Source organism: Maniola jurtina, chromosome 15 (assembly GCF_905333055.1).
Source record: "Maniola jurtina chromosome 15, ilManJurt1.1, whole genome shotgun sequence".
Taxonomy (NCBI): domain Eukaryota; kingdom Metazoa; phylum Arthropoda; class Insecta; order Lepidoptera; family Nymphalidae; genus Maniola; species Maniola jurtina.
Window position 1 is genome coordinate 12,120,732 of NC_060043.1, and position 113,407 is coordinate 12,234,138.

The window sequence follows — 113,407 nt, forward strand, 5'->3', positions numbered from 1 at the left end:
TGTAAATTTAATTTCCTCAATAGCGCTTGAGCCTCTCGGTACGGTATAGCGACACCGAGACAACGCAGATACGATATGAATTGCAAATAGGTATCTTACTAGTCGAGCCACTTTCCTATTACAATAAATTATACTACCTATCTATTAAAATGATTTATTATCTTGAAACTGCTAGTTTTGGAACAGAATAAATTTGGATTTCGTGACAGAAATTGAGAATTTATGTAACTTTTGGTAACACATAAGTATGTAGGTATTTAAAAAAACTATGAAGATGAATTTTAATTTTTAAAATATAGCAAATACTTTCATATTCTTGTACTTTTTGGGGTGGACACCATGGGTTCGTGGGGTGACGATGCCAGATTTTTTTTAAGGACCTGTCATCCCGTCTGGAAGAGTCCACGGGTGACCCGAGGTCTGGTAGTTACCTCGGTCAGCAACGAAGTAACGCAGCCAGCGTTCTGGGCCTCGTTACACTGGTTTGGATTTTTGTTTTGTAATTTTTATATTTAAGTATTTATAGTATTAAAAAAAAATTGAGTTTTATATAAAAACATATATAAAAAAAGATTAAAAAAAAATAATTAAAAAGAAATGATTCGAGACAATGTTCTCCAAGAATAAAATCACAAAAACTTCTAAAGAAATTATGATATTTCATGATGTTTTAAAATTGTACGTTGCACTAGAAAATGCAATAATTCAATTTCTAACAATGGATTTTGATTTCGAATTTCAATCGAATACCTATTGAAAATTGTATTCCACTTTCAGGTCAATATAGTTTGGTATTTTCGGTTCTTTATGCCAAAAATTTCATTCAAGAAAGGAAATAGGGTCATGAATAACATTGCCACTATAAATATAGAAAAGTATAAATAAAGCTAATAAAAAAAAAAATATGGTAGCGTTATATTCACTGTATTTGATATTTAAACGTACTGTCTGCTGGTGGGTCTAACAGACCCCTTGATATTTTTTACTAACTGATGCCCGTGACTTTGTCCGTGTGAATTTATATATTATTTAATTACGTGGGAACTCTTTAATTTTCCGGAATAAAAGATAGCCTTTGTCACTCTCCAGGTCTTTAACTACACCCATGCAAATAATGACGTCTATCTCTTGCGATTTAATTAAGCTTTGTAAATAAAAAATATATATTTAAATAATTACATATGTATTAATTAGGTTGTCTTTTGTAGGTATTTAATTATAATCACACTATCACACTAATATTATAAAGGCGAAAATTTGTATGTGTGTGTGTGTGTGTGTGTGTGTGTGTGTGTGTGTATGTTTGTTACTCCTTCACGCAAAAACTACTGGACGGATTTGGCTGAAATTCGGAATGGAGATAGAAAATATCCTGGATTAGCACATAGGCTACTTTTTATCCCGGAAAACTAAAGAGTTCCCACGGAATTTCGAAAAACCTAAATCCACGCGGACGAAGTCGCGGGCGTCAGCTAGTTATTAATAAATATTAAGACTTCTTTGATTGCACTCGTCTAACTTTCATCGCTTATGAGGAAGGGAGAGAGGTAAGACATAAGAACATATGCAATAGAAAGAGAAGCATTTATATCTAAGCCGCAGCGCTGTGTGAGTTGAATTGCACTATATTGAGTCGTGACAAGAGTTGCTTTTTATTTAAACGTCATTACGGAGTGATCCTTCTGCACCCAGAAGGGAATATTAAGTACTCTATGCTACAAGGTCGTATCGGCCCCGTAGAACTTCACGGGTTTATATACTGTATTTCAGGGTTAAATTGTATTTATTGACTTTACGTCCAATTCCCAACCCTTGTCAGCGCGCTGATTTCAGCGAATCCTTTCAGAATGTACCCGCAGTAAGTATGTGAAATGAGTGATGACCTTTATCTATTTGCATAGAGGATTGATTATGTTTTTGCCTTTTTTAATTTTGTCGATTAATTGCTGATTGCTGGCACGCGTTGTAATGCGACTTCAGCGGCACCTATTGTACGTTGCTGGAAAAATAATTGTTTTCTGTTCAATCGGATGATCGATAGGTACCGGAACGCAATATAGACAGACAGACATTAATTTTATATCATTATTTAAAGTCTACACCCATCACCAGAGTCATTAGTAGTGGTACTAAGCAGTTTCTTCTCAGAATGAGAGTGGTGTAGGCAATAGTCCACTACGCTAGGCCACGTGTTTATTGGCAGCCTTTATAGAACATTAGCTGATGCCGCGACTTCGTTCGCATGGATTTAGGTTTTTAAAGATCCCGTGGGAACTGTTTGATTTCCGGGATAAAAAGTTGCCTATGGCAATTACAGGGACGCAAACTACCTCGGTAAATATTTCATACAAATCGGTTAAGCGGATGGGTCTTAAGGAATCCCGTGGAACTCTTTGATTTTACGGGATAAAAAGTAGTCTATGTCCGTCCCCGGGATATAAGCTAACTGTACCAAATTTCGTCAGAATCGGTTAGACTGTTGGGCCGTGAATAGGGAGCAGACAGACAGACAGACACACTTTCGCATTTATAATATTATATTAGAATGGAAGTATGGATTACGGCGTGTAGGTTTAATATTAGGTTTAGAATTTAAATTTTAAAGGATAGATCAAGTATCCTCTTTTAAGCCAAACTAAAATTAAATTTCAAATAGTTAGGTAGGTACACCAAAATTAAGTGAAATCGAATGACCGATGCAAGCAATTGGCGTGAAATTACACCATATCCGGTCAACTAAAACTTCATTTGAACTAAACGCGGCTAATTACCGCTAATGACGTGTAGACCACATCAATATATAGGTACGAATTCGTAGGCTTGATGTGGTTACAACGTGTGCTCTGATTGTATCCATACTATTTATAATTTTTACCCGACTCTGGCAAAGCCAAAAGGAAGGGTTATGATTTTAGCAGTCTATGTATGTTTGCATGAGTGTATGTATGTTTGTATCCAGATTCTATGTGTTCCACCGTAGCGCCTAAACTACTGGGCCAATTTTGATGAATGAGGTCATACCGATATTATTTTCTAGAATATGTCTGCAAAATTTCATGGACTTTGTTTGCTTAATATTCAAATGAAATTGGAACTACGATTGTATGGAGTAAGTGACGGAGAGAGCCCTGTTAACCGGAAAAGCTACTGTGAATATCTGTTTCAATTTATTCTGAACATCTAAAATCTAAATTAAAACAGTGAACCTAAAACTAAAAACCTTAAAAAATATAATACAATAACTAAAATAAATTAAATTAAAATAAGTCCCTTTAGGCAAGGTTCCGAAGATACTGGCAGCGCCCTTTGAATGGCTAGACTAAATCTTTGTCCGAGGTGGCTGCCAGCTCTTCGGTCTCCTGTGATGTCGACTAACCTTTTTGATATTTCCCTAAAAAGCCTAATAGCGCTAGGACCCCACGGACCAAGGGTCTCGACACCGAATGGGACAAAATCATATTCGGAGCCTAGACCCCTGTATTTACAATCTTTAGCTTTTTCAGCCGCTTCACAAGCCGCACCAGATCTGTTGTTGGTTTCATGGAGATCGGAAGGGGCCAGCGTGTCTGAACTGTGAATTATATATTAGATAATGTCCCGCGCGGTTAGTTTCGGCCTTTACACTGCTATTAATAAGCAGCTAAATGCGGTTTGGGTTTTAGCGCTAAACCGACTGTCAGTTGAATTTCGGGTATTCCAGCTCATAATGGCTTTGATAATTATACCTCTACTTGTCAACTAGCACTAAACTTAATTTATTGTCTTTTACTTGGCCGTAAATTACTGTAACAAGTCGTTAAACTAATATCATCACACTACTAATATTATAAAGGCGAAAGTTTGTGTGTGTGTATGTTTGTTACTCCTTCACGCACAAACCACTGGACGGATTTGGCGGAAATTTAAAATGGAGATAGATAATATCGTTGGGTGAAGCACACAAATTTCAAAGGCTTATTTAACCCCTTAGGGGTTGAAATTTCAAAAATCCTTTCTTACCGAATGTCTACGTCATAATGGGTATCTGCATGCCAAATTTCAGCCCGATCCGCCTAATAATTTGAGCTGTGCGTTGATAGATAAGTCGACCTCTTTACCAATAAGCTATTATAATCGCTTAGTTATTCACATTCACTTACTAGTTATCATTAATACTCGACTTCACTCCATTCTGCTTGGTATAGACATTAAATACTGCACGTATTCCGTTGCTTATATTTCCGTAGCCACGGAAGTTACGGAAGCTACGGAAGCTACGGAAGCTACGGAAGCTTCCATAGCATCTGTAGGTTAGCTAGATATTAGTTTTCATTGCAAGAAAACGAGTCTTTCTTTATTCTGTTACAAGTTAACCCTTGACTGCGATCTCACCTGGTGGTAAGTGATGATGTCTAAGATGGAAGTCTAAGGTGGAAGCGGGTTAACTTGGAAGGGGTATGATAGTTTTATCAACTCCTACCCTTTATCGTTTTCGACGACCACCAAACGATTTAGCGGCATCGTGGACCGCTAAATCACTTAGCGACACGTCTATGCCGGTACCAGACCAGAAGCAATTTTGAAATTATATATTCCAAATTGCCCTTGCCAGGAATCGAACCCGGAAACTCCCACATAGAAGACCTCACCGGTCACTATTGCACCAGGGAGGTTATCAAAAGTCTACTGAAGGATCGCACGAACTAAGTCCCAGACCACAGCTATCGAAAACTCAATTGCAGAAAAAACGGCTTTAAGAGTGCTCTTCATGATCGCTTCAAGTCGAGCGTGAGAATGCTATTGCAATCAAGTATCAACATTTGGGTAAGTATGGAAGAAATACGTGATGTGTAAACAATGCGAACGGTAAGTACCTTTTACGTCAATATTTGCAAATAAATTAATTTTTCTTAACTAACAATCGTTTGAAATGAAGTGCAGTTTTCCTTAAAATTTGTCTTAATTATTATTTTGCAATTTCGTAATTTCTCAAATATGGTTCATTTAAACACGAAGTTGTCTGAAAGTATGGCTTAAAATAGAGATGTTTTGAAGGCCATAATAAATTTCAAAATAAAGATAATTTCATTATATTTATATTTATAACTAGCTGATGCCCGCAGCTTCGCCCGCGTGGATTGGTCAGATCCCCTGCAGCATCAGGATTGAGGAGTTGGACTCCAAATTTTTTATGAAACAATGTCGCAAAGTTCCTCTATCGATAAAAAAAAATTACGCAAATCGGTTCAGAAATCTCGGAGATTTCGGTGTACATAGGAAGAAAAACACAACTCCCTTTTTGAAAGTCGGTTAAAAAAGTAGCCTATTTTACTCCCTGATCAATCCTCTACTTGTCTGTGAAAACCCCGTCAAAATCGGTCCAGCCGTTCCGAAGATTAGCCTTTTCAAACAGACAGACAGACAGACAGACAGACAGACAGACAGACAGACAGACAGACAGACAGACAAAAATTTTAAAAACGTGTGATTCAGTGTTGGTATCGTTCAAATAACCATATGAGCTTATTATGAGGTAGTTTTTTCGAAATTACAGACAGACACTCCAATTTTATTTATTAGTATAGATTTAGGGTATAGATTATGGAGAGATAAATCGATATGTGGCTTAGTTTTAGATCTAGAACAACAAATACCTAATAGTGCTAACTAAAAACGTAAAACGTTCGTTCACAGAAGCGCGAGAAGGGCAACCTTAATGATAAATCGTGTGCCCAATAAAGCAAAACGTAATTCGATCAGACTGTTAACAAAAGCAATAAAGGGCCCTCGTAACGGCTTTGCCGATACTCCAATAGTGGAAATCCAAACTGAGTTAGAATCCCGGATTCAAACGGTATCCGTGAGTGAAGTACTATGAACGTTTTATGATTTTGAGGTTGAATATTGGTTAGTAAAATCGATTTTGCTTACGTGAGATACCTTATCCATCCTTCCAGTGATCCAATTCCAGTGTATTTTTAACCCCCGACCCAAAAAGGGGGGTATTATAAGTTTAACGTGAGTATATCTGTTTATCTGTGTATCTGTCTGTGGTATCGTAGTTCCTAAACTAATGAACCGATTTTAATTTAGTTTTTTTTGTTTGAAAGGTGGCTTGATCGAGAGTGTTCTTAGTGATCCAAGAAAATCGGTTCAGCCGTTTGAAAGTTATCAGCTCTTTTCTAGTTACTGTAATTTTTAATTCACACTTGTAGAATTATAGTTTGTAGGTAATTTGGTCACATCCTTCATTTGAGAATAAAAAACACGTTTTAACCATTAGGCTATCATGGTCCACTATTTCAATAAATAGTCTTAATTTAAAACTTTTATCCTTAAAAATGTAAGCAGATAGAAACCAAAAATATTACAGCTAATCCTAAACTTTTCACATCCAAATCCAAAATAAACACATAAAATTTCAACTGCCCTCCTTGAAGCCGGGTCGGAATTAGGCTCACCGTACAGTGAAGCAGTTACGAGGGGCATTTTATTGCCCTCCCAAACAGACTGATCAAATTACTTTCAAATTTATTGTCGCTACCTACTCCTTCAAATCTCTTTATCCTTATCAGAATTGTTTTTTCTCGATCTATGTACTTTGGGCTGGATTGCTTTTCACGCTGACAAGTCCATAATAGGTGCCCGTCCACATCTGACAGCAAAAATCTAAAAATCGGGGAAAAAATGTTATGAAAAATATTAATCAATAGTGCGCTTGACTGAAAAATTATGGTTGAAAGTGGTGTGGACGGATAAGACTGCGTGGAGTAGGTATGTTCCCAGGAAGTTCCCACCTTTTTAGGTTTCCGTACCTCAAAAGGAAAAATATATACGGCTTATAGAAATAATTCGTTGTCTGTCCGTCTGTCGTTGCTGTCAATTCAAGGGATTCAAAACCTTTAGAGTACCTACTTGCCGTTGGAATCATGAACAGGTAGTAATGCGTTATAGCATAACTAAAGGAAAAATCCGAAAACCATGAATATGTGGTAAAAAAAATAGTGTTTACAATCAAATAATATATTTACTAAATCACATCAAGATGGCGCTGTCCGTAGTTAACTTACAGGGTTGTACATCTGTTGGAGCGATACACTTGTATTATACCTATCTACTTACTGGTTTGAGATTTCTTGTACGATAATATTACGGAACCTTTCTTTTGCGAGTCCGAATCGCACCTGACCGGTTTTTTTGCGATAACTTGAAAACTATTCTAGCACACTTTATATGTAGGAAAGTGAAAAGAAAATTGGCAAATTCAGCACTTTTCATCCACTTTTTCCAGACCTATAGAGTATATAATAATATATAGTAGGTAAGTAAATAGACCTTATTCGTTAGTGCCCCACTTGGGAGGAACCTTTTTACAAGTATCTCGTAATCATAGATTTATATAGAGTAGGTACTTGTAATTTTTGAGAGCGCAAATACTTATTCAAATGAGGAAAAGTTTTTTTTTCAACATTTTAAATATGTACCTATTTCACTTATTGGGCAAATGAAGAATGAATTGATACAGCTTGAATTTGTATTTGAATTTATTTATTCTTCGTTTCAGAATTATAAAAGCACTTACGAAAGTCAAGATCAGTACAATACACTGAAAAAATAAGTCTACCAAATATGTAGGATCTAAATAATAATATCAAAATGTAACAAATAACAATAGTAAGAATAGTAAACCAAATTCCTAATATTACGGGTACACAAGTAAATACATAATTTTTAGCCTAGCTCGTTGAATAGCTAATTTATATACAGTGCCTTTTTTATTTTTTATTTATAGACTAGCGCTTCAGACCTGCTAGCAAGTAATGATGCAGCCTAAGATGGAGCGCGATTCAAATTCAAATTATTTTTATTCAAGTAAACTTTTAGAAGTGCTTTCGAATCGTCAAAATTATCTACCACTGGTTTGGAATGCCGTTCCTACCGACAAGAACCAACAAGAAACTCGGCGGTTGCTCTTTTCAAGTATTCAATTTACCTTTTTTTTGAAATTGCCTAGAAGTTGCCTAATCACTCTTGACTTGAAGGTACCCATATTAAAAATTAGTTTGCTCTAGTCGCCGAGTTTCTTATCTTGCAGAAAAAATCACATGTGAACACTGTGAAGAAAAATAATAATTTCCAAATAATAATGTAGTTTTTACCATAGAACCTATTCAGTGGTCTTTTCATACGAAACGCATAGTAAGTAAATTGCCTATAGCTGTTGTCAGATATACTAGTCAGCTATTCCAGTAATTTCCCAAAATACACATCCACAGTGTTGGCAGCTGAAGTGAAATGTTGCCGCGAGTTGCCAAGAATCACTTCCATAACAGGTCGACCGAGGCACATTGCAAGTGAATTTGGGATCGATTGGCGTATAACATTCAATCAGTGCTGTGAGACCTACTTTGTACATATTGTAACATACAAATGGGTACATGACATGCATCAGCATAAATGATCAACCCACCACATCCTATGTCGCCACCAACCAGCTAGGTGATAGCCGTTATATGGGCCGAAACGCGGGAGGGCGCCCGTTAGGTACCTACAAACTTGCTCCTTGATCAATCAGTCATTTACTTAGAATAGTTATGTATGTATCTGTATTTATTACTAGCCGATGCCCGCGACTTCGTCCGCGTGGATTTAGGTGTTTCGAAATCCCGTGGGAACTCTTTGATTTTCCGGGATAAAAAGTAGCCTATGTGCTAATCCAGGATATTATCTATCTCCATTCTAAATTTCAGCCAAATCCGTTCAGTAGTTTTTGCGTGAAGGAGTAACAAACATACACACACACACACACACACACACACACACACACATAGAAACTTTCGCCTTTATAATATTAAGTGTGATGTTTATTAATATAATAATAAATATAGGTATTCATTTCGAAATTCTTTGCGACTTGGTACTATCCAACACTAGCTTCTCCTTTCAGCAAAGGTTGCCTGGTAGAGATTGCTCCAAGCAATAAGGCCGCCTTTGCACACAATTTTTTTTTTGTTTTCTTCTTTCTGTGTTGTGTTCCTTTACATGTGTTTTTGTGTGCAATAAAGTGTTCTATCTATCTCTCTATCTATCAGTCAGTCAGTCACCTTTTGCTTTTACTAAATTAAATTTTTAAAATATATCTTAGTCAATCTTTATAAAACTGTAAATACCTGCTCGAAATCCATTGAAAAAGGAAGGTTTCTTTAACAACTCGTTTAAATGAATGGACAGTTGTTTACGGTTTTTGAAGCAGTTACAATAAAAATGCAATCTCGAGGGAGAAAAGAATACCAAGAGTTGTTAATATTAAATCAAGCTTAAAGGCTTGGGTATACACAAAGCGCGTCGAAACTTCTAGCGTACCTACTTCGGCTTCTTGAATAGCTACAGTGTGACGATTGCAATCTTATCTAATGTGTATATGTTTGTTACTCTTTGATACAAAAACTACTGGACGGATTTGGCTAGGAATGAAGATAGCTTATACCGTAACATATAGACTACTTCTATGTATATCAGAAAAATAAAAAAAGTTCCCACTGGATTAAACCTATATCCGTACCTTGTTAAGATTCCGTACCCAAATGGTGCCAGCGGAACTCTATTACTAAGCCTCTGCTGTGCATCCGTCTGTCCACGAGCTGTATCTCATGAACCGCAATAGGTACAAAGTTGAAATTTTCTATTGCCGCTATAACAAATAATAGAAAACCAAGATAGCGAATTTGAAAATGTCCCCACGCATATAAAAAAAATTTAAAAGCATGCGTACGATGGTAAAGAATCGATAGCGTGCAAGTCCGACTCACAATCGACCTGTTTTTATTACAACTTCTAGTAATAGCGTTGGATACGTTTCGCCGCGCGTTCTGTGTTTCCAAGCCTTAAAATAAGAGTTAGTACCGGAAAGAGTGCAAGTCTCCGAAGCTATTTCGCCGCTCTAAAATATTTTTAAATGGAATTTTATATTGAGCGCTTGCTTTTGACTCTTTTACAATGGTGAAATTGCTGATTTTTACATTGAATAATCCTTTATTAATAAACTAAATTATTATGTCCGTGGCTTCGTCCACGTGAATCGAGCCTACATCGCAAAGATTAACCCCCGACCCAAAAAGAGGTGTGTTATAAGTTTGACGTGTGTGTCTGTGTATCTGTCTGTGGCATCGTAGCTCCTAAACTAATGAGCCGATTTTAATTTAGTTTTTTTTTGTTTGAAAGGTGGCTTGATCGAGAGTGTTCTTAGCTATAATCGAGAAAATCGGTTAAGCCGTTGGAAAGTTTCAGCTCTTTTCTAGTTTTTTTTATAGAGGTTTTCCTGTCGGGAGTTAGAATAATTTTGAACTTAATTTGAGTTATACAAAAACAAATTTTGAGTTATAATAATAATATAGTAGGTATGGATTATATCTTGACGTATGGTGATAAAGCCAGGTTCCAGTTATTCAATAAACCTACATTTCGTACCTATTGGCATCGCAATACTATAGAGTATGCAGGGTAATTAGGGTTGAACCGGGACAATACGTTACATATTTCACATAACTCCAAGTCTCTCTAAACCTCTACTATAACACTCTATAATACATGGAAACATTACCAGTAAAGATAATTTTGATATCCATTGACGGGTTGACTACTATCGTTATGATATAAGGTAAAGAGAATACAGCAATGGATAAAATAGACGCATAGAAGTATGGGAATTGAACGTGAAGATACAAGATACCTGATTGATCACTGGCCAGCATAGCAATGTCTTAGCTTTGTCAAAGACATTAGGTGGTCACTGAAAGACTTCAGCATAATATTGGGCATTATTGAATAGACTTGAAAGAAAACTTTTTTAAGAAAACACAAAACCAAAAGTTTGAGCAGTCCACGGTGTTCATTAGTAGTTTTAGCGTCCAGCACCATTATTGTGGCTCTTTCAAAATCAATGATTATTTCGAATGCGTCTTTCAAAAAAAAAAATTGGTTGTCTATAAAGTCGGTTTACTGACGATAGTTGAACGTGTCAACAAAGGCCGATTGTGCTTCTTTGTCGCTCGTTCCGCGCTCTCGCTTGCACTTCAAGCCTTACATGGAACGCCTCAGAGCGAGGTAACGCCGCATGAGTCATGTTTTTTCGTGCGTGCAGCCGGCTCTATCGAATTATAAGACGTTGTCACGTCAAAAAAATTCAAAATAATTTCATTCCATTAGACTTTTACAAGTTCTTTTGAATCGTCAAAAGCATCTACCTATCCTTTGCTTTCTCTATGCTGGTCTGTATGGCCACTGGCTGGCCACCGACAGAAGAAAATGTAAACAACTCATCTACTTGAGACTAGAATCTTGCTCGGACCAAGATCTTCAGTAACGAAGAAACGACCGGAGAAAGAGAGACTTTTACTTAATTAAGTATACAAATGACAAAGACAAAAACTAAACACCCTAACAAAATGCTTAACACCCTATTATTGGGTGTTAAGCATTTTGAGTGGGCAACCAATCACAAACGAATCTATATTTTCTGTACCACTCTTTCTAGTAGAGAAACGATATTTTCAAATATATATTTGGAATTGAATTCGAAAACAATGTTTCATTTGTGATTGGTTGGTGCCTCAAAATGGTTAACGCCCATTAAAGTTTTTTGTCTTTGTCATTTGTATGGGATAACGTAACAGAGAAAGCACTATAGCTACTTCTCTCCGTGGACAGACACAGAGATACAACAGTACTGGATCAGCTTTCATCACGACGATGAAGCTTAGTTTCAGTTTTTAATTTTCAGGCTGCAGGTAATTTTATTGTTTAAAAAAAATTTTTAGCTTGTGGGCGACTGATACCTAGATTTTTAATTAAAAAGACGTTAGGCACAATAAAATAAAAAATAGGTCAAGTGCGAGTCGGAGTCGTACACGAAAGGTTCCGTACTATCGTCAGAAAAAATACCTAACATCTTTATGTGGTCTGTAAGTTAGTAATGGTCTGCGCCATTTATATGTGATTTAGTGAATTAAATTTTTCGTGAACACGTTTTAATTTTTTTTGTGTGTTGTTTTAATTCACGATTTTCGGATTGTTTCCTTTACTTGTGCTATAAGACCTACCTTCCTGCCAAATTTCATAATTCTAGGTAAATGGGAAGTACCCCATAGGTTTTCTTAACAGACACGACAGACAGACAACAAAGTGACCCTACAAGGGTTTCGTTTTTCCTTTTGAGGTACGAAACCCTAAAAATATTGTAAGCTTTTCTTTTTTAGCTTGTGGGCGACTGATACCTAGATGTTTAATTCAAAAGACGCTACAGTAAAAATAAAAAAGTATGCAAATAAACAATGTTTAGAAAGATTTGCAAGGAAATCATTAGCGGCGAGCTCAGGAATTAAAAGGCAGATTAAAAGTAGGCTGCATAGAACGGTCAAGGTCATTAATTAGTAGACACTAGACAGCTGTGGGTTTTAAATTTTAATTCAAAATGTTCGGAGAGGGGTCTCTCCGTCACTCGCTCCATGCAAACGTAGTTCCAATTTCATTTGAATATTAAGCAACCAAATTCCATGAAAGTTTGCAGACATATTCTAGAAACTAATATCTGTGTCTGTGGTGTTTTAGATTTTTCTAAAAATATGTAGTTTTAAAATTACAGGGGCTCAAAGATTTGTATGTAAATTTTTAAGACCGCGTAACTTTGAAACCGAATATTTTAACAGAAATCTGGAAAACCACCGACATAGATCAGGGGGCACGGCAGTGCCCCCGCCAAGACGAGCCAAACGGCGGCCGGGGCGCTACGTAGTACCTTTTTCTCGAAGTGTTTCGCCGTATTTTCGACCCGTCATAACTTCGGTCTGGATGACGCTAGAAAGCTGAAATTTTCAGTATAAGGTGTCCTCAGCAAGTTTACCAAATATTAGTTTCTAGAATATGTCTGCAAAAATTCATGGACTTTGGTTGCTCAATATTCAAATGAAATTGGAACTACGTTTGTATGAAGCGAGTGACGGAGAGACCCCTCTTAATTATATTTTTATTCTAAAGTACGGTAGAGATTTTTAAAATTAAACACGCTATTGTTGCTTGTTTTAAATGATTTTTCTTTTTCAAATCTTGTTTAGGGACTCAATTTAATTTGTTAATTTGAAAATTCATTGAGGGATTCATTCAGGGGTGATTTTTCAATAGTCCGGTAACCTAAAATAGAAAGGAATAAAGTCAATTTGCCTGTGAAAATGTAATTTATTTCTCGGTTTAGGATTATTTAGCAATTAAAAGTCAGTTCTGAATTTATCAATTATTTTTTATGAATTTACATGTAAGTTAGGTACCTGTAGATGTTTATTTATAGAAATTACTTTAGAACCTAGATCTACAAATTGAATTTCGTCCAAACACTTTTAATGAAAATAAAGTCGAAGAAGAAACATCTGATTTAAAAAATCCAGCACAAATTCCCACATTAAAATGTCTTTGTATGTATCCAAGCCTTTTATTTCGAACCGTTCGTTCAGTGATCAAAGACTCTTAGCAAACTTACTTTTCCTGATGCGGAAAACGTTTCAATAGATTCTAACCAGGTTTTCTATCTAAAGCACTATATTCCAAGCTCCAACGAACCACGTCCGGGATGTTTACATTGGACGTCTCAGTTTATGAGGCAATAACCTCCCTCGGACGGACGCCCACATTGCAAGAGTTCTACTTTATAGCACCAACCATTCCTTGCACTTGTGCGAGCTGAGTTTTGACTTATTATATTCGCCTTCATTTACCCCATCTGTCATCGCATCGTACTTCGTTTTGTCACCTTACTTTACACTATTTACCCTCTTACTTTCGGTACAAACTTTGTTCGCCTTAAAAAATATGAAATGAATTTTATCGGATGATGTACCAGGTACACATTTAGGACCATTAATATTTCTGGTTTTATCTTATATATTAATATTATAGCACTAAAACTTAATATTCAATATAACACCGTTTCTGAAAATATTTGTAACAAAATTGTAACAGAATTATTCACAATAATTCACAAAGTACTACCTGTTGTACACGAAACTCAAATCCTAGATTAAATAGGTATTATTATGTATCCTCTTCTAGGTTGACAGTGCACTGATTTTTAGTACAGACTAATTAGTTTAGTCAAAATTTTAGTTTTAGTTTCGTGTGTACAAATGAATAGAAGTATTATAAATATTTGTTTAAATATACACATATTATTATATTGTACACATATTATATTGTGCGCAGTATCATATTCTATATTATGTGTGGAAATAAGTAATATATTATTTGTGTAAGTCATTTTTATGATGTATTTTGACTATATGATGTATGTATGATGTCTTTTTGAAATAAATAAATTTTGAAATTTGAAATGTTGATTAGTGAATGATTAGCAGCTATAGAAACCAATGTGATTTGAATTCCAAAAAAGTAGAAACTTACAAGGAACCAAAAGCTTAATTTGCTATAATCCGCCAAACCAAAGACATCTGTATGGTGCAACATGCAGCATGCGACATGCACCGCCCGCCCGCCCTCCCACTGATAAACATGCAGGAAAAGTCAGCCACCAAGCAAGCCACACGCACCACCACCACGCAGCACCACACAAATCGCAACACCACTCGACGCACGTTTCGCCCCGATACCGGAGCATCCTCAGGAGATGTAGACCTTACAATGACCTTACCTTAAATAGAAACTTAGCTTTTCTATCTAAAGTATTATATTCCACTAACTACGTTCGGGATGTTTGCATTCCACGTCTCAGTTTATGTAGTAATAACTTCCCTTGAATGGGACGGACACCCACATTGCATGAGCTCTACTTTATAGCACTAACCACGCTTCCGTACACTGGTGACGACTGAGTTCTGACTTAATTGTGTCGACCGTTTCATCCCCATTACCCTGCATTTACCCTACGTCACCTCACTTTACCCCATTTTGTCCTTTCACTTAAGATGACAAGACAACTTACAACTGATGTTTATCTTATAAGTACCAGGCAGCGTGTATTGGTTGACATTAAAAGAAGATTTATTTTTCTCACGAAGTTTTCCTCATGCCGATTCCACCAACGTAAACTAAGTGTTATCCGAAAGTAAAGAAATTTTGACAGGTTTTTACAAAAACTGTCATCATGCTCAATTTATTTTACTCATTTGTATCAGAAAGTAGTAAATATAAAGAAAAAAAGAAAGAAAAAGTGGACAGAGAAGCACTTATCTTTAAATAAATAAATAAATAAACTTTTATTTCAGGCCCATTAGACCCATAATTGTGTTAGTATGACAAATAACTTAAACTATGTTAGTAGGTACTTATTTCTAGCTTAACAACTAATTCTATAACTAAAAACTATAACTAAAAAGCCCGAGGGAGCCTCTTGGCGCCTATGTGTATGTGTCTTTATTTAAGAGATCTCTACCAGTCACCCTTGGCAGTGCGAAAGGTTGTAAAGGGAGTAGAATAGGTACAACAAATTATTCCTCGGTTAAACGTCACTCGACGTTGATGAAGTTATTTTATTATTTAAATAAAATGCACATAACTCCAAAAAGTTACAATGCGTAGAGTTATATTTAATCTAACTACTAAAGGCTAAATGGGCTTATACCTTACCGACTTTTAAGGAATTATTGTTTACTTGGTCTACCCTGTTTTATAATAGGTATATTTTGGTGGAACTCAGTAGGCTTTGGTTCCACAATATATTTGTGCGTTAATGATCATCTGCAATAATATATTGAATGGAGATATTAGTTTGCAATATCAGTTAGCAATTATGGAGATTCAATTTATAGGCACTAAATTGAGTGTCCTTAGCAGATGCTCTAATTGAAACCCAAAGGCCTTAGACTTCTTAACAAGAATCTCTTTGCAGAAATATAACAAGGCTGGTCATTCGGATATTTAAAGATGCTTCCTTGTTCACTTCTTAACTTTTTTACTAAATATACAAGGAACCAAAAGCTTAATTTGCTATAATCCGCTGAAAATAATAATATACCTACTGTAATCCGCTGATAATATACTGTAATTCGCGTTTCGGCGTTTGACGATCCAAAAGTACCTGGTAAAAGTAGACCCAACTCCACACAATCTCGTCGATTGTGTATGTGCCTATATGTAAGTATATATCATTTTTGTAAATTCTTTAAATTAGAAGCTGAATGAAGGGATGATGAAGCGAAACTTATGTAATAGCCTATTTGCAAATTTCGACACCCTATGATACCCCGATATTAGTACGCAGGGGTGTGAGGCGGGGGTAGCCCTGTACATCCGCTCGTCACTCGCGCTATCCCGCACTGGGTCAGTGCGGGTGTGCGGGGCGATCCCACCCCAATTGCCAACTCAACCTGTCGCGTAACATATATATTTTAGCGCGTCGTTTTGACGTAGTTACAAATACACCCAAGTGAACCCAAACTTACCCACTAACTAACAAGATTGAACCAACAATAAATTAATATTTGAACCACATTAAAACGGTATGTAATATCTCATAACGGACCCTAATCCTATCAAGTATGCAACCTATGTTAGAGTTACTGTGGTGACCTACTTCATAACCCTACACGCGGTTAATCTGTTGCATTATAGCCGCTTTAATTAAGACTTATAGCACAATGGGCGTCGGTGTGCCTATAAATTACCGACCATTATCTATTCAGAAGTTACATTGTGTTTGTGTTAAAAAAAAAAACGGGAAAATCATACAACGAATTTTTAAAAGCCGATCAGTGAATGAATGAATGAGTTAATAATATACTTTTACCAGAAACAAGGACACGGACAAGACCGATTTTAGTTTAGTTTTTTTTTGTTTGAAAGGTGGTTTGATCGAGAGTGTTTTTAGCTATAATCCAAGAAAATCGGTTCAGCCGTTTGAAAGTTATCAGCTCTTTTCTAGTTATTACTGTAACTCCCGACCCAAAAAGAGGGGTGTTATAAGTTTGACGTGTGTATCTGTGTATCTGTCGTAGCTCCTAAACGAATGAACCCATTTTAATTTTTGTTTTGTTTGAAAGGTGGCTTGATCGAGAGTGTTCTTATCTATAATCGAAGAAAATTGGTTCAGCCGTTTGAAAGTTATCAGCTCTTTTCTAGTTTTCTTATAGAGGTTTTTGTGTCGGGGGTTTTTTTAATTTTGAGTTGTCATATCTTTATCTATTCTATATCAATCAATTCATACGTTTTTTCTTAACATGAGGATCTGATGAAAAAACGTATAAAATGATTGATTCCCTTAGTATACGATATTATGTGTTTAGCTTAGAGACAAAGGCCAGGCATGGTGTGATGAATGGGCGCTTTGGGGAAACGCCTCATTACCTCGGGATGTCATGTTTATTCATTATACTCATTTCTCACCAATATATTTGAACCATTCTTTTAGCATTTTCTTATTAAAGACCGACCCAAACCGGCTTTGATGGGGAATATCTGGAATACTTCCTTGAGGACCTGCAGTATAAATCACACCTTTAAGGCCGATTCACACCAATTGCGTACACGTGACACGTGCGTAGTGATGCACGTAAACCCCTAACACACCGGGTTACGCAATCGTCCACGCTTTACCCAAGCGGTGTGCCATGTTTTATACAGTTCCGTATATTACAACGCAATTGTAAGCGCTACTTCTTCGCTTACGCAACGCTTACGTAGCCTGTGTGAACGAGCTATTAAACTTCGACTGAAACAGCGCTATCCTTCCTCTCTGAAGATACTTATTACTGTTACTTAATACTAAGACTATGATTTAAATTATAACTTAACTATCTAATTTCTCAAAAAAAAAAATGTATGTCAGGGTTTCCTGACTGAATGTGATGGCTAAACTCTGTATTGTAAACACCTTATCATCCCATATTCAAACAAATAAACTATTTCATTTAATTTCTGTCATAATCGACATCATCATCATAAACCCATTGCCAGGTCACTACCGAGCACGGGTCTCCTCTTAGAATGAAAAGGGTTTGACTATAATCTACCACTCTAAGCCAAATGCGGATTTGCAGACTTCGCACACCTTTTTGAGAACATTATGGAGAATTCTGAGGCATGCAGGTTTCCTCACGATGTTTTCCTTCATCGTTAAGGCTAGTGATATTAATTCATTGCTTAAAACGCACATATCTCCCAGTGCTCAGGATCGAACCCCTGACCTCCGAAAAGGAGGCGGACCATCTTAACCACTAGGTAACTCTTTCTCGCGAATGTATTGAACCATTCTTTCTTTCTTTCTTTCTTTAATTATCTCTATCTTTCATTATTTCTTTCTATTCTTACGGCACATAGAATAATTATTACAAGAAATACGACAAATCCCTAGTTAAGATAAGTACCTATAAGAAATATTTTACCCTACATAAATAAAAAAAGCAACATAGCGGGTGTTTTACCCGAAAATGATATTGCTCCTGTATCCGGAGCCCTACCCTCGTCACAGGCTGATTTAAGAGTCCTTTCGGGACTTGTATGTTAAGGTAACCCTAATCGTACTTTATACTATGTACTTCTCAATGCAGTAGCCTGTGAAGAGATTACTCAAAGTAAAAGCCGGGTTTTTTGGATGACAGGTTCACGCTTGACCGTAATTCTATCTGATGGTTATAGTGTAAGAAAACCACAACCATATTCTATAATATTACTTTACATGAGAACCATGCTCAGTACTACGGTGATGATGAATTGAGATGATGAACTATGTAAATACATTGTTTATACGCCTCTGATTTCCTTCACCGTTACAATAATATTTAAGTGACGCATGTAATTCCGAAAAATTAGACGTCTGGGATAGATCACCGGACCCCCCGATTTTCGTACCTTGGGGTCGTAAAGTTCGTTCTTAGGTCCTATAATATGTTCCACTGTACCTACGGACATAATAATTGGAACTTCAAAATATAGATTTCCTATAAACTCAATATGGCGGCCGTTATTGGAATCTAAACTTCACGCCGCGAGTCAATAGACAATCGCTCGCAGGGAAACTTGGTATTGGCCTGTCTCGGAGCTGGAAAACTTATGAGGTCGGACCAAGTTCAGGCTTTGGACAATCTATTGCATATTTTATATAATACTTTTCTGGCATGGCTGAGTTTTGTGAGATAATAGCTCATGCCCGCGACTCCATCCACCGTACCAAAATTTGGAACCCCTATTTCATCGCCGTAGGTGTGAATTTTCAAAAAATTCTTTCTTAGCCGATGTTTACGTCATAATAGCTATCCGCATGTGCATTGATAGATCAGTCAGTCAGTCAGTCACCTTTTGCATATTTCTAAATATTCTCATTCCCGCGACTTAATCCGCGTGGATTACACACATTTCATACCTCTTACCCTCTTAGGGGTTGAATATTCAAAAATCCTTACTTAGCGGATGTTTTCGTCATAATAGAAATAGTAGTAGGACCCAACTGAAAACTAAAAACCTACTCTACTTTTAAGTAGCATTTAAAAAAAAATAGAAACGGCAGCAATGTTTATTCAGTAAAACCCAAACATTCTCTTTTATAACCGAGTGATGTTTTGGTGTTAATTCGTTATTCACGGCGAATGGAACTTCTATTGAGTTAATGTTGATGGGTCACGCGGCCTATCGGTCGCATCCATAAATGATTATTATAATTTTTTACTAGCTGATGCCCGCGATTTCTTTCACCTGGATTTAAGTGTTTAAACTCCTGGGAACTATGGGAATTCCTTAATTTTCAGGGATAAAAAGTAGCACATTTCACTCTTCGGGTATTTAACTATACCCATGCAAAAGATCACGACGATCCACGTTGCTCCGTTGTGACGTGATTACAGGACAAACCACTAAAGCCCTATTCTACGTACCTACGGGATTTCTTGTATAGCCGCGTGATGTTTTGGAGTTGATTCGTTATTCGCGGTGAATGGAACTTCTATTGAGTTAATGTTGATGGATTACGCGGCCGATCAGTCACGTCCACAAATATTGTTAATGCTTATTATAATTTAATTTTCCTTACAAACTCGATGTTAGTTACGAAAATTGATAGATTCTTTTCATTCACACATACCTAATACAAAAACGCTATCGTTCTAAGCCAAGTTGACCAAGTATTTTCCGAAGCGTTTTTGTTAAGGAGAAATCAAAACATCTGCAATACACATCCATACTCCATACTTAATATTATTAATACAAAAGTGTGTCTGTCTGTCTGCTAGCTTGTCATGGCTCAACAGTTTAACCGATTTTTAAGAAATTTGTTACAAAGTTAGCGTATGTCCCGGGGAAAGACATAGGCTACTTTTTATCCAGGTAAATCAAAGAGTTCCCGTTTAATCGATTTATACAAAACTTGGTATGGGGGTAGCTTGCGTCCAGGAAATTGTCCCAGGCAACTTTTTATCCCGGAAAAGCAGCTTCCACAGGATTTTTAAAAACCTCAATCCACGCGGACGAAGTCGCGGGCACCATTTAGTACGAAATATTCGCGAAACGGAGAGAAATAAATTAGAATAGGTAGATAAATTGCCTCCCCAAGAATGAGATACGGAATCAATTGAATGCCATTCAACGTAGAGCAAAGGTGGAAAATTGTAATATAATCCCTCATTCTTCATTCAGGAACTGTTATGCGCCTAATAAAATATCACACATTATGGGCTACGTTTACATTTCGACAGGGAAATTTAAGTGTCAGGAGAACCAGGAGAATGATTTATATTTATTAGCATACTTGAAAAAAAAGTAGGAAGCTCTCAATTCGACTGTCGGGTTTTAGTTTTCAACTTTATCTTTTTTGTATGTCAGAATCGAGCGCTTACTACTGTATTGAATAACGAACACAAGGGACTTAAAGTACCCCATACAAAAATCAACTGAACAGCCGAAGATATATCTTTATCCCGTATTATTTTATCCCGTAGATATATCTGCGGGAGAGTCCTCGGGAAAAAATATAACTAACGTCTCAAAACTCAAACTCATATAATTTAGTCAAATTGGGTACACTTTTTGACTGTCAGTTTGTAAGATAATGATGTAATGGTGATAATTAATTACGTAAACTTAAAACTAAAGCTACAAGGGTTCCAAGGCATCTCAACGCACACAGCGATGGGATGGACCTAATATTTGGAAACGTCTTCTCATTTTCTTCACGGTGATTTCAACTCTTCACCTATCACGGTTCTTGAGATACACTCGCTGATAGGCAGAGGGACAGACGGACAGACGGACGGACAGACGGACGGACAGACGGACGGAGAGACGGACGGACAGACGGACGGACAGCAGAGGCTTAGTAATAGGGTCCCATTAGCACCTTTCGGATACAAGAGCTCTTTAAAAAAGAAAATATTGTTTTGGTACCTAAAAGATTACGACGAATTGAGAACCTCCTCCTTTTTTGGAAGTCGGTTAAAAATGTAGTTAAAAATGTCGATGCTGTAAGTTGGTTCCATTTTGCATTGTATTGGTCCATATCAGTTATGGCCCAGTTAGCTTCGAATACAACTTCAGAAGTATCGTTACGAACTAGTCTAGGCTGAATTGTCAGTTCAATTTAGGTTTTTTGCTATGAATAAATGATGTTAGAAATGTCACAAGCTGGATTTTTGATCCGTACTAAAAATACACCTACTATAATTAAGACACTGACCAATTATTATTAGTACTATAAACTAAACTAACGTTTTTTGATCGCCACTTTTACTATAGTTGGTTTCAACCAATGGTCAGAGTATAACCATTGTTATAAACACTGACTTAACACAGGTTAAGTCAATTTTTGTAGGGAGTTACTTTTTTGGTTAAGTGTAAAGTCACTAAGTAAGTTACTGCAGACAAGTCTTTGAGGCTCTCTTTGTCTTAAATTACGTTTCAGTGTTCGGAAGCCGCTAAGCTCTGCACTAATTGTTGCAGGAAGTATACAATGTAAGTTTGTCTCGTGGCTTATAACCTCGTAAACCGAGCACGTACAGGGTTAACATCCGGGACTTAAGACTTGCAGCAGTCTACAGTCCTTTTCACTTTAAATCCTTGAGTATTTTAGAACTTTACTTTTATTTACTACTAATGCTCGGCATACGTTGCATCAGAACTTACGCGCCATCTATTTATTATACGTTGATGGTACTTACTATGTCAGAAATGTCGGCTTATTGTACAAACGGGTGTAGGTACCTACAATAAGCCCACTAGGGCCATAAGCCAAGACGGCGTGCCCTAGCTGGTGAAATCCCGGCTAAAAGATCTCCAACAGGGTACAAAGTTGCCCTGCGCCTCACTCGGGGAAGGAGGCCATGCCTCGAGGCTCCTATCCCCGTTTGGCCTTCGGTAAACCTTAGAAGATCCTGTCATGCTTGCGTGGCGGCAAGTGCCAACATCAAACTGAAACTAGTTTCAACTCAATCATCATACCATCCCATCCCATCCCATCCCATCCCATCCCATCCCATCATCCATCGCCAGCCCACTATTGAGAACAGATCTCCTCTTTAAAGAAGGGGGGGGGGGGGGGGAGGGGTATGCAGTGTAGAAGAATCTCTTTCTTTTTTTTATTAAAAGAATCTGTTTTCCACCATAAAATAAACTGTCTCAACCAGATGTTCCATGTAACAGTTTATGACGCAATACCCCGCTGCTACAAGCCCAACTTTACTGTCGCAATGAAGGGATACACTGACTGACTGACGCAGCACAGCTTAGGTTTTCTAAATAATGTAGACTTTTCTAAATATATTTCAGAAGTCCTTCCGAATATAAATCGGCAGGCGCCAACTAGCAGTTTAAATTTACGCTACGTTATTTTTAATTTTTTTAGGGTTCCGTACCCAGAAGGTGCTAACGGGACTAAGCCTCTGCTGTCCGTCCGTCTGTCTGCCTGTTAGCAGTATCAACGGGCTGTATCTCATGAACCGTCGTAGAAAATTTTAAAATGGCCGCAATGAAAATAAACTCTCACGAAAATAAACGACTCGCACTTGACTGTTTTTACGTTTCTGCAGTTGGTATAAGAATCTCTTTTTTCATTAAAAGAATCTGTTTTCCAACATAACTGCAGATGTTTAGTTTTCACATAACAGTTTATGACGTAATATCCGCTACTACAATGTCTCTGAGCCCAACTTTATGGTCGCAATGAAGCGCGTTTCCTTATTCATAAAAGCTCTGCGAGAGAGCTTAATCGTCTTCACCGATTTGATCCTATCCATATTATTCTATATCCTACTTCCTTGGAGCAATAAATATCCTACTTCCATATAATAGTCTATTTCCTACTAATATTATACATAAGAAAGCTGTTCACAAAATCGAATCGAATCGAAAATCGAAAAACTAATCGATATGATGTATTTGTATGGATATACTTACCTAGTCAAATCTCGGCGAGTGGCATAGTCTTCTTTACATCCCGGTAAATTAATGAATTCTTACGGAATTATTAGAATCCTAAATCCACGAGGACGAATTCGTGGAGTAATGTAATGCAAACGTGTATTTATTTCTTAGTTTGTTTTTATAATTCTTCAGTGACGATATTTTTTGCATAATGGAGGGTAACATAGGCTACTTACTTTTATCCCGGAAAATCAAACCGTTCTCGCGGGGTTTTTAAAAACCTCAATCTAGGCGGACAAAGTCGCGGTCATCAGCTAGTAAACTGATAAAGCTGAATGAAACTGTTAAATCTTTTTCTTCTCCAAAAATAACGTTTATTTCGCCACTGCAATGGAGGAATCCTCTATAAAAGGCAGTCTTTTATAAAGTCGTCGACGTAATTATCAGAATTTCCTAATTTAAAGGCTCGGATGTTTCAAATTGTTGGAAACGGAGCGTTTAATCCTTTTGCCTGAATTCGGACACTATAGTCCTAGAGCTTGTAACTTTTTTTAAGGGCTACGGATTTAAGTTAAAAAGTAACGGCCATGACTTCGGGCTAAACCCTCGCGGATAAGTTTGAGTTGATAAAGCAGTGCTGTTATACTTCTATGATCTGCATGCCACTAAAACTGCAAAGAGCTTTTACAATAATAATATTGTAAAGTCCAAAAAAAGATTAGACTCGAAACTAAAACCTCGGAAAGATTCCATTTTTAGTTCAATAGATTGGACTAAAAATGGAAAACTATAGAATTTTCACACGGTAGAGTTGTCAAGGTCTAGTTTTATTTCAAAGAAAGCTTTGAATAATAATATATTAGCTCTTGGACTATAAACCTCTTTGTCGGGCTCTTTGGACGAATTTAATTAATTTGTCTCTGGAAAACCAATGCTTTTACAAGTTTTAGCTCTTTTTAAAGGCTTTGTGTCTTACCTATTATACTATCATGAAAATAGCCGGGGAATACAAAAATTGTTTCTATATTTCACAATAGGTACTTTTAAAAGCCTTTTAAAAGAATTTGTTTTTACCTTTTACTAACTCTCTGGCGTGTAGGGGCTTATTTCGTTAATCCGCGATAAAAATGTGATAAAATATATTTATGTGAAGGTGATAAAGCGTGGATTTAGGTTTTTTTTAAATCTCGTGGGAACTCTTTCATTTTCCGAACAAAAGTAGCCTAATAGATATGTCCGTTCCCGGGATGTAAGCTAACTCTGTAACATACATTAAAACCAGCTGAACGGATGGGACGTGAAAAAGCTAGCAGACAGACATACAGACCTACTTTCGTATCTACAATATATAATACTACTAGTATATTACTAGTATGGATAGGAAAGTATGGATTTATTTATAAACACAAGAGTTTGTAAAAACCACACAAACATTTAAGATAGGTAGGTAGTTAGTACTAAATAAACCTGAAAGCTCGTAAAGTTAGTTTTTTTTTAATTCAGATACAAGTTAGCCCTGAACTGAAATATCACCTGGTGGCAAGTGATGATGCAGTCTAAGATGGAAGCGGGCTAACCTGGAAGGGGTAAAGTAAAGCATAAATAGACCGTATATTCTGTAGACTGAAATTCGAAAGGTCGGGCGGTTCAAACCCCACCCGTTGCACTATTGTCGTACCCACTCCTTTTTTTCGTGAGGAAAATCCGTCATGGATAGCACCCGCCACGGGGGAGCACAGAGGTTAAGACCTAGCACAAGCTTAACACTTAGTTGGAGGGGAAAGGGGAATGTTAGTCATGATTAAAATGGCCAACATTCTTTAAAAAAATAGCTTCTAATCGCACAAAAATAACTGTCATATTGTATGGCATGCCATAATATCTAACATACTATGTAAATAATTATATCTATGGCTCTAAAATATATTTCCGTTCCACATCAATGTTTCAAGTGTCATTAGTAGTTAATTGTTCGACTGTTAGACATTGCCTGTGGTTTGCGGTCGACCGCACAGTGTGATACAAATTATATGGAAGCTGAACTCATATGTTAAACGTAGTACATATGTATTATAGAGATTCTACACCTAACTAGGTACGGTACGTTGCGACGTAATTGAAGGACAAACCTGCCATCAAACACACTTTCGCATTCATAATATGGGTACCTAATAATTTTTGGGTGCCATGACCCCTTTCCATTAATCACATAATGGTAGGAGTTTTCTTAGGATAATAATACGGTGAGTTTCCATATCCTTTAGAATACAACTCGACTAAAAGAGAGATTGTGACTCTTAGGTGTTACCGTTACTTTCAAGTGTTAGTGATATTAACCGGGTTCGACGGCTTAAAAGTTCTCAGAGGCAAGGAGAAAACGAAAAGGTAAAATTCAGACATCCAGTCAAAAGTAGATCATTCAGATCCTAGCCCGCTCTCTACCGCTTTCGAGTGTTCGAAACTCATTTGAATAATAAACCAATCAAACTCAATGCCATTTTGTAGCACGTTCTAGTAACAACTATCTATGTCTTTTTTTAACACCCGACCCAAAAAGAGGGGTGTTATAAGTTTGACGTGTGTATCTGTGTATCTGTGTATCGGTGTATCTGTGTATCTGTCTGTGGCATCGTAGCTCCTAAACTAATGAACCGATTTTAATTTAGTTTTTTTTGTGTGTGCTTGATCAAGAGTGTTCTTAGCTATAATCCAAGAAAATCGGTTCAGCCGTTTGAAAGTTATCAGCTCTCTTCTACTTATTACTGTAACCTTCATTTGTCGGGGGTGTTATAAATTTTTAATTTACACTTGTTTTATATAAAAGATAGTGGGCAAAAATGTTTTTTGCCCACTATCACCCCGGCGGGTCACCCGATGTTAAGTGATTACCCATAAACATTTGCAGCACCAGAGAAACCGCGCCGATGCGCTTCCAGCCTTTCAGGAATTTGTTGATCCGCTCGCCCCTTAAATAACCCCATGTTGTAATCTAGGGGGAACACTGCCGATGGGAGTTGATTCCACAGTTTGCATGTGCGTGGAAAAAAGATTCTGGTCATGGTCTGTGGTCTGGCAGATTTCCGTTAAAGTAGTGAACTAGAGCTGGCTCAAAATTTTTAATCTACATAAAAAAGGAACCCAAAAAACTAAAAAGAAAAAGGAACCCAAAGCAAAAGGACCAAAAGTAAAAGTAACCCAAAATTTTATTTCAACAATATTTTATTTTCCCTGAAACCTCTTGGATCGCAAGCAAAAAGTTCTAATTATTTTGTGGGAGGACGGAACTAGGTGACCAGTCAACTTTGGTCTGGAATTTTCAGTTCGAAATACACGTAGTTCCTGAAATTCGGAAAGTGTTCAGTCTGTTCAGAAATATTGGATGAAATTTTTAACAAGGGTGTCTTTTTAATTTGGTTTGGTGACTTCGCTTTTCTAATAAACAAGAATAAAATAATAAAAACAAATATCCCAGATTCATTTCTCTCACAATTGTAAATTAAAAATTTATAACACCTCCGACAAGTGAAGGTTACAGTAACTAGAAAAGAGCTGATAACTTTCAAACGGCTGAACCGATTTTCTTGGATTATAGCTAAGAACACTCTCGATCAAGCCACCTTTCAAACAAAAAAAACTAAATTAAAATCGGTTCATTAGTTTAGGAGCTACGATGCCACAGACAGATACACACGTCAAACTTATAACACCCCTCTTTTTGGGTCGGGGGTTAAAAATCGTAATATCAAGCTCACTACCGAACACTTTTTAACACTGCAGTGTGAAAGGTGCCTTAGTGAGATAAAATGAAATGTGCCGTGAATTAACTTTGCAACTGTAACTTATGACACCGGCGAGGCTTCACATTTTTGCGGTTTTAGGGTTCCGTATCTCCATATATAAAAACAGAAAACCTTATATTTATTTTTAGTTACTTATTTAATTGTTTACAAAATATGTCTACAAGTTATTACGAATATGGTGTAAATATAAACTCGGTTGAGTTTTTCTGTACACCACTGTATCCAATGCCCCTCTAACTTTTGGAAGATACTGTATAGGATCACTTCGTTGCTTGTCTGTCTGTCGTATCTGTCAAGACCTGTCAAAGGAATTTAAACCTATAGAGTACATCCCATTGACCTAGAATCATGAAAGGCAGATAGTAATGTCAGCACTAGTAAAGGGTAAAATCTGAAAACCTTGAATTTCTGGTTACATGACACAAAATTTAAAGTGTTATTTCTTTACGATTTATTAATATGTTAATATAGTATTATATGGTTTAGTTTATTTAGCTATTAGTATTTAGTTTTATTATATACACCACCTCCCATTATCCATTTGTTCGTTTTTCCCTAGCATTAAGGTTGTCTGGAGAGATAGCTATTTAGCGATAAGACTGCATTTTTGTACCTACATTTTAAGTTTTCTTTTTTCTAACTGTTGGAAAAAAGAAAACTTAAAATGTATGTACAAAAAGGCACTGCAGAACCCTTTGTATGCGAGGCTAACTCGTACTTAACCAGTTTTATTATATTTCAATTTTCAACGTACATTTTAGGTGTAAAAAGAGTTTCACATAACCACGAATTTTCACAACCAGACACTGTTTTGTGTAAATAATAAAATTTGCTCTCCGCGATCCGTGTTTGTGTTATTGTAATTAAAGGGGTGGAATAGCGTGAATAAAAAAAAGGACGTGGTAAAAAATGGTGATTAAAATATTTTTAGTTCCGTAAATATTGGCTTACTTTTTATGGTTTGGTAGGTACAAATAATGGTAATAAACGGTGATAGCCTAGTGGTTCGCCATCAGGGGGTCTAGAGTTAAATCTTAGGCACGCACCTCTAACATTTCTTTTTCGAGTTCAATGATCAGGGAAGGCCCGCGAGTCCGTTGGGCCCTGGGCTAATATTAATTGGGGCCCTGCCTAATAGACAATCACCTAATTGCCATTTTAGGTACCCATACGATACAGGAGAAATTATGAAGTATCTTCCTGTATTTTTGTGGGGCTGGGGGCCTTCTATACCCACGGGACCCTAGACTGCTGCCCAAAAAGCCCTTATATAGATCCGGCATTGATAATGATGATGATGACTGGTCGAGCCGTATGCGAATTTGAAACATGCTACTAAGTAGTTTGCAAACTCAAACCTAAAGCTACGAACTAAACCAATAGGTACACCCCTACATCAATGCAATTGAATTAACTCGAACCCTCGCTTCAGAAAGTATAATTTAAATTTCAAATTTCGGATCAAATAACGCGCGGCCTTGTTTTTGCCCCCGAAACCTCAAAAACAAGTTGAGGTTGCGAATAACGACTTTTACTTTCAGCTGTAATTTACTGTAAAAAGTTTGTTTGAAAACTGTAAAAGGCTCACGACCTTACTGTATGGCGCAGAGCTATCATTATAAGTTTGAGCTATACATCTATCTATCTATATCTAGACTATCTATCTATCTATCTATATCTAGACTATGTATCCATGTATCTATAATAGGTATTTAGTTTCGACGGCCTCCCTGGTACATTAGTAAGCGCTGTGATCTTATTAGTAAGATGGCCAGGGTTCAATTCCCGGTAGGGGCTTATAATTTTATAATTTCTAATTTTCTGGTCTGGTCTGATGGGAGGCTTTGGTCGTGGCTAGTTACCGGCAAGGCTGTGCTGCCAAGCGATTTAGCATTTCGGTACGATGCCATGTTGACACCAAAGGGGTATAATAATAATAAACCACCACCAGGTGAGATTGCAGTCAAGGGCTAACTTGTATCTTAATAAAAAAATTGTCTTTGCATAATAAATGATTATTATTATTTCTGTTCCTGCGCATTGGATGGTGGAAGTTGATTATTATGGTTAACCATTAGGTGTGATTTGTGTGACAGATTTTATTCGTTCTTCCAAAGTTTCTTGCACTATGCAAGAAATTTTGGAAGAACGAATAAAATCCTTCATATTAATGAAAATACATTTATTAAGTAAATATTTTGAATAAAATGTCTACTACCTGATAATATATAAAAAACCAGGCACAAGCAATTTGTAAAGTATTAAATATTTTGAATAAAATATCTACTACCTGCTATAATATGAAAAAACCAGGCACAAGCAATTCGTCCATTTAGGTTATGTTATAATATGTAGGTTATTTTATATTTAAGTATTTTAGAAATTCACTATTTTGATTATAATTAAATTCTCTCGTATAACTTATTAACATGTATACTTTTTGTTTAATCGTGGCGTAATCGGTCGCGCGTAAAGGATGATTACCAAATTGTTTTATGGTTAACATTTTATAAGAATACCAGAAGTGAACCGCAATAAAAATATAAGAATGAATAAATATAACCCTTATTTGCATGATTAAGGCTTGATACTCAACAAAACTAAGTTAACGCAATAATAACAGATTGATAAAACACGTCCGCACACTAAGATCGACCGAAACAAAGTCAGTCGAACTCTCGCAGGCCACTTTCAAGATAGTTTTCCGAGGTGGCGCCACGGTTGCGTTCCTAAAAACATTACCAACAGATGCCACGTGACTTCCGTTCAAAAGCGCGGCAAACATGTGCGATAACACGGCCGTCCTGTGCACGCCTCCGTCCCTGGATGGCGTTTATGTCTGGTGCAGTTGCTGAGAACAAAAACACCAATAAGAAAATTTGATTTGGCTATTTTCCGAATACCAAGACGTGGCCTCCAATCTACTATCCCATCAACGGCCAGCAACCGGAGGTCCACATGTCCCAAATTACAATACGTGGCCTCCAATCTACTATCCCATCAACGGCCAGCAACTGGAGGTCCACATGCCCCGAATTCCAATACGTGGCCTCCAATCTACTATCCCATCAACGGCAAGCAACTGGAGGTCCACATGTCCCATATTCCAATACATGGTCTCCAATCTACTATCCCATCAACGGCCAGCAACTGGAGATCCACATGTCCCGTATTCCAATACGTGGCCTCCAATCTACTATCCCATCAACGGCAAGCAACTGGAGGTCCACATGTCCCATATTCCAATACGTGGTCTCCAATCTACTATCCCATCAACGGCCAGCAACTGGAGATCCACATGTCCCGTATTCCAATACGTGGCCTCCAATCTACTATCCCATCAACGGCCAGCAACTGGAGGTCCACATGTCCCAAATTTCAATACGTGGCCTCCAATCTACTATCCCATCAACGGCCAGCAATCGGAGGTCCATCCAACAAGAACTTCGAGAAATTTAACCAATTAAACAAAGGGATGTACGAGCTACTTGTATATCTGATACGTAGACTTATTCTGAACTGTTCCATCGGCGGCCAGTTCATCTTACTATAAATCTTAACTTCTATTGTAATTGATTAATTCTACACGATTAAATACCGTCACAACTTTTATCTGACAACATCTTAGGCCATCTCTAAACGCATGACACACAAGTCATCCAGTTTTAACCAGGGGTTCATATTGAATAAACAAAATAAATAAATGCAATCCTTTATATATTTAGATATAACCTTTTTCATTTTAGGGAACCTAGATTCTTTCCAATGATTTATCCACAGCAAATGGCCTATTTCGTCATGATTCACTCTAGTCACTTGCCAAATACATGTCATGGGAACGACCCATCTCCTATCATATTCAGTCCGCGGTGGGTATATGTTATTTTCTACATCTCAGTAATTAATTATTATTTTTTAGCTCGGCTTGTCCTGATCTTAACAATGAAAAGCAAAAGAACATTCGTATTTAATACGATTCTAATAAAAGTACTAACGGAAATCTAAAATTAAAATGAGACTGACTCGATTGAAATCTTTTTGGCTAAAGTAATTCACATGTATATAGTATACACAATATAAGCAATTCCCTTTTATGAAGTAACAGAAGCATTATTAAAAACATAAGTATGTCTCACTGGTAACAGGCATTATTGCCTTTCTCAAAGCGTTGAATGTGCCTACGTACCAACACACTGGCTTGCATATCTCACGAGATCAAGTCCAAGTCAGTATGTGAGTAAAAGTTACTTACTGTGCTCGCAACTATTCAAAGAAAGTGCCTCATACTACAACACATACCGACATCATGAACACAAGTAAAAACAAACCGGAATGGGCTTACCAAACAGCATAAACAAACGCTTAGCAGCACTTAACATATTGCCTCATGAGACAGGCAGCAGATCTCACTGATACGCCACGATGAGGTACCACGTTTCGCAGCAACGTGCGTGGCGTAGCACCACAGCACTATCGAGATGTCACGGCAAGTGACAAGCCTCGCATCCATGTGAAACGCGCAGTATATCACCGGAAATTTCAAAGAAAAGAAAGGTAAATGTGAGCACAGAGTTCAAATGAAGGAACTCTCCTTCGGTTAAGTACGTCTGTCTCTATTATGACAGGTGTACCAACCTATTCACATAACGATTTAAGACCATACTAAAATCAATTTCAAATGTTATATCGAAAAACTCAATAGGCAACGTCTTAAATATTAGGTTTTTGCATTTGGACTGAAAGTAACCATTCGCATTCTGTTATTGCCAACACATGTAACGTCTACCGGTACCTTCAACGACAGCATAACGCCGGTACTGAATTCTGAGACGCTATGTCTAATTATTATTATTATTATTTTTCAAAAATTTACATTATTGGTACTTCACAAAAAGCTACATTAGTCATTAATGGATCAAGGTTGACTGATTCTGAACGTTTATCAAAACAGTCAACATAACGTGGCCATATTTTATTTTTACCAAACGTAGGTAGGTTTTCACCTAAGGTGACAGTAATAGAAATGACACATTAATTTACCGGCTTCTTTCTTATTTTCTTAATAGACATCGGACAGCGGAAGAACCAAAACTAGTTCACAAAAACCGTAGGATATCACGGTTTGAACGGAAATAATTTTTCAGTTTTACCTACATCGACAAAAAAAATCTACTGTCACTAAATTATTATTTATGGCAGTAGCCTAAACGTGAGGGTATGTGATACCCCTTAGTACTATGACAACAATCAACAAATTTAAACATTCGTTAAGCCACACACTCGTTTCCGTGGAATATTTTCCACACCAAACGTTGATATTGAAAATATGCGCGTCAAAGTTACAAATGAAATAGTAATTAGACCTTACTTTAATCAACGAAGATGTAGGTAGATGTGCGGCTAGCAGTCGATTCGTCGCCACGCACAATGTTGGTACCTGTACCACTCGTTAGCGCGGGTACCGGGCAGCAGCGATTGTCGGGTATCCACGCAACCCGTAAATGTAGCTCGGACGACGGAGGTGACAGTGGAAGGATAACACTTTCTTACTTGAATCACGTTTCCGTTTACCACAATGCGATTGTTCGTACATTGAAACAACACTTACACAGAATTTACAAAAAGCAAAACTACTACGAAACTTGAAAAATCAAGTTTAAGTACTTTATTTTGATTAATCGATTCTAATGTCGGTCAGATGAACCAAAAGCGAGTGGGCAATTAGGTTACCATCCCACTTCTGATATAAGAATACCAGAAGTGAACCGCAATAAAAATATAAGAATGAATAAATATAACCCTTATTTGCATGATTAAGGCTTGATACTCAACAAAACTAAGTTAACGCAATAATAACAGATTGATAAAACACGTCCGCACACTAAGATCGACCGAAACAAAGTCAGTCGAACTCTCGCAGGCCACTTTCAAGATAGTTTTCCGAGGTGGCGCCACGGTTGCGTTCCTAAAAACATTACCAACAGATGCCACGTGACTTCCGTTCAAAAGCGCGGCAAACATGTGCGATAACAATTTTGATCAGATTTTGCGGAATCTAGTCATATTGGCTTTGTCAGAACATGGCTTTCATTTCTAAATAATTTTAAATACATTTTACAAAAATATTGAAGTACAATACAAGTTTGATGATTTTGAATTATCGATATTTCGACTCAATTGCACGAGTCGTTTTTAGCGTTTCAGTACCACTGCACTATTATATATTCTGAGGTATATGATGCCGTGGAGAAACCAATCAGGGGTTAGGGGTTCAATGAAATTGCCATAGAAGAAGGCCTTAAGTTAGCCCGTTCCAACTTAGACTCCATCGTCACTTACCACCAGGTCAAAGTATATCGAAAAAAAATCTTTGAAGAAATTCTTTATTCTTCTACAAAGGCATCTTTATCCATTGCTAATTTAGATCAGGGTGATCTAAAGAGTAAATATACAAAAAGGAAGTAGATGATAATGTAGGAGCTGACTACACTAAGAAATACATTGAAATCAGTTGACACCGCTATCAAAGAGGTCGGAATGTTGAGCCACAATTTATTTGCGCCGTCTAGTCTCAACAGATGGGTTTCTTTAGGGCGCGACACGTTGGGGAAAAGAAAGCGTTTTGTTAGCCTCTCACTAACTCGAAAAGTGCACCTTTGCTGTTTAAAAACAGTGAGCAAACTTCAATTTTGCTTACTGTTTCAAAACAGTGAAAAAAAGTTGTTTGAATTTGGGACGTTGCGATTTGGTTTCTAATTTCATTAATATTTAATTGACCCCGGCTGATGATGGTTTGAGATGATGATGACAAAGGAATGAATGATGATGAGTTTATCGGAAGAATTTAAATAATTGGAAAGAAAGCGAGCTAATAAAAGTGCTAACAATTGTAAATTAAAAATCTATAACACCCCCGACAAGTGAAGGTTTCAAACGGCTGAACTAATTTTCTTGGATTATAGCTAAAACACGCCACCTTTCAAACAAAAAAAAACTAAATTGAAATCGGTTCCTTAGTTTAGGAGCTACGATGCCACAGACAGATACAAAGATACACAGATACACACGTCAAACTTATAACATCCCTCTTTTTGGGTCGTGGGTTAAAAATCGCTATCGCTTATACATAAAATGCTCTCTACAATCTTTCTGTCTGGGTATAAGAAAAAATGGTTGAAACGCACGCCCATTTCCCCGAGACGGAGGTCGAAGTGTCTTTTCACATCCGCTTCACCTCGACGCTTTATCTCAACTAAACAATTTCTTATCAGTCTTGTATGACAGAAGTGATGAGTTGTTCTTTTACTAGGTCGTTTATTGGGTGTCAAGCAATAGTATTATAGGATTGGTTTGAGTGGGGTCTTCAATAGCATTATGTTATCATATTCTGAGTCTCAATATGGTCTTATGAACGTACACGTGTATCTGTATTCAAGAAAGAGTACAATGCGTCAATGGGAAATTCCTTAGTATATAAGATAATTTTAAGTCATAATACATATAATAAAATTGTAGAAAAGTGGTGTCTGTACAATGGAAATATATATAAAAAAAAGTAGCAGGGGTTGTTATTATATCGATGCCGAACCCGAAATTGTAATTAATTTTTTTTTGTCTGTTTGTCTGTTTATCTGTTTGTCTGTGTGTTTGTGCACGCTAATATCAGAAACGGCTTATTCGATTTAGATACGGTTTTCACTAATATATTGTAGTAAACTTCACTTAACATTTAGTGTTTATTTCATGTCAATCGGTTCATAAATAAAAAAGTTATGTAAATTTAAAGAATCACGGCGAACATTTTTAGCGTACAGAGTATATGCTGCCCGAAAAGTCACTATTCCACGCGAACGAAGTCGCGGGCACAGCTAGTATGGTAATAAAATTGAGTAGCTTACTGGCATTCATAATAAGAAAAAAGATTTCATATTTTGACGAAAGATTTTATACGTCTTTGTCACTTGTTATCCGCCAAAGCCACCATGATCCAAACTTCATAGTAAATAGATCATTCCTTCCTGTGTTGGGGACAATGCGAATATAAACTTTCCGCTTTAATAAAATAAGTTATAGACTCTTTCTCTATTAGTATTCTCACAAACAATGATTGCAACGCAACGTCTTTGTAGGTATTAGTCCAAAGTTGAGCAATTTGCAAGTTTCGTTTGCTATCACCGTATCAGGCGGGAAAGTAATTAATTTAGCAAGAAACACGTTTAATTAGCTGGCTAATCAATCAAAGCTGTGTTCAAATTGCGTTGGCAATTTTATGCGTAACCGCCGAGTTTCTTGCTAGTTCTCCAAGCAAATACACGTGTTTGTTTATAAATATGGATATCCGAAATGAAATTTCGAACCCCTATTTTACACCCTTAGGGGTTGAATTTTCGAAAATCCTTACTTGGCGCATGTCTACGTATGATAGCTGCATGTCTTTCAGTCCGATCGGTACAGTAGTTTGATCTTAATCAGTTAGGTTCCCTTTTATATATTTACCTAGATGTAAAAATTAATGTTTCGTGTTTGAACTCGCGCATCATTCATCCGATTGAGTTGAAACTTTGTACAGTTGTTGTTGCTGTGCATGAAGGTTTCCAACATAGTAGCCCTTACCATTAACATATACTGTGCGCTGCGTGAGTCGCATTTCATCGCATACCAGGCATTAGCTAATAGAATATGCGACAGGTATATCCATTAGTACCTATGTGTTATCATGGACGAATAAATACTCTGTGTTATACTATATGTATCTATTCTTTCTTATTCTTCACAGAAAAATGATTCAGTTTTTCAGAAGTTTCAGAAAACTTTTAATGATATATTCTACTTACAGCGGAACTTAAATGCATTAACTATATTTCTGAACGCTCGCTCAGTACAATCTACTATTCTACAGTTCTATTTAAAGAAAGAAAAGTCAGTACCTACTCATATTTTATTTATCTAAGTATATTTATTAAACTTATAGAATGTACAGGACATTTTTATTAAATTCAGTGCCACAAAATCCACAGTCGGTTTTACCAGGCATTGATTGACTTATCAACAACACGCCCAGTCCATACTCTTGGATCTAGATAGATGAAATTTTGAACAGAAGTTCCCATATAACGCCAAATTTTTTGAAATTCCTGCGGGAAAGAGAATACAAATTTTTATTTTTACATTTTGTGTTTCTATTTTATAACATTTTTGCCAAGACGCTATTCGCGGATAGAAGTTAGTATAGCGCTCTCTCTGTTTCGTAATCCCATATAAATGATAGAGACAAACATCTCTCAGTGGGCGTTAACCATTTGAGACAGCAACCAATCACAAAAATAAAATAAAAAACATTCGAAATTCAATTCCAAAATGTTTACGAAAAACATTCGAAATTCAATTCGAAAAAGTTCACAAAAAACATTTGAAAAGACAGTTTCGTTTGTGATTGATTGGTTGGTGACTCACTGTGATTTTTGCCTCTATCATTTGTATGGGATTACGTAACAGAGAGATTTAAGAACTTCTATCCGCGGATAGGGTGTAGTTCTTAAATAATCCCTGATATCACATCATGTGGACTACCTATCTATCATACGAAATAAAAGACATCAATAAACATTTATATTTACCTTTATTATTTATTTTTCATCAGCCAAGCATTCCTGTATGGATATAACGTGTACAAATAAGAGATGATTCATTGTTACACCATTTCTTTTTTTCCCATTTCCAGTAATGCCTTCAAAGAGGGAATATACCTGTTATATAAATACATACAAAATATGTTTGATACATTAGATATTGAAGAAACTAGCTGGTTCCCACAACTTTGATGACTTTATACAGAGAGAACCAACGCGTTAACTCTCCTGTAAGTAAGAAACGATGACCTCCGTTACCTTGTTTGAAACAACAGACAGAAGTAAACTCTCCGATTTTATTTATTTGTGTCTTTAGACACTTTTTATTCTTAGTATAGAAACAATATTTGTTATTAGGCCATTAGACAGAATAATTGGTGTATCACGTACGTGACATAAATCTAATTATCTTTCTAATTATTATCGAAATAATATGTTTGGTTAAGGATTATTAACGGTAAATCAGCAAATATATTATTCTAATATCAAACAAGATAATCTGCGAGCTTTCGGGCGTGATTAGTGATTATAGTTTTGCTACTCGCATAGTAATTAATTTTAGGTATTAACTCAGTACGCTAAAGTGGCACTAGGTAGGCCATGTCTGTCGCAGAACCGATCGCCGCTGGAGCAGACGTGTTCTGGAGTGGTGACTAGCAATCGGAGTGTGGGACGATCTCCAACACGCTGGACCGAAGACGATGAAGGTGGTGGCAGGTTGTTAGATGTGAAAGCTGGAGAATCGTGTGTGGGACGCGCTTTTGGAAAAACCTATATTCAGCATTTGACGCATATAGGCAGATAATTAAGAGAAGTAACCCTAGCGCATCCCAGCGCTTTCCACACAACCGTAGCTTAGTCATCACTTAAATATTAACAAATCAAATTCATTAAAATTGTGTGGACACGTTCTTAAACAAATACCTGTGTGGGTTTCCAGATTTCTGTGTACTTTAATTGAAGTTACACCATTTCAAAATGTATTTGACCCGGTGTAACTTAAAATCGATTTTTGCGGGAATATGACAAACTACAGACATACTCATAGATATTTGTTCCTGTGTCTACAAAACTTCCGATATTCCAATAAGAATCAAACTAGATTTGTATGGTTAGCGCTGGGGAGTGCGCTAGCATTGTTTCTCTTGAAAATTTTGATTGACGCGTGGGTGTTACGTAAATTACGTACTTATATTTATCAATTTCATTTGAAATAAATATGTAATAAGCTCTCAGACTGGTAAGTAGATAAAGTTACTGAAATCAGATTACTGAAATCATATCAAGCATTCCAATAAGTTTGATAAGCAAAGAATTAACTACCTACGCCGTATTTATTGCATTACATAATTACGTTTTATCCATTAACGGGAGCAAAGTACCAGAAATAAGAGCTCGTATGATATTAACGAGCGGCAGTATTCGAGGGGCAATAAAAGACTTTTATGTGATATAATTTGAATATTTATTTCGTAATGTCACTGGAAACAACGCAAGCGGCGGCGGCGTCGCCTGGGACTCGCGAACGACGTCGCCGCGGCTACATAAACTATAAAAAACAATTCCCAACATTGCTATCGCATATATTATCATATATCTTTATATTATTTACAACTTTGACTAACTTATATTTACACTAACTACAGATGTCGAAGTATGTATAACATACATAAAGCCGAAATATGATACAAGTAGAGGATAAAATATTTAAAGTCCATTTCGAAGAGCTCGATGCCACAGTTCATGACAGTTACTCTGGCAGCTGTCAAATGTTACCTGCATGATGATTTATAGGCTATGAAAAGACAAGGTATCTTTGATTTCACGTCACCCCTAGCCTAATATTTGATAGAATAGATGTCAATTCAGGATCAAAACCGAGAAGTTTCCTCACTCTAGTCCATACTGTTGCAGCACAATTAAATATGTAAATATATTATAAAGTAGTGACATTTTCGTTAGAACTTTTTGTTACGGCCACGCCGGTGCGTGCCGAAGAGGATCCGAGCGAATGCTTGGCGAAAATCGGGACTAAATATCGTGTAGATAACAGGGTTGAGGGTCGAGTTGAAATAGCCGAGCCAGAGGAAGAAGCTTGCGAGGTAGTCGCTGATCACACAAGTCTGACAGATCGGCATCACTAAAGCCATTATGAAAAATGGCAGCCAACAAAACACGAATGCTCCAGTGATTATGGCGAGTGTTTTCGCCGCTTTCCTCTCCCTCTTCGCTTCGAGGGTCTCTTTCTTCTCCCTCTGAGAGGGACCTGGTGCGATAGCTCGCTCCTGTTTCGATCCATTAGTGACAGTCGAGGAAGACTTCTCCGGGGACACTGATGGAACCACCTTTTCGTTGATAGTGAATGCTGTTGTGCGAGGTTCTTCATCAAGGGTGTCTACTGTCGATGTACTCTGACCCTCGGTAAGCAAAAGCGCTGCTGCTAGCTTTTCAGCCCGAGTTCGTTGATTGCATTTCTTCAAATTCAGGAATCGTTTCTTTACGAATCGTCTATCCCTTGCCGATTGTACCGGTCGTCCTGAAGGTGGAGCGCCGTCAGCTGACGTCGGTCTTGGAGGAGGCGGATCTCTTCTTCTCCTTATACGTCTCCGTGCCGTTTGGAATATCTTCCAATACAGGATAAGTATGACAGCTAGGGGAACGTAGAAGGTGGAGCATGTGGCGAAGATCTGGTACGCTAGGTCTTGACTAACGAGGCACTTCTGTTGCTGGGTTATCCTCGCCAGGTAGTCGGGGTCCTTCCAGCCCAACTGCGGGGCTAGCGAGACCACGAGCGCAGCCGTCCATACGAGGACGATCATTGTGAAAATTCTCTTCTCGTTTCTTATGTGAATGTAGTCGACGTTTGTCACAGCCCAATACCTGAGAAGGAAAAATCAATTTAAAGTCCCCATGATGATCACTAAATGTAATTATAAGTCATAAATGAGGGTACAATGGATTCCAGAGATGAATTTAAATTTAAAATCGAAAAAAAAACTAGGGAGTATTAAATCGCAAAGATTTTGAGGATGATAATTATGTTGATAGTGCTGATGATGATAATGATGATGATGTAAATTTGGATGGAACATACCTATCAGTAGCAATAGCAACAAGATGAAGAATAGAAGCGGAACTGCAGAGTACGTCACTGGAAGTCCACATATCACAAAGCTCGGGGCCCAGAATCCATCCTTGACTGACCTGATGAACAAAGAACACGAGGCTTTGGTATAAAATAATGTATTGGGCAGGTCATGAATGTTATTTTGTCCTTTTACAGAAGGAATGACTTGTGGTGAACACAACATTAAATTATAACTCAAAATTAAAAAAAAAAGACCCCTGACACAAAAACCTCTACAAGAAAACTAGAAAAGAGCTGATAACTTTCAAAATGCTGAACCGATTTTCTTTGATTATAGCTAAGAAAACTCTCAATCAATCCACCTTTCAAGCAAAAACATTTAATTAAAATCGGTTCATTCGTTTAGGAGTTACGATGCCACAGACAGATACACAGATACACACATCAAACTTATAACACCCCTCTTTTTGGGACGGGGGTTAAAAACAAGCAGATCATAGACATGAGTTTGAATGATGAAGATTTTCTATGCTAATAGATAGGATAGCTATCTATCATAGATAGCACCAAGAAAAGAGGCACGATCAGGAGGTCAGCGACCATCAGCGGCGTGACCAGGTAGTTAACTACGTTCTGCGTATTCCTTTCAATTAAACTAGGATCTTAACATACTCTACAATATTTACCTCATAGACAGCTCCGAGAGGCATCACGAGACAGGCGACCATGAGGTCGGCGACCGCCAGCGACGCGACCAGGTAGTTGGCGACGTTCTGCAGGTTCCTCTCGATTATGATCGCTGCTATCACGAACACATTGCCTGCGAGAAGAAGAACAATTTAAAACTACAGGCACGTTATGGCTACACTTCACATCACACTAATATTATAAAGGCAAAAGTTTGTGTGTATGTATGTGTGTATGAATGTGTGTATGTATGTGTGTGTATGCTTGTTACTCTTTCACGCAAAAACTACTGAACGGATTTGGCTGAAAATGGAGATAGATTATATCCTGGATTATCATATAGGCTACTTTTTATCCCGGAAAATCACAGAGTTCCCACGGGATTTTGAAAAACCTAAATCCACGCGGACGAAGTCGCCGGCGTCAGCTAGTGATACTAATAATTCCATTGTCCATGATGCGTCCTTCAACGGTGACAGCCTGTCAGCGGAAAAAAGTTGGGATAGCACTCTCTCTGTTACATAACCCCATACAAATGATAAAGGAAAAAATCTCAGTGTTCGCTAACCATTTTGAGTCATCAACCAATCACAAATAACTATATAGTTTTCTAATTGGATTTCAAAGTTTTTTTCGATTTGAATTTCGAATGTTTTTTGAAAACATGTTTTTGATTGGTTGGTGTCTCAAAATGGTTACGTCCTCGGAGATTTTTGCCTCTATCATTTGTATGGGATTAGTAACAGAGAGAGCCCTATACTAATTACTTCCATCCGCGTATAGAGTATAGGTAAGAAACTACGGCTAGAATTTACGGGTATAAGTACAATCTCAACCTCAAATCTAATTAGCAGAAATCTGAAGAGAGCTCTGAATTATTCGTGACTACAAATTCATGTAGCTCTATGAATATGGAGCAACTTAGTCATAGAGCTTCTCGATGTAATTGAATCCAATGGTTGGAAATGAATTTCAAGTAACCGAGTAACCTACCGATGTTACGATTAATCCCAGTTGCATAACAGGCGGTTAAAGTCAGTACTATTATGTATTCTGAGGTCACGGTTAGCGTTAAAGCCCTTAAATGTAAGCAATATAGGTTGCACAAGTTAGAATTTATTAAATTAGGATCAAAATATTACCTTTAATCTCAATTAGGAGGGTATGAATACTGACTTATATGCAACCTACTTTACTTTCTTCGTGTGCTTTGATTTCGTCAAAATTGGTTAAACGTATGGGTCCTGAAAATATATCGAACAGACAGACTGACACAAACAGATAGTCAAACATAATTTCTCATTTATAGTATTATAGCATTAGTATGGATGGGAAAGTTTGTCTGTATAGCTATTTGTTTGATTGTAACTTTTAAGGCCCCTCGTTTGACTGATTATGATTAACAAGTGAAGGGTACAAAATTTGCATCCCGGACAAATTAGTAGACAAATCTATTTATTTAAAACGAAAAGCTGACTGATTAATCTATCAACGCAGAGCTCCAAATACTGGATGGATCAGGCTGAAATGTGGCATGCAGATAGCTATTATGGATACGTACAGTCAGCAACAAAGTTAGGCTTGCCCTGTCCATAGTCAGTCACTTGTACTGGCAGGTGCAAACCTAGCTTTATTGCTAAGTACAGTCACCTAGACATCCGCTAAGAAAGGATTTCTGAAAATTATATCTCTTAGGGGGTAAAATAGGGGGTTGTTTGTGCAGTCCACGCGGACGAAGTCGCGGGCATAAGCTAGTTATAATATAAGTTTATGTGAAAAACCCGTAAGCTATTTAAACAATAAAGGGCATCAAAGGAAAACTTAGCCACTTTTCTATCGCCGCCGGGGCTGAGAGCTAAGGACGTGACTTCGAATTTTATATCGAGGTTATGGGTTGGCACCAAAGAGATTAACGTAAAAGGCAGAGCGGCTATTGGCAACAGCTTCATTCGTTCATTGACTCATGCTATTCTATGACTAAAATCCTAATATTTTAAGTGTGAAAGCTTGTTATTCCTTCACGCCACGCCTTCATCGATTGGGATATTTAGAATGGATATAACTTATATACATATATCCTGAATTAACACATAAGCTATTTTCTTCTGCGGGATTTTTAAAACTTATATCCGCAGGCACCATTTAGTATAAAAATATACAAAAACAAATTCTCACGTTTTTTTGGCGATAGCTCAAAACTATTTTTTGCAGTTAACAGCTTTTTAGATAATAGGAGGACAGTAAAGTTCAGCTAACAATTGACATTGTACCAGAAAGTAGCCAAACGGACTTTTGTTTTAATGTTGAATTTAATCGTTTTAGCCGTTCTGTCGGAGTAAAATTTAAATATCTTCGTCCAACAGACAGTTAAGGGTGAATTTTGTAGTTTGCATGGAAATTGCATTATTGTGGAAATCAAGGAATGAATTTTAAAACTGCCGCGCCCTTATCCATTTTCAGAGCCACTACCAGATGAAGGGAAATTGGGATGTGTGAAGCTAACTGTGCTCCCTAGAGAATAAATCTAACTTACTATACAGTTCCACTGACTAGAGTTAGACCCTTGTCAGATATGAAGACATTGAAATCTGTCATTTTTTGCACTTTTTCATTTTATTAACCCACGACCCAAAAAGAGGGGTGTTATAAGTTTTTAACCCCGACCCAAAAAGAGGGGTGTTATAAGTTCGACGTGTGTATCCTGTCTGTGGCATCGTAGTTCCTAAACTAATGAACCAATTTTAATTTAGGTCTTTTTGTTTGAAAGGTGGCTTGATCGAGAGTGTTCTTAGCTATAATCCAAGAAAATCGGTTCAGCCGTTTGAAAGTTATCAGCTTTTTTCTAGTTACTGTAACCTTCACTTGTCGGGGGTGTTATAAATTTTTAATTTACACTAATTGTAGTGCATAAAACCATCTTCAAGTTACTGTCTTTCTAATTAGACAGGTTTGTGGCACATAGGTTGGATGGTTTCAAAGTCTACACCGGACATAGGTAGGAATATTTTTTGTGGTTTAATATTAGGATTTAAAAAACACTACCCTCCATTAAGAAACAAGCCACTGGCAGATGAAAAGGGAAATTGGATCTCCGGAGAATACACCTTGTTATGGAGAACCGTGTCATGAGCCGAGGGAATTCTAATCTGAGATTTTTTTGTTCAGCAGTTTGCTGTTTTGCATTTTAGTAGGTATATTATACCCCTCTTACTTTTACTTTTTTATTAGCCATTTTAATCATGACTTACATTCCCCTTTCCCGTCCAATTAAGCGTAAAGCTTGTGCTAGGCGTGGGTACGACAATAGTGCAACGGTTGGGGTTTGAACCGCCGATCTTTCGGAATTCAGTCCACTCCTATTACCGTTGAGCTATTGAGGCTATCTAAAATTAGGTAGTTACCTACTACATGTTTTTATTTATTCTATTTCTGAAACTTAATACTTAGCATTAGAGTTCCATAGCGTTAAGAGATGCCCGCGACTTCGTTCGCGAGGAATTTATTTTTTCCCGTAAGATTAAGATAGTGCCCAAACGTAAAGATCGATGGAGCGGTTAAACCATGAAAAGATATCAGACAGATGGATAAACTTTACCATTTATATTTAGGATTAGCTTATGCCCGCGACTTCGTCCGCGTACAAATTTCAAACCCCTATTTTACCCCCTCTGGGGTGGAATTTTCAAAAATCCTTTCTTAGAGGATGTCTACGTCATAATAGCCATATCTATTGCATCCCAAATTTCACCTGATTCATCCAGTATATAAGCTGTGCGTTGATATATCAATCAGTCAGTTGGTTAGTCAGTCAGTCAGCTCCTTTTACAACTATAGGTAGATTAATTTAAAACACTACCCTTAGCCACTGGTAGATGAAAAGGGAAATTGGAATATGTGAGCTGGAGTGTGATACCCGGGGGATATATTACGAGCTGTACCTTGTTATAGAGAAAAGACCCATGTCATGTGCCGAGGAAATTCTAATCTGAGGTTTTTTGCTTCAGTAGTTTGCAGTTTTTCATTTCGAAATATTTTCATACTTAAATACCTACTATAGGCTACTACATAATATTTTTAGGCCCCAACTCAAAAAGAGTGGCGTTATAAGTTTGACATGTGTATCTGTGTATTTGTCTGTGGCATCGTAGCTCCTAAACTAATGAACCGATTTTAATTTAGTTTTTTTTTTGTTTGAAAGGTGGCTTGATCGACAGTATTCTTAGCTAGAATCCAAGAAAATCGGTTCAGCTGTTGAAAGTGATCAAATCAGCTCTTTTCTAGTTACAGTAACCTTCACTTGTCGGGGGTGTTATAAATTTTTAATTTACACTTGTGATATATTTTCATACTTAAATACCTACTAAGCTCCTACATAATATTTTACACTTATTTTTTCTTACAAAAGATAAAAAGTAAGGAATACCAACAAAAGATAAAAACTAAGAAAAATAAACGAATAATCAAAGCTTTGTAATATTTAAGCTTCACCGCTATCCAGTAAAATAGATAACTAAAACTTCTAGTTTTACGCTTGAAAACTTCACATGAAATGAACCGTTTATCGACCCTTTGGTGCAAAGATTTCATTGTTTACTACAAGCAGCGATATAAATGTTCCACTAGATGTGGCGCTTCATACGAACATCATGTTCCAACGAACATCGGTGTCCGCACTCCTGTCAATCGTAATACGCTTTAGACGTAGTCCGTTTCAACGAACAAGGTTAGAACAGACTATCTTACTTTGAAAATTGAAACATATTTAAAATTTTTTTTAATGATGTGACCACAAATTAGCGGTTCTCAGATTCTTGCAATCTTTTCAATTACATGGATGGTCAACTCGACCGCAGGTACGCACACGCAGCTCTCTAGCAGTTCGAGCTTTTGACATGCCAGTTCTCCAAATCCGTACTAATGTTATAAATGCGTTACTATGTCTGTCAGTCACATTCCTAACTACTGAAAGTGCCTAGTAACTCGCTATTTGGAAAATATTGTCAAAAAAAGCTCATTATTTCGTATTGCAAACCTGTATTGAATACAAATTCTCTCTAGAGTCTACTGTATCGATTGCATAGTTTCATTGTACCTATTGCAATGTCATTTTATTGTCACGAGCAACGCTAGATATACATGCATGCATCCATAAAAATCGTAATAACCGGAACTGGAACGTAGAACACTTTAACAGGGCTCTCTCCGTCACTTACTTCATACAATCGTAGTTCCAATTTCATTTGAATATTAAGCAACCAATGTCCATGAAATTTTGCAGACATATTCTAGAAACTAATATCTATGCCTGTGGTTTTCCAGATTTCTGTTAAAATATTCGGTTTCAAAGTTACGCGGTCTTAAAAATTCACATACAAATCTTTGAGCCCCTGTAATTTTAAAACTACATATTTTTAGAAAAATCTAAAAAACCACAGGCACAGATATTAGTTTCTAGAATATGTCGGCAAAATTTCATGGACATTGGTTGCTTAATATTCAAATGAAATTGGAACTACGTTTGTATGAAGCGAGTGACGGAGAGCCCCCTCTTAAAACAAATGTACAAAACTTTTTCCATTATGTTATACTCGAGATAAAAGTGCACTGCTATTTTTCTATTATAATATTTCTTGAAATAAAAATTCACCGGAAAAATATTTAATTTTATCGTTTTTTGCTCAAACTCATGGACATAACTAGGTCCATAAATATACTCAAGATAAATATGCACTGAGATTTTTCTATTACAATATTGTTAAAACATATAATGTACAAAACTTTTTCGACACTATACGAGATGAAAATATATTGTCATTTTTCTAGTAAATGTAATAAATATATTTCACTTGAAGTAAAATTGCACTGCCATTTCTATTATAATATTTCTTGAAATAAAAATTCACCGGCAAAACATTTAATTTTATCGCTTTTTCCTTGAACTCATGGACCTAATTAACTAGGTCCACTAATATACTTGAGATAAAAATGCACTGCAATTTTAGCATTTTAACAGGGCTCTCTCCGTCACTCGCTTCATACAATCGTAGTTCCAATTTCATTTGAATATTAAGCAACCAAAGTCCATGAAATTTTGCAGACATATTCTAGAAGCTAATATCTGTGTCTGTGGTGTTTTAGATTTTTCTAAAAATGTGTAGTTTTAAAATTACAGGGGCTCAAAGATTTTTATGTACATTTTGAAGACCGCGTAACTTTGAAATCGAATATTTTAACAGAAATCTGGAAAACCACAAACATAGACATTAGTTTCTAGAATATGTCTGCAAAATTTCATGGACTTTGGTTGCTTAATATTCAAATGAAATTGGAACTACGTTTGTATGAAGCGAGTGACGGAGAGACCCCTATTAATATTTCTCAGAATAAAAATTTCATCGACAAAATATTTAATTTTGCTGGGCCGGTATGCCTTGCCCGTTAAATTGCTTTTAACTAAGAACGTAACTAACAATAGATTTTCTTTATAAACTATACAAACTATAATTATTTTCTACCATAGGTATATTGTTATAATTAAATGTTAACAAAGACATCTTGAAAGTACGAGCGTTTTAATTTTTATTGCCAGATAAAATCTTCAATTTTTCTAAACTTTCAGCAAGCGTATACGAATATTTGCTTAATATTCTTGTTCTATTTGTCCCTGGGGTTAAAACGTGGACTGAAATATTCTTATAAAGAGCTCCATTTTTAAACGATTTCAAAAATTCAAGTTACTACTTAACTTTCTTTATAATATTTATACCTTTGTTAGGAAGATTTAAATGTACCTAATCTTACATTATGAACTCCTCATTAAGTGGAAGGTAGACCGTAGGTACCTATCTTCTATTTATTAAGTAGGGGAGAGTGTGGATGAAAGAGCCAGTTTTGAATAGTGTAAAAAAAAACACACTTTTACTATATTATTTTCAAATGAAACTAGGTTTTCTTATAACCACTTTAATTGGCAATGTTATAAAATAAAAATAAAGAGGATAACAACGCTGATAATCTCTTATATAAATAGTTTAAAAAAAAAAGGAAATCGGCTCTTTCATAGCAGCAGGTCAATGAAAGAGCCACCATGTGTTATGAAAGAGCCGATACCTACTTTTGAGGTACTAAACGGTTTATTATCAATTAAAATTATGTTAAGTATTTAAAATCAGATTAATACTAAGCTTACTTTAGTATTTCTATGAAAATCACAATTTTTAAACAGTCTCAGTAATAATTAAACATTGTCTTAATCAACAATTAAAACTTTTGAACTTTGTCTTAGTTAAAAATTAAATAATTAATAAAAATTTGTCTAAAAACATAAAATAGAGCCCTTTTTCGTATTCTTACTCTATAACTTAAAAAATAAAAACAATATAAAAACAATTTAAAATTAACAACATTTTTGGCAGAAGAAATTAATCACCCCTTTGAGGCCACACGATAACGCTAACTCTGTTCTATTTATGGACTGATTTCCAGCAAGCACTTCTTTTACAGCCTCTTCTATTGCAGCAGTTGTGGGCCTTACCCGTTTTTTAGCTGTTGACGCTTGCGAAGACATATCTTTTTATTCTGAAACATATATCATATAATAATGAAATAACTAAAATTAAAAATTTTGGACACCCCCGACCTCTATAAATATGACTGGTAGAGAATGCCATTAGGCATTAAGTCCGCCTTTTGTTTTTTTTTTTTGTATTTTGTGCAATAAAGATTAAATAAATAAATAAATAAATAAATTATAGCTAAGAACAATCTCTATCACGTCAGTTATCAAACAAAAAAAAGAACCATCAGAATTAGTCCATTGGTATAGGATCTACGTGGTCATAGACACACACACACACACACACAGAGACAGACACACAGACACACACGTCAAACTTATAACATCCCTCTTTTTTCGTCGGGGGTTAATTAAAACTAAACGATGTATTGAATGAGCCAGTTTTCGTGTCACGAAAGAGGCGTCTCTTTTAAAGCATAAATAACTGGCTCTTTCAAAACACGACGCTTTTAAAAATATAACTTCAAAAAAAAGGCACTATACCAGAACGCTGATCTGATATTATTTATGCAAAACAAGGGCAAATATATAGACGCCAATACTGTATATCAGTTTTGTCAACTTATGCAATACACTTTTTGAAAAAAAAGATGAAAGAAACACAAAGAAACTTACTTTTTGGCTTCCGAATTTTCGTAACAGTCCTGTGAGGCCATTTGCTGTCGTAGAACTGTCAAATGTTTGTGGGTAACAGCTATCCAGTGTTGCCATTTAAGGAGTAAAATTAAACTTTGGTAGAATATCGATAAGTAATGGAAAATCACATCGGCTCTTTCAAAGCCTGGCTCTTTCATGCACACTCTCCCCTACTAGCTGACGCCCGCGACTTCGTCCGCCTGGATTTAGGTTTTTCGAAATCCCGTGGGAACTCTTTGGTTTTCCGGGATAAAAAGTAGCCTATGTGCTAATCAAGGATATTATCTATCTCCATTCGGAATTTCAGCCAAATCCGTCGTGGGTTTTACGTGAAGGAGTAACAAACATACACACACATACACACACACACATACAAACTTTCGCCTTTATAATATTAGTGTGAAGTGTGATTCTGTGAATAAAGTAAGTAGTTTAGATACTATCCGACCATCAATTTTCTAAAGGAAATAATATAATAAAGAAAAGGAAAGAAAGTCTTAATGTAATCTTATTTGGACCTCATAATGAAACGATAATAGAGAAGACATTCTGAAAGGTGCTAATTTTTAATAGGAGAGAAAAACTCTCAAGTACTTCACTAATTGAATTTGAATCGAACGATAAAGATTATCGCATATATTATAATATGCAGTATGCCCGTACGGGCCGCCCGTACGCGTAGTATCGTCATATAACGTCATTTTATTTTATTTATTTGGATTAACAAACAGTAGCACGCAGTGATTACAAATAATATAGTAGAATAATGAAGTAAAACTTACGTGCTACCCACTACGTTAATCTCATATGACTAATAAGTACCTACGTAAATTAAATTAAAAGTAAATTAAATTAAATTACCAAGTTAGAGCCTCGATAGCTCAACGGTTGAGGAGTGGACTAACTTCCGAAAGGTCAGCGGTTCAAACCCCAATCGTTGCACTATTGTCGTACCCACTCCTGGCACAAGTAACTAGAAAAGAGCTGATAACTTTCAAACGGCTGAACCGATTTTCTTGGATTATAGTTAAGAACACTCTCGATCAAGCTACCTTTCAAACAAAAAAAAAAAACTAAATTAAAATCGGTTCATTAGTTTAGGAGCTACGATGCCACAGACAGATTCACAGATACACGCGTCAAACTTATAACACCCCTCTTTTTGGGTCGGGGGTTAAAATGGCATCCTATTTGGGGGGATAGGGGGGCGCAAAGGAGCTAGAAATCAGCTTAGCTTGCATCCAGCTCTATCTTTTCGGAGCTATTTAATATCATTTTGTTTTAACGGCTAAGGAAAATATCGTAAAACTGCATGCTTGAGAGTATTCCTTAGTGCTCTTAAAAGTATATGATGTCTGCCAATCCACTAAACCATTCTTATTCTGAGATGAGACGCTCCCTCAGTAGGCGGCGAGCATTACAAGTTAGCTCTTGACTGCAATCTCACCTGGTGGTAAGTGATGATGCAGTCTAAGATGGAAGCGGACTTACATGAAGGAGTGTGAAAGTTTTTATGAAACCCATAACCCTTTGATTTCTACACGGCATCGTACCGGAACGCTAAATCGCTTGGCGGCACGGCTTTGCCAGTAGGGTGGTAACTAGCCACGGCCGAAGACACCCAGCAGAAAATGCAGATGATGTTGATGATATAATACGTACTCTCTAAGTACAGAAAGTATGTACGATGCGTTATCCTAGGTGTGCGATCAGTCTTAAGACAGAAAAATACTTAAGGCTATTGTTTTAATCGACCCATTTTGCGGCGTCGCGTCGTGAAAAGAAGATAATTAACACCATTCACAAGCTAATTGTTCGAGGAAATAATCCAAAGTGTCATTAGCTATTCTATCACTATACTACAGAGTATAGTTTTAGAAGAGTAGAGTCTAGTATCGAACCATAAATAGCCATGGTTCGATTAATGTCTTGAGTGATTCCGAGCGAAGCTTCTATACTTATACACTATCCACGGAGAGAAGTTAGTATAGAGCTCTTTTTGTTATGTAATCCCATACAAATGATAGAGGCAAAAAGCGCAATTGGCGCTAACCATTTTAAGTCACCAACCAATCACAAACGAAACTATATTTGCGCATTGAATTTCGAATGTGTTTTGAAAACAATATGTTTGTGATTGCTTTTTTCTCAAAATGGTTCACGCTCACTAAGATTTTTGGCTCTGTCATTTATATGGAACTAGATGATGCCCGCGACTTCGTCCGCGTGGATTTAGGTTTTTAAAGATCTCGTGGGAACTGTTTGATTTCCCGGGATAAAATGCCTATGTCAATTACAGGGACGCAAGCTACCTCGATACCAAATTTCATACAAATCGTTTAAGCGGATGGGTCTTTAGAAATCCCGTGGGAACTCTTTGATTTTCCGGGATAAAAAGTAGCCTATGTCCGTCCCCGGGATATAAGCTAACCCTGTACCAAATTTCGTCAGAATCGGTTAAACTGTTGGGCCATGAAAAGGTAGCAGACAGACAGACAGACACACTTTCGCATTTATAATATTATATATATTAGTATATTCGTATATTAGTATGGATTACGTGACAGAGAGAGCGCTATACCAACTCTATACTAACATTTTTCCGAGGATAGAGTTGGATGCCAGTCGATTACATTGAAGTATCTAAAATATTAGGCGCGATTTAAGAGATAACACTTTTTTCCACTACAAATTAAACCTTGACTGCGATCTCACCTGGTGGTAAGTGATGATGGAGTTTAAGATATAAGCGAGCTAACTTGGGAGCGGTATGGCAATATTTTAACTAAGCCTTGAATTTTTATTAATAATACTTTGGAGTATGTAAATTTGTTGAATTCCGATAGTGGGACCAAACCTTAAATGAAGTTAAAAATAATACGCATAAAATTGTACACGACAGAAAAATTCTCAACGTAGTTGCCATTGTTTTAATCACATTTACTACGTACGCCGGCCAAAAGAATTTAATTATCCACATTGAGTTATTCCCTCGTGTGAATTAACTTTTCCGTCATTAGGGATGAATCGGCAACTCCCCACATTAAGGCACATCGGGGTTATTGCTCTGGGACGTTATTTGTCTGTTTAATTATGTTAGAGCCTTTGTCGTTAAAGAGCGTGGATTTGTGGAGCGTGGATGGTGAGCGTGGAGCGTAGGTTGTTTTATACAAAAAATGTTTAAAAACAATGTTTTAAACATGTTTTAGACAAAAATGGGTTGTGTTGTATGCACAATACCTCCGATGAATCTGTTATGTGGTATAATAACGTATTTTGACCTCATAATCACGAATATCATAACGAAAATTGGTGCAAAAAAAAAAATCTTAAAAATGTGGGAGTGATGCTCCACAGTTCTTAATCTCCGCTGTAAACACCGAACGAAAAGAGGTTCTCCTTCGTTTTTCATACAGTCAAGATGGCATTTGCGATTGGAGGATTGCATTAGGAGGTCAATAGATAGATAAATAGATAGAAAGACTTTATTGCACACAAAAAGCACATGTAAAGGAACACAACACAGAAAGAAGAAAAACAGAAAAAACAATTGTGTGCAAAAGCGGCCTTATTGCTTAGATCAATCTCTACCAGTCTAAAGTATCAATATACTTTATACCTTTCAGATTCATCGGAGGTATGTGCTTTTCGAAAGTTTATCCCAAAAATGTTTGGTTTTAAAAAATTGTTTCGTCCAACCATCGCAACACTTCGCTTATTACATGGTAAATTTTACAAATTGAATATTTGGAATTTTATTACTTTCTAACCCGAAATATGTCATTGCGACGAGACAACTTCATTATGTTTAGATCAGTCTAGATTAAATTATTTATTATTCCATAGACCCAGCCAATTTTTACAAGGACAAAGCCAGTTTTCGCAAGGACAAAAACTTTTCTCTGAAATATAGGCGTCAGTTTAATTTTGCGACCTAAAACTTGTCAATATGTATGCAGCCAGTGTTCTAGTTGAAAAAGTTGACTCCACAGCAGAATTGAATTGGCAGCTACGGAAAACAACGTTTGGGTATATAAAAGACAACAAGGTTTCCGATGTTTTGCGAAGGCAATTTCACCCAGAGCCCCATACTCGTTACTAATTTGGAAGAAAGCCAGCACGGGGCTGCCAAATTTTGTATTGATATCAATATGATTAGATGAATATAGCCTGTGTACAAACAGTTTTATGGAGTGTTCCGAAATGACTTTTTCATTCTTCCCAAATTTGATGAGACAAGATGGCAATGTAACTTTTTTATTGTTTGTTATGTTTTTTCACGATGTCAATGACTTTTTTTGGGGCAAAGGGGAGGTGGGGACTAATCATAGAAAAGATCAGATCTTGAGCATGGCTGAAAGTTGTCTCACTCACAAGAGTTGATGAGTTTTTTCTTTTTTACTTCAAAAGTAGCCTTGGCGCACTCTAGCGCTTTCGACTCAAATGTTATAGTTTGGTTTTCATTTGGATAACGGAATTAAAATTTGTGTGAAGTACAAGATGGTCTTTTCCTCGTCATACTTTGGATAGAATAGGTCTCAGAATGCAAATCTTACCGACAATAGTAGCCAAGATGATGAGCGCGAGGACAACGGACGTGACCGCCATGAGGACGAGCGACGTGACGTCGGTGGCAGTCGCGTTGAGCGGCTGCGTGGCGTTGAGCGAGCCGTTGCAGCCCCACGACACCGCGTCCACCCACGAGCAGTTGTCGCCGAACCACTCGCTGGGCGCGTATGTGACTTACCGACAATAGTAGCCAAGATGATGAGCGCGAGGACAACGGACGTGACCGCCATGAGGACGAGCGACGTGACGTCGGTAGCGGTCGCGTTGAGCGGCTGCGTGGCGTTGAGCGAGCCGTTGCAGCCCCACGACACCGCGTCCACCCACGAGCAGTTGTCGCCGAACCACTCGCTGGGCGCGTATGTGACTTACCGACAATAGTAGCCAAGATGATGAGCGCGAGGACAACGGACGTGACCGCCATGAGGACGAGCGACGTGACGTCGGTAGCGGTCGCGTTGAGCGGCTGCGTGGCGTTGAGCGAGCCGTTGCAGCCCCACGACACCGCGTCCACCCACGAGCAGTTGTCGCCGAACCACTCGCTGGGCGGGTATGTGACTTACCGACAATAGTAGCCAAGATGATGAGCGCGAGGACAACGGACGTGACCGCCATGAGGACGAGCGACGTGACGTCGGTGGCGGTCGCGTTGAGCGGCTGCGTGGCGTTGAGCGAGCCGTTGCAGCCCCACGACACCGCGTCCACCCACGAGCAGTTGTCGCCGAACCACTCGCTGGGCGGGTATGTGACTTCATCTGGGAAAGAGGACGAACAGGTTCATATAAGTATACTCGTAGTTTAGAATAGAGTATAGGGCCTGCTTTATGTAAAGCATTATGTAGATCTGCTATTTAAAAAAAATACTCAATAAATACCAATCTTAATATACCTATACAACACAAAAAACGTTTCTACCCATTTTCTACCTATGTCCGTTATAGAATTTAAAACCATCCAACTGATGTGCTCCTATGTGTTTCATTGGAAAGGTAATAATGCAAAGATGCTGTTAGACTACTAAAAAAATGCATCAGGTACACAGTAGTAGCGTAGCACACTCAAGGTATCCGCTAGTCAAACATAATATTATAATCTTTATTAAATTCTGGCTAGAGCCCAGGATTGAAATTCAGATCTTAACTGAGGGTTACGCCAAAATAATAATGACCATTATTATTTTATGGTAATTCTAAAATTTCATGTTTTGGCTTGCTCCCAGTTTGATCCCGGGCCCAACTAGAACTGTCAAAGAATTTTATGGCGTCAATATCATAAATTGGTGTCGGAAAGTCTTCCAATTTGTGTAAAATGTATCCGGCTTTATAATATCCGGACGCATTCCGATGGGGACTCAGGACTCGGGGCGCGGGCGGGTATTTGGGAGCATCATAACAATTACATTTTCCTTTTTTTTAATTTATAAACCAGCGTTTGGTTGCAATCGGACCTGCTGGCAAGTGATGATGCAGCCCAAGATGGAGCGCGCTTGCCTAGAAGATGCCTATTCACTCTAAACTTAAAGATATATGTACCTTTTTTTCAATTAAATTATTTTTTCAGGCTCTCCTCCCCTTTAAAAATAGTTTAATTGAATTTCCAATTCAAATTTAATTTTGGGTCAACGTTCTACACCGAATACCAAAATTTCAAGTTTGTAACTTATTTCGTCTACGAGCTAACCTGTGACACGTGGACAGACAGACAGACAGCAGAGTGACATTAATAAGGCACCGTTTTTACCCTTTGGGTACAGAACCCTAAGAAACGTAATTTTCTACAAAAAATTTAAAATATTTTCATTTAAGAAAGAACCGAAACTCATTTGTGAAAAAGTTTTAAATCGGCAATAAATTGGGCGCTTTGTGCTGAAATTTTCGGAGCTTGATTAAAAAAATCTAATAAATCTAACAACTGTGACTTAAGAACTAACTTATCAAGGTCAAATTCAAACATGAACTACTATTACGGAATCAGTACTTTGTACGAAAGCATGAAAGTCTGAGTTTTATAGAATTGTCGAAAGAAAAAACTAGAAATTGTTGGATTTTTATCACTTAGCCAGACTAGTTTTTTTTTAAATTAATAGACTAGCGCTTGGCTGCAACCAGACCTGCTAGCAAGTGATGATGCAGCCTAAGATGGAGCGCGCTCGCCTAGAAGATGCTTATTCACTCTTCACTTGAAGGTACCCATATTAAAAGTAGAGGGGTAAACTGATACCGGAAGGGCGTTCCATATCCTAATTTTGGAGGAAGAAGCATGTTCAATTATAAAAGAGCGTAAACCTTGGCTTAAATATCGATGGTGGCCAAGACCGACTGATTTATATTGTTATTTCATCAAATAAGGCAAATAAAAAATAATTATTGATTCGGTCGATGTAATAGCCTAGTGGTTAATACGTCGGTCACCTATTCGGGAAGTACAGGGTTCGATCCAGTGCAAGTACCTATCTCTAACTTTATGGAGCTAATTTTTATCACATTTAATTATAGCCTCGATAGCTCAATGGTTGAGGAGCGGACTGAATTCCGAAAGGTCCGTGGTTCAAACTTCAAACCCCACGTGTTGCACTATTGTCGTATCCACTCCTGGCACAAGCTTTACGCTTAATTGGAGGGGAAAGAGGAGTATTAGTCATGAATAGCTAATATTCTTTAAAAAAAATATCACTTGCTTTAATGGTGAAGTAATCGTGAGGAAACCTGCATGGCTGAGAGTTTTCCATCATGTGAAGTGTGCCAATCCGCACTTGGCCAGCCGTGGCGAACCATGACCTAACATCCTAATCCATTCTCATTCTGAGAGAAGACATGGGTCTTCGCTCAGAATGTGAGAGAAGACCCATGTGCTTAGTAGGGTGCCGATGATGAGTATTGATTCTGTTACCAGCGATCCCAATCCCGGTATTAAAGACTTCAAATAACATTTCTATTACACATTTAGAATTCCGTGGTATGACCGAAAAATTCAGAAGAAGGTCGTCATAAAACTCCTCCAAAGCCTTTAAAGCCTTCATAAATATAATGCCATAAACAGAAATGTAGACAGAAACAATAAAATGTCGGCCAGTTATAATACTCGACTTAAATGACCCGTGCGTAACTCCGCAAAATGTGACTGTAACGCCTACTGTAGACGATCGTTATTACCGATAATCACCCGATAATAGTCGGTCCGACAATTTTTCTGTCGTCCCTTAAAACTGTTCTATAAGAATTTGGTTGGAGTAAGTATGACTAACTCTCGCTATCTTAAGACGACTTATAATACCGATAATAGTCGGTCCGACAATTTTTCCGTCGTCCCTTAAAACTGTTTTATAAGAATTTAGTTGGTGTTAGTATGACCAACTTTCGCTGTCTTAAGACGACTTATAATACCGATAATAGTCGGTCCGACAATTTTTTCATCGTCACTCAAAACCGTTCTACAACATACTGATTGATAGCGGAAAAACGGATCTCATACAAAATTCTGAAAATCAATCGTCTGTGTTAGGCCTTAAGCGACCCTTGTAAAAGTTTGCAATATGGGATAGTAATATCTTCCATTCTTTTAGTGCACTTTTAATTTGTCTCGTCCAGAAGTTCTCAAAGTTTTACGGCCTGCCAACTTTTTTATGTCATTTAATAAAACCGTGTTATCTTTCATTATTTGTTAGTTTCTTATCTTTATCTTTTATTATGGAATAAAATATTCTGGCGGTTTTTGTTAATAGTCTAAGCCTGGAAAGACGCTCAGACCACAGTTAAGGCTGAGATTTTTAAAGATTTACTTTCAATTAGCTCAGTTAGTTTTCATTTTGAAAAATGTTTCAGAATGTTTCAGTAAAAACCATAGACAATTTTTTTTTCTTTCTCTCTCGTCTGGCTTTACAAAGATTAGCCAATGTCAAGTTTATAGTAATGTGTAACAAGTTAATTAAACTATACAAGTATGGACCCCGTCTGTGCCGGTGCTCGCCGCCGACACACGCACGGCACCCCCTTAGAGCGCTTTCCAGTCAGTTTTAACAAAAAAAAACACACCAAAAAGGCAGAGTACGCCCGCCAGCTAACACCAACACAGACAAAGTCCAGACTAATTGTTATACTTTAAAATTCCAGCTCTACAGCATGATGTCTCGGCATAAAATAGTGTGCAGCATATTGCTAAAGGCTAGATTTAGAATTAGTGTCTAATCTTCTGATACTGAGACATTATTTGGCAGTCCACTCATTCAAAACTTATTCAAAAGAACATAATAATTATCTCTATGGTATCCGAAGAAATTTAAATAAAACTGTAGTGCCACTGATGTACATCTGAAAACAACACAATCTCATGTTTTTTTAATTTTTCTATTAATGATGAAGAAACCCCCCCCCCCCCCCCCCCCCTCACCGCCTAACTCCGCTTCCGTCACAATTTTAAAAATCCAGCCTTACTTCTTGTCTAAATTATAAAGCGAACTTCAGTGCACAGCTTTCTTGGGTCAAGGATTTTGAGTGTTGATGAGTCAGGGCTTTTCTTTTTGTCTATACCGATTGATATTATGAATTCTCTGTTGAGAACTATACAGTATGCAAAGACAAAGTCCATTCTAGATTACATTAATATTTCCTGCATCGCCTGATATAAATTCTACAAACGATGCAATTAATACAGACTTAAATGAAATAAACGACTTTTCTGTGGCGTAATTATCTGTGACCTATAAGTTAGACGTTAGTAGATTATGGGATTAATATTGACCAATACCTTTTTAGGTTCCATACCTCCAAAGGAAAAATGGAACCGTCATAGGATCATTTCGTTGTCTGTCTGTCTGTCTGTTTGTCTGTCTGGCTATATGTGTGTCCATCTGTCCATCTGTCGCGTCTGTCAAGAAACCTATGGGGTAGGAACATACTTCCCGTTGAATCATGAAATTTGGCAGATAGGTTGGTCTTATAGCATACATAAGCGGGAAGATCCGAAAACCGTTTTGTGGTTGCATTACAAAAAAAGAGTCTGTCTGTCTATCTGTCTGTACCTTTTCCACAGTTTATCTGTCAACAGATTTTGATGTTTGGATTGCATCCCGGAGACAGGCATACTTTTTATTCTGGAAAATTAAAGTATTCCCACAGGATTGCCAATAAATTTAAATCCTCGCGGATGAAGTCTCGGCACAAAGAATCAGGATATTCCGTAAACTATTTCACACTGAAATAATAGTAAAGCTCCGTTGCTATTTCAACTTGTCATAAAATTTGGGGAGCTATGGCTTTTATGGACCAATTTTAGGCAATATTTACACTCCACTATTTTTACTGTCAAGTGTCACTGAGTGAACGATCCGTGTAGTCAAAGGTTTAATAACAGCTTGTATAGATATATAATAGAGACGAACTTGAGCTTTAAGGCCCTTGTTTTAAGGTCAATTTTATTTTAACTGTTTGTTCCGAAATATTAAAAAAAAAATCAGGTCCCGTTGCTATTCAACTTGTCATATTTGAGGAGCTATGGCTTTGACCAATTTTAGGCTATGTATTTTACACTTGACTATTTTCACTGTCACTGAGTAACCGATCCTGCAGTCAAAGTAAAGGTTTAATAACAGGCTTCCAAATATGGGACAGCATACGATGAAACGTGTTTGGCTGCTTGATTGAAGACTTTGTGAATTGGAAAATAGAGACTGACTGAGAGAGGAAAAAAAACAGTCCCGTGTGAATTGAAAAGGTTTTTCGATCGGGAAATTGCATCAGGTATGAAGCTAGAGGACCCTTGCAATTTGGTTATTTGATTGATGACGTCATACTAACAACGGTGTGACATAGTTAGACTGACTGATTGTGTGTGTGCGTGTGTGTGTGTGTGTGTGTGTGTGTGTGTTTATGTGTTTGAGCCAATGCTGACACTTATTAATTATTATTATTGGCTAAAATGCACGAATGCAGCAAGGATACCATAAAAGGTATTATATAAATAAAAGGTATTTTAAAATATTCCATATTCAAATATGGAATCAGATAGTAACACCGTGAATAGAAATCGCGTGGCATCAAACCTTGTATGAATATTAAACACAAAAATTTTGAAATATATTTTTAATAAAAAAACTAGGTATATTATTATTCATAATATAATATACCAGTTTCTATCAATGTTTTCTGTGATATGAACCTCCATAGTAGAAAACCGGATTACCTATTGTATTTACGGTAAGTAATCAGCATACGTAATTGTAATAAAATTAAAATATTAATAAAATATCAAACAAGTACGTTTATTCCGACTATGATGGACTAGCCGATGCCCGCGACTTCGCCCGCATGGATTTAGGTTTTTTGAAATCCCGCGGGAAATCTTTGATTTTCCGGGATAAAAAGTAGCCTATGTGCTAATCCAGAATATTATCTATCTCCATTCTCAATTTCAGCCAAATCCGTCTAGTAGTTTTTACGTGAAGGAGTGTGATACACGACCGAAGTTTTTTAAACTTGCCGCCATTTTCCACTCTCAGCTTTCTCCAGACTCTATAGTAAGTATAGTCTGTGGTATAGTATAGGATAGTAAGGGTATAAAATGTTTTATATATACACCATAATACTAAAAATGCCAAGACTAAACGTTAAAACAAACATAAACGGTGAGAAACAAAATATTTTTCCAGACTGTATTCAAACTGTACTCGAAACTTGGCATTTTTTCAAAGCTAAGCTCTTTTGTTCTTGGTTAAATATCATTCGAAACATTTAGTTTGTTTTTAGAGTTCCGTATTAAAATAAGAAACTTTCGCAGTTATGTCCAGTCCTTCCGTCCGTATTACTCTGTGTGTTTGTTTAGGTGCCTGTGTCATAGTAATTTTAAAAAATAAACTTTAAGCGCTGTAAAGTTGAAATTTAGTAAGTACAATTATTGGAAGCTGTTATCCCTACATAAATTTACATACTTATTAAATTTTGGTTTTTCAAAAAGGTTTTTCAGCATAGGTATTTCCGCAAAATGAAAAGTGAGAGCCGAAAAAAATATTTGTGTCGTTGAATAGGTATTTTAAAATTTTTGTATATCAGCTTTTGAAAAATAAACTACCGTTTACGAAATAAAGACCGTAAAATTTTTAGCAACTAGCACAACTACGGAACCCTACCTGTGCGTGTTATAACACACACTTGACCAGTTTAAAAAAAAATCTTGTTCATTTCTAAAATCTTGAGGCTATAAAAAGTTGCAAAAGCAAAAATTAACTCCCAAACCATTGTTTCATTTTAGTGGATCCAATATCAAATTATTTGATATTATAATATTTGCTCATTTGATTCTATTGATCTTTATTCTAGAACTTTCCAGACTTGAATAATTGAATGATATTATATTAGATTCAAATATCAGGTTTCAATTTGCTCCAAAAGCAAGCATTGGATGCACTTTAGAGTCTGGAAAATAGTCCAACTTTGTTATTGGATTCTAAAATAGGTACTTATCTACGAGTGTAGACCATGTTTGGTAAATCATATAACATGATAATTATAATATTATATTGTATTGAAGTACCGTTTCGTACTACAAATATACTATTTTAATATAAGAAAACGAAACGCCCCATTCTCTTACCCGACTTTTACAAAAGGTGCCGAGGTAGCTTGCCCAGAGATGGACCTATGCTTTCATCATCCATTGATATCAATTTGAATAAAATTATTACAAGCAACTGTCGCGTACTATATACTATACCTAATATTCAGTGATAACTAATATTTCACTAGCTGATACCCGCGACTTCGTTCGCGTGGATCTAGGTTTTTTGAAATTCCCGTGGGAACTCTTTGATTTTCCGGGATAAAAAGTAGCCTATGTGCTAATCCAGGGTATTATCTATCTACATTCCGAATTTCAGCCAAATCCGTCCAGTAGTTTTTGCGTAAAGGAGTAACAAACATACACACACACACACATACATATACAAACTTTCGCCTTTATAATATTAAGTGTGATAAGGAAGGTAATGCTATAGCAATTTATAGCTCAGCTAATACATTTAAATTACACTAATCTCAACAATGAACCATAGATTAGTGCTGCAAGTACAGGAGTCTTAGAGCGACCGTAAATTATTATCCGTTACTTCATAATAGTCTGAGAGTGGGTGGTAAATATTGAGAAAGTGCTTGATAAAAGATTAGAGTTAGTGATAGTTTGTCTACCCTACCTAAGGCTGCTAAATATGTACAGCAGTAACGACTAGAGCCTATCTGTATACATAAGAGTCTGGTCCATTTTACCCTGCTATTATGATACGCTTATTTGCAGGAAAAATCTACCACTCCATTACGTAAGACTCTTCAATAAGCTGGAAACGTTCAATAAAATAAATTATACTCAACTATGTTGTCTGTATGTATTTCAACGTTTATCAAGACCATATATTTTATTGGAAAAAAAAAGAAATATTAAGACATGGTAATTCGTGACACCAATACATACAAGCTCATACTCAAGAAATGTAGAGAAATTATACTCATAAAATAATGCAAGGAGAAAAACATTATGTTATAACATAACGTTCTCAAAGGCATGTGACATCAACCAGTGCAGACTTTCTTTTTTAAAGAATATTAGCCATGTTTAATGAGTTATTCCCCTTTCCTCTCCAACTAAGTAGGAACGACAATAGTGCAACGGGCGGGGTTTGAACCGTCGACCTTTCGGTTTTCAGTCCACTCCTTTACCGGTTGAGCTATTGAGGCTCTTATAGACTTTGCCGTTGTAATTTAAATTGTTCTCACTCTGCAGTAGGCTGGCAATTTATTTATGATGATAGTTTTAGTATTTTCTAGTTTTAAGTTTAATTAATATTTAAGTGCAATTGTATCTTAATTTTTATTCTTGTTTTTTTTGTGATTGAGCTAAATAAACTTTTATTTATTTATTTTATTTATTTATATGATACAACCTTACATACTTTTTTCTTTGATCAAGTAATTCCTCATAACTTTCCACCAACTCCTCGCCTATGTAGACTGCGAGTTAATTCAACTTGATCCGAAATCGTGAAGCATTGCCTCGGTAATCGCACCATACAGTTGATTGTTCTTCGCAATAGCTTATAAAGCATTCTCTCAGATGCTTCCAATTTTGCCTACGAGTACATTTAATTAATTACTCGAATGTACCTGGGTTTAGTGTTTCGCCGTGTGTGTCGTATTGACGAACTCCCTGGCGCTGTGGTAAGCGCTGTGGTCTTATTAGTGGGAGGCCCCGGGTTCGATTCCTGGCAGGGGTTTGGAATTTTATAATTTCTATGTCTCTGGTCTGGTCTGCTGGGAGGCTTTGACCGTGCCGCCAAGCGATTTAGTGCTCCGGTACGATGCCGTGTAGAAATCAAAGTAGGTATGGGTTTAATGAAAACTGCCATACCCCTTCCAGGTTTTTTTTTTTTTTTTTTTTCTATCAATGTATACTCACTTACAGGCTAACTCAACATGCCCGCTTCCATCTTAGACTGCATCATCGCTTACCACCAGGTGAGATTGCAGTCAAGGGTTGACTTGTATTTGAATAAAAAAGGCAGACTTAACATAACCTTCTCCATAGCTCACTGAGTGACTCTTTTGTTTTGTAGTTTGTGAAGAAAAATCCCTAAGAAATGTAGAGGAATTTTTCTTATCTATATTCCAAGTATAGACTTGTTAATTTAGCGCAAACTTAACATAACAATATATAATTTTACTACAACGCTAAAAAGAGAAATAAACTCGGAATTTTTCCCTGCAAGCAAGTATTTTTCGTTGCAGTAAAATAGACTTGCTATTTTAAGCAGAAACTTAAAAGTAAAATGAAGCTTGTTGTATTTATAAGTAGGTATAATAATGACGTGACTCCGCATATTTTTGACCCCCGACCCAAAAAGAGGGGTGTTATAAGTTTGACGTGTGTATCTATCTTTGTATTTGTGTATATTGTATCTGTCTGGTGCATCGTAGCTCCTAAACTAATGAACCGATTTTAATTTAGTTTTTTTTTGTTTGAAAGGTGGCTTGATCGAGAGTGTTCTTAGCTATAATTCAAGAAAATCGCTTCTGCCGTTTGAAAGTTATCAGCTCTTTTCTAGTTACTGTAACCTTCACTTGTCGGGGGTGTTATAATTAATTTACACTTGTTGCAACTGTGGCGACCGCCACACGCTCAAGCTGCGTGTAGGTAGTGAGCCAGTGAAACACCGGTACTTAATTCAACCAGTTCACTTTGTCACTACACTATGGAACCTTCAGGGCTATAAAGTGTCAAAGCTACTTACTGCTGGAGTCATTGAACCCGAGTGTTCGCGACGCGTTCATCGTAGCACCCTGTCGCTCGTCCTCCTGTAACAATGTACACTACATTTTAATACAACAATTCCGACTGAGTGTAGAGTTGACTGCTTCAACACCAGAGCTAGAGCGTACTTAAAGTTTACTCGACTTAACAGGGCTCAATTTCATCATCATCATCGCGTGCCTTCTTCGAAACGAAGTTTGGCGATCATCATCCGAAAAGCTTCTCTATTAAAAGCCGCCTCTTTCAACTTCGGGTAACTAAGCCCTGTTCACCCCCTTATATAGTCCAACCATTTACGTCTTTGGCGACCTTTGAATTTTATTTGAATATTAAGCAACCAAAGTCCATGAAATTTTGCAGACATATTCTAGAAACTAATCTGTGCCTGTGGTGTTTTAGATTTTTCGTTTTAGATTTAGATTAGAAAAATATGTAGTTTTAAAATTACAAGAGCTCAAAGATTTGTAAGTATGTGAATTATTAAGACCGCGTAACTTTGAAACCAAATATTTCAACGGAAATCTGGAAAACCACAGGCATAGATATTAGTTCCCGGAACGTTTCTACAAAATTCCATTGAGTATGATTGGTTAGTATTTCAATGAGAGACGAACTACGTTTATATGGAGCGAGTGACGGAGAGATCCCTCTTAAGACACTGTTAAAACGAGACAGCGTCCGTCCATCCTCAGACAATGTCTGAGCAAAGTCAAAGTGCGCACTATAGATCTCAGGCTTAGACTTTACATGCATTTGAATCAAATCACCCCATTTTGAGCCAGAGATCCTCAAAATGTGAATCACAATCTACGGCTAATCGAATCAGCAATTCGCATTCAGCGTCATAATTTGATTTTTCGATAAAAGATCTTATCCAGCCTCTACACCTTATCTCTTGATTGAACCAATTTCGCGGGCCAACGGTACGGATTTAATATCGGCTCCGGAACTTTGAAAGATTGGGAATTTTTGAAATTCAGTCATTTTGTTCGTTCCCGATTTTTTTTATTTTGTGAAATGTAAATGCTTTCGGCATAGGTACATATTATTTCAGTTTAAAAAAACTTTTTTAATTTTGGTTCCAGGGTTTAATTTAAAAAAACTTTTATCCAAATTTTTGAATAAATAAGCATTTGAATTTGCCTATGGCTACAATTGCTTTTAATTTTTATCTTCTAGTCTCTAGAGCTTATCGAAGTTAAGGCAGTTATTCACGTCACACTTGGATTAGTTTTCGAAATAATAACGTAAATAAAATTAATGGGGTAAGATATCAAATAATTGATTTGTGTTGTTAAAACATCGTCCCTCTCACTCTTGAGTATGTCCCGCTCGTAAATGTTGATTGGAACAGCATGAGCTCACGCTTGACATGGCAACCATGGAGACACTCATATAATGAGCATGCGACAACCAGTTTTTCCAAGTTCGTGCCAATAAAAATAGCACAGAGCTAATTTTCTTTCTTGTAAGCAGCGGAAGTTGTTTAATATTGAAATGATGAAAGAAAAACCTAATGGCCTTTCTTTGTAGTTTGTAATAAGAGAAACGAGGATTCTTTTATTCTTACTATGAAAATAACAATGTGAGTATGCAATTGTGCAAAAGTTCAGACAAATGGCATTTTAAATTACTGTGGGGTTTTTTTTACATCAAGACCGTCAAGTATAAGTAGAACCCAGAGAGGGCTCCGTACCATTACATTGATTGAACTATTGGCATAGATATTAGTTCCCGGAACGTTTCTACAAAATTCAAGCGAGTATGATTGGTTAGTATTCCAATGAGAGACGAACAATGTTTGTATGGAGCGAGTGACGGAGAGACCCCTATTAATGCCTGTCGTAGAGGCGATGGCCATTGAAGCCGGAAAGTGGAGCAAGCTTAGAGCCCCCGCAGACTTACAATTGCAAGTTGGGCAACTAAATCGCAGAGTATACAAATAAGCGCAGTGACTTATGACATCCCGCACATCTTATCCAACTAAATTGTTCAACTAAATAATTGGACATCGATTGTATCAGAATCGAAATTCCCTTCCGATTACGTACAACTAAAAAGTTGGCCAACTATTGGCCGACAGCTTATTAGCACAGGGACCCTATACAAGCTCGCGGACTATCCAACTTAGTTGGTCAGTCGCACGGCAAGATGCATGAGGACATCACGTGCGCACGTGATTTCCCCGCGCCCGGACCATCGACGACGGGCACGGCAAAAGTTGTGTCCTGTTTGAATATCGCTGGACCAATTAAATACACAAGCTCATCAAAAGAAGGAATACTCATTCTGTAGTATGAAAAAAATTTATCTGGGTAACATCTCAGTTTAGAATGCAAGATATGATGTTGTCCATGTTCTAATCTATCACTTAATACAGGGTGAACCCAAAAAGTTCTCTTCTGTTTTCGTCTTCTTTTTATTAATATGGCAATGAGAGCGTTTTTTTTCCGCATTTTCACGCACACGTCACCGCGCTAGCAACACTGTCACCGACTAAATCAATTTAGTCTGCGTTAGTCTGCGTCTAACAACCGATACAATATAGTTGGCCGATTAAATTGTGAAAGTTTGCGATTTCGTTGTTCGATAGTCGTTCAACTTGAAATTGTAGGTCTGCGGTGGCTCTTAGTGTGGGACGCCCTCCAGCACGATGGACTGACGATATAAAGCGGCTGGCGGGAAGCGGCTGGATGAGGAAAGCTGAGGATCAGGTGTGGTGGCGCTCTTTAGGGAAGGCTTATGTCCAACAGTGGACGTCCACAGTATGATGATGATGAATGTATTTTCTCGGAAAAACGCGTAAGCGAAGCGATTTGCCCGGCGCTGCTTTAGACCTTCTCAAGTTATGTTTTTCACTCGTACCTATCATGAATTCACTATAGGGTGCCTTTGAAATATTTCAGCAAAAACTAAAGAGTGTAATATTTTTAATCGCATTTCTATTTGAAAAACGTAGTAACGAGGTACGAAAAAAAACCCTCTAAACAGAACGAAGACATAAAGACTTGTCGTTAATAACGAAAGCTTTCGTAACAAATTAAAATGCTTAACCTAAATCCGGCCCTCAATTTAAACACTGAAGTTTTTGTAACATTATCCAAACGCTTTTGCCCAAAAGTGTTTTGTAAACGCTCGAAAGAACTCTCCATATCTAACGTTGGTACTAAGCTGTGGCTACATTACAGTTAAGTTTTTGATACTTTTTTTGTATTAAGAATTAATATTTACAAGCTTAATGCCCGCGACTTTGTTCGCCTAGATATCCCTATCGCCTAAAAATCCCGAGGGAACTCTGGTTTTCCGGGATAAAAGTAGCTTATATCCATCTCTGCCCGGCTAGCATGGGCAGTAGATAAAAATTATATCCCCGATTATATCCACTGATTTCTATGACATCAGTGGATATAATCGGGGGATATAATTTTTATCAACTGCTAGCCGGGCTGAGATGCAAGCTATCCCTATACCAGATAGATGATGCTAGCAGCTCCTTCAGTGTATATATAGGTTTTTAATAACCCCCTGAGATGTCTTTGATTTTCCGAACCAAAAGTAGCTTAGGTTCTTCTCTTGGATGTAAGTTTTCCCTGTAGTGAACTCCATCAAAATCGGTTCAATGCATGGGCCGTGAAAAGCTAGCAGACGTACAAACATACTGCATTTATAATATTATTACATAATAACGAAAGCTTTCCTAACAAATTAAAATGCTTGACCTAAATCCACCCCTCAATTTAAACACTGAAGTTTTTGTAACATTATCCAAACGCTTTCACACAAAAGTGTTTTGTAAACGCTCGAAAGCACTCTTGACATCAAACGTTGGTATTAGGCTGTGGTTACATTCATTAATATAATTTTATTTGGATTAAGACTGAGTATAAGTACATACAAGAAACGCATAACTGTCAGTGTGTAACTGTTAACGTAATATTAGATAGCTTCAATATAGATAGATAGGTCAAAATTATTTGAGAGGTTTGGTTCCGGACACACATCTTTAACTTTTTAGAGTTATGTCCGTTTCAAGCAATTAAATATCATTGCTTTAATGGTAAAGGAAATCTTGAAGTAACCTGCATGTCTGCCTGTATAATATGTTTAAAGGTGTGTGAAATCTGCCAATCCGCACTTGGCCAATGTGGCGGACTATGACCTAAGCCATGTTTAAAGCCAGCCAGCCTTCTCATTCTGAGAGAAGACCCGTGCTTAGTAGTGGGCCGGCCATGGGTTGATCGTCACGATGATGAATATATATTTTTTTTTTAAATATAATAAATGTCTATCTTATAACCTTCGCTAAAAATACTTATTTTTGTTTTAAAGATGATGCAAGATCAAAAAGGCATGCCACACCTCACCGTGCGTATTATGAGTGAAATCGAGGAAGCGGAAAGCTTCGCACATATTCCCGGAATGGCAATTTCGTGAGGGCACAAATCACAGAACTCAAAATAATAGAAATGGTATTTGGTGATCTTAAATGGATTGTCACGTGTCGTCAAATTCGAGCACATTGCCCGTACAAAAATGTACAAATATAATACAAAAGAACATTATCTCTAGCATCTAAACTTTAAAGCGATTTGAATTAAATAGTAACACTATGGAAATAACACAATATATTAACATCAAGATCAAGATGTCCTGAAGAATCCGGAGTGCTAATAAATCTGAGCGTTCACTTGTAACAAAACATACAGCATTCGCATTCTAGAAATGTTGTCGAACAAGGGATATATCACCTTTAAAGAAATTTTATCATCAATTACTTATCATCATTGTCAATCGATAGACGTCCACGGCTGGATATCTAAGGTCTCTTGTAGGGTTTTCCACACGCTAAGATCTTGCATGACCTGAATCTAGCGGTTTAAAGAATTTGGTTCAGGTTACAATAATTTCTAAACATATACTGATTTCTGTGGCGCAAACCTTTGAAGCTTATGGTTCGATGATAAAAGGTGAAACATCTCATAATCTCATATTATTATAGCTTCCTTTTTAGGCCTTTTTGTCTTTGAACGAAAGTAATATGTTCTTATACAAATATGAAAATACTCGCTGAAAATATTATGAAGGTTTTTGAAAATATACCTATTGGATAATTTTTGTTTTTAAAGTCCTTCTGATTCTGAGAGGAGAGCCGTACTCAGTAGTGGGCTGGCAATGGGTTGATCACAATCGGAGAAATTGAATATTTCTTGATTATTCGTTTCACATACTAAATAATATATTATAATTCTCATACTTAGTCTGATTTTTCGGGATAAAAATCATCCTAGTTTCCGTGTTATGTCAGGATAAGTTCAGCGGACAAGCCTAAAAGGATAGACATACAGACACGTATTTCATCATCATTATCATGATCAAGCCATCGCCGGCGCACTACAGAGCACGGACGTCTCTTCTCTGAGTGAGAAGGGTAGTTCTAATATTAATATTGGAGTATAGTATGGATACTAGATATGGATGAATTTTAAATACTCAAAAGATAGATACATTGTAGCCTATGCCTTAAATGTTTTTAATGGTTTAACATTAAATGTACCGGAATGATTTGACTCACCAATTATTATTTATATTCACTTAATTTAACATTTTAGTAAACATTTTAATATAATTTCTACTGCTGTTTGTGGTTATTTATATACTTGATACCAAATAAAGAGAAAATTATATTTTTGGTAAATTGTTATATTTTATTACCTAGTCTAGCGGAAAATGAAATATTTACAGCAATTAAACAATATTTTCAAAACAGAATATATTGAAAAATTGGTCAAATGCGATTCGGATTCGCACACGAAGGGTTCCGTAATATCGTACAAGATTATGTACTTTTTAGGGTTCCGTACCGCAAAAGGAAAAAACGAACTCTTATAGGATCACTTCGTTGTCCGTCTGTCTGTCCGTCCGTCCGTCCGTCCGTCCGTCCTTCCGTCCGTCCGTCCGTCCGTCTGTCTGTCTGTCTGTCAAGAAACCTACACTGTACTTCCCGTTGACTTAGAATCATGAAATTTGGCAGGTAGGTAAGTCTTATACCTAAGTACAGGAAAAAATCTAAAAACCGCGAATTTGTGGTTACATTATTTAAAAAAAAATTAAAACCCAGTCAAGCGTTAAATAATCATCGAATAAGATAAACCAAGGGCAAAGAACATAAAAAAAGTTCCTCTTATGTTTACGACTCCTAGCTATCGAAGTCAGGGGTCATAAACATAAGTACCTAAGGTAAACTTCGTCTCCCATAGGGAGCGTGTTCACGCTCCACTTAGTTCCCATTTCGAATCTGTTCCGCTCGATCACGCTTGACGAAATTGTAACGAACGACGATGACGAAGTGTGTGTATTTAGAAGTATATAGGCTTTTTATTATCGTTCTTTCTGTAATAAAACTAGGAACTCTAATTTCGCCCAGTCCGTTTGTGTAACAGTCATTTTAAAAATAAACTATAAAAGCTGCTAAGTTGAATTTTAATACACACAGGCATATTACATTTTGAAAAAAAAAAAGAAGATCCTTCAGAGTACTTACTTCCTGGATATGAAAAGAGGGAATTGAAAAAAAAATGGCTTACTACTATAATGCCCGACAAATTCCAGATATACTAGGTAACTTTCCCAGAATCTGCTTTAGACTACACCGTCACTTATCGTCAAGTGAAAATCCATTCAAGCGTTAAATTGTCATCGAATAAGATAAACTAAGGGCAAAGAACATAAAAAAAGTTCCTCTTATGTTTACGACTCCTAGCTATCGAAGTCAGGGGTCATAAACATAAGTAAGGTAAACTCCGTCTCCCATAGGGAGCATGTTCACGCTCCACTTAGTTCCCATTTCGAATCTGTTCCGCTCGATCACGCTTGACGAAATTGTAGCAAACGACGACGACAAACGTGTGTGTAGCATTATATTTGTGTTCCGTAATAAAACTAGGAACTCTAGTTTCATCCAGTCTGTTTGTGTGTTACAGCCATTTTTAAAAATAAACTATAAAAGCTGCTAAGTTGAATTCTAATACAGTTCTAATCTAAAGAATCTATTACAGCTACACAGAGGCATATTACATTTTGAAGAAAAAAAAGATCCTTGAGAGTACTTACTTCCTGGATATGAAAAGAGGGAATTGAGAAAAAAAAATGGCTTACTACTATAATGCCCGACAAATTCCAGATATACTAGGTAACTTTCCCAGGATCTGCTTTAGACTACACCGTCACTTATCGTCAAGTGAAAATCCATTCAAGCGTTAAATTGTCATCGAATAAGATAAACTAAGGGCAAAGAACATAAAAAAAGTTCCTCTTATGTTTACGACTCTTAGCTATCGAAGTCAGGGGTCATAAACATAAGTAAGGTAAACTCCGTCTCCCATAGGGAGCGTGTTCACGGTCCACTTAGTTCCCATTTCGAATCTGTTCCGCTCGATCACGCTTGACGAAATTGTAACAAGCGACGAGGACGAACGTGTATGTAATATTGTAGGCTTTTGTTACTTGACTAGGAACCCCAGTTTTTTCCAAATCAAATTTGAATTTCACGGATAGACCCGTGTCAATTTTTTAAATAAAATAATCACCCCACCACAAACCGATAAGGCCGCTTGAAAGCGTCGTTGCTTATCGTTGATTGAGCATGGGCTGCTAAAATATAAATGCTATAAAAATTTATCATATTATACAGCATAATTATATACAAAGGTATAGGTGCCTAATATGTTTCGTCGTAGCGACATATTATTATTTTCTCATTAGTTTGTAGGCGGGCGGGGATGTCTCACAACTAGAATTTATTCTTCGCCCATTCATTTTTAGGGTTCCTGCCCATTTATTTGATATTTTATATTACTGTACTGTTTGTGATTATTTATTTATTTATCAAGAAATCTTTATTGCACACACACATTACACGAAAACAATACAAGATACATAAGAAACTATAAAAAGGGTGCAAGGGCGGCCTTATAATGGCGGTAAATCACAGAGTACTTCACACTAATATTATAAAGGAGAAAGTTTGTATGTGTGTGTGTGTGTATGTTTGTTACTCCTTCACGCAAAAACCACTGGACGGATTGGGCTGAAATTTAGAATGGAGATAGAATATACCCTGGATTAGCACATAGGCTACTTTTTATCCCGGAAAATCAAAGAGTTCCCACGGGAATTTTAATAAACCTACATCCACGCGAACGAAGTCGCGGGTATCAGCTAGTTGTTAATATATGAAAGCTGGAGCCCTACAACCGCGCTGTACTGATACAGATAGACGTGCGGGGTAGATTCTACTACTTACTGGTTTACGAAATTTTTCCAGGCAGTAATATTTACTCGATTCAATTTTTTATTTTAAGACTAGGCTCAATATAAATGGTAGAAATAGATAATATTGCTTAAGCTAATTCACTTAGCCACGGCTCCAAAACCACTAAACTTTCACCCTGTATATATAAGTAGGTATATAAACTTAAAGTTAATGTGTATAGATACCCATTGACTGTACAGCCTCAAAAGCCTGTTTTGTTTCAATTAATTGTATGGTGTTATTTGATGTGGAACGTTAATTAAATCCTAATTACTTTCGCTCATTGACTTAGATAATTGGGCCGTTTGTTATTTACGCGGTGTGTCAGATATTTTGGTCTAAGTTATCTAAGAACACTTGACTATGTGTTTACTTAAGTTTACTATAACACTTCTAGATTTTAAGAGTTACGTGTTTTTTAAGCAATTAAATATCACTAATGCTTTAAGAGCGATGATATAGCGATTATAGCTAAGAACACTCTCGATCAAGCCACCTTTCAAACAAAAAAACTAAATTAAAATCGGTTGATTAGTTTAGGAGCTACGATGCCACAGACAGATACACAGATACACACGTTAAACTTATAACATCCCTTTTTTTGGGTCGGGGGTTAAAAATGAGCTTTAACGTAGGAAAGCAAGATGAACGGGTACCTAATCCGAGTTAATATAAGATACTTCGAGGATACTTAATTCCATTTACAGACAAAATAGCCAACGGAGCGGATTAAATTTCAAAGGGTTCTAAATCTTTCTTCATCAACTTTACTTTGGGAACTGATATTAAATTCGCAACATCAATTGAAGAGATTGGTCTAATTAGAGAAGAAGGGGATCTGGATCTTTCTGTTTCAAATCCGTTTTAATAAGGGGCCTGCCAACCTACAAACTCGTACTGTCCTCCAGTTGACTGTTTTTCGAACTACAGACACAGATAGTTCCAATTTCATTTGAATATTAGGCAACCAAAGTCTATGAAATTTTGCAGACATATTCTAGAAACTAATATCTGTGTCTGTGGTTTTCCAGATTTCTGTTAAAATGTTCGGTTTCAAAGTTACGCGGTCTTAAAAAATTTCATACAAATCTTTGAGCCCTTGTAATTTTAAAACTACATACTTTTAGAAAAATCTAAAACACCACAGACACACCACAATTAGTTTCTAGAATATGTCTGCAAAATTTCATGGACATTGGTTGCTTAATATTCAAATGAAATTGGAACTACGATTGTATGATACGAGTGACGGAGAGAGCCCTGTTAAGTTCCGTTCCGTGGGTCCCGCAGGAATGTTTTCATTTTCGGAGATAAAATACTATGTCTGTCTCCGGGATATACCAATCAATGTATCTAACATATAGATGACAGACAGACAGACAACATCTTTTTAGCATTTATAATATTAATACCTATGAATTTTTGGAGATCGTTGTTTCCTATTATACTTCTTTATGGATCTAGGGTAAGATTGCAATTTATAAAGTATGACTACGAAATCCCGATGCGTGTTCTGACACTGATACTCCCTCGATCAGTTATTTTTAAAAGTCTAATGAGTACAAATGATTTTTTCCAATATGACGGTATCAACTAACCAACAGACATACATAATATACAGTACGTAGACTAATACAACTTTCAATGTCATTTTCGGGTATCATTTCAGAAGCTTGTTCTCATTTTGGCAAAAGTGCAACGTCTGCTTCGCTAACTACAAATACAATACTACAGCACACCATAAATCCTGACTTCAGTAAATATTCAGTTAAAACTGTGCATGTTAAAATGGATTTAATCCCGTTGAGTGTATGGTTCAAAGTTCAACAGCAGGATTTCAGCAGTAACCGTGAGCGATAGCGCCGGTAATGGATGGCTGCGAAAGCGGAATATTGAAGTCAGTAAAGAAAATTTAGCAAAGAAATATTCATGCAAGTTTCTGGGAAAGCGAGTACGTATGATATCACTGCACGTCTGGAGATAAACGAAATGCTCTGCGCTGCGCTCCGCCATAATATGTGCATCGGCCCTAAGTAGGTATAGAATGTAACTGCTATACTCATGTATTTAGTCGATGTAAGCCCGACTAGTTTCGAACTCATCCGGGGTCCTTTTTCATTGGTACTCAGTTCAGTGCGCGTCGCGGGTTTCATATTAAAAAGAAGATTAAAGATTTCATATTGAAAACGGACGTAAGGCTTCCATTAGACGATAGGTTTTGCTATTGTATTGGTATAAAACCTATTGTCACAGCAGTGTCGGAAGTTACGATGAATCACGAGTGTATCAAAAATCCATACTCAATATTATAAATGCGAAAGTGTGTCTGTCTGTCTGTTTGCTAGCTTTTTATGGCCCAACAGTTTAACCGATTTTGATGGGTACAGAGTTTTCTTACATCCCGGGGAAGGACATAGGCTTTTATCCCGGGAAATCAAAGAGTTCCCACGTGATTCTTAAAAGTCAATCATAGATACAGAGGTAGCTTGCGTCCCGGAAATTGACATAATTAATTTTTTATCCCGGAAAAGAAAACAGTTCCCACGGGATTTGTAAAAACCTCAATCCACGCAGACGAAGGCGCAGGCCTTCATCTATTTTTTTCTACACCTTATGTTTTTTATCACTCATTGTTGAAAAAATTAAATGATGAAGAATCAACCGCTGAAAAGTTCTTGAAAGGAAAATAGGTAGATTAACGTTGCCTTAGGTCTTGCTTGATGCTATCAGTCTCTACATAGGCAGCGTCGTTTAAACAGATTCACGCGCAAACAATATTATGACTTCATAGTGTGTGTGCACAGACACACGAAAGCAATACACAGGCCCAAACACATGTACAACTCACGCACATACCACACGCACACACACTTGACATTGTTTTATATATATTCTAGAGGTTTCCGATATCCCCCTGATTTTGTATTGAAACATACAATCTCGTAGAAACACGCCGAAATAATTTCATATATCCTAATGGAGTCTTTCAATCACATATGTACGGATACGGCCTTGTTTCAGAAAATCTCAGGAGACTCACCTCTATTTTGTTGATTTTCCCAATTTGCCGACAATTATTTTGAGTGCTCGCACGATTCAGCGTTGCGGTGGATAAATGAATAAACGCAGGCTTCAAGTCTCGAGGGACGAAATCTTCTGGCTCGAGACTCGAGAGCTGACAGAAAAGATTTAGGAGGTGCTTGAACGGTTTCATATTGGCGTTATTTTGCTTGTATAAGCTGCAATAATTTTGCTTGTATAATATACTAGAGAATGCCCGCGACTTCGCCCGCGTGGATTTAGGTTTTTAAAGATCCCGCGGGAACTGTTAGATTTTCCGAGATAAAAAGTTGCCTATATCAATTAGAGGGACGCAAGCTACCTCGGTACCTTTCATACAAATCGGTTAAGCAGATGGGTCGTTAGGAATCCCGTGGGAACTCTTTGATTTTCCAGTATAAAAAGTAGCCTATGTCCGTCTCCGGGACATAAGCTAACGCTGCACCAAATTTCATCAGAATCGGTTAAACTGTTGGACCATGAAAAGGTAGCAGTCAGACAGACAGACAGACACACTTTCGCATTTATGATATTAATATGGATAAGGCACGGACGGTAATCCACATTAAGTGCTCGCACGATTCAGCGTTGCGGTGGATAAATGAATGAAGTCAGGTTTCAGCTCTCGAGGCGACAAAATCTTCTGGCTCGAGACTCGAGAGCCGAAAGAAAAAATTTGGGAGATGCTTGATAAGCTGGACCGGTTTCATAACATTAGCGAATTTCCTACGAGCATCTATAGACGCACTTGTAAGTTCGTATACGGGCGAGCCGCGAAAGAATTCACATTTTTCGAGTTTTTTTACTAGAGATCTTTGAAAAGTCACGCATGCCAAACAGCCTGATCCGCCCCTTAGTTTGAGTTGTGCGATAGATCAGTTAGTCAATCAGTCAGTTAGTAAGTTCGTTTTCCTTTTATGTATTTAGACAATATGAAGTGTTATATAATGGAGTATATTATAATGATAAGAATTATTACTTCCTATACCGCTGATATAGAAAAGCGGGTATAGATGACAAATAACAAACAAAATGACATCTATTAAGTGGCCAGATTTTTTTTAAATGAGATAAAAATATTTAACCTAAGCAAAAAATCTGAATTTGATTAATTGGAAATAAGGTCAAACTATAATTTTTGCTTTTATTTTTCGGAACGCTTTTGCAGCATTTAGTTGCTGTATATGTAGTTACTCATATCACTGTCCTACATCAAAATGTTAACAAGTGTAAATTAAAAATTTATAACAGCCCCGACAACAGCACCGGTTACAGTAACTAGAAAAGAGCTGATAACTTTCAAACGGCTGAACCAATTTTCCTGAATTATAGCTAAGAACACTCTCGATCAAGCCACCTTTCAAACAAACAAAACTAAATTAAAATCGGTTCATTAGTTTAAGAGCTACGATGCCACAGACAGATACACAGATACACACGTCAAACTTATAACACCCCTCTTTTTGGGTCGGGGTCAAAAATTCTAATTTTTTGAGAGGTGAAATAAATTAGAGAGGCGGAACAACCGGATTCACTTTTCTCTTCTTTCATGCAGTGTTTACTTTTAAATGATTTAACATAGTTGAGCATAATAGAAAAATCAATGTATTTATTATAGTTATTAAGTTTATATTAAATCGCTAGTAAACCTTTAAATAAAAAATAAAAAAAAAAAAAATTATCTTCGGTCGTGCAAAATCAATTGGCAGCCGCAAATTAGACGGGATTTAATTTAAAATCGGACCAATAACCTAAACCGCGAGGAAACCAATCAAGCCGTATAATTTTGCGTTTGAGCAAAATGGAGGGCTTTATTCTTTGCAAAGGTCTTTACAGACGTGCCAACATGTTGTAATGATAGATAGATGTTTTCCGTAGCCGTATAATTTCGCGTTCTAGCAAAATGGTGAGCTTTATTCTTTGATTAATTCTTTACAGACAAGTAAGCTGGTGTTTGTAGTATTGTAATGATCATAAAAAACTTTTCTTTCTTTCTTTCTTTCATCAGGCACAGTTCTTGTCAACTATATCCATACTAATATTAAAAATGCGAAAGTGTGTCTGTCTGTCTGTTCATTTGTGCTGTGCTACATTTTCATGGCCCAACAATTTAAACAATTCTGATGAAATTTGGTACAGGATTAGCTTATATCCCGGGGATGGACATAGGCTTTTTTATCCCGGAAAATCAAAGAGTTCGCACGGGATTCCCAAAAACGTATCCGCTTAACCGATTTGTATGAAATTTGGTACCGAGGTAGCTTGCATCCCTGTAATTGACATAGGCTACTTTTTATACCCGAAAATCAAACAGTTCCCACGGGATCTTTAAAAATCTATATCCACGCGAACAAAGTCGCGGGCCTCAGTTAGTAAATAATAAAAACTTGTGCGCCAATCCGACATTTACTATCGGAATGTAGACTGAAGTTGGAAGTTGGCACGTCTATGCAATGTAAATGCTAAAATAGGAGATAAAAGATCCCCGTCTTTTGTAGTGAGGGCAGGGTGACCTAGAAAGCCTCTCGGAGATGCATTTTTTGCATTCTCGTGACCGCTTTGCCTTTTATTGCGCTCATTAAGCGCTATATCATTCAGTTGGATGCCTTGTTTTGCGTATGATTAGAATTGTGCTTCGATTACTTGATTTTGAAACGAAAAAGATAAGTTTCGCGTATGTATGTTAGGGCATATTATATCCTTCTCAGTGTATAGGTTATAGGCTGAGGACCGGGTGTGGTGGCGCTCTTTAGGGAAGGCCTATGTCCAGCAGTGGACGTCCACAGGCTGATGATGATGATGATGATGAGTGTATAGTTTATTTTTTATATTTTTAGGGTTCCGTACCTCAAAAGGAAAAACGGAACCCTTATAGGATCACTTTTCAATTTTCAAAGTAAGATAACTACACCAAAAAGGGTTATCATATGAAAGAACTTCACGTGTATGTTCTAAAACCATTTTTTATTTATTTTTATGCATAATACTTTTTGATTTATCTTGCAAAATGTCGGTAAAAATACCGTACCGAGTACGGAACCCTTGGTGCGCGAGTCTGACTCGCTCTTGGCTGGTTTTTTATTCAGATAGAGGTTTTTCGAATTTCCGTGGGAACTCTTTGACGTGATAAAAAGTAGCCTATCTGCTAATCCAGGATATAATCTATCTGAATTTCAGCCAAATCCGTCTAGTAGTTTTTGTGTGTATGTGTGTTTAACTTATCATCAGCATTCTTAGCACTACTGACTATAATTTCCCGCCTCGCGGGGATACTAATTCCCGTGCTGGGACGCTGTCATAGAACAGTAATATCGCCGTCATATTATGACAGCGCGCGGGAAATTACTCATACTAGATCTGCAGATGAAATCACAGTCAAGGGCTAACTTGTCATCCGGGAAAAAATCTTGCAAAACAAGTGTAAATTAAAAATTTTCAACACCCCCGACCAGTGAAGGTTACAGTAACTAGAAAAGAGCTGATAACTTTCAAACAGCTGAACCGATTTTCTTGGACTATTCCGCGCCTACGATCCAAAGTATCTGAGTTTTCCAAAACATCATTTTCAAATAAATAATTATGTATATCTAGGCAACGTCCATCTTGACAGCTTGACATTTGTCAATTGACACTTGAATATTATGAACCTAAGGGTTATCTAACCTTCTTTTCTACAAGAAAACTAGAAAAGAGCTGATAACTTTTAAACGGCTGAACCATTTTTTTTGGATAAGCTAAGAACACTCTCCATCAAGCCACCTTTCAAACAAAAAAAAAACTAAATTAAAATCGGTTCATTCGTTTAGGCGCTACGATGCCACAGACAGATACACAGATACACAGACACACAGATACACACGTCAAACTTATAACACCGCTCTTTTTGGGTCGGGGGTTAAAAACACTTGTGCCAAAGTTTTATCTTCTATTATCTAAAGACTGGAGTTGAAACTTGAAAGTTAGAAGGTACGTCTATGCAATGTAAATGCTAAAATAGGAGATAAAAGATCCCCGTCTTTTGTAGTAAGGGGAAGGTTGACCTAGAAAATCCCTCGGAGATGCATTTTTTGCATTCTCGTGACCGTTCCGCCTTTTATTGCACTCATTAAGAGCTATATCATTCAGTTTAATGCCTAGTTTTGCGTATAATTAGAACCGTGCCTGATTCCTTGGTTTTATAATTAAACTGGTGAATGGTTTCACGTATCCAACGTGGAATTTTTGTAGTTTGTTCATTTGTTTGTGAGCGCAACACGCAAAACAAAAATTACACCAATTTAGATAAGAGTTAAAACTTTAAAATAACTTATATGCACTTGACATAGTTATCTTATTTATGGGTACCTATGCCATAGAGGCTATATTAAAAAAACCGGCCAAGTGTGAGTCCGACTCGCGCACTGAGGGTTCCGTACTCGCGAATTTCGACATTTTGGACGATAAATCAAAAACTATTAAGCATTAAAATCTGTTTTAGAATGTACAGGTATTCATATAATACCCCACTTGGTATAGTTATCTTACTTTGAAAATTTAAACACTTTTTAATTTTTTTTAATTATGTGACCAGAAATTTACGATTTTCGGATGTATTCCTGTACTTGTGCTATAAGACCTACCTACCAAATTTCAGGATTCTAGGACAACAGGAAGTAACCTATAGGTTTCTCGACAGACACGACGGACACACGGACAGACAGACAACAAAGTGATCCTATAAGGGTTCCGTTTTTCCTTTTGAGGTACGGAACCCTAAAAAAGTAGACATTAATTGAATAACATTGTGTTTCAGTGTTAAACTACGGGGTAATTGCTAATGTTTCTAACTTTCAACCATAATACGCCTAATATGCGTGAAAGTTGCTACGAGTAGGGTGCAAATTAAAATCTGTTTAGCTATAAAGGGTGTCGTCACTACTTTATTCAATAAAATATTTTAGCAACTCCATCCTAACCAAACCTAACCCATATATACTAAGTAATATAATAATATCTATTTTATCTATACTTCTATACTAATAATATAAAGAGGTAAAGCTTGTAAGTTTGTTTGAAGAGGGTAATCTCTAGAACTAGTGACCGATTTTGAAAATTCTTTCACTAGTAGAAAGCTAGCTGGGCCGAATCGCTATAATCTATAAATACAAACGAATATTATGTCTGTCTGACTATTTTTTACCTTTTTCCGATCCATTCAACTCCAATTTTAGCCAGTTTAGCGATTTTTAAAAATCCTTAATCCATGTGGATGCATCTTGCATTCTCTAGAGGCACATAGGCTATGGCCATATCAAAAAAAAAAACGTGTCCATTCCGGGATGCCAGGAGCATCTTTGTACCAAATATGGGCCGTGAAAAAGTAACAAACTTACTGCGTTTTTAATATTAGTATGGAAATATGGATTTAGTATTTATACAAAAATCTAGTATTTTTAGGTTTCTGTACCAGCAGGGTACCAACGTGACCTCATTACTAAAGTCTTCGCTGTCCGTCTATCGGGCTGTATCTCATAAACATAAATAGGTAAAGAGTTGAAATTTTCACAGAGTGTGTATTTATTGCCGCTATAACAACTAATCATAAAAAATTAAGACAGCGAAATTCAAAATGGCTGCCATGCAAATAAAAATATTAAAAAGTACATAGTGTCCTATCTTGCACGATGGTACGGAACCCTTCATATGTGAGTCCGACTCGAATTTGACCGATTTTTACTATTATTGACAAAAGTTATAAAATAAAGCACCCTGTATACAAATAAAGTGTGAAATCACGCGATCGTTTCAAGTTTAGCGCCTTGATTGCGTCCTATTACGGCGTTTCGCACTAAATTGCTTATAGTTTGCGAAAAGCTTGCAGGAACAACGATTATTTCAACAAAACAAATGAAATCACGACAGATATTAGCTTGTTATTGTTGGGGTGAACTATCTCGTTGGCCTAGTGGTTAGAATGTTCGACTGCAGATGACGAGGTCCTGGGTACGACTCCCGGGTCAGGCAAAAAAAAAATTCTGTTAGGAGATTAGAGCACGTAATAATATGTCCGTCGGTCCTGCGCCTGATTTCTCTACGGTCGTGTCGGATTCCCGTCCCACCAGGCTATGAGAGTGAGGGAATAGAGAGTGCGCCTGTGTTTGCGCACATACACACACAAAGATATAAACTAGATTAATTACTGTCAGCAAGTAACAAGTGAAGGGAATAACGTAAACTAATAAAATCTCGACTGAAGCCGAGAACAAGTTAGTTGCTTCGTAATTAAATCGGCTCATTGTGCCGACGACTGAGGGAATCAATTTGAGGCTGAACCTTGAATACTACTCGAGACTCTGGCCTAGTTGCGTTGTCTAACATTTTGAGTTCAGTTAAACCGATCTTGGTGTGGTTTGTTTGTTTATCTGTGAGAGGAAGCTGTGTGGTTTCTCTACAGGATATAAAGAACATCGATGTATATAGATAGGCTTATTTATAACTAGATGACGCCCGCAGCTTCGCCCGCGAAGATTGGTCAGATCCCCTGCAGCATCAGGATTGAGGAGCTGGAATCCAAATTTTTTAAGGCACAATGTCGCGAATTAAAAAAAATATTACGCAAATCGGTTCAGAAATCTCAGAGATATTAGTGTACATAAGTAGAAAAACACATGTCCATTCTCCATTTTCCAAGTCGGTTAAAAAAGTAGCCTATGTTACTCCTTGGTTAATCCTCTACTTGTCTGTGAAAGTCCCCTCAAAATAGGTTTACCCATTCCGAAGATTAGCCCGTTCAAACAAACACGACACTTCAATTTTATTTATTAGTATAGATTAGCTATAGATGATGTTGTGACTTCGTCCGCATGGATTTTGGGACTTTTACAAATCCAGTGGGAACTATTTATTTTTCTCAAATAAAAAAAAGCTTAAAACATTCTATTATAAGAAGCTTCTAGCAGAGCCTCGATAGCTCAACGGTGAAAGGAATGGAATGAAATTCAAAAAGTCGCTGGCTCAAACCGTACCCTTTGCACTATTGTCGTACCTACTCCTAGCACATGCTTTACGCTTAGTTGGAGGAGAAAAGAGAAAGGAAGGGAAGGGAGGGGGAAATATTATGTCATCATGATAAACTTGGCCAATATTCTTTTCAAAAAAAAGATGCAGATTTGATTTTTTTGGGATAAAAAGTAGCCTATGTCACTCTCCAGGTCTTAACAGCTATACTCATCCAAAAAATCATGGATAGTGATTGCATGCAAAATACCCATGGATTTATCTTGTGATAAATATGATAGTTGGTAGATCATGTCAAATAACAATATCAAACTAACAAAATGTCATAGCTGAATTGGCCTGGTTTACACACGAGCTTTATATTTCCATGATTTTACCTAAAGACAAAGAGATTGACATCAATTCTGGTGACTTTGTTGACTTGAAATTTAAGCTCAAGGCTTTGTAATTCAATACAAAGAATCAAATTTCCAACAGTAGGTATAAACAGATTCGAATATCATTGTAACGGAGACGGCACAGAGTAATCGTGTTATATAAATGAATTGCTTGATTCAGTTGCTTCGGCCCAAATGAAAATTGAATAAATAATATTTACTATGATGAAAAATATACAAATTATTAGAAACTGCACAAGTGACAGAAACCTAGTAACACTCTAAAGGATATTTAGTTTTCACTCATGGTATCGTGATCAACAATTTTTTTTTTCGGTTAATTCAGTAATTAGTAATTCCAGCATTCCAATTCACTGACAATACAAAAAAAATACGCCTATACTTTTCGCGGAAAGAAGTTAGTAGCATAGTAGGTAGGTATAGTGCTCTCTCTGTTATGTAATCCAATACAAATGATAGAGACAAAAATCTCAGTGGGCGTTAACCATATTGAGTCGCCAATCACACGAAGTAGGAGTATCACAAACGAAAATAAGTTTTCGAATTTTTCGAATTGAATATCGAATGTTTTTTGGAACCATGTACGTACTTAAGTACCTACCTACATAATATTATGTGATTGGTTGGTGTGTCAAAATGGTTAACGCCTACCTACTGTAATTTTTGTCTCAGCTATTTTATAGGATTACGTAACAAAGAGTTTGGTCTGGTCTGATGGGAGGCTTCGGTCATAGCTAGTTACCACCCTGTCGGCAAAGTCGTGCCGCCAAGCGATTTAGCGTTGCGGTACGATACCGTGTAGAAACCAAAGGATGCATGAGTTTAATGAAAACTTCCATACCTCTTCCAGGTTAGCCCGCTTCCATCTTAGACTGTATCCATCACTTACCACCAGGTGAGATTGCAGTCAAGGGCTAACTTGTATCTTTTAAAAAGAGAGCGCTATAGTAAATTCCTTCCGTGGATAGAAGAGTACAGGCTCTTTAGTACATCAGTCAGCTCGAGACAATTTTGTGGGAGCCTAGTACGTTTAGTAATAGCTCTCTGTGACTTTAACAAAGGCTGTAGGATGGCGGTAGGTCTTGTGGCTAAATTATTCTAGGTCTATTCAAGGCTTCTATAGTCCATAAAGCCTAAGATAGGAGCACTAGATAAAGGACACAATTTCGCAGCTAACAATAGCGCGTGATGAGAAACATTCCACTCCATTTCTCGCATAATGTGTCAGTATGATTGTTGACTGTTTGTGGTAATTTCTGTCGCATTACTAAGATAAAGCGAGCAAAATAATTTGCTCAATATTTCGTCTCAATCTATATGAGTTCTATCTTGTATTATATAAACTCACAAACATTAAAAAAATATTTCTTCTCTTACTCGTCGCATCCAGAATATTGTGCCAAAAGTGCTTTTTTTGAAGAAAATTAAAGATAAAATATCTAAGTATGTCACCTGACTCAATACTTTTGTTACGTTTAGTACGAGAAGAAAATAAAGATGGCTCTGTTTTGTCTTTAGTTTCACCAGCGATACTGCCTAAGTTACTATGAAGTATTTTGTGCCATAATACCTAAAATAGCAGCCCTAGAGTCTAGACAAGGGACACAATTTCGCAGCTAACATTAGCGCCTGATGAAGAACATTCCATTCAATTTGTCTTATACGTCAGTGTAATTGTCAACTGTTTGTAGTAATTTCTGTCGCATTACTAACGATCTGGCGAGCAAAATAATTTGCTCAATATTTCGGCTCACGCTACAAGGGTTCTGTATGTCGTATCAACTTGACATACATTACACTCATGTTATCATAAGATATGGAACTTTGCCGCGGTGAATAGTAATTTGTGTTTAGACAGTCAACAGTTGATGTGACAGAATTTTGATGGAAATAGTCAAATGGAGTGGCGGCACGATAATTGTTTTGTGTTATACACGACTTGTTTATTTGCTTTGTAAATAGCTATTATTACTGTAGTAGGCGAAAGGTTGAGATGGCAATCGGGGTATGAGGCGGGGGGTTGCCCCGCACCCCCGCACGTCACCCGCAGCGGGTTAACGCAGGGGCTGTGCGGGGCGTTCCCACTCCGGTTGCCATCTCAACCTGTCGCGCACTATACATACAACATACGTTTCTACACTGCATCATACCGGAACGCTAAATCGCTTGGCGGCACGGCTTTGCCAGTAGGGTGGTAATTAGCCACAGCCGAAGCCTCCTATCAGACCAGACCAGTGATTTAGAAATTATAAAATTCCAAACCCTGCCGGTAATCGAACCCGGGACTTCCCAATAATAAGACAACAGCTACCAAACCAAACCGACCAAATATTACCACAGCACAATTAATTAAATTAATTAATTAAGTCTAAGCAAAGTCAAAAAGTGCACTCTATAGATTTCAACCCTAGACTGCATTATCACTTGCTCGGAGGTCTGATTGCAGTATATTAATAGGTCAAAGCATTGTGTGAGGACATTAATTTATCCGATTGAATAAAGCATTTCGTTCATTCATTCGGACCCCTGCCAGTGCATTCTCTATGCAACAATGGGATTCCAGGAAAACGTCGATCAGTATTTCCATCTACGAGCGGGCAATACGGGTTCATTAAGAGCGCTCGTTCCCACTAGTTCAACTGATTAGTTCAACCGTTGAACACGGTCATCTAGGACTGCGTTCTCAGCTAGCCCTTCTTACGCACTTCTCCATACAAGCGTATTACGCCTATTTTATTTTTTTCTTTGTTATTCTAGATTTATAACTAAGCCATATATATTTATCTCTCCACTATCTATGTGATAATTAATATAATAAAATTATATTTATTTTGAAAGTTAGCCATAATTAAGTTAAGCTATATTTTGAGGCAGTTTTGTGCGTACATAAACCACGTAAGAAAGCACAAAATGGCCAAACTTTTGGCTCTATGAAAAACTTTACTTAATAATAATTTCAAATGTGTTTAGTTTATTACAAAATATTAATCAATTTGGAAAAAAATAATGTGATACCAAACGTTGATTCGAGTTGTGCAGTTCGAGTCGAGAGCATCGCGCGCTTAAGTATTTTCGCCCGTAAATGTTGATTGCAATAGCGTGCTCTCACGCTCGACTTAAAGTGACCATGGATATCACTCTTAAGTTACATACATAAGGCTTTGACATTTTTGTAGATTTACAAACGTAAATTAATTTTTTTAAGCTCATCATCAGCATCACCTCAAGCCACTGCTGGCCTGCTGAGCACAGCTCCTCAGGGTTTGTGCCGTAGTCTATCACGCTGGCCAAGTGTGGATTGGCAGACTTCATACACCTTTGTGAATATTATGAGAAAAAAAAGTTCTTTATTATTAAAGTAATGTTGAATTTGCTAAAACACACTCTAACTCGAAATGGAATCTCCCCCCCCCCCCCCCCCCCAAACTTAGGAGTAGGGGGTTTAACGTTTAACTACTGAGCTATCATCATCATCATGATCGCTCATTTCGCCGTTTTTCAACAAAACGTCTGAAACGAAAGAAAGAAATATTTAATTTTTCCAGACATGGATGAATGAGATTAAAATACTCATAATGGACTCATCACGTGGAGTGACCTTAGTATATAGCAAAGGTTAAGGGTGCGTTTATCCTAATCAAAGGTCAAAGGCTATTTATCTTAATGGCTCGCTTTTCGCAAGGTTGTTGATTTTTCTTTATTGTGTTAGTAAATGTAACAGACTAAAAGCTCACGAAAGATTTGTAGTGTTTTATACCAATCCAAATCTTTTACTATTGTAAAATGGTCACCATCATCATCGTTAGCAACTGATGTCTTTAAATTGGGCTATAGCACAAGCTTGCAGATATGCGTACGTTAATCACACTAATATAATAAAGGCGAAAGTTTGTATGTGTGTGTGTGTGTGTGTGTGTGTGTGTGTATGTTTGTTACTCCTTCACGCTAAAACTACTGGACGGATTGAGCTGTTTAGAATGGAGATAGATTATACTCTGGATTAGCACATAGGTTACTTTTTATCCCGGAAAATCAAAGAGTTCCCACGGGATTTTTAAAGAACTGCATCCACGCGAACGAAGTCGTGGGCATCAGCTAGTAAAATAAATAATTAATATTTTATTTCAGACCAAAAAGTCCATATACAAAGTTCGATAGAGCCTCGATAGTTCAACGGTTGAGGAGCGGACTGAATTCAGAAAGGTCGGCGGTTTATACCCCTCCCGTTGCACTATAAAGTCGTACTCACTCCTGGAATAAGCTTTACGCTTAATTGGAGGGGAAAAGGGAGTATTAGTCATGATTACCATGGGTAATATTAAAAAAAATGTTAGTATGTTAGTAACAATAATTATTATACTTAAGTATATAAAGTAGCCTATCGTGGCAACTTTAGTCGCCCGGTGGTTAGAGCTACCTACCCAACGTTCCGGCATTGGGCAGCCTATCTTATCCCTAAAGGTGCCCACGCACTCGAACTGAACTGCAGCTGAACTGCGCGTCGCGGCAGCCCGCTGCACGATATCCTCTCCAGCCGCGACGCGCAGTTCAGCTGCAGTTCAGTTCGAGTGCGTGGGCACCTTAATTGCACCCAGAATGCCGTTGTGACTGCTACGAAGGCGCTGTAAGACGGACGCCATCTTTTTACGGATGATGGCATAAAAGCCATCGCAAATAGTACACACTCTTTCTCACATCTTTGAAAAGAGCAACCGCCGAGTTTCTTGCTGGTTCTTCTCGGTAGGAAAGGCATTCCGAACCTGTGGTAGATGCTTTTGACGATACAAAAGTACTTGTAAGTCTAATTTCTCTCTATCCCATACATTTTGTTTCTCAATCAATAAGGAAGGTCTGACAGTATTGGGATCTTGGTCTATGAAGGTATTTAGGTTGTACGTGACAGGATACACGGAAGCCGGAGTACCGCAAACAATGGGTACAAATCAGAGTTCAAGGCACATCGTTATATGCCAGTCATCAAATATTTAAATTGCAAACCTAATTACAATGCCTCGGCTCGGCGGTAGATACCCATTATGAATTCTCCGACGTCGCAGGCAAATTAGAATTTTTAAGCGATTTCAATCCCATGAGATTTGTGTACAGTGCCTTATTGTGTTGCCTCCTTTGAGACATGTTCCCCTAGTTGATTGGGCCATTACTGCTGCTTTTATACCATTTTCATTCGGTGAGATTGTTTTATTTCTTCTGAAAGTGATTTTTTGCATTTACAACTTTTTGTTATATAAAAATACGATGTTTTTCTCTTTTTAACACGCAACTACTAGTGTTCTCGCTTGCACACTCTTTAGCGTCTTAGCTCAGGTCAGTGACCATACGTGTACCAAATAAGAAAAATAAAACAGGATTAAAGTAAGAATTCTCGAGACTGCTTCGTGATTTTTCACGGATATACTAAGTGAGGTAGGTAGCAAGTGCTATAATCGAAGTGGGATGGAGAATAGAATAGAATAGAATATATTTTTATTCAAGTAAACCTTTACAAGTGCTATTGAATCGTCTAAATAATTTAGCACTGGTTCGGAATGCCGGCCGTTCCTACCGAAGAAGAACCAGCAAGAAACTCGGCGGTTGCTCTTTTCAATGGTTCAATTTACAGTAATATTATGCCATACTATACAAGCAATTGCAGCCCCGCGCATTGCTGGAGCGAGTCAAATTCATGCTTTTTTGTCATTTATATAATCTTTGATTGTATTAAATGCGATAAGTATGAATTTACTTCAAGTAGGTATTAGGAATGCTCTTTCCACGTATAAATACATATTCATGATATTTTCCACATTGTGTTCCTATCATAAAATCAATTAGGAGACTATAGCAGCTAATGTAACTGGATAAAAGTGAATAAACCATGAGTAAACAGTTCTACATATCGATGTGACATTGAAAATGTCGGGAGCGCCCTGCTATAAATACTTTGCCTTGAGGTCAGCTCAGATATGAGACACCTATTCACTCGACCAAGATACGCCGTCATTTACTATTGACCTTAAATCACTGCTGCTTATAGTTCTGTTCGATCGTTATCATTAACTAGCTGATGCCCGCGACTTCGTTCGCATGGATGTAGATATTTTAAGAGGGCTCTCTCCGTCACTCGTTTCATACAATCGTAGTTCCAATTTCATTTGAATATTAAGCAACCAAAGTCCATGAAATTTTGCAGACATATTCTAGAAACTAATATCTGTGTCTGTGGTGTTTTAGATTTTTCTAAAAATATGTAGTTTTAAAATTACAGGGGCTCAAAGACTTGTATGTAAACTTTTAAGACCGCGTAACTTTGAAACCGAATATTTTAACAGAAATCTGGAAAACCACAGATAGATATTAGTTTCTAAAACATGTCTGCAAAATTTCATGGACTTTGGTTGCTTAATATTCAAATGAAATTGGAACTACGATTGTATGAAACGAGTGACGGAGAGAGCCCTGTTAAAAATCTAACTTTTTGATTTTCCGGGATGAAATGTAGTATCTTATAGTACAAGGTGCCGGAAACCGTAAAGTTGTGGTTACATCACAAACCGGCCAAGTGCGAGTCAAACTCGCGCACTGAGGGTTCCGTACTCGGGTATTTTTTCCAACATTTTGCACGATAAATCAAAACTTATTATACATAAAAATAAATAAAAATCTGTTTTAGAATACACTCCAGTTTGGTTTGGTAGTTTAGTTTGGCTTTACTCCACTTCGGATAGTTATCTTACTTTGAAAATTGAAACACATTTTTTTTTTTTAATGATGTATCCACAAATTCGCCTTTTTCAGATTTATTCCTGTACTTGTGCTATAATACCTACCTACCTGCCAAATTTCATGATTCTAGGTCAACGGGAAGTACCCCTATAGGTTTTCTTCACGACGGACGGACTGACGGACGGACGGACTGACGGACAAGCAGACAGACAGCCAGAAAGACAATAAAGTAATCCTATAACGGTTCCGTTTTTTCTTTTGAGGTACGGAACCCTAAAAATAATTAAAATGTGTTCATGAACAAATTAAATTTAGTATTTTCAATTTTCAATCCTTTTGATATACGAAACCCTTAATAATACATCACATTTTTTAAAACGTTGGAACCCTCATAGCTTTAGTTTTAGGTTACGTAATTAATTATCACCACTATATCGTACAAATTTAACAATTTCGACCATCAAAAAGAGTACAATAATTGTACCTACTTTGAATAAATGATTTTGACTTTGACTTTAACGTATCTAATACTTTAAAATGTTTATAAAACGCATCTAATACATCTATACATATAATAAAATTGTAGAAAAGTGGTGTCTGTACAATGGAAATATATAAAAAAAAAGTAGCAGGGGTTGTTATTATATCGATGCCGAACCCGAAATTGTAATTAATTTTTTTTGTCTGTTTGTCTGTTTGTCTGTGTGTTTGTGCACGCTAATCTCAGAAACGGCTTATTCAATTTAGATACGATTTTCACTAATATATTGTAGTAAGCTTCACTTAGGATTTAGTGTTTATTTCATGTCAATCGGTTCATAAATAAAAAAGTTATGTCAATTTAAAGAATCACGGCGCCTCGCGCCTGAGCGTCCGTGGCTATATAAAGCGCGAAAAGTCACTATTCCACGCGAACGAAGTCGCGGGCACAGCTAGTTAATAATATGGTTATTTACTTTCAAATTGCACACGACGTCACCTATCGTAGGATACGAGATCATCATCCCGGTGACGAAGACAAACGACCGGGGATGTGTACGGGATAACATGCATCCAACGTGAAGCTTGGCGTACAATTTTATCCAAAACATTTTCGTCCGTACAAAGTTTGTATATTGTAAAATCTTATGTAAAGCTGGCTTGGGCTAATGTAGTTTCAAATAAATGTTTAAATAATACAAAATAGCTTTTTGTCACACTAATATTATAAAGGGAAAAGTTTGTATGTGTGTGTGTGTTTGTGTGTGTGTGTGTGTGTGTGTGTGTGTGTGTGTGTGTGTGTGTGTGTGTGTGTATGTTTGTTACTCCTTCACGCTAAAACTACTGGACGGGCCTAAAATTTGGAATGGAAATAGATAATATCCTGGATTAGCACAGGCTACTTTTTATCCCGGAAAATCAAAGAGTTCCCACGGGATTCCGAAAAACAAAATTCACGCGGGCGAAGTCGCGGGCATCGGCTAGTTTAAAATAATATCTACATCTATCCCTTCAGGCTAAAATTATGAGTTAAATGACTTCTGTCTATCTAGAATTACATATATAGTAAAAAATATTTCACTAATGTTATTTAAAGGTGGTAGAGGTTTTTGACGATTCAAAAGTACTTATAAAAGTCTAATTGAATAAAATTATTTTGAATGTTGAATAATAGTGGACTCGTAATTCTTAATTTATTATTCAAAAAAATGCCCTGTACATTCTATAAGTTTCATTACTATAAATATAAATAAATAGATAGTATCATTCAAGATAATATCATACAAGATAAAGTTAAACAGCAGTAAAACCCAACTACTACCGGCGAACTGCCGATAGATAGCGATAGAAAAGTTAAAAAGATATACTCAGCAGTTTACGAAAAAAGCGTATTCGTTTTCGTTCGTATATTCATTCACGAGATAAACTAGAATTTTTAAAATTTCTGGAACTGAGTTTTTTCGCAGAAAGTTACACTAGCGGCTCTGTTTGACTAAATAAACTCTCTCTTATTTTTTTATAATATGAGCCCGGAGCATTGAATAAAACATAAAATCCTACCCCATTCGAGAGAGCAGAAAATTTACGGAGAAAGTTTTTACAAAAGCGCAAAGTTGCGGACAGTATTATCCAAATTGGGTTAATACTATTCAACGATTAAGTGTAGTGTAAATTTATGTAAAAAGTTTTGCGCCCTTAATTTAAACTCGCTCATGACCGCGTGGTTTTAGCGGTTTTTGAAAAATCCCGTGGGAGCTCTTTAATTTTTATATTATAATGCAGCAAAAAAGGAAAAAAATATAAAAAGAATAAAAAAAAAGGAAAAATATATTAAAAATTAAAAAAATATATATGTTTTTAGAGGTAGGCTAAAATAATAAATAATAATAATAATGCGGCAAATAGGTAGGTCCACATAAGAAACAGACTAACCGACACCCTAATGGTTATGCAAAGCTGAACTGGCAATGGGCGGGGCACATAGAGCACCTTGGTTTTATCTTGCTCGCTCTTGTTTTACTCGTGTTTTGGTCGTGTCATTGTTTTGTTTTGGCCTTATCCTAGTCGTATCTTGGTCATGTCTTGGTGTTCTCTTGGTCGTGTTTTGGTTTTGTCTGGGCCGCGTTTTTATATTGTCTTAATCGTGTCTAGGTCTTGTCTTAGTCGTGCTGTGGTTTTATTTAGGTCATGTCGTGGTGTTGTCTTGGTCTTGTAGGATGCTCTGCAAGGACTGCATTATCCGGTGTCAGATGGCTATTCTAGCATCTCTGGGGTCTTTAGGACCCCACGGATCTCTCTCTCTATTCTTTGAACTATGTGCCCCTCTCATTAACATCTTCGCAATGTGGCTATGTACTTTGGTTCTTCTATTGATCGCCCTATGTCAGATTTGATCACGTTGTGAAATTCTGAGCATAGTTCATCATATAATATAAGACACAAAGCTCACAAATGTGCCAGAAAGGTCGTCAAAACATGTATAAATCATGTAAAATACAGGACAAAAGAATAAATTCATGTAATTGGGTGATAGGTACACGGCACACGCATAAAAGATGTAGAACAAGACAAAGCCAAAGAAACGTCCATAAATTATGCATTCATGTCTTTTCCTAATGGCTGTCGTTTTCAATACAAGCTTTGACCCGGTAGTAGGGTTGTCACGTCATAAAATTGTCTCAAGGGCTCGGTTGCAATGGTGCAACCGGCATTGCCGCAAACTATTTATCGTTTTTGCTATCCATGTTTCTAACTTTACTAAGTAAATGAAAATCATTTACGAATTCTTAAATTATGTATTGTGGAACAGGCGAATACGAAAATAATTCATAATCGAGTATTTGGTACGAGCAATGTGCTTACAAGCGATACTTGTCGACTGCTGCTGAATCTATTGTAGATTTATAATCAAAGAAGAAAATGTCTTCGCGATTTATAAGAAAGTCAAAATAAGTAAAATTTTGAAATAAAAAATCATTCGAAACAAAAACATCAAGCGAATGCTAGGCATAATAATATCATTCGCACTAATTGCCATAATTTATTACGTTTTTTTCTTGACATCCCTGGCGAGCAATAAAATAGTGTGTAATCTTCGTACATGAAATGACATGGGTTGACAACGTATAAACACGCATGTTCTACATTTTGTAATAATTAATTTCAGCACTTGGCAAGAAACCATAATTATGTTAAAAATTTACAAAATTCAAAGAAAATTCTTACATTGTTGTTACATGAATTACTTATAACAATTAAAATGAATTTGTATTCTGCATATTATAATGTCCTATGAGAGCATGTAATCCAAGATTGAGAGGACATGAACATGATATGAAGCTACAATATTAATTGTCGCCGTCAAATCCATTAAAATACCTTCTGAGTTCTGACCAACAGAGTTATCCATATATGGAGTAAATTTCCCAAGGATGTGGTTATGCCAAGCTCTGTCAGATCAGTCTGTCTGATCAGTTCAAGAATAGATTGAAGAAACATATGGAAAATCCGAAGCACTTCTGATATAGTGAAGTAAAAAATAAAATAGTGCCTAATCTATTAAAATATCATCAATAGATATAAAAAGACAGTTACAAAAATTTCAAGAGATCGTTAAAACTCTGGATGAAGTTGCCGTTAAAGTAGTCGTTAATGATAAAAAATCTGTCATTAAAAAAAATCTAATACTATGAGTACTTATAATATGTACACAAATATTTACTCTTGTCTCCGATAAGACGGTTAAATGAGCCGGAGTCAATATGCAGAGACGTGAGACAATATTGAAGCTTTCGAGACGCCTCCCAGCGTCCTTGGATGAAAAGACATGGCCATAACATAATGAAAATAAATAGCGTACGAGTCATTTGCTCCAAAAAGAGTGCTACTGACGTATATTTAGTCTGTTAACGTGTTGTTTTTTAGGGTTGCCTGGTAGAGATTGCTCCAAGCAATAAGGCCGCCTTTGCACACAATTGTTTTTTTTTTTCTGTTTCCTTCTTTCTGTGTTGTGATCCTTTACATGTGTTTTTGTGTGCAATAAAGTGTTCTATCTATCTATCTATCTACCCACCAGCGAACTCTAAAGGGAATCCAGTTATTCCGCGTCACACGAGTTTCGGTGAAAATAAACGAAGGGGAAACTCTTTGTGCGTCGATCGCGTCGGGAAGCTGTCTGAAGGAAAGCCTTTTGACATCCTTTCCATTTCGACACCGACCGCCTTGGGGAATTATAAGTACGTAGTGTACTGACGTAAAAATAAATACATCCATACTAATTTTAATATACTTTATAATATTATAAATCTGAAAGTGTGTCCGTCTGTCTGTCTGCTAGCTTTTCACTGCCCAACAATCTTAGCGATTTTGATGTAGAGAGTTAGTGCAGTGGTGTTGGTGCGGTAGTGCGTTTGGATCTTTAATTAACCCCCAACCCAAAAAGAGGGGTGTTATAAGTTTGACGTGAGTATCTATGTATCTCTGTATCTGTCTGTGGCATCGTAGCTCCTAAACTAATGAACCGATTTTAATTTAGTTTTTTTTGTGTGAAATGTGGCTTGATCTGTGTGTGTTCTTAGCTTTTATCCAAGAAAATCGGTTCAGCCGTTTGAGAGTTATCAGCTCTTCTATCTAATCTTCTTTGTTGTTGCTATTTAATTAAAAACACATTTAATTTTCCCTGTTGCAGAAGTTTGTTTGCTGCAAACGGCACATCCTATTTAGACTCCACATTGTTACATGTACAATACGTATTGTTACTTTAGATGCAGTCTCGAGCATTCATTCGCAGATTATTTTGTAAGTTCTTGTCTGTGAGCAGAGACTAGAGACAATAAGTTGGAAAGTTTAGTTTAGGAGCCGGTTGGGTAATCTCCATTGGAATAACAACTCTTTTCTCTTTTGTTTTACACGACTGTGGATAAAGTTGAGGACTTAACTTTTGTTTACTTAGTTCCAATGTTTTTAAATAATTTTTGAATATGAAAAAATGACGGTAGCGGTAAGATTTGAACCTCGCGTCTCTGTATCCGGGTTGAGTATTGTCTAAATTCTTGTTTCCTAATTTTTTTTTAAATTTTATAAAACTTAATGCTAGCCTTATCTAATTACTATACTTGAATCATGCCAGCGTGGAATGGTGCCAAGAACACTGGCTGCATTTCCACGCTGGACAGCCAGGCTAATCCGTTGCGCAAAAAATGAGCCAGCTCTTCTGTCACTCGATGAGGCTATTAAACGCGGAGAAATGTCTCGTAAAAATCTCTAATTGATTAGTAGAATTTTTATGATAGTGTTTTACCTACACTTGAAGAATTTTAGGGGAAAATATTTTGTAGCATGCACCTACCTGCTATGTTATTTTGACTGCTTTATTTATTATGTACTATGTACCTACATCCTTTGTGTGAGGCTGTGGTGTAGAGCAAATGCTTCGTAGGTCCTTTGTGTACTACGGTAATTGACGTAACCGGCACTTCAATGGCAAGACGCCAGCATGAATTGAATGGGAGCGTTTGATTACAGAAATAACCACTTCATCATAGTTTATATCCTATAATCTCACCTACTATAGGAATTAATAATTTTATTTTACTACGAACATTTTAAAATCTCTCAAAATTCATCATGATCAACCCGTTGCTGGCCCACTACTGTGCACTGGTCTTCTCTCAGAATGAGAAGAATTTTTGGCTATATTTCACTAGCTGGTCACATTATGTGGATTGACTAATTATATTTGGAGTTCTGTGGGATTGACTGATGTCCTATACATACATTTGAGAACATTATGAAGAATACATAGTCTCAAGTACTCGTGTAGTATGCAACAATAGGGGAGAACTGTCTGTCGCGAACTATAAGTAGGTTTCCTCACAATGTTTTTCTTCACCGTTAAAGTAAGTGATATTTGATTTTTTAAACTCTCATATTTATTCGTATGTATATTTGTTATATTTTTCAGCAAATTGTTAAAAATATAATATCACTCCAACTCTACGTGATTAATAACCGAATCGAAGGCGTTGAAACGGAAAATTGAAATATAAAGAGCCCGAAATATCCTGTTAAACGTAATCGTTAAAGCGCCAGTTAAATTTATGGGATTTCAGAACAATTCCAAAGATAATCTGCGTGAAGTTTTACCATAGAATGTGAAGCCGCTATAACTCTTAGTGGGATACGGAAGGATTAATTGTGCGAAATCGGCGAGGATGGAGAGAAATTTATTGGGAGATACCTACCATAGGGTATTGAACTGAAGTAATAAATGATGTGATGTTTTGCATAGCGGTAGTTTATGGGGCCAGAATTTTTTATTAAAGAGAATATTAAAAAAACCCTGTTTTTTGCTATGGAGAGGGCTATGTTAGAAGTTTCGCTGAGGGTTAAGATTTGAAATGAGGAGATCCGCAGGAAAACCAAGATAGTAAGCTGCAGTGACCATGCCTGTCGTAGAGGCAATGGCCGTTGGAGCCGGAAAGTCCTTGAGTGGAGACCGCGTTTAAGCAAGCGTAGTGTGAACGCCCTCCAGCACGATGGACGGACGATATAAAGCGGCTGGCGGGAAGTGGCTGGATGAGGAAGGCTGAGGACCGGGTGTGGTGGCGCTCTTTAAGTAAGGCCTATGTCCAACAGTGGACGTCCACAGGTTGATGATGATGATCATTTGATTAAAAAAAATCTATTTCTATTACAGATTTTTGTTTCTACAACGAAATAAAAATATTTTGGGGAACGATAAAAAACGAATCCCCCATACAAAATATGAGTTAAAACAAAGTACCCTATGTCCTTTTATTTCAGCTTATGAGATTACAATGTTCTATTACGCCGAGCCCGAAACATTATGCCTCAGTTACTGTTAAGCCGGGTCCGAGTAGAAAAATCGGTCAGATGTGAGTCGGGCTCACACAAGATAGAAATACTTAGCACTTAGTTTTTTTGAATTTTCATGGCGATAATTTCGAGAAAATTAGTTATTGTTGTAGCGGCACTAGAAATACACATTCTGTGAAAATTTCCACTCTCTACACATTACAGTTCACCAAATACAGCGCGCTGACAGACAGACGACGAACTGACGGACGGACGAGCAGCGAAGGCTTAGTAATAAGCTCCCGTTGGCACCCTCGAGTACGGAACCCTAAAAACTGAATTAACCAGAAAGATGGTGTGCCCATGAATAAGGTGCTGTCAGAATCACATCGGCGGTCCATAAATTAGCGTTAATTAAAGATCAGGGTCCGATGGACGGGCAATTATGGCACGCGCAGATTTTTAATGGACCCCTAAAGTTTAGTTTGTTTAAGAGGAGTTTATTCGTAGTGTTCTGTATACCATAACTACTCCGATATCAAGCGCACAACTCCCGCCCTATCTCGCCGAAACATGAAAAAAACCTATATTTTACTGCCTAGGACTAAAGCTAGTTTTGCCATAGATACTATGCCACGATGGTTTAACTATGTGGGGCATATTGTTGAGGCGTATGAACAAAAAGCTAAAAATCACTCATTTAAGTAAACATGGTCCTAAAAAATGGTTTAAGAACTTCTCAGACTTGGACGCGTTTGGAACCCTTTAGGGGCCAGGACTCCATGAAAGTTATTTATTATGTAACCAAGTTTTGATTAGTAAATATTCATTTTATTTCACTGAAATCGAATGAAAACAAATAATGTGCTGAAAACTAGGGAAACCAACACCCAAAGCGAATGCCAACATTGATTCATTCGACATACGTAAAACGTGGTAAAATTGAACATTTTAATTAAATTACCAGAGACTCAAGGCCGCAAAACCGGCGAATTTAACGGTAAATAGGCATTGCGTGAACCTGAATATATTACAGAGTGAAAATACCATCCGAACATCACAGTTTCCACCCTCATTAACGAAAATAAAGGTTTACTTTAACCTTGGCACTATTTAATATGCACGGACTATGCGGGTTGGGACATACCTATTAATTACGTTTGTGAATTTGTAAAGAGAGCACAACTAATGCCAAAGTTCACAAGGGATGATTTATGCTAGACCGTGCCTTGACACGTTCGACTCGTCGACGATCCGAGGATCGTCGACGAGTCGAACGTCGGATGAAGAAAAGTAACACGGACGAGGCTCGGAAGACTTGCACATGGCACGGTCTGATATGACCTCATACATTTTCCGATCTAAATAAAAAAATAATAAATAAAAAATCGTATTCAATTAAACTTTTACAAGTACTTTTGAATCGTCAAATGCATCTACCACTTGTTCGGAATGCCTTTCCTACCGATAAGAACCAGCAAGAAACTCAGCGATTACTCGAAAAGGCTCTCTCTTCCCGCGGCGTTCTCTCAATTCTGAGTATCGTGGCTCCCCTTAGATACAATATTTGCTACGATGTTCCTCCTTTGCTCCCTATTACTTGCCGCGTGGATTGCATCGCAGATAGGTGTGTCGACCGCTTCTTTTACTTGGTCTCTCTCCTTTTCGGTCTTACCAGTGACCATGAGTTTTTCAATATTGCTGGCGTTCGTTCTTACGATGTGACCGAAGTAATCGAGGGTCTTCCACAGACAGATAGCCTCATAGATAGCCTCATCTTTATTTTGAGTTTGTTAACTATTCCTAGAATATCTAGCGTCAAATGTAGGATTATTTGGCGCCTGCCAGTGACTTCTAAGACTTGACATTTTGTTACAAGGTCCCCGACTTAACTGTTTGGCCCCGAGATGAAGGAACCGTTGGACCGGAAATCCAATCCCAGTTCGCCACTTGATATTCATGACTGCTTACTAATGATAAAATTCAGAATATGAATAAATGTTTTTTTGATTCTGAATCATAAATTATGTTGAAACTGAATTTTCGGAACCACAAGATGAGGTTTGTTCAGTAAACAGCCATCGGTAAATTCCGCATTGTAATTTTCCGTCGAGTAAATTTACCAATGTGCGGAAAATATTTTTAGGGTTCCGTATGCAAACGGTGCTAAAGGGACTGTTTTAATAAGTCTCGTGCTGTTCGTCCTTCCGTCCGTCTGTCTGTCAACGGGCTGTATCGCGTGAACCATCTATGTTAGCATGTCCGACTTTTTTTTTATTCAGATACGACCCTTGATTGCAATCTCACCTGGTGGTAAGTGATGATGCAGTCTAAGATGGAAGCGGGCTAGAAGGAAGGTTGGAAAAGATGTAACTGTTTTCATTAAGCCCATACTCCTATGTTTTCTACACGGCATCGTATGGGAACGCTAAATCGTTTGGCGGCACAGCTTGCCGGTAGGGTGCTAAATAATCACGGCCGAAGCCTTTCACCATACCAGATTAGAAATTTAGAAATTATAAAATTCCAAACCCCTGCCGGGACTCGAATTCGAGACCTCCCACTAATAAGACCATAGCGCTTACCACTGCACCAGAGACGCAAACTGCAGATGTCGAGGATCTGGGTTCGATTCCAGGGTCGGGCCAAAAAATAGTTAGGTAATTGGGGGGGTTTCTGTAAAAAAATTCGCAGCCTACTGATGATACTAGGCCGAAGTTAGGAAGTTGGTAGTGTTCTACCCCCGTGCCTCGACGAGCATGTAAAGCCGTTGGTCCTGCGCTTGATGTCTTTCCAGTCGTGTCGGATTTCCGTCCCATGGGGCTATGGAAGTGAGGGAATGGAAAGTGCACACATTTCACACACACATAATATTTCCCGCGCAGTTAACTTATCTATATAGGGTTTGGCCGTCATGGTTTTTCGGTCGGGAGGACATTCTTTCATTCATTCATAGATTTACTATATAACCTAGGCGAACCTGAAACCTTTTATTAAGTCCGAGCTCGCTAACATAGGAGTTTGTATGAAAACAATACGGGTTTCATAAAAACTCCTATTTTTTGCGAAAGCTCTTGCTGTACCTTGTAAAAAATATTAAAATCTGAACACGTACTGCTCCCATGACACTTTTCTCAGAAATTTCATCACGGTACTAAGTACATTATACTTTCACCTATTTTTATTTTATATTTTCCCTATTTTTCTTTTATTTCCCTTCTCACCTTCATATTCCGCTCTATTTATTTTATGATGCCCGCTACTTCGTCCACGTGAATAAAGGTTTAAAAAAATCACAAATCCCTTGACAACTCTTCGGTTTCCCAAGATAAAAAGTAGGCCTAGGTTCGTCTCTATTTTTAGAGTTCCGTACCTCGAATGGATAAAAGAAACCCTTATAAGACATTGCTACCTGCCAAATTTCATGATTCTAGATCAACGGGAAATACCTACCTATAGGTTTTCATTGTCCTGACGGGTCTTGACAGACACGACAGACAGATAGACAATGAAGTGAGTCTATAAGGATTTTTTAACCCCCGACCCAAAAAGAGGGGTGTTTCAAAGTTTGACGTGTGTATCTGTGTATCTGTCTATGGCATCGTAGCTCCTAAACTAATGAACTGATTTTAATTTAGTTTATTTTGTTTGAAAGGTGGCTTGATCGAGATTGTTCTTAGCTATAATCCAAGAAAATCAGTTCAGCCGTTTGAAAGTTATCAGGTCTTTTCTAGTTACTGTAACCTTCACTTGACGGGGGTGTTATAAATTTTTAATTTACACTTGTTTCTGTAACGCTGAAAGTAATTTAAGTACCTACTTTTTAAAAACAATGCTTGCAAGTTTAAAAGGATTGACCAAATAATTTTGCTCAGCATTCCACATTGAATGGAGAGCCTTTGATTTGCTGTAGGTATGTAGGCCTCTGATTTTCCAAATTTTCTCTTATTAAAATGGTTGAAAATTGCCTCCCATTAAAATGTAATGTGAGAAGTAAAAATAAGGAGCTATTAAAATATTGTCGAACCATAATTTATGATTGTGTCATCCTACCTTGGTATTTAATTAAGTGAATTAATGTATCCATGTGATCAGAGTGATAGGGGGTTTTTAACCGATTATCCAAAAAAAGCAGTGTAATATTTTCAGAGTTCGCATAGTATGTTTATATGTGGAGAGTTTTTTTATTCCACCATAACTTCTAAATATTTGAACAGCTTTGGAATTTGGATGTATGAGGGTGTCGTTAGAATCCTTTCATCATCATGTGTCTAATTGACTATCACACTAATCACACTATCACACTAATATTATAAAGGCGAAAGTTTGTATGTGTGTGTGTGTGTGTGTGTGTGTGTGTGTATGTTTGTTACTCCTTCACGCAAAAACTACCGGACAGATTTGGCTGAAATTTAGAATTGAGATAGATAATATCCTGGATTAGCACATAGGCTACTTTTTATCCTGGAAAATCAAAGAGTTCCCACGGGATTTCGAAAAACCTAAATCCACGCGGGCGAAGTCGCGAGCATCGGCTAGTAATTAAAAAAAAATCAATATGGCAGCTTTTCCTTTTATTTTTTTAAGAAGAAGAAAATGTAAAGAAGTAGGTATAGTAGACAGTAGACACCTTTATCTTTGAAGCGATCTCGGCTAGGCAACCATGTTGTAAAGGATAATAATATTGTATATGTATTGACTAGTGAGAAAGGGTTATGGGTCAAGTCAACAATAAACAAGTCAAGTTAACAAGCCTTAAACTAAGTTCCAGATATTAAGTCTAAGTATACAACCTTATAATTATGTAGTTATGTAATAAATGATTATTATTATACGATTGAGAGTCCCACTGCATTACTAACACAAGAAAAGCCCATCATCTTCATTATTATCAACAACCGATAGACGGCCACATGGAAAAAAGGTCTCTTGTCTGCCAAACGCCAAGGTTTTCCACCGCCTGAATCCAGCGGCTCCCTGGCATTCGTCCGTCATGTTGTCCGTCCAGCTAGTTAGGGGGGTCTTCCAACGCTATGCTTCTCGTTAACATTCCAGCACCTTGGGGCCCCAATGTGTACCAGTTTTTTGAAAAATGTGCCCTGCCCATTGCCAATTCAGATTCACCACTCGCTGAGCTAATGTCGTGCAGAAGTCTGCCATTTTTTCACCGTGCAACAACACGTACAATTTTTGCCGAAAATGCGCCAACTTTGCGAGCACCTACCTTGCTCAACAATCTAATTTCTCTGCATCAGGAATTGGATGTTTTTTATATTAGCACTAGCCGATGCCCGCAGCTTCGCCCGCGTGTATTTAGGTTTACGAAATCCCGTGGGAACTCTTTGATTTTCCGGGATAAAAAGTAGCCTATGTGCTAATTCAGGATACTATCTATCTCCATTCCGAATTTCAGCCAAATCCGTCCAGTAGTTTTTGCGTGAAGGAGTAACAAACATACACACACACACACACACACACACACACACACATACAAACTTTCGCTTTTATAATATTAGTGTGATTAACGAATTTAAGAAGCTAAGTATATGTATGTAACTATTAACTCGATATGCGATTTGGTGTTTGACTGTAAGCATACCGAGTATTCTGCATCAATAAATCAATAAATCAATGTCGGTTACTCTGCTGCTCGATTGCGGTAGAATACCATCTACAAAGATAGATCGCAATCACCTCTGATTGACTACAATGTATTGTTGCAACAAGAATGTCGCTCCAGCAACGCGGGACTTCAATTGCTTTTATACATGCCATTTTAATATTGTATATCAAATCTTTGAAAAGAGCAACCGCCGAGTTTCTTTGTGGTTCTTCTCGGTAGGAAAGGCATTCCGAACCAGTGGTAGCTGCTTTTGACGATTCAAAAGAATTTGTAAAAGTCTAATTGAATAAAAGTATTTTGAATTTTGTTTTTTTTTTGAATACCATTACTTCAGCCAATCATAACAAATGCGATTGTAATAATGATTGATGCAGGTTTTCCGCAATCGAGCAGCTGGTTCTCCTACGGTTCTCCTTATTTCTGATTTGATCAGAAAAGGCCAGATTTTTGTTTTTTAGGGTTCCGTACTTCAAAAGATAAAAATACAGCATAACATTTATAAAGTTTGAATTTTTTTAAAAGGAAACATTACACACAACTTGGGTACACGCTCGTATATCATTTTACGACGCGAATAATGCTGAAATCCGCACAGCGTAACGTATAAAAGCTACAAACAAAAGGCTGGTGTGAAATATTATGCGAAGTTTTTAGCGCGAGGTGCCAGAAAAGTTGCCGCAGGGTTAAATAGCTCAAACGTGGAGATTCGTGGCTTGCCCGAAAAACCGGTCAAGCCCGAGTCGGACTCGCGCGCGACAGGTTCCGCATTTTCCGTATTTTGATATAACCACAAATTGCATTTTACGAGAAAATTCTGTTTAATTGTGGTCAAAGGTTGCATTTTGAACCTGTTTCTTTGTGGCCATAATATTTTGTTAGAAACTTTCTTATTATTAACCCCCGACCCAAAAATAAGGCTGTTATAAGTTTGACGTGTGTATCTGTGTATCTGTCTGTGGCATCGTAGCGCCTAAACGAGTGAACCGATTTTAATTTAGTTTTATTAGGGCTATAATCAGTCAATCCAACTGAAGCATAGTAAGTAGGTACTTAATAGTATTTTTGCGTAGGTGATAGATTTCTTCAACAATAATATATTTGCATATCACACTAATATTATAAAGGAGAAAGTTTGTATGTGTGTGTGTATGTCTGTGTATGTTTGTTACTCCTTCACGCAAAAACTACTGGACGGATTGGGCTGAATTCAAATTCAAATTCAAATTATTTTTATTCAATTAAACTTTTACAAGTGCTTTTGAATCGTCAAAATAATCTACCACTGGTTCGGAATGCTGTTCCTACCGAGAAGAAAAATGAACTACCTACCTACTGAAATTTAGAATGGAGATAGATTATACCCTGGATTAGCACATAGGCTACTTTTTATCCCGGAAAATTATAGAGTTGCCACGGGATTTTTAAAAAACCTACATCCACGCGAACGAAGTCGCGGGTATCAGCTAGTTATACAATATTTTTACAGCAATTACCTACGCAGAATCAAACTACCATTAAGTTACCATTAAGTGCTACTAATTGAAATATATAAAAGTAAAAGCTGACTGACGGACTGATCTATCAACGCACAGCTCCTACTGGACAGTTTGGGATGAGTTTAGAGATAGCTACTATGACATAGACCCCTAAGGGGCTAAAATTTGTGTAGTCCACGCAGACGAAGTCGCGGGCATAATCTAGTATATTAAAGTACAGTTGACAACCTTACCTTATTGCCCTTCTTCCTATAATAATAATATGTGACTTAATACGTGAATAGCTTCTTAGATCCGAAATAGAAAAAAATATTGCAACCGAATGGCTATACCGCTGCCCGAAATCAAATCCGAGGGTTTTATGGCCTTTATAAATCATCTTTTGTGATTTTTTTCTGATAGAAAGATACCTTAACTTTGAGCATTGGGTATTGTATAGGAAAACTATAGATAAACCGAAGGTATAGATATAAAATGATGACCCTAATTTTTTTCTCTACAATTTTTACATTGTAGCTAATTCTGTTGTCCACAACTTCTTAATCAAACTAATAGACTAAGAAAAAGATGTCGCCATGTTGAATTTTTTCAAAAAAAATTTAAGCAGTGTCATTCAGAATGATGCAATGATTAAAACGATATCCCGTATACGTATCCAAATCTGTTCAGCCATTTAGAAGATATGGTGTTACACAGAAACTTACATACATATTTCTTCTCGCACTCGTCCCTCAATTTTGAGGATCCCTTGAGACCTTCACGATGTTGCGCTATTTTTCCCTGTCAGAGGCCATACGGAAGGCATTGCAGAAGGGTGTGTCAACCTCTTCTCTGATCTGGTCGGACCAACACCTCGGGCCGCATCACTCACTCTCTGGGTCTCTTTCCTCCGATCTTGATAGTGACCAACTGTTTTTTCTAGCAATCTGACCGAAGTTATCGAGCATCCACCACAGATAAACTTCTGGCTCCACGGAAGACCAGCGCTGTGCGTTGCTGACACAGGTGCAGCAAATGTTGAGTGGAGTCTATTTTGATACCACACAACGCGCATCTTTTTTCAAGTAATTATTATTATTCTATCTATACTTTCTGTGGCACCAAATAAACATTTTTTCTTTCTACTTTCTTACATGAACCAAAACTTTTCATTCCTTTTTTTGGGTAGCCGTGTAAAAAGGATCATTTAAGCTGCCGGTGTGAGATGCTGAACATTTTTTGCCCATTCTGTCGGATCCAAGTTTCGAGTAGGCACTTAGCCTCGGCGTGGTGAAGAGCTAATGGCCTCATAGTTTTGCTTGTGTAATCGATTAATGTCTCGAGTGATTCCGAGCGAAGTTTTACTATAATCTATTTTTCTCTCACTTGCTCGGAAATTGCTTCATTATTAAAAAAAAGTAAAACAGTAATCGGTTCTTTACTGTCCGCACGCCAGGAATTTCTAACAGGACAGTAATAGAAATTGCTAGATAGTTTCATACTAACGAGGTTCTTTATAAGGATTTTTGAGGTACCTATATACGAGTCTGAATTATTGTAATTTTTTTTAATATTATTTTTATCACACATGATAATGACTATGATGATGACTATAATAAATAATAACAAAACTATATTCAGGCAAACCGTGCCCATATTATTACAAAGGTCAAATATAAAATATAAACAAGTGTAAATTAAAAATTTATAACAACCTCGACAAGTGAAGGTTACAGTAACTAGAAAAGAGCTGATATCTTTCGAACAGCTGAACCGATTTTCTTGGATTATAGCTAAGAACACACTCGATCAAGCCACCTTTCAAACAAAAAGAAAACTAAATTAAAATTGGTTCATTAGTTTAGGAGCTACGATGCCACAGACAGATACACAGATACGCACGTCAAACTTATAACACCACCTTTTGGGCCGGGGGTTATATTAAAAGTTATGATGACATTTCAATAATTCCTGATTTGGTAAAGACAAGAGCAAAAAAGTTAGTTCTTACAGGTATATTTTAGCTAGTTCAATCAATCAATGGTCACTTGGCCTCATAGTTTTGCTAATACGACGTGTAATCGATTTATTTCTGAATTGATCCCGAGCGGCGCTTATAGACCTCTTTATTTGCGATCAATCTGTGAACGACGTAGCTTGGATCACAATGGAAAGGATTTTGTTATCTAGAGTGGCAGTTGGACTATTACGATATTACACTTCTCATTTTATATGACTACTATTCGACCTTTCTCAAAGGGAAGTCATCATGGCCGTAGCCAGGAATTGGTTTGGGAAGCGGTTTTATCAGTCGAATTTTTGCTTAGAAAAACTTTTCCTCGACTTGACGGGGTAAGTATCTAGTAAGTTAAATTTTACCTTTCGTAGTGAAAAATTTACAGCCCCTATTTAACCTCCTTGGGAGTAAAACTTTCAAAAATCAATCGTGAAGGGTTTATTCGAGCCGGAGTCTCTCTCCCTCAGTCCTTCTCTGAAGTTCAACCGGCAAGGCAGAAACTGGGTCCGAAGTTATCGGATTCGGTTGGCGGTACCGGAACGCTAAGTCGCTTGGCGACACGGCTTTGGCAGTGGTGGTAACTAGCCACGGCCGAAGCACATCTACTCGACATATGGCCGAAGCCTCCTGCCAGACGTTTTTGACCAACTCAAGACTCAAACTTGGGACGACATGACCTGCTGCTGAATAAGATAGCCACTAGATAAGGCAATAACACGAACTAGAAAGCTCAGAATTCTGGCTCATATTCAAGTTTTGCAGCTTGTTTTGTTTCGCAACAACGCAACAATACACTGAGCTAAGATAACAAAATCAGACCCATTGTTAACAATGTTACGCCATTTATCCTTGATTGATTGCGAATAAAGAGGTTTTACGATCAGGTTTCGGAACCGGCCGAGAGGATAGTCGATTACCCATCGTGTATAATCGATTACATGTAGTATAATCGATTACCCATCCCGAAACTATGAAGTGATTAGCGCCCTTATCGCTGCACACAATGAAGACATAATTGAAATTTGATATTATTGTGTTAGGCAAAACGTTTTAGGTTTGATAATAATTAATAGTTGGATAATATTCCACCTTAGGCTCTGTACGCACTGCATCGCTTGCTCGCGGCTCGGATTTGAATCTGATGCAGTACGCAAGCGTTCAAATCAGTGATATTGTGATGAATTCGATCCGAGCATAATGCTCCGAATTGGAGATATTCTCGGTTTCGGAAAACGATTTCAGCTAAAAGAACTGTTTGGATTAGATTTTAAGGCGTTATTTTTGCAAATATTTATTGTGTAATTAACATGTGTTGGATCAGTAAATAAATCTATTTCTATTCTTCTGTTCTATTCTAAATAGAGCACAGCCCCTCATACGAATAGTACCTACTACGATCGAGAATTCTCGACTTCAGCTCGAGAATTCTCGTATTCGGAAAGAATGAAGTATGAATATTCTACCTTCCTTTGCAACCTGCTGTATCCAATGTCCGGTAGTAAAAACAAGCCCAAGATCCAGGATCTCCCTAGTATAAGCGCTACTACAAGGTACAGTGGGAGGTCTGGTGTTAATAAATCAGAAAATAATAGGCAAAAGCTTTACCATGATAAAGGACTACCTACCCTTATATCTGATACGGTTGAAATCTCCAAAAGTGCTCGGAATTAGGGTTATCAAGGCCCATGGCTGATTAATGGGTTTCTTTATCAAAGATTAATTACATCGCAGGGTTTGTGATTCTTGATGGATTCTAACTTAGGTAGGTGGGTAGGTATACTTCGCATTTAGCGGTGCGGGTCTGTATATTGTAGTACAAATCCATTAAAATCATCATGATCTTTCTCTAACTTCAAAAACATAGGACTTTCATACAACCTTCCTTGCAATCCCATTCCATCCCCTTAGGGGAGGATTTTCTCAAAACCGTATCTTAGCTGACTGACACCTACGTCCTGCCTTCCAAATTTCGAGTTTTTAGGCTTTTATAGTTCCTGAGATTTCATAATTATTAGTCAGTGAGTGAGTGGTGTTTCGTTTTTATACAGGGCGTAACCAGAACGCTAGCAAAAAGTTAGCGTTATTATTATACTACCTTAACACTAACTATTTGCCTTATCTTGCAGTTTTAGTAATTTAATATTTTTCAAACCCGCATTGTACAGCGTGCAAATCTTGGGTCAATGCTCCACCTACGACGCGGCATTGACTTCGAGTGACTTATTAACGGAATGTTCGTTGACATCTAGCGTCAGTCAGATGTTTATTAGCCATATTTTGTGAATTTTTAGAATTAGAGGTTTCATAAAAAAATCGTAGTTTTTTTAATGGTATCTTATCAGTAATCTTCAGTATTATCTTCGGTTTTGCTAATGGTTTGGTTACACCCTTTATCAATATTTCTAAATTTTCCTTTGAAATATTAGTGCATAGAGTCGGGAACAGCTTGCGCAGATGTAATCTCTCGAACATCACGCCTCTGCAGTAACCCATTAGCATTAGGTACACCTTAATGAATTTAAACATACATCAGCTTTAATGGAGGTACAGACACCAGTTTACTGTGATATTATTATTATTATATTATATATATTATGTTTTATTATAATGTTTTTGAAGGTCCTAAAGTCATTTAAGTATATGGGAATGGTTATAATCTTTAATAACATAATGGGTATAATCTTATAAATAAAAATCAATGTTTGTATGTTTGTGTTCTATAGGCGGCTAAACCGCTGATCAGATTGTTATGAAACTTTGGTAGAGTGTTCTGAGGGTGCCCGAGATGGTTCCTGCATCAAAAAAACTATATATATATGAATAAAAAAAATCATGTTTGTTTACGGCATTGCAACGCATGCCGGGTACAGCTAGTCTTTTATAAAAAAAATCTGGAAACAATTTTAGACTTTTACAAAAGTTTAAAAAAATCTATCAAAATTATTATGCTCCTGAAAAAAGCATATTATACAATCGAAGATTTTGTTAATGATATAAGAGCGTGGATTGGAACTGCAGCTCGCTCCAACAATGTGCGGGACTTCAATTACTTTTATACATGGCATAATATTGTATATCAAATCTTTGAAAAGAGCAACCGCCGAGTTTCTTGCTGGTTCTTCTCGGTAGGAAAGGCATTCCGAACCAGTGGTAGATACACTTGACGATCCAATTTGCCATCCGGGCAAACATATCTTTGCCAGCGTAGCTTATATTTTATTATGGAAAAACCATGCCATAATATTATGAAAATACGCAATTTTAATTTGAAATAATTGCATAACGTCGCAAACAGCCTGAGAAGATATTGTATTCTCATTTGTGTGATATTACGCCATTCGTGCAACCCTTAATTTAATTTAAATATACATCCTCTCTAATACAGGCATAGACACTTGAGTATTGTGATAGTAATTAAATCATTATTAATTGTTAATGATGTGTTTGCGAAACGGAAAGTGATATTAATTATATTATAGGGGTGGCTTTGTTAATTATTATGGTAATGCATAACTTGACACGTTTCCTATGTCATGTTAAAGCTATACACTTTGTCTAATATAGCTACCACCATTTAAGAGGGGTCTCTCCGTCACTCGCTCCATTCAAACGTAGTTCCAATTTCATTTGAATATTAAGCAACCAAAGTCCATGAAATTTTGCAGACATATTCTAGAAACTAATATCTATGCCTGTGGTTTTCCAGATTTCTGTTAAAATATTCGGTTTCAAAGTTACGCGGTCTTAAAAATTCACATACAAATTTGAGCCCCTGTAATTTTAAAACTACATATTTTTAGAAAAATCTAAAACACCACAGGCACATAATATATTAGTTTCTAGAATATGTCTGCAAAATTATATCGACTTTGGTTGCTTAATATTCAAATGAAATTGGAACTACGATTGTATGGAGTAAGTGACGGAGAGAGTCCTGTTAAACCCAATATTAGAATAATTTTAAGGGATTTATAATAAGCGAAGCGGAATAAAAATATTTGAATGTTAAGATTTAGAACATCTTTGTGATGGGCAGATTATGTTCTGGCCCTGGGCATATTATGTTCTGGGCACCCTGCCTCTTTACAGTGATTTGGATGACATTTTTGCTTTGTAATTTTTATATTTAAGTATTTTTGTATTTGTGATTACTGTGATTGAAACTAGCAATAAATGTATCTTTTTATTAGATAAAACTGATAAAGCTTATAATATTTCCATAAGCTTTATTTGATTTGGCTAATTAACTACCTAATATTATTCGGTCAAAAATATAAACCTTATTTTTTTTTGTGATGTAACGGTAAACTGTAAAAATTAACGATTGTCAGATTTTTTTCTCTACTTGTGCTATAAGACTTTGTTATGTGCCAAACTTCATGATTTGATAGAGCTATAGGTATTGATTTGAATTGACACACACTACATAATATTATAGATAACATAGTGATCCTATTAAGGGTTCCTTTTGCCTTTTGAGGTACGGAACCTTAAAAACTACCGTTTTGAATAATAATGACCGTAGAAGTTTTTAACAACAGGTATGGTTACGGAACCCTATCTCTTGCGTTTTCTGACGCGCACTTGACCATTTTATTAACTTTTTCATACTTATAGCAATTATTTCTCTTGACCTCCAGACCGATGTTATCAAAGCGTAATTTGTTAATCTGCCAATTAATTACTTACACCATGTGATTAAGATGTCAAATTAGTATTTAACTTTTAAAATAAATGCTAATGAAGTATACCTATTTAACTTTTGTAATATATGATTACAATATATGCTTTGATATAATATGATTAAAGTGTAAGTTGTTTTATTTAATTTCAAGTCTATTTTCCTATTATCTCTTATAGTTTTTCAGTAAATATCTTACAGAAAATAATTTCATATTTGTGCCATTTAGGGTGGAAATCATGCATTCGTGGGGCGAGAATGCTAGACCCATTTTTAAGTAGCTGTCATCCCAACTCACGGAGTCCACGGGTAACCGGAGAGCTGGCAGCTACCTCGGTCAGTATACTGCATAGTCTAGCCCAGGGGCCGGCAAGTAATTTTAAGTGGGGTCCGAATACTGTTGAAAATTTTTATCGAGGTCCAAAAAAAATGCATACATAATAAATCACTATTGGGTAACATTGATGTCAAAAATTAAACCGACCAACACAGTCTTGAGCCAGTTTTTTATAGTTTGGTTCACGCGAGGAAAGTTATAATTTTTGTACATAAATTGCATATAATCATGATTTATAATGTACTCGTATAAAGTGTAAAAGTAATTCATTTATTCATAGATAGGTATATTATTAAAAATGTTCAGCGGTCCAAGATTTGACCGTCATCGTCAGCGGTCCAATATTCAACTAACATCATAAATGCGGAATGTGTCTCTATCTGTCTGTTTGTCTGTTACCTTTTCACGGCCCATCAGTTTAACCGATTTTGACAGGTACAGAGATTTGCATCCAGGAGACGGCCATAGGCTTCTTTTTATCCCGGAAAACCCAGAGTTCCCACGGGATTTTTAAAAACTTAAATTCAAGCGAATGAAGTCGTAGACAACATCTAATCCTAAGGTTTAGGTATAATTACCGATTATGCCTTAAAAATTCGGTCCGTAACGATTTCAGATTAATAATATCTCTTTTCTAAAAAAAATATTTATTGAAATGTAATATTTTTTCATAATGCTTACAATATAATATAATATATAATGCTTATAATATAATATAATACATAGTGCTTATAATATAATAATATTCGGATAAAATATGTGTGCAGTGTAATTTTAATTTAACACCCTGATTGCACTTTATTCCACCAAATAAATATTTACAATCTAAAAAAAAAACTAATCCTACATACCTGGCCGCTACGCGATCAGTGGCGTCTCGAGTCCTTGGTAATCATTTCACCATCATCATTACCTCATACACCCGTACTGTCATGCCCATATCTACCCCGCATCATTAGAGTACCACATCATAAGTCCACGCTTTAAAAAAAACACAACACTTTTATCACAGATAAAAAAAACTATGTACTAAAATTAAAAAAAAATACTTAAAATTATTATAGCGTCAAGTTTTTATTCCTAATTGGAACGAGTTCGTTTACGAGTAGTATCGCGTTCCAAATTCAAATATTTTTCCGCGTTCTAAAATTTGAATTTCGTATAGGATATCGGTGCTATATACATCGGGTGAGGTGGGCAAGTGACGTACGTTCAGTACGTTGGACTGGGAATGACTGAGGGGTGAGATGGACCGTGGCGCGCGCAAAACTGTTGATTTCGCAGCCTCCTTGGAGTTAGTGCGAAAAATTGTGTTCCGCGATCTTTGTACATTGTTCCTTTTTTAGTTCGCGAATGTTTGCTTTTGACGTAGCAGATAATGTGCTATGGACATGGATATGAAATAAACTAGATCCCTACACAACCAACGTTATAAATGCCAAAAGCACGATGGACCGACGATATAAAGCGGCTGGCGGGAAGTGGCTGGATGAGGAAGGCTGAGGACCGGGTGTGGTGGCGCTCTATAGGGAAGGCCTATGTCCAAGAGTGGAGGCCCACAGTCTGATGATGATGATGATGATGAAATGCCAAAATGTGTTTCTTGGTTTGTCCTTCAATCACGTTGCAAATATATAGTTAAAGACATGGAGAGTGATGTAGGATAGTAGACTACTTTTATCTCGGAAAATCAAAGAGTTCCCACGAGATTATAGAGACTGCGGAAAGTGTGTTAGTTTGTTCGTTTATCTTCGCATCACTCCGCAACGGAATAAGGGTTTCATGTGATTTTTGGTATGGATATAGTTAAAGACCCGGAGAGTGTCACAGGTTACTTTTTGTCTTGGAAAAATCAAAGAGTTCCTACAGCGGATCCCTTAAATCCACGCGGATGAAGTCGCGGGCATCAGCGAGGCAAAAGTGTATTTGTCCTTCAATCATATCGCAACGGAAAAAAAAGCAAGGATATTTTAAAGAAGTTCCCCGAGATTTTTAGAACTAAATCCACACGGACGAATCAAAACGAGGTAGATAAAAATATAGGCGTAACTAAAAATGCATTTGAAAATTCGAAAATGATCACACTAATATTATAAAGGCGAAAGTTTGTTTGTATGTGTGTATGTCTGTGTGTATGTTTGTTACTCCTTCTGAATGGATTTTGAAAACCTAAATCCACGCGGATGAAGTCACGGACATCGACTAGTGATTTATAATATCTTGAGTGATCAGTGTTTCTTTGCATTTAAATCTGTTCTCATACCTAGTACAAAAACTAGAACTTAAAAATTCCATTTGTCACCAACTGTATATCTGTGGGATCTATCAATGGTCTTGGCCTTATGTTTGCCTCACTCTAATGGGGCATGAGGGGAATATTTTTGCGTGTGGAAAATTGGTTTATCCACGCTAGTGAGTAATGTTCAACGTTCATGTTCAAACTTTATTGTTCGTCAATTTTATGTTTAAGGTAACTTTTTTCTGTTAAGATACGTACATGGCGTAACCAAAACGCTAGCAAAAACGTAGACAGGTAAAAAAACTACGAAAAAGAAATTAAAAAATCCTGTATTTTCAATGTATTGCCAATAAAAGATCTGACTGACGCTGACAAAGTCAATGCCGCGTCGTAGGTGGGGCATTGACCCGAGTTTTGCACTCTATACATTGCGGGTTTGAAAAATACTAAATCACTAAAACTACAAGATAAGGCAAATGGTTATTGGCATTGGATTGTGTTATGGTAGTATATCATAATAATAACGTTAAGTTTTTGCTAACGTTCTGGTTACACCCTGTATGCGACGAGTTCCGTATCATCATACAAGATAATATTATCTATCACTTACTTTTTAAATATATTTTTTAATTTTCATGGTGGCCATTTTGAATTTTGCCATCC

General features: G+C 37.0%; 1 protein-coding gene and 1 long non-coding RNA gene across 3 annotated transcripts; one reads left to right on the forward strand and one right to left on the reverse strand.

The window, feature by feature from the left end:
• Nucleotides 1-1,255: 1,255 nt before the first annotated feature.
• On the forward strand, nt 1,256-27,757 carry LOC123872264. The gene is made up of 6 exons (XR_006797446.1): nt 1,256-1,267; nt 2,122-2,126; nt 7,281-7,296; nt 9,211-9,212; nt 16,665-16,673; nt 27,591-27,757. It is a non-coding gene; the product is annotated as an uncharacterized LOC123872264 (long non-coding RNA).
• Nucleotides 27,758-38,194: 10,437 nt separating this feature from the next.
• On the reverse strand, nt 38,195-111,782 carry LOC123872446 (5-hydroxytryptamine receptor). Of its 2 annotated transcripts, XM_045916723.1 has the most exons (7): nt 74,028-74,057; nt 64,466-64,475; nt 63,569-63,635; nt 53,865-54,056; nt 40,523-40,656; nt 39,843-39,952; nt 38,195-39,628 (listed from the first exon to the last, which is right to left on the reverse strand). In XM_045916723.1, the coding sequence occupies exons 3-7, from the start codon at nt 63,606-63,608 to the stop codon at nt 38,707-38,709; spliced, it is 1,398 nt and encodes a 465-aa protein (XP_045772679.1). In that variant the 5' UTR covers nt 63,609-63,635; nt 64,466-64,475; nt 74,028-74,057; the 3' UTR covers nt 38,195-38,706. The 2 variants fall into 2 exon arrangements, with proteins under 2 accessions (XP_045772679.1, XP_045772677.1); XM_045916721.1 differs by lacking the exons at nt 64,466-64,475; nt 74,028-74,057 and adding an exon at nt 111,357-111,782 and having other exon boundaries at nt 63,569-63,632.
• Between the last annotated feature and the right edge of the window lie 1,625 nt (nt 111,783-113,407).

Bases quoted from the DNA above. Each gene is read 5' to 3' on its own strand.
- LOC123872446 (XM_045916721.1), bottom strand. From the start codon at position 63,608: ATGAACGCGTCGCGAACACTCGGGTTCAATGACTCCAGCA. The intron at 39,953-40,522 runs GTAAATATTGTA...TTTGTTCATCAG, and splicing joins CTCTCGGAGCTGTCTATGAG to GTCAGTCAAGGATGGATTCT. The intron at 39,629-39,842 runs GTATGTTCCATC...TTTCCTTCTCAG, and splicing joins GTTGCTATTGCTACTGATAG to GTATTGGGCTGTGACAAACG.